Here is a 144,179-nt window from a genome sequence, read left to right on the forward strand (position 1 = left end):
CACCCTTCTATATGGAAGTGAGACCTGGTGTACCTACATGAGGAAAGAACGCCGGCTCAACTCCTTCCATATACGGTGCCTAAAACGCATCCTGAAAATCAGCTGGCAAGACCGCGTTCCACACAGCGAGATCCTGCAGTGTGCAAGTACCCCCAGCATGTACTCCCTACTGAGCAAACGCCGCCTTCGATGGCTGGGACACGTCCGACGCATGAAGGATGGAAGGCTGCCAAAGGACATTCTATATTGACAGCTGGCCACTGGCATGAGAAGAGTTGGCCGCCCCTCTCTCCGTTTCAAGGATGTATGCAAGAGAGACACGAAGGCATGCAACATTTCACCCGATGACTGGGAAGAGCTGACCGAGGACCGAGGCACCTGGAGACTGACGGTAAACAATGGCATATCAGTCGCTGATGCGAGGAAAGGCCAGTTGGCGGCGGAAAAACGTGAGAGAAAGAAGAACGCGGCAGCAACCACAGTAACTCAGACTTCCCAGTATGTCTGCACCAACTGCAATAGGGACTGTCACTCACGAATAGGCCTGCACAGCCACATCAGACGATGCCAACAGAGACAGACAACACCCCAAGGGCGCTATTCGCATGGTCTCTCGAGATTGAGTCGCCAGTGATGATGACTCCGTACTAGACTTTTCATATAAATTGATATAGACAGAGAAATAATTCATATATTTGTATATATTGCAGTGGTTATAGACAGAGGAATTATTGTGAATTCATTCAAAGCCATTTAGTTTAATAACTGTTCTGGAATTACCGCTAATTCATTTAAATAAAAATATTTTGGGATTATGTCAGTGATTTTTTCTGTACTGTTAAAACATCAGTACAGTAGTGACATCATTCGAAATACCTTTGGAACTTAATTTTGGATTATTCGGAACTATTAGAATTGAAATAACTTTTAGGATTTTAGGAATTCATGCACCATACTGTAAGTTATTTTTAATTCTTTCACTTTGCATCTTTGCATTTTAATTAAATTAATTATATTTTGCAATGATTCAAAACCGACTGGTTTTTGCTATTTCTTTTTACGTAGTTAAAGATCTTGGAGTCCTAATTCGTATCTTTTGCAGTGGTTATATATATATATATATATATATATATATATATATATATATATATATATATATATATATATATATATATATATATATATATATATATATATATATGTATAGAGAGAGAGAGAGAGAGAGAGAGAGAGATTTAGATTTATCCCAACTTGAATCGTGGCTTGAATCATGCGTCAGCGAAAATGTTCGAGCTCCGCCTGCCACCAACTGCCCTTGAAGTCGTATTCATGTCGTACACATTTTGTATTCATCATAAGATGTCAAAATCTGACTTGTTTCAACGAGAAAACTAGCATCTGGAACGGATATTTCGTCATTAAACGTTAGAATTTATATCTTGGTCATGTTCAATATAGATAGTTACTAAAACAAAGAACTGCAGTACAGAACAATGTCGCGACCAAACACGTGGACAAATGCAACTTTGTAAAAGATATACGCAGCATTTATGAATGTAAATACACATAAAATGGTTAATCATATGGCAGAAATCGGGGTAAATAAAAAACAACGACAACGTATACAAATATTTATGTCTTCACAATACATGGTTAGCAGGAGAAGTAGCGAAAAAGAAAAATATAACTCCTTCATACCAATATTTTTGTTGTTGTTGCAATGGTCAGTTTACAAAAGGACATTTAATTCATGGATGCAAATTATATGAATGGGAAAGATAAGAAATAAATTTAGATATAATCATATGGTGTGGAACATTGGAAGATGATGATCTATTATATTTCAGTAATGTCAGACATGGAATAGTAAATAGGAAATTAACAGACCTAATTGTTAAAATTATAGCTACACGTTAGAGAAAATAAAAGTAAATTTGATAATTTGTGAAACATGCATATATGTGCCAAGAAATAGTAAAAATAATATACCTTTTTCCGAAACATACATATTTTGTTCCTAAACGTATATGCCACTCTAATGTATTTATCAACTCGAAGAAGAAGGACTCTGTTTGCCTGAGACGGAGGATGAATGAAGAATAGCCACTGGGGTCGAGGTGGGGCAGGGGTTGGATATATCATATTCATTGGGATAATAGTATGAGCTTTGCCGGGCCAACTCACATTCTCACATGCTAGAAGACATCTCTCCCCAATTAGAGGCGACCAATAGCTTATAATAGATTTGATATAAAGAATGACAGCCCTGACAACAAAACATATGAAGGGTTGAAAGCACATTAACAACAAATGCAACACAAGTATATAGATACACTAGAAGGACAAATATGGATCGATCACTAGCAAGAGTCACTGAAACGTTACAAAATGGATGATGTAACCAGCCTTAAGATGCAATGCCTCGGGAATGGAGTACAAACCTCTCTGAAACACGGTCATGAAAGAATGGAAACCTGGTAAAGGGAATCGAAACAAGTACGCCATCTTCGAAAAGGATGACAAACTTCCTTGCAGTATACTTCTCTGTAAATGTTATTTTCCAAATTTGTTTGATTCTTTTGTGAAATAAATATATAATATCCACAATGTAGATTGTGTGTGGGTGGGTTACAAACATATATATATTTTAAAAAAACTTGTAATAATAGTGCTGGGGCCTCATAGGCCTGGTAGTTTGTTAAAATTAGAGGATTAGAGGTATCTACACAATTCAAGAAAGAATTGTCGCGACAAAAGAAGCACGAAATATGTTCACATGTAAACAATACAAAAGTTAGCATGTAATTGTGTTTGTTTTCATAATTATGTTCGTGGTATCTCCAATTTAATTTTGTGGGATATTATTTGTGTATTGATATTTAGGGATAGCTATTCCTTGTGCTGCAGGTAAGTACATAAACATTCCTAATAATTACCTATTTTTAGGTAATTATAATATTAATTCTTCTAAATGGATGATTCAATTTAAATGCAGTGTCACATATTCATGTTAAAAACTAGATTATTTTTCTTCACTGATTTTGAATTCGCAGATTGTGGGATTTAAATCGAGGCTAAAGATATTTTAACAAGAGAAAATGTTATGATATGAAAGGACCAAAACAAAGCCTTTGCATTTTCTCGTATTGTGTCTTTGATTATACAATGCATCTCACCATCCTTTTCTTTGTCTGTCTGTCTGTGTAGAAATATGTTCGTTGTAATCAGTTATTACAAGCACGATACTAGAGTTAGGGTTTTCTGCTTTTCATTTTGGAACTGTACTCATTCATTACTACTGTCTGTATTTAGTGTCTTTGCTTTGCCATGGTAAAAGTACATTCGGATAATTGGAAAAGGGGCTGGAGCTTAACTGTGCTCCAATTCTTCAAAAATATGGATGCTCGAATACGGTTTTAGTCTTATTCAGTATTAAGCAATTTACCGAAATCTTATCATATGAAATTTCAGCCGCCAAACATAAAATTTGGAGTTGTCGAAGAGAAAAATTGTGATAATTACATTTCCCCATATTTTGAAGAGTACAAACAGAAATGAATACAACTATTAGAAATGGAACGTACAAAGAGACGACTGGTAGAATTAACTTGAATAAGAGTTGTAAAAAAATATGGACTAGAAACAAATTATAAAGACATGAAATCTCTGTACATGTTATGGATGATACGATTCGCAAATCATTGTCAGAAGCTTTAATTTACACTGCGGGGTCCTTCGTTAACATATTTATTCCATTTTACAATTTAATTTACAGAATGTACTAAACGATTAAAAGAAACTGGATAATTCACTGCATTTATCCTTTCAATTGGACTCTATGTTTGATTGAGTAAATGTTTGAGAACGTTAAAACATATTAACAGGCAAGAGAGAAGGGAGAAAATAATAACTACTGAAACATTATCAACAAAGATGAGTGTTCACTCTATGTGTATGTATGCTTGTAAAAGTAGTTATATTTATTACATGAAAAGTTAAAGCATTTCTGGTGTTGGATGTATGCAAAGTCTTGTCATGTTGTTTTTCTTGATTGTTCTCAGTTAAGTTCGACTCTTTTATAACTAGATCTTGCCCTGCACGTGTGCCAAGGGTGCCATTTTAAAGACTCTATGAGGAAACAACTTTACTGTTTGACCAAGCAAACAAGAATTGCAAAACAGGTGCTCCACATCCTTGAAAAAAAATAGATTGCACTTTTCGAACTTATTTCATTTCCTTCAGGCTGTGTGCTTGTAGCATCTTGTATTTTTGTAGAATCATGCTGTACAATATTAAAACAATCGGCGTTTGTCTTTAAAAAAATAATAATAAGCAAAACAAATAATTATAGTCAGGGACGTCATGGGGGGGGGGGGGCAGACATTTGCATGTGCTGTAAAACTGCTGTAGCCTATATACGAAAATTAACAAGCCCGTCAAGTTTTGCCCCTCCCAATCCAGCCCCCCCCCCCCCGAAAATAGTTGAAATGACGCCCCTGATTATTGTGCACGTTTAACTACACAATGATTTTGTAGCTTTACTGAAATTCCGCTTTCTGGCTCTTTGGTAACATTTTTTTGTCTTCCTCTCTTCCAATTATTTGACATGGACATTTGGAAAGTTAATTCATTATTAATCCAGCTCGGAAGAAAAGTCCCATGGAAGTCATATTTCAGTGTTACTTTGAATAGCAACAATAATTTTAAATTTATTTGTTTAAATAAAATATATTGATTTTTATGTAATGTTCGAAATGTGGAGAAACTATAAAGCAAATTAACTTAGTAGTTCAAAGTGGTATTTACTGTAAGCCTTGCCAAAAAGCATACACAAAGTAGAAGAAAAAAAACGAGTAAAGAAATAAAGAATACAAGAAAGGGCCCATGAACAATGAAGAGTAGAAAACAGAAAACACTATAATCAGTACCGTCCTTAGCAAACGCGGGGCCCCATTTGGATCATTTTTGCGCCCTCCCCCCACCCCGATTTAAGCGCGGGACTCCCTGTGAGCACAGCAATTGGAAATAAACTTTTAAACAAGTTTTATATGATTTTGGCCGTCCCTGACTATAATGGAAACATATACGAGTACATGAAGCAAAAATATCTGAAGGCTGAAAATTTCAAGTTAATTAAAATGGCTAGAAGTATAATTTTAAAAGCATTAAAATACCCCATCAAATTAGACATGACGTTAAAGAGGCTCAATATTCCATAAATTAACTCTTACCGAATGTAAGTAAACTTCACTAAACATGAAGGATTCCGAGATGAAGATTTAGACACAAGTCATATTATACTTTCTCATCCGCATGATTCATGATAACAATCCAAGCAAAGAATAAAAATGCAAAACTGACTTCGAAGCTAGAAATAGAAGAGCATGAAAAAAACATGTCTAATTCTATAATTTATGAGATTTGGAATAGCCTGATCAGAGCATGTGGCAGTACTGATATTGCTTCCATCACCAACTACGTTCATCATCTTTGTCTTCCATATAAATAATTTTGTCTCCCACAGAATTAATATCATCAGCTGACATTGTTGAGATTTATATAATGATCTGGATTTTTAAAAAATTATAAAAAGATTTAAAATCTTATTGTCTATTGAATAGCAGTAAGAAATCCCACAATCATTCCATGCTGCTAAGTTCAGTTGATTTTGCCTATATCCGCATGTCACATTTTCATAATTAATAAATATTAAAGTGTCGCTATAACAAAATCTGTAATGCTTCCCATTTATTCTTCTGTTCTTCCTTTATCCTATCGTTCGTTTGTTTGGTGTTGCATTATTTTATAGTTACATTCCTTCGTTCAATGAACATTCACAAAAGTAAAAAGCTGGTAATCTCGAGATCTTTAACCATGTTTCTCTTAAATTTGGGATTGTAATAAACCTTAATCGTTGAAAATTTCTTAAACTTTTCTGGTTGTTCAATGAAATTTCATGCAAATATTGATTCTGCGTGTTTCATATTGATATTTAAACTGAATTTATGATAGAAAAATCGACCAGCAAATTTCTTATTAACAGTTTGCATGTCAGCTAATCCATTTACTTTTCTTTAAGTACCTGACGGGGGTGGGGTCAAATAGTTGTACACATTTCTTTATATCTTAGCGGGAATAAAATTTTGTCCGTATCACATTATGGTTTTGATTTCAAACTTAGGTATTAGTCTTCACCATCCAATATGTCTGCGCCCTTGAGGAACAAAACGAGTATTTATATAATGGTAACTCTTATAATGACGAGGTATAAGGGGATTTTAAACTAAGTTCCGTAAAATGATTTTTTTATATCGAGAAATGTTCCATTGAAGTAAAAGATGGGGGCATCTGTTTAAACTTATTATTTTGTCTTCCATACATGATACAATATTGGTTATTTTAATTTTCTATAGCATCGTTTCCAAATAGTTGTCCTTGAAAGTTGATATTACAGTGTAGTGAATTTACTGACGGTTATGAGATGAACAAAGATCAAATCATCATGTGGAACTGAGCATATTTACCACATTGTACCAGTTAATATTGTCTTTAGAATTAATTAGTAGTATTATAATTAGTATCCCTACTTTGTAGACTGGGAACTAACACGAGCCTATGTGTATCAACGGAACAGGTTGGTGTGATTCACACCCAACGCTTTTTCAGCCTACTGTCATAAAGACTGAACATGTTCCTTACATATACTGAAAGAAATTAAATTGCCCTCTTATTTAATATCTATTTGCTGCATATCATTGTAGAAATATGTGTAAAATATTGTTTACCTTTTTTATCCAATGGGCGGAATTTTTTCACAGACATCACGATTGTGTACACATATACCCACAATGCAATGCACACACACCATGCACCATCATTTTGATTTCACCATTTCATTGCAAGTTTATTATGTCAGAACTTTTATGTACAAATACTTTTTGCAACTTTCATGTGATATTGTGCAACTGGTAGTTTACATACACATTACCTAAGTATTTATTCTGGGAAATAGTTGATTCTCACAAACATTCTACTGGATGATACTAAAATTTAACTTTCAAGAATTTCTTCAAAAACATAGTATACAAATTGATAATGTAGCCTACCAATAAAAAAATAAATAATTATCATTTAAGGCAGGGTTCTCAAACAGGCAGCCTGTGGGCCACATGCAGCCTGCCAAGCCATATCATGTGGCCCACAAAATGATTGGCATTACAAGGTGTCATGAGTGATAACAAATGTGGTGCCCTGATGTGGCCCTCATGGTGGTATGAGTCTGAGACCCCTGCTTTACGGTATACCATCAGCATTTCACCATGATTTAATTTGTATTATGTATTTTATTCAAATGATTTCATGTATGAAGAAAAAAAATCTGTGCAGAATATAATGGTTTTAATTCTGCCATTTCTGTGTACATGTTTAATGGTAGAAGCAATAGCACACTCTTGCATTATTGCTGAATCTTGTTTTCAGTGGGGAGATCCAGTTCACATGAAAAAATGTTTAAATTGACAGTGCGACAAATGGAGATATTTTGGACAAGACTCTGCCCCCCCCCCCTTGACTTAATCATAGGTGGGCTAGATCAGATGTGTTTTCTTAGTCATAGCTTGGCTCAGTTTGATGTGGCTTCTATTGTACATGCAGTTTTTCCACTTTATATATGGTACAATCAGATTTTTAATTCTTATTTTTAGTTGACTGAAGAAGAAGACTGATTCACAAGATCTACCAATGAGTATCCTGGAGTATGAGAACCAAATATTTCTGGATGCTTTCCACGAGGATGGACTCCTCATCACTGCTAAGTTAGTTTTGAACGTCTGATCATTATTATAAAGTAGAATTAGTGGATTGATGACTTACAAGATACACTTCTTTATGGACAGTCATTCATCTTAGATGTATATAAAAATGATGCTGTAACAAAATTGTAAATTTTATATTGAAAAGTTATAAAATATACATATCGAAGTTTCTACTTTTGATTCAGTTTAAGTACAAATTGAATAGTGTTTTACATTTTACATGTGAAACTTACTGTGCTTGTGATATTTTAGATGTACACTGACAGTAGTTTTAGACATATGAGTTCCTTCTTTTATCCAGTTGAATAGTTAAAATGATGTATTCCCAGGCAAAAAGCATTGCAGCCATAGCAGGTGTTAATATGAATCAAGCGGACAAAAAAAACTTGTACACATTCACAGCCATGTGTTTTTAAAGCTGATTGATCATTAAAACAGTGCTCATTAATGAAATGTAAAGTATCATCAACAGGAAATACATACACACACTGCCATGTACCACAGTGTTATTTAAGAGTTATATGCCTTTGGTCATTACATCATGTATTTTGCCATAGCACTTCATGTGATAGCAGTAGAAACTATTCATTGTAATCAATTCTGATGGTAGTGCCAATATTATATTATTGTAATTACAAATTCATAAAAGTATTTAATCAACTGCCACTGTAAGTGATCCACTAGGGATATTATTCTCAGCTTGCTTTGGTATATCTTTTTAAACTAAAATAATAAGATATATGCCTGATTTCTGTCAGAAGAAACTTGAAACTATACTCTAGAGATGAGTTCATTTCCACTCTGAGAAGCAAGTGTGTTTGTTAGATACAAATTACAACTCAGTAAACTGTGTGTATGTGTGTGTGTGTGTATGTAAACACACACACATATATATATATGTATATATATATATATATATATATATATATATATATATATATATATATATATATATATATATATATATATATAATTATTGTAAACAGGTCTCGGATTGGAGAGAATTATAGATACACACACACACATACACACACACACACACACACACACACATATATATATATATATATATATCTTTTTTTTTTTTTTTTTTTTAAACAGAGGCCTGGGATTGGAGAGAATTCTGCTGAATTTCCTGAAGGTGTACTGTGATCCAGATAGTTTAGTTCTGGTCTTGAATGCAACTCATATAGATGAGGTACATAGCAAATATTGTGAGTTTTTGTATACATGAGTGTTCTCTTTACATGCAGACTGTAGACAGAATTTGCCATATGGATCACCTATTTTTGAATTTTTTTTCCCCAGAATCCTTGGGCTACTTTACTTTTAATTTGATATATATGTTGCTTTATCAATGTTTTGTCTGGAGTCACCACCGAAGGAAAGAAAAACAGAAAGAAGATATCTTTCATCACAAAGGACCTAGTTTGACTTGGTGGGATCTATTGCAACAGCACAATGGTTACTTTTATGGGTCATTCAGTAGCTTCACAATGATGTAGTCACTTGACTGGTACTAGTTTTGGGTCGTGCTGCAAGCCACATCTAATCATACTGATATACTAACTCTAACCTGTACCTTACAAAATTTACAGACTTTGTGGATCAGAGATTAGGCCTTCCCTGTGGTAAGGGGATGTTACACCCTTGACTTCTTACTTATTCTCTCTATATGTTATGATTGTGTAATGTATTCGAATAAGAAACCATTAGATTAAAATGTGTCTTCCATAATACTTATCTGATCATAATACAGATACACCCTGCTAACCACACACCCTCCCAGACTTCTGTAGTTACCTGAAAGAGCATGCACATACATGCCAACTCACGTATGTATGGGATTAGGTGCCAAGCACAGGGGGAGATCACTCTTGTCTGCCTTTGACTTTAATGGGTAGGCAATGTTTTAAGACATTTTTTTGTGCTAAAAACAAGCTGTGAGGGCAGAAATTTTAAGAAAACGGTTTTACTCCTGATTTATGATGATCAGGTAAGTATTGTACAAAACATAATATGCTCCAGAAATTGGTTTCTTTTTGGGTTTGGATCATTCCATGCCATATAAATTATTTTGAGTACAAACATTATGAAATGTTATAGACCACATGTGATCTTGTTGCAATTTGGAAATCTTGTCTAACTAGGTCATCATATAGTAAATTTGTTGTGTGTGCAGGAAATTCTAGTTTAAATGGTAACTTAAAGCAAATCAATGGTCATGTTTTTGCCTGCTTAACAAAATAAAGTTGGTGAAAAATTAGTGCAGTGTATAAACTTCAATATTATCATATAGATTACGTATTTTTTTCTCTAACATCTATGTTGCATTGAAAAATATCCAACAATTTTCACATTATTTTCTTGCACCTTTTCATTTTGTCTTCATATATTGTGGAGCATAAACACATACACACATTTGTGTGTATTGTTGGTATTGCATAGGACACTCTGAACTAATTATTAAATGTTATTATTTTGGTATATTCTGAATTTTACTATAGTAAGGAATTGAGGCAAAGGACTGTCAGTAATTTTTTGATTCAGATATTTCAATTTTATCATTTTTCTCAAGTGTTGTTTGATCCTTCTATCTTTTGCAGGCATACTTTTTGGAGCAGCTTGAAATTCAGGGGTTGTCTCCTCTGCCTAAAGTTATCACCAATGAATTCAGTGCTTCAGACAGGTACTGTAAATCGTGATAGTTTACCATCATGCATATAATTAGAAGAATTCTTTGAATAGTGCCACTCAAATAACTTTTAAGAAAAGTTAATTATGGATTTAACAAGACTTAGTATGTGTTTATATATTGTCATTGTCTGAGACAAGTTCATTTTCTGTGAATGTTATCAGGTTTAGGGTCAAAGGTTGAGGATGTCAGAGATGGTTTCAATATTCAGAATGAATAAAAGGACAAAGGAAACTATGTTACTTTGGTTTCCCAGAAATTCTTTTCAGCCTGTAGAACATCATCCCTTTGAGGGACTCTTGCTTTTAAAATGGGCAGGGATATTTTTCATTTGTCTCTTATGTAATTTTCTTTTTACAAAACAAATGAGTCAGAATCAACTTTAATTGTTAGTCTTTTTGTCAAATGGTAACTGTATTTGTTATGTCCATCTTGGGTTGTCCCTGCAGGATTAGAAAATCAAATTTACTTAAATTTTTAAATAATACTGATGTTTTTGAATATTATTTAATATAATTTATGCATTCATCACAGGAGGATATAATACAGTGAAACTTGTTTTTATCCTAGCCCTCTTTTACATGTAATCCTGTGCAGCTTGGAAAAAAAACTGCTGAAATGACCATTTTAACACTAATCAGATTTCCATATATATATATATTTGCCACTAATATAAAATGACCCAATAATTTTGTCCTGCCAGTGTCAGCTTTAGGAAGTTTTCACTTGGATATGGCCAATAGGCATCATACTGTAGCAGTTGCAATATGCATGGAAGTCTTCTGTCTGCAAATATGGATTGGACCATTAATTGTTTGAAGCATTCTAATCCTTGTTTCAAAAGGTAGTGGTTGAAGGACCACCCAGTTTAAAAGTAATTGCATTTGGAAATTCTCAAAGTTTTATTCTTGTAAAGATTGATTGTTATGTTTTGTTTGAATCAAGTGTATTGCTGAAATATTGTTGATTCATTTCTTATGCTGCAGTTTTGGGTGTTAATGTTGGCAGTGGGGAGTTATTTTTTCTCAGCTTCTTAATATTAAAAGGAAGATTTCAGTCCACAATAATTGGCAACTGCAATAATAATGACAGACTCTTGTTGAGCTCCAATGTTCAGCCCTTGCAATTTTTGTTGAGCTCCAGTGATCAAACCCTGCAATAGCAATAAGAGACTCTTGCTGTGTTCACAGTAATCAGCCTCCCTCAATAGCAATAACTTACTCTTGCTGAGTTCACAATAATCAGCTTCCTCAATTGCAATAACAGACTTGTTGAGTTCCATTGATCAGCCCCTGCAATAGTAATAACAGACTCTTGCTGTGTTCAGCCATCAGCTCCCTTAATAGCAATAACTGACTTGTTGAGTTCACAATAATCAGCCTCCTCAATAGCATTAACAGACTTGTTGAGTTCACAGTAATCAGCCCCCTCAGTAGCCTTAACAGACTCTTGTTGAGTTCACAGTAATCAACTTCCTCAAAAGCAATAACAGACTCTTGTAGAGTTCAATGTAATCAGCTCCCTCAAAAGCAATAACAGACTCTTGTAGAGTTCAAAGTAATCAGCTCCCTCAATAGCAATAACAGACTCTTGCTGAGTTCACAGTAATCAGACCCCTCAATAGGAATAACAGACTCTTGATCTAATGTACCTTGCTCATCTTGTTTGCAAAATTGAATGAAAAGTTACTGTTGTTTTACACATATACAGTTTGTGATGATACTAGTTTGTTGATAGAAATTGAGATAATTTTTTATATTTTTTCTTTCAGACAGAATTTGTACCTGCAGGGTGGGGTTCTGTTTATCACATCTCGTATTCTTGTGGTGGATCTGCTAACAGATAGGGTACCTGTGGAAAAGGTCTCTGGCATCCTTGTCTACAGAGCCCATAAGTGAGTACAATGGTCTGTTACTGTAATGCCACTCAGTATACAGTTGTACCTCGTATGATGGGTATGGGCATGGAGCCAATTAAATTGGTTAAAGTTTATATTGTTATGTCCCACTGCAATAACACATGGAGGAATATTGTTTTGCTGCTTTGCGTCATTACATCTGTACAGCTTTACATCCATCCTGAATCTGTTAGCATGATATAACAAAAACTATTAAACTTAGAGCCATTGCATTTTGCACACTTTATCATGGTTATAAGTAACTAACATAATTAGATTTTCATTTAATTACAGAATTTTTTTGTTTCATTTTCTGTTATACATGTTTGTAAATTATTTGGACTTTTATGAAAAAAGCCAATTGAGGTAGGCAAATAAAATTTAAAAGGCATTTTTATATTCATTTGTGAATAACATTTAACAACATTAAGGACTGAGCAATTTGTGACAAAAACCATGCTAGCATCATTAAGAAAAAGAAAAGAAATTTGATAGGCATATTTGTATTAATATATTGATCTCATGATTTAATGCCATTACAGCTTTTAGATTTTTTGGAAATTTTGGAACACTTTTGGAATTTTATATGTGTATTCTAATGCATATGTTGCTGACCTATACAGTTTTCATGGCAATATAAAGTTAGAATTTTTTCTCCAGTTTTTAGTTTTGCAGATTTGGATTTTGTAAAAATATCTAATGGGGGCAATTGTCTTTTATGAATATAGTTGCAAATATAATTATTTCTAGTCAGTTTATTTACATGCATTTTGCTTTTTGGTTAATGAGAACCAATTGTAATGTTTCTTATAATTCAGTGCCATTTTAATGCATTAAATTGACTCAGCTTTGTTGGAACATACCTCAGTATAAGGTACCCTCACAAAAGACCATGTGTCCCATTCATTTCTCCCATAAAAAGTTACAAAGAAGGAATACTTTCTTTTTGACTGATCACTAGGGCATAGATTGGCATAGCAATTTATTTCAAATCAAATTTTTATTTTGACAGTAATATCTCAGAATTTAAAAAGTATTTCACTCAATAATGAAAATTTTACAAAAACTGGATCAGAGATTTTCATTTGTAACTGTTCAGATTTCTATATTGTAAAGTGACAATTACCATTGTGTTAGATCTTTAGGCCTGGGGCCTATTAATAGCTCAGAGTGTAGCTATCATCATATAATGACTCAAACATATCAAACAAGAGTTAGTCCAATGAGGAATCCATCAAGGTGGATGATATTTGTTGGTGTGTGCATGTGTGTGTGTGATTTGGATTTGTAACGTAGCTTTAAAAAATTTTCAGTCATATCGCTACAATGTCTGCATTGTGGCAGTTTATAGTGATGTCTAGCACTGGGGCATCATGCTGACCAGTCCTAACACTAACCTCTTAATGCTGAGCACCAGACGAGGCAGCTGTTAGTACCATTTTTGTAAGTCTTTGGTATGACTCAGCCGGGTATTGAACCCACTGATTACCACATATCAAAAAGCAAATTTATGTGAGTCATGTAATGACTTAGTTCAGGATCATGTTTTGCATTTGGATGTGCCATTACAATAATGATGTGATGGCTTGTGGGTAGTCTTTTTGTGCAAATAAATGGACAGTTACTCCTTGATAATCAGCATATGTTCTTGACTCAGTTGTTGGTGGTTGCAGATAATCCACTATGATCACAACATTCTTGTGCATATATTATGTAAGGTGTCAATCAAGTTGACCATTGGAATTTTACCTAAATCACTCATAAGAAGTTGAAACATGGCAGTAGTGACCTAGTATTAGGTGTAAAGGAAATAAGTTGTAAGAATATTGTTTTCACTGAAAACTTATTTGTGTATTTCAGTAATAAATCACCTGCTCTTATTGCATTGCTATGTCCTTTCCTGGCACCAGCCCACAGTCTAAGGACATTATTTCTCCTTTAATTAGTAAGTGCAGGTCTAGAATAAAGACAACAAAAACAAAACATGATCCTATAAATCTGATATCATAGTCCAGTTCCAGTAGCTGCATTTATACACAGGTCTCTTGGGCACTGAACACTTCATCTGTTGACATTTTTACTGCCAGTTGTACCTTTTTGTGTTCTGTTTGTTAATTTCTCTCCAGTCCTTGCTTTATTTTCATGTATCTGCGCATTTTCATTGATTTTGAGGGTTTTGCATACATTGCTAGCAGATTGGGGCTTGTGTTTCATTCCTCTAATAATAACTGGTGTCAGAGTAAGTAATTCCTACCCTTTGTTGTTCTGGTGAATTGTTTTTATGTATATATTTTCCTTTCAGCCTTCAGTAATTCCTCAAGGAAGTGGGCATAAAGGCAGTGTGGGATACTGACACTACCTGTCTTCCATGCACATGTGTTGTTTATGGCCTGATTAGATTTAGGACTTGGCAGAAAGTCGCTTGGGCTATATCGACAGAAGGAAGTGTTTTGCTTCTTCCTCTTCTTTTCTGGAGGACACCCCTTGATTCTCAGGAGGGACTATAGCACTTTTAGTTGTATGAAAGTTACCTGCTTCAGTGAGAGAGGTGTCTAGAATTACGAAGTTGCCTGCTTCCATTTGGTTGGGAATCTCTGAGGAAAGGATTTTTGGCACATCCTGGTACATAGAAGTTGTCTATCCCAAATAGCGACCCCTACCTTTCTTATGCAAGGGATATGTAGTTGTTTCAGTATCCATCAACTCAAATCAAGATCTTGTTTCTTCAAAACTGAGTTCTCCAAACAGAGACTCTTTAGTAAGGTCTACATCATCTGATTGTTTTTTTTTCTTATTGACTGGTCTCCAATCACTGGGTAATGTGTCAGGTGACAGCTAAGATTGGTTACTGGTTACAGGGCACTGATCACCAGGAAATGTGTCAACTTGGATACCCTACTCCAGTCACTGTGACTGGGCATTGAGCTTTGGGTACCATATACTGATCACTGGGTATTTTTTATGGTGCTGCTCTTCAGTTTTTGATCTCTGGATGCATAACATGGAACACGGGGAGCTGAGTGCCAGTCTACATAGAACAGGTGTTAGTCACTGGTGTTCAGACTGGTTACCATGATTTGACCACAGGCCTAGATGAAATTATAAATTCAGTAACCCCTCTTTCCCAATGTTTCCATTCATGTCGGGAATGAATTTAGGGTTCTGAGAAATAGTCTTATGGAAGTGATTGGGTCATTAACCCTCCTAATTTCATGTTTCCATTCAACCCCTATATAGCTTAAGACTCCCAACACCTGTGGTAAGTTGGCTTTGTCAGCTTTTCTGACCATGCCACCATGGACGACTTTGCAGTTGTTTCGTTGATTGGCACATTGTGCATGACCTTGATCTTCCTCACTTCCGCCAACTACAGTATGGAGGGAAGGGGAGGGAGATTGCCTGGTACTGAATAGGGAAGTGCCAGTCCCTAGCTTCATGGCGAGACGATCAACAGTCTGGTCCTTTCTTCCTTTGAGATGGAATAGTGAATCCCAGGTCAGGAAGACACATTCTCCCATAATTATGTTGATGTAGAAGAGTTCTCAGAAATATTTGTCACACTAGGTCCTTCTGGTCTGTTGATGTCACGTTCTTTGTCTCACCCAGTGGGTCAACTTAGGGAAGAAGAACATATTTGGAATTATGATACAGTGGTAAATGCTGTTTACCATGTCCTTCCCTCAGATTTTTGTCCCAAGCCTCCACCAGGATCATCAGAGACTATGATGATCTCCAGTTTGGAGAGGATCTCTGGGACCCAACCTAAGTCACGCCTGCTCTTAGTAGTGGTGAGGTCTCAGAAATGCCAAGCAGGGGCCAGGCAGTAGAACTGGTAGCCTGGTCTATGATCTGGGCCATATTTTTTGTCAGCCTGGGTTTCTGTCCTGAGTGTGATCAAGATAGACTCCTTTGCCCAGTTAGAGCTTTATGCTTCCAGCTCTCTCTCTATATATATAAAAAACAAAGACTGTAACTGTCTTTCTCTCACATTGATAAGTACCGCTGATATTTTGGCAGCCACCATCTCATGATGGATTGTTCAGACTATTACAATGGCTCTGCTCTGGTGGTCTAAGTGGTTAGAGTGTCCACCTCAGATGTGGGAGGTTTTGGGTTCGAACCCTGGTCGAGCCATGCCATAGACTTATAAAAATAGTACTAGCAGCTGCCTCACTTGGTGCTCAGCATTAATAGGTTAGTGTTAGGACTGGTTGGCCTGGATTCAGGATAAGATGACTGGGTAGGACATCATGCTACATGTCTGTGGCATGATGCCCAGTGCTAGACATCACTATAAACTGCAACACTGCAGATATTGTAGCAATATGACTGAAAATTGTTAAAGCTGCGTTAAAAATCTGAATCACACACACACACACATGCACACACACACACACATATTAAGCAATGTATCAGTCTCTCACTGAGGGAGATCTCTTTAAAAAAATTCAAAGGCCATATGGTCAAGACAATAGCTGCATCTTGGGACTTTTAAATCATTCCTGTTTTTGGGATGATGTCATGAAAGCTGTCTGGTATTTTCACTCTACTTGTCATTTTATTGTTATTTAGAGTGAAGCTATTATTGCTTTTTGTCCGTTTGGATGAGCCTTGCAAGTCAGGCCATCCTCCAGTCTGCTGACAGCATTGGTAAGTTCACATGACTCTTATCTTAGGCCATCAGACTCCCACCTAGATGGCATGTTAAGCAATAATAGTAGCTAGAAAAATGTAGGGTTTTTTATTTTAGAGGGGAAGGAGATAAGACTCTCATTAATTATTAATGTTCCCTTCTCCCTCCATGCTTTTCTTCAGTCTTGGTTCATGTAAAAAGAAGGAGGATATTTTGATCGCCAGAAGTCAACTAAGTCGTCAGACTTGGATCAAGTTGTTTTTTATTCTGGATTTCAAATTACTTATTCGAGTATTTTTGGACTAGTGCCAGGAAAGATTTTAATAGCAGGTAAGTATTACATAATTAAAATTTGTTCCTAAAATTCCGTTTATACATGCACCTCTCTCCTATTTAGCAGTCAGTGTTTCTCACTAATATCAAGTGATACTAGGTATGCGTCCTGTGTTATTTGTGTAAAAACTTTTTTACATTATATTGAAAACTCCCACTAATTTGTTCAAGCAGTATGACTTTAACTTTTTCTTTACTTGAATATAATGATATCTGTAACAGTCTTATGTTTAATGCTTTGGGAGATTTTTTAATTGATTGCATGTGTAATCAGCTTAATTTAGTTTACTGCCTGTAAGCATTTACAGAATCGTTAACCATATCAATGAACATTCATTTGGCTGTCAGTGATGCAAAATCTACCCATCTGTACATGCAGTGTGAGAAGCTATAGATCATAGCCAACTGCCATGACCAATACATCAAGACAATCTGAAGTCTGGAAATACTTGGCTGTAGTTGAGCCAGGCAGTGGGAAGAAGCAAACAGTTTCATCCAGTGTATGCTAACTTGCATTCTTGTATAATGGGGCAAGTACAGGCTTTATGGCATGTCAGCTAAAGTTTAATGTTGTATGGTTGTAGTAAATTTTTTTAAAGTAGTATTCATGTTAACTGGGAATCTACTTTAAAAATAAAAACTATTTTTTTGTGGTGACCACTCTTAGATATGCTACAGGGCTGGAGATTATGGGGAAGAAATACAATTCCTAGTTTCAGATCTTTGGTGTTAGATGATGTTCATGTCCAGGCAGTATATCAGGTTGCATCATCGGCATATATTTTGCAGTGTGAGACAATATCATGATGCTCCTAAAGGATTTTTGTTTACCAAATTTATCAGATATTTTGAACACAGACATGTCTTGCAAACTGAATCCTGTCATAAGAAGTAAAATCATAATTAGTAAAAGTCATACAGCAAATGAAACATTTGTGATTTCAGTGAGATATGATTTACACATAAACAGTTGTCATCCGTAAGCCTAACATGCAGATTGGAGCAAAGGCTGAATTTTGAATTGCTTCAGTGAAACTGCACTGTTTTTGTTATTGTGCACTGTACATCTTTAGAAATTTTGGTAACTCTTGCAGCCTTAGTCAAAATTTTGTACTTTTTGTGCTGGAATTCCAGCATCATGACAACAGTTTTCATACAGTTGTCATGTAATTTAACATAATGCCATCATTAAAATCTTTTTGACTAGTTATGTGATAAATGCAATCTCTCTTTGGTGTTTATTTGATATTAAATATCTGTGTAACTTTTCATTGATAATGTTACGTAAGTATTATTCATCAGAAATATTGTACAATTTATGTTTTGTTTATTTGTAGAGTTGTTGAGTCCTGCCAAGAAGCCTTTATTTTACGTCTTTATAGGCAAAAGAACAAGGTAATCATAAAGTATTTTGTGATTACCAGAGATCATCTCAGTTAAGACTATAAAATAGATGCATCCACCATATTGAATTTAGTTTTTGTTATTTTCTTTTAAACAGAGAGCAAGAAGTTAAAGATGCAGTCTGTAAAATAGTATATAGTCTTACCTGTTTATGTTGACATCCTCGGGCCCGAGGAAATATTGTGGACATATGCGAATGTTAAGATAATTGTTGGGGGGGGGTCTGAAAAAAAGATACAAATTAAATTTGCCAGTAAGGGTGACCTGTCGACAGTGAGTAGCATTTACACTTTGAGAAAACAAACAATGGAAATTTTGAGTACATGAAGATAAAACCAGTGTGAAATACACTTGTATATTGACAAATTACATTTTGGTTACCTTTGTGTAATAAAATCCACAATAAAATATTGCATTGGTCACATCCTGATATGAAAAACATTCACTACGATATTCAATGCTGGCATTAGCACATGGTTGTATAGTTGTTATTTACATGCTTCAAGTACATGTATTTAAATTGGCCTAGATTTTGGTCAGTCTGTTCCCATCTTATTGAGGCTACTAAGGGGATGGGGCTATTCACAGGGAAATGAAAACCTGTTAACAAGATGGTTTAAATGGTACATTTATTTAGTCACAGAAGTCATCATGAAAAGTACATAAAAATGAACAAGAGATATGCCGCTGATATGATTAATGAAGGCATAATATTGTATGCATTGACACATGCTAATGAGGTATTAAAAGGAAATGATTCTTACAATACAATATTGTAACAATGTCAGCTCAAGTGGTATACATTTAAAATACGTCCCTGAGATAAGAAGTTATGAATTCTCTCAAAATACAAATACATGTAGCAGTAAAAGATTTTAATGACAAGTACATATACATGTAATTGAGATTATTATCTATAGCATAATCAGTGCATAAAATTACAATAAAATTTAATTTAAATTTAAATTAATTAAATGTTGTTAGCACAACAAGTGGGCATGGGAGATAACGAGAGTACATGCATTTCTGAACTTCATGCAAGCTTCTTCTGTTTGAGCCTTGATAGTTGTTCTCTGTGGAGGAGATGCTGCAACTTTTCCAAGTGACCATGCGCTTCTTCCGATATTACCAATGAGTTTGATTGTGCAAAAAATTTTGTCAAACCATCATTCATTGAAAATTGCCTCTCTACATGAAACACATGGCAAAGGTAGTGTTTCCGATTCATCATTAGCATCAGTATCAATTATGTTGTCTTCCATGCCATCTTCTGAAACGTAATCCATTTTTACGGCAGCAATAATGTCATCATCTGCTAAAGTTGCTTGGCATTGTTCCTTGTCATCCGTTTCAATAGCCATCTGAACAAACTTATCCATCGGAATTCCAATACCTTCATATAAGCCATCTCTTAAAGACTATATGGGATATCTGATAGGGAGAATCCATGAAATTCCTCGTTTTTGGGAAAGAAAGTATGCATAAACCAGTTCTGTATGGTCTCTGGCTTCACTAATCCCCAAGTTTTCTTCAAGTTGTACAGAGCCCCAAGCAAATCTTCCTTAAATTCTTCTTGCTGATCAATCACAGCCAGCTTTCTGTGGGTGAGAAGTTTTCGATAATGTAGTTTTAGATTCTGGATGATTCCTTGATCCATTGGCTGTATGAGTGATGGGGTATTGGGCGGAAGAAAAATTAGTTGTACATGTTAGAGATCATCCACACATGGGTGCTCAGAACAATTAACCACACGCAAGGCAATTTTTCTTCCTTGCACTTTCATTTTTCTGTCGAGTTTCCTTTTCCACTCCATAAAAATGTCCAACGTCATCCAAGCTTTTGTGTTTGCATAATAATCCACAGGAAGATGGTGCACATTTTTAAAACAGTGAGGCTTCTTAGACTTGCCAATAACTAGAAGTGGCATTTTATCATTGCCAATCATGTTCAATGTGATTAGGACAGAGATGCAGTCTTTAGGCTGTTTCCCACCAACACATGGTTGACCTTTGATGCAGTATGTCTTGTCTGGAGTACACTTAAAGAATAAAGCTGTTTTGTCCGTATTGTATATATCCATCCATCAAGCTGCGATATGTCTGTTGAGTTGGCTTCTCCACAAATCCTTTTGTATCGGATGTTATGACAAACTTTAAAGCTACTGAACCAACCACTTGTTGTAACGAAGTTCTCCACACTAAGTTTTTCATAAATTCTTTCGCTTTTTCAGTGATCATATAACGATTTATCGATAAGGTTGAATGTGCAATTTGGGTTTCATTGAACCATTTTGCTGTGGCCTCCTCCACGTCTTCAAATTTAGCAGTCTTCTGCTTCTTCCTCTAGGGGAGTGCAGTTACCTTCAATGTAGTCTTTCTTTATAGACTCAGCAGCTTTCATCCATCCTGACAGGGTGTTATGTTTAAGAGAAACTTTGTTACAGACATCTTTGCGAGATGCTCCACCTTCAACTTCCTTAACAGCCAGATATTTAGTTTCCAGAGACTGTAAATTAATCTGTGTTTTACACTGCCATTGGTAGCCATTGTAAATATACATAAAGTTAAAAAGGAAACTTTCACAGCACAATAAACTTGTTTTAATCACCGATCAGTTTGGAAAATGCAAGAATCGATCAGATTTCATTGGTTTTATTTAAGTCGCTGTGAGAGGCCAACTTTATAGGACCAAACAAAAGCCTGTTTTTTTATCCGACCACGACATTAAAGCCTGTCGTCAAGATCAACTAACTGTTGAATAAAGTACAGGTAGGAACTGGCCGCTTGCTGACATAAATGATTAGGCAGGAAAATTAAAGCCTGGCGGCAAGATCAACTAATTGTTGAACAAAGTATGGGTTGGAACTGGCAGCTTGTCAACATAAATGATTAGAAAACAAAGGATTTGTACAAGCTGGGACCAAGGGCTTCTGTCAACATGTACATTTATTGTGTATCTCGACGTCAACATAAGCATGACAATTTGGTAGTAATAGTAGACCAAGGGATGGGGACTTTGCTTTTTTATCAAAATAGGCGGCTTGTGATGTCAGTATAAGTGGGTAGGACTGTACAGTGAAAGTTGAGTAGATGCATCCACTGTATTTAATTTTTTGTTTGTAATTGCCTCCTAAACAAAGAAAACTAAATTATAGAGTCAGTCTGCAATATAGTATACAATAAAAGTTGATACAGGTAATCATTTACAAAAGATTTTGATGTTGGTTCATTGTTATATATGAATTGCTGTCTGTGTGTTGCAGTAAATGACAGCTAATGGTGCACAGAATTACCAATCCTTAAGTCTTATTGATTAAATCAAGCCACACAAAGTTTGATGTATTCATCCATAAAGAGCCTTGAGGACTGGTAACATTTTGCATAGTTTTATTTTTACTTTACCCCATAACTTGAAAAACTAACTTGCAGTTCATAATGTGAATGCATCATGGATCTGGTAATTGCTGTTATTTACCATATATTTTTTCTTTGAATATGTTACCCAATCACAATACCTTAGGAGAACTACCTCGCAAATCCAGCCCTCCCATGTTAAAAACTTTTAGTTAGAAAGCTAAGAGTTATCTGCCCACCTAAGTGGTGGTCAGGCAGAGTGATCTTCCCTTGGTACAGGGACTGGCACCAAATCCCATGAATATCTAAGTTACTATTTTCGCTCGTGCTAAAAGCATTCTATCACCATGAAAGACATTGCAAAAGCCAGAATAAACTTTTGAAAGATATACCAACACATGTTGGAGGAGTCTTTTCAATTCTAAGGAAAGTATGATCCATCTGTATTTCACACTTTTCTCTCTTCCTATGCCAACAAAATTCTGCCCTTACATTTGTTTAACACTTTGCCATCTTCTCACATTTAATAGCACTTAGTTACTTGCATGGGTGGCCTATGTGATTTCTCTTTAAGTTCAGGCTGTAATTGGTTTTTATATGTTTGCTTATAGAAAACTTTTTATAGATGTATATTTCCATTACGTCCGGTTACATACATGTGAATTTTCTATAACAAAGCATTCTTAGCATCCAGCCACCAAGCTTCAGTGTTTTTACCTGTACAAGCTGTCGTTGAGCCTTCCATCAGGTAGTATTGTAAATTATATTATACTTATTGCTTTCTTAGATTGTCTGCTATCACTAATTTCAAAGCAAAACATCATAGCTCTGCACCAAACCTGTGTTCAAGCAGACAGGTGCACTGAATTTACCTGTACAGGCCATCATTGCATCTTCCTATAAGTAGTATTGTGAATTGATATGATATATTGATGCTTCATTGCCCCCATTAGGTCATCAGTTAGCACCAATTCATAGCTGTATATGTGACGCTTTATTGACTTTACCTGTATAGAATGTCACTGGGTCTTTTCCTACAGGTTAATTTCCTACAGGTTAAATTGACTCATAAATATTGTTATACCTACTTTGTAAATATCTAGTTAACAGTGCCTCAGATTCTTTTTTATGTGCAGAGTTTTGTGTGTAATATAGAACTTGCTGATATTACTGTATAACTTCTGCTCTGGTCGGACAGTTACAGGTGAGTTTTCTATTCATGTTTTACTCAGTAGCATCCTGCTCATGTATGTTACTATAAGTGATGTTTGAATGATGTATAGGCAATCCGTTGGCCTTCTAATGGTACACTGTGATTAGAAGTGATTTACAGTCTTCCTGTTTGTACATGAAAGTACTATAAGCAATGCTTGAGTGATGTATAGACAATCCATTGGCCTTCTAATGGTACACTGTGATTAGAATTGATTTACTGTCTTCCTGTTTGTACATGAAAGTACTATAAGCAATGCTTGAGTGATGTATAGGCAATCCATTGGCCTTCTAATGGTACACTGTGATTAGAACTGATTTACTGTCTTCCTGTTTGTACATGAAAGTACTATAAGTGATGCTGCAGTGATTCTACCTGTACAGGCAGTCAGATTCACATGCCTATGGGTTATTATGGCTAGAAATGATTATTTAGTATCCACTTTCTAAGTATTCATAGCTATGCTCAAATCTACCTGTACAGGTCACATGTGTCCCTACACATGCAGTTATCTTTGTGGGTAACTCCGCATTGATATTCACTTGCTCATAAAACAGGACACTCACTACACTATGTGTATTGAGGGTCTTTTCTGTTTTGTCTTGCAGATTTAGACATGGGTGAGACCAGTTGGACAACTCCTCAACATGAGTAGTTTCTCTGGTTGTCACCCTTTAAAGACATGTCAGACTTGCATATTGTAGACTGAAGTTAATCATAACTTGGGGGATGAAAACATCTGATTGCATGCAAGTGCAGCAAGATGGAGATCAGCAACAAGCCTCAATTACAGTCTCTCTTATCAGAATTATGGACCATATATGTGGATTAAACATCCCATAACCCATCCCAACCTCATGAACTGGATGTATTGCCAGCTAAGTTGGCCATGTTCCTCCATGACTGAACTTAGCTACTTAACTCTGATCATAATGGGCCATGACCACAATTCGATCTTACAGCATCAGCCAGAATTAACTTGTCCAGTTCCATGAATTGCATAAAGAAGCCAAGCTGTTCATGAACAGAAACATCATGCGGCCTATGACCAGTCTATAATGGGCACTCTTTTTTGTGTCATTCTAGCCGCACAGTGCTGCTTGGCATTTTTTGTGGAAGACATACAGTTTACTTGGACATCCTAATGGATCTATCTTACTGCATGGTACCTCAGACACTTCTGGTGTACGAGGTCTATTTTGGGACCTCAGTTTTCAAGAGATGTCTCTTATATTGCCCTCAAGTCTCTGCCATCCAAGGGACTTTACTAAGTGACATGTAAGAAGTAATGAGATCTGACTCATAAGGACTGCAAGTGTAGTGGGCCACCATCACTGACATTCTTCTTCAACTCATTCACAGGTAGTGCAGGTAACATTGATTTCACTACCTTAATCTAGAACTGACAAATCGGGTTCCTTCATCATTATCAGATTTTACTTGGATGATTGAAACTCCACCAGGCAGGATTGAACTGAAGTTTCTTGCCCTATCCCATTGGACTTCTATCCTCATTTCTGTTCATCGTCTACAGTTCTGACATCAGATGAAAATTATTTTTGGAAGATTCTACTTCCATTTGCTTACACAATCAGAATCTTTATAGGTACACACAGGACTCATCATTGTTGGCGGTTCCTATAGACCTTGCCTCCTAAGGGTTCAAATCTATTTCTATTGCTGCACAGTGAGGGAAAGAGCTAAACAACGGCCAAAAGTGGCCTCTCACACAGCAGATACACAGACTGATTACATGGATCAATTATCCCATAACCTGTCCCAACATATTGAATTGGACTCCTCCCACACAGACTGGGCATATACAAGGGACAAGTTTAGTCACTGGAATAAGCGGGGGGGGGGGGGTAGAGTGATATTTATAAGATGGTCCACTTCATAACAGAGACACAATATCCTTTAACTCATTTGGCCCCAGAAACTTTTGTCATTTTTGCCAGAAATTGGGGTAGGAAACATATTTGAGGTTAATTCTGAATACATCCAAATTCATCTGCTTCTAAGAATTTTTCACTTAGACTGATGCCTAGTTGTACTAAAAACGTTTTTCATTGGCTATGTGCCGAAGGGTAAAAGTTGGAGGTTTTTTGGGGGGCTTATTGGACCCATCATTTTCAATTCCTGACCACTTCTTACTCCCAATGCCCAACTTATCCGACTCTTTGCAAAGGTTCACCAGTCTGTCTGCAGTTCAGACGAGTCTGCCTAAGATCACAGGACAAAATGTCTAAAATCCCAACACAATATCTGATTCCAAAAATGGGCAAATTTTTGGTGTAAAAAGTCAGGTTTGAAAAGATATGTTTTCCCTTCTACATTTTATAATATGAGCAGAAAATCCTGATTATTTGGTATAGAGCTACATCTGTCTGCTTTATTGTAGTACCACCCACTTTGATGTATCTTGAATGACCTTGACTCTACAGAACTTGAAAGTAGGTTACTGCCTCATCAAGCCTACAGGCAAGATTGGGGCTGAATGAGTTAACTGTAATAGCAGGTATGGACTTAAAGTGGGTGAGAAAAGATGCAGTGCTCTATACCCCCACCTTACAGATCAATCATGCCCCAAGATATGTGCATGACCTTCATCACCTACTCTCCTCTTTGGTGATTAAGTTGACAAAATTGACAGCATACCACCATCCCCCTCAGTCGCAACAACAGTGGAGGGATTTGAATGGCAGTCAATACATTTGCAGGGATGTCCCTAGAATGCATGCTGCTGGGGAACAATCCTACATCTAAAGAGTCAGAAGGAGGTCACTTGTCTTCACCAGTGTTACACATTACCATTCCTATCTCAGTGACATATATACAAGCCCTCAATCCCACCTTTATCACAGATCCCAGTAAGACCTTAGAAGGCTCCCATCTTTTGTGGCTGAATGAGGAAGATTTCCTATGACCACATGGGGACTCAGTATCATGTTCATTGCCCATACAAAGCTTGTGACCAGAATTTGTCAGCACTAACATGGCACTTATCAGTTGGTTCTAAACCAAAGCACATTCAGTCAACTCTGTCGTGCTTTTGGGTTTGAAATGGAATGCAACAGTGGGTTCTAATGCTGTCCATTGTGAAGCCTGCTCAACCAGTGTGGACTTGCAAGAGACATGATTTTATGCTCCCACTCAAATGGCTTCTACAAGTTCTGTGATTCACCTTCAACTGGCTGCAGACAACAAGCTAGTTATATTTTGGAGCAGGATGTGATTTTTCATTTTACTCTCCTTTCATTCTCAATCTCTTGACAACAAGAACACCTTTGACCTTGTTCCCTTTCAAGGTTTGTTTGATTAGGTCTGGACTCTTATAATGTGTTCTCCGGGGAATGAGATTTGAATTCATCAGATGGTGAGTTTTATGCCTGTTTGGAGCAATCCATCAACTGGAGTATTCATTTGCCAGCTGAGTTTTGCTCAATATGGTATCAGATGTCATATTCCTTGGTCACTTTATTGGGCTCTTATAACAATGGTTATGTGGTTCCAATGGAGACTGAACTTTGACAATTAGACCATCTCTCTCAACTGGCAACCCTTCAAGGTTGCATCATGAAGGCACTTTGGACTCGCATCAGCAGTACCTCTGCAAACACATCTGGTAATCATGATCAGTATGGATGCACACATGGATGCTGAGGGTAGCAAGTTGCCTACCTTTCTGGACTCAATAGAAGTAAGGCCATCTCTGGATCATTATTTATATGTCAACATGATCAAAATGGACTTTTTAAAACCTGTGATTGTTGGCTGGTGGTCCTACATGGGAATAAAGTTCCCATTCTACTTGATAACTTCACTGTGGTGACTGATCTAAAACAGCAAATTGGAACAAGTACTAGGACCTTTGTGTTCTTGTTTGGGATTTTAAAAAATTTCTAGAAGTATTGTCCTCAATGGCATTCCAGGTTCCAGCTCAACATATCCTAGACTGGCTCATGTATTGGGAAACTCATTTATCTGCAAGCAGGAACTTGTACTAATGGAGTGGTTTTTTCATCCATCAGGTTCATACAAACATGCTCGATGGGATTGAATTATGATGGACATTAGTGACAAGGTGGAGTACCAACAGTCCCTGCCTTTGTCACACCAATCTTTGGCCCAAAGTCCTGGCTAATTGCTGCTTCCAGTAAATTGGAATTGTCAGATTCTGAATGTGTTACAGGAACCAGAAGAGTGTCTCTCCTGCCTGATTAGTCTGCTAAAATAGGGAACACAGGAGCAACTAGGTCATTCCAAAAGGGCAATGGAATATAATCTCATTGGTTCACACCAGGGGACTGTATTCCAGTGGAGTCATCCATACCACAATAGCTAACTTTCTAGGCTGTTAGATGAGAAACAGTTAGAATCCATCACAGTTAAACTTACCATTCCATGATCAGTAGCATACTGTGGTATCATGGAAGAGAGGATATCGCATGAATCAAAGACCTGTTTTATGAATTTCACTGGCCAAAGACACTGGACCCTTGCCTAAGTGGAATTTTCATTGGGATTAATTTGGCTGGACAAGACATTTGAACTGCTGTCAAGAACTTAATTAGTTCACCTATCATACAAGTCCTGCCTCCTCACTACTTTGTCAGTCAACCGGCAAAATCGGCAATACATTTCTTGGTGGACACATCTATTTACAGTCCCAGAATGATGGATCAATATTGCTCATGAAGCCCCCCACTTGCAAGGGCATCACTGTCTCACCTTTTATACACAATCTTCTTCCTCATTTGTATTAGTGATGGCAGGCAGAATCACTGAAGTACATGTCTTGTCAGTGGACTCGAATAACATACAGTTCCAATATGACTGGTCAGTTTCATTTAGGACAGCACCCTCTTTTATTGTCAAGAACAGGCTTCTGTCCATAGTTAACCAGGCTTTTGTAATGAAATCACTGTCTACCCTGGACACTTCAGCTCAAGACCACCTACAAGATCCAGTATGAGCTTTGAAGTAGTATTTTAAAATGACAGAGCCATTGCATTAAGGGAGATCATGCTTATTTTTGCCTCTCAAACACGAAGGAAGATATATCAGCACAGACCTTTCATCCTTGATTAAGTTGGTTATTCGCTCTGCATATTGAAAAATAACCCCAGCTCTAATAAATTTGTTATGCATTCTGGCTCACAAGGTTAGAACAGTTGCCATAAGTTCTCTGACTGACATTGTCGAAGCTGTGGGATGGAGTTTGGAGTCCACATTCTCCAGTTTTTGTCTAAAAGATCTTTCATCCCAAAGGGCTCAGTTTGATCTGGTAGGACCTATAGCTGTGGTGCAGTAGGTTACCTTTCCAGGTTGTTTGACAATTTCAATAGATATGGCTTCACGGCTTCTACTGGACTTTTAGGAGGGAACATTTTCCCATTTTGAAGCCAATCCCTGACAAGGTCTTCTCCATTCAATCTTTCATCCCTGTAGGCACCACTTATTCTGGTGGGACCTATAGCCATTGTGCAACAGGTCACATTTTCATGTTGCTTGACAGCTTCATACGACATGGCTTCACAACTTCTGCTAGATTTGCAGGAGGAAACATATTTTTTTTTAAAGGTGCTCCATGACAGATGGAGTCTTATCCAGTCAGTTTATCTAGAAGCTGTCTCACATACCGTAGGGGACTGGAGATGTCATCTCCATTGTAACAGGATTATCTCATTCTGCCTCATACCTATTCTGCTAAGATTATATGATTGGGTAATGTATTCAAAGAAGAAACTAATTTTTTATTGTAAAAAGTGTTTCTTTGTGAATACTTACTCAAACATAATTCACATACACCATCCCAGTCTCCCTGCAGTTATATTCATGTAGAGAGCATGCATTTTGCTCCAGTATTAACTGAGATATTCATGGGATTTGGTACCAATCCCAATACCAAGGGGAGATCACTCTGCCTGACTGCCACCAAAGGTGGGCATACAGCTTTTAGCTTTTGAGCTAAAAGATTTAACCTGGGAGGTCTGAATTTGTGAGGCAGTACAGTAGTAATTCTTCTAGGGTAATATGATTTGGTAATGAATTCATGAAGAAACATTTTTTACTAGAAAACAATTAGTTTTTCAAACATTATATAACCTGACATATCAGATAAATATGCACAAACAGATGAGGGAATCACACACACTTACAAAGGAATCACACACACTTATGAAGGAATCACACACACTAACAGAATAATCACACACTTACAAAGGAATCATGGACTACAAAGGAATCAGACTGCTCCAGTGGCCTAATGGTTAGGGCATCCGCCCCAGATGCGGGATCTTATGTTACATGTTTAGGCTCGAATAAACAGTAACAAAAGAAAGAGTGAAAACAACAAGTTTTATAAAAAAAATATAACAAATAATTTATTTCCCTGGAAAAATACTGTAAAAATGGAAAAAATAAGAACTTGTGGTTTTAAGATTCAGATCCAAAAATAATCCAAGAATAATCCATGAATTAAATTTTAGAAGTCCTAATAATGAAATGTTCTAGTGAATCCAAGTTTGATTCCTGACAAAGAATCCAAGATGGAAGGCGATGATGTATACTGTATCCTTTGTGGTGTTGGAATGTCTATAGTTCTGTGTTATTCACAAACAGTAATCCGGTGTTTGAATTTCCCAAAAAAATTAATGAAATGTTTTTGTTCAAGAATTCTGTATGAGGACTCAAATTTCTCCAGGAAAAGGAACTATCCTTTAGAATCCAGATAATCTGAATGAAAATTAAAATGTAATTCCCAAAATGACACAGCAAAAAAAACACCTTTATGTCCCAGTGTTTTAGAATTCCAACTGAGAGATATCTTAATCAATAATGATTATACAGTAACTCGAAACCCAAAACATATTCCTGGATGAGGGTCAACTTTCCAGAACCTTCGAGAAGTATTTACGTATAAAAGCACATAGTCCCAGTATGACCTTTACAAGAACCAATAATTTTACTCTAAGAATAAGAACTAGGTCAGCTTTAGGTGTTTACAAATGAACAGTCAAGGTCAAACTATTTTCTGGAAAAGTATCAAGTTCCTAGTAAACAAAACTACATTATTTTGACGTATAATGAAATTAAAATTAAAAAGATTTTAAAACTTACAAACAATTAAATTAAATTAAATATAAATTAAATCAAATATACATAACAGGGAGGTCATGAGTTCAAATCCCAGCTGAGTCATACCAAAGACTTCTAAAAATGGTACTAACAGTTGCCTCACTAGACACTCAGCATTAAGATGTTAGTGTTAGGACTTGTGTCAGGATAATGTGACTGGGTGGGACATCATGCTACATGTCTGCGGCATGATGCCCCAGTGCTAGACATCACTTTAAAAATGCCACATTGCAGACATTGTAACAATATGACTGGAAAATGTTAAAGCTACGTTAGAAATCTAAATCACACACAAAGGAATCGCACACACACTTAGAAATGAATCACATGCACTTACAAAGGAATCACATGCTTTTATCAAGGAATCACTCATCAATATATTTTACAATTTCATAAGTATGAAATTATCTTTATATATTTCTCTGATGATTTATCTGCAACACATAGTGTATGACTGGTAATTTATTTGCATTGCTTAGTGTATTTTGGTGATTTATCAGCAATGCTTAGTGTATGACTGGCAATTTATCTTAATACTTAGTATTTATTGTATGGATGGTAATTTATCAGCAATAATTATTATTTAGTATATGGCTGGTAATGTATCTGCAATGCCTAGTGTATGGCTGGTAATTTTTATGCAGTACTTAATTTATTTGCATGCTTAGTATATGACTGGTAATTTATCTGCAAACTCAATCCCATATGAAGTTTCGTGAGAATCATAAACTGGATTTTAGTTTTTGAATCAAATATTTTATAGTCAAGGTTTGCTAACAGTAATAACAGAGCTATTATAAAATTGGCTTGCATTTTCTCTGATATCTCTGTGTGAGGAAAAATTACATAATATTGAATCATCTCATATTCTCACTTCTGGAGTTTAACTTCTCACATAATAATATTTATACTTTCTTAGAAGTTGGGTCCAATTGCAGAAGGCATGGACCCAGATCAGTTATTGCATAAGGTGCAGTCTCTGCAGTTTGTTAGGAGTAATCAGTAGTCAATGCAACATTGACCCTGATATGCTTTTGCATAGTGCAATGGCAGATCAGAGTTTATGTTGTTTGCAGTTGGATTTGACTTCTAAGTGTGTATATATGGTACTAAATTGCTTATGTGAAGATTATATTTTGTTGTTACATTTTCAACTAAAGGAGTATAATACTACATGATCACCTGTTTGTAAAGCCACCCCTTCTGCAGCAGGAAAGTTATGATATAAGAGGAGTGACTCTTCAATATAGACCATTACATTATAGCCGACACACTGTAAAACGTATTAACGTTAAAGAGCTTGTTGATAAAAATAGGAAGTAATGACCCTGAATCATACATTTACTAGCTGCACTATTAATGTAACTGAAAGGGAACCTTTAAGTTTGATGTCAACACCTCGTTAAGACATTTATTAGAGAGGTTCAGTAACATACTGACTCAACAAATGAGAAAATATTTAGTGAACTACAGAAATTATGTAAACTTCAAACAGAAAACAATTGGTCTTCGAAAAATCTTAGGTTCATTCTCAGTCTTACAAAGGAACACATTTAGTTAAGCTTATATATATATATATATATATATATATATATATATATATATATATATATATATATATAAACCATGATGCTAGAAACCATGACTTTAAGTGTAAAACTGACATTTTGAGATTTTGTTTATTTTAAAAAGGGCAATCTTTCCTGAATATACCACAGTTTATTTCATATGAAATATTATAACTATTAACAGAAACACAGTAGTTTGAATGCATGATGAAAACAATATTACGATGTTAAAAATTCGTTTTATTTTGTCATTTATCTACAACAGCATTATATTTGCCACAATTATACTGTCATCATCATTAGATAATACTTGGTTATTTTTCAGAATGGCTTCATCAAGGCATTTTCTGACAATGCTTATGCATTCACCAGCGGGTTCTGTCAGGTGGAACGGGTGATGCGGAATCTCTTTGTTCGGAGACTGTTTCTGTGGCCAAGGTTTCATGTCAATGTGGCAAGTTGTCTGGAACAACACAAGGTCTCTACAGCAATTGTAGATTTTCACAACCTTACAAAATCAAATGGTCAGAAGTTGATGACAGTGGGTTGATGTTGGAAAACATGCTTGGCTGTATTTAACTTTTTTGAGCCATGGTTGGTAATTTGGTAAGGCATTCATCATGTGTTCGATACATGCCTGGTCCAGCCCAGGTCATCCCATGTCAGCTGCTTCTGATTATCCTTGAAAAAGGCACTTAGCTCCCATTTCCTCAGCATATTAAAGGGTATAATGTGTTAAAAGTATCATCCCCCATTTCTTAAATATTTTTCTTTAATATTATGCATGATATTCATATTTATTTTCACTTTTAATTGTAAATTTAAGAAAAAAATACATTATAATATTTTAATAATATGTTCTCATCAAATTTGTCATTATTTACTCGTGTATATCAGATGTTGAGGATGATTAGATTTGTTGTAATTTCACAATATGGTAATATGTGATATTTACTGTTGATGTATATTAGCTTTTATTCTGTCACAAGTTTGGCTGTATCTGCAGTGCTGAAAAAAATGAAAAATGTTGTGATGTAATTATACACTACAGTAATCCCCCTCTTATATGGCCACCCCTAATGCAGCAGGGAAGTGGCCTTATAATGAGGGTGGCCTTTCTAGAGGGGGATGACAAATGCGAATAGTAAATACATATGAAAAGTCACAAGTACATTTAATTCTAAAACATTTAATATTTTCATTAAAAAATCACATGCATGTTGTGAAATAAATGTAAAACAGTGTCATCATTTTCAAAAGAATGTTATCAATAACCATTGATAAAGTTTTAAAACTGTCCTTATAAAATTATGTTCCAGATCACATCATCTGTCACTTTGTTGGTAACAGGCTAAAACACAAACCAGTCTCGTCACAATTAAAATTATCCTTGCTGTCATATCCCCTGCATATGTCATATCCCCTGCATATATCATTTAGTCTTTTGTTCCAATCTTCGACAACTTCATTATTAACATCAGCTGATTCTCCACTAAGGACAGAACACTTAATATTGTGTCGCACTTGAAATCTGTGCAACCATCCATTACTTGCGGTAAAGTCGTCATATCCCAATTCAACTGACAAAATTGTTGCTTTTTCTTGTCATTCAAATCAGGATACAAATGTCTCCTGGCTCAAACAATCTTCCTTTCTCTGTCCATTTCACCTTCCTACTTCTGCAGAATTGTTTCATTATCTTTCACGATATTGTTCATCTGAGTATTTCTGACATCAGTTTTCTGTAAGGATCCTCGACCCCCCCACCCCTTTCAGTCAGGTGAATTAATTTCACTTTCTCTTCTAAACTGAGAATTTTTCTTTTTCTCGATGACATGTTGATCTTTTTGCAGTTGCCAACTACAATACTGATAAAACAATTTTGTATGCATCTAAACAAATTGCCGTGGTTTTTTTTAAGGAAGTGATCTGGTCACCTGATTCGTTAGTCGCAGTCTGGTACCCTATTGTTTTTATACATTTATTTACACTAAGTGAGAGAAGCCAAAACGGCTTCAATATGTACCATTAACATCACGCAGATTTGACCTCGCGGCCATTAGGATTCGTAATTTTGACAATTATTGTCAGTAGTAATAGCCACTAATTATCATAGTGAACAAGCTCAACATCTTACTAAGGGAAGCCATAAAGGCTATCAAACCATTTTCCTGCTGACTTGGGTATTGTACATAAATACTGCCACTTCTCAGCTGTTACTACTGTTCAATAATTGTAATCTTAACAATTATCAGAGTGACTAAACCGGACATCTTATGATAACACAGCAGTAAGGCTAATTTGATTACTTGTACATACCCTTTTGTATGGATTAAAATTTGAGTCTTTCTCGGTTTTATGGAATAAATTTGGCTTCTTGTGAGGCGTAAATGATATATTAACCTTAGTGGTACATGTACTTTACTCAACACTTCTTTCAGTAACGAAAACCTGACATCGGGAAACAAATCGGATTACTTAACACACGTTATGAATAAAATACTGGTTCTGGATACATATTCAAATAAAATGTGGCCGCTTGTGAGGGGTAAATTTTATATTATTGCACTAATATGCTGGCCGCTGGTCGTGTTAGCCAGGTAGCCTTTCACGAGGGGTACTTTTGAGCACAAACTCGTCGGTACCAACAGATTCTGGCCGTAAGGGGCAGGTGGCCGCTGGTCAGGGGGGCCGTTCAAGAGGTGGACCACTGTACTGGTATCCATCAGCAAATCTGAAAATGCAGTTCAGTAATTCCTATGCTAATATACATTGGAAAATTTTGTTGAAATAAGCCAAAATGCAGTTCAGTAATTCCTATGCTAATATATATTGGAAAATTTTGTTGAAATGTAGCCAAAATGCAGTTCAGTAATTCCTATGCTAATATACATTGGAAAATTTTGTTGAAATATAGCCAAAATGCAGTTCAGTAATTCCTATGCTAATATACATTGGAAAATTTTGTTGAAATATAGCCAAAATGTAGTTCAGTAATTCCTATGCTAATATACATTGGAAAATTTTGTTGAAATATAGCCAAAATGCAGTTCAGTAATTCCTATGCTAATATACATTGGACAATTTTGTTGAAATATAGCCAGAATGTAGTTGTACATGGCATCATATCTTAGGCTAAGTTGTGAAATGACATTGGTTTTTTATGTGGGATCTTAATGCTGGAAATTTTGATGTACCAATCTACATTTGTAAATGTGTTAAAATACATTGTAAAAATTGGCTGTCAAACATATCTCAGGCCAAAAAAAACTGACACTTATGCTTGTCCAGTGGAATGGAGAGTGGAAAAAAATATGTTATATTTGTTCTGTACAAAGTGAGAAAAGAGTCAGATTGTTTTGTGGGTATGCGAGAAAGTGTGCCAGTAGCTTCTCGTGGGTTGGTGGTTCTTTCTGGGGTTTTCCCGGGTTCTTCCTCCACCATTAATACTGGCCACCATGTATAGCCTATCGTGTGCTGAAAAATGGCATTAAAACCCTACAACAACAACAACAAATTGTTTAAGTTTACTGTATTACATATAGTGATACATTAGCAAGGATGCTCACATTCGCAGGGTATGAAATCAAGAGGTATGAAATCAAGAGGTATGAAATCAAGCTTTTTCATCCTCAAGCCTCACATGGCAACATCACATAACCATTGCTATATTAGAATTAAAAATCCACATTGAGACATAAACACTTAGCAATATTACATAACTGTTGCATGTATTTGAGTTAGGATGCCATGCTGTGACATAAACACTTAGCATTGTCACATAGCAACACCATTAAAAACACTACATGGCTGCAGTCAATTCACCAGTGTTGTGCTCTACCTTTGAGACTAAATCTCAGATCATAGGCATTTACAAAAATACTATGTTTTCTTCTTGTTCAGGACCTTAATGTTGACTGTGACTTCTTTGTACAACATCCTTCAGAAACATGATAAATGCTCTTTTGTTACAGAAAATGAAAAAAAAATCCCAAAAGTTTAGTTTTAAGGCTACCATTGAAGAGATATACCAATTGCTTTAGAATGCATGACTCTCCTATACATAAATATAAAGTCAAAGAAGCAGTCAACATCGATGATGAGGAAGAGTCTCTTTCTGCTTCAACAGTCAACAAAACTCAAGAAAATTTATGATTGTATGTAACCCAAGGAATGCTTTTTGGATAGCCAGATACCAGCCATGTTCTTGTCATGCTGGTACAAGACACATTCCACCACGTACCGCTCTGAGCTCCGGCTGTTCAATAAGATTGTTTTCTCCACTGTTTTATAAAGATGGATAAGAACGAATTTCTTGCTACATAGAAGCTGGTTAAAAACATTGTTATTATCATTTTTCCTACTGGTTGAAACATTGGCAAACCAACACACATGGCAGTCAATGGCCCGAATTGCTCAGATCATTAACAGAGCAGCTCACCATAAAGTGGCTTATGCATTAACTACCTCTGTCAATATTGACTTGATACATTGTGATGCACCATATTGCTTAAACTCCATCTTGCCATGATTTTAAGAAGAACTCCATTTGACTCACCATTATTGTTTGTGGGCAAAATTGAAGATGTTCGTTTGCATGCAGGTCACTAACTGCCTGTCCAACTGGCTGCTCCATCCCAGCTGAAAGGATCTTTTACATCCCAAGGGTCATTAAGATCACAACCTTCGGTCTAGGTAGCAATCAAGCTTTTCCATCCTCAAGCCTCCCACTTCCTGCTGCTGACTTAACACACCTGCTGCCTGTAGACAACCTACCAGTGGACACTAGACTCCTGCAGTTCCAATTACATTGGGTCAGCCTCTTGCTGCAAAATTGATGGGTGACCCAAGTCATCTCAGAGGGGCTTTTGGTTTTCAATTATCCAGTCTCCACTTCGTCTCAACTTCTAATCGACGTGCCATCATATTCGGAGAAGGACATATTCTTCAGCAAGAGATACAGTGCTCATTGACAAATGGGCAGTTGAGATTTCCCAAGAGCAACAATTTCTGGGGTTCTGTTCATGGCTGTTTCTTATTAAAAAGGCAGGTTGAGGCCAATCACAATCATTTCAATGAATTCATTCTTCCACCAAAGTTCAAGATGGAGACAGTGAGGTGTATCTGACTCTCTATCCAAATAAATGAGTATGCAGTCAGTCTGATCTCACAGATGCCTACTTTCATGTTCCTATTCATCCCTTGTACTGAACGTTTCTTAGTTTTGTTTACTGCAACAAAGTTTATCAATTTTGAGTCCTTTCTTTTGGTCTAAATATCATCCCCTGCAGGTTTTCACCAAAATTATGGATTGCATCTTCACCCTGTTGTGATTGGCATACTTTATGGCAACAGCAGCCTATCTGGATGATCTTCAAAAACATTGTATTTACTATTCTCTTTAAGGACAGAAATGATTTTCCATCCTCCTTGAACCATCTTGGTTTTCTAGTGAACTTGAAAAATCTGACCTTTACTCATCCCTGTGTTTGTCCACCTGGGTATGGAGTTTAAAACTAGTCTTAGTCTTAGTAAAGAAAATACAAGGTCAGATGATTCTGATAGTCCCTCTCAGATGGGACAAGTCCTGGATTAATAATCCACCTCTGATAGTCCCTCTGAGATGGGACAAGTCCTGGATTAATAATCCACCTCTGATAGTCCCTCTGAGATGGGACAAGTCCTGGATTAATAATCCACCCTAGCTAGTGATAGACCTATCCAGAAAGATTACAGCCATTACAGAATGTTCTAAAATAACCAAGGTCATAGGAATTTAACCCCTGCTCAGGTCATCTTCATTCTTGGCCTTTCTTGGGACAGCCTTGCAGGAGAAAGAACTCAGACCTTTGATTGTTGACAGAATCTTGAGTGCAAGAAGGTCCTCCACTCAGAGGGTTTATGCAGAAAAGTGGTATATTTTCAGGGACTGGTTTAGAGTCAATACCACTGTCCATTCGAGTTCCTTGATTCCTCAACTAGCCAATGCTTTTCTCTGTATCTACAAGGAGAAAAATTTGGCACCAATTACACTGGACAACAAATTTTTACAAAAGTCATGTTACTGAAATAAAATTAGTCAATTCTTATCAATTTTTATGTGCTGAACACGAATATGACAGTCAAATTGCAAAATTGGCTCTAGTTTTTTTGTAATCTGCAAGAAATTAATGTTTACATAACGAAATGCATTCCAATAGTAAAAGGTCAACTGTAATAGCCTACCTATAAAAAATCAAGTCATTGACTACATCTTAGATTTCTTCGCCTGTCTCTTGTACAGCTGTTCGGGAGTATCTCTGAGGAGTGTCCAGCAGTAGTCAGCCAGCATTGTAGTGGACCATTTTCCCTGGTATCTTTGTTCCATTGTTGCGATATCTTGATGAAAACGTTCGCCGTGTTCATCACTAACAATACCACAGTTGCTAGGAAAGAAATCCAAATGGGAATGAAGGAAGTGAATCTTTAGAGACATATTGCAGCCAAGTTTCTTATACTTCATCAACATGTCTTCTACTAGTTCCTTATAGTTTTCTGCCCTAACATTTCCGAGGAAGTTTGTAGAAACTAGGCGAAAAGCATTCCATGCTTGTTTCGCGTCACCTTCCAGCAAGTTGTTGAACCGGTCATCTTTGAAAAGCTCTCGAATCTGAGGACCCACAAAAACTCCCTCTTTAATCTTTGCTTCGCTGAGTCGAGGGAATTTTTCATGCAGGTATCGGAATGCTGGCAAAGTCCGGTCAATGGCTTTCACGAAGTTCTTCATCAAACCTAGTTTGATGTGAAGGGGTGGTAGCAAGATTTTCTGAGCCTCAACCAGAGCTGGGTGTTGGATATTCTTCTCTCCAATGGCTACATTCTGCCTGTGAGTCCATTCCTTCCTCATCTAGTGCATTTCCCTTGCTCGGCTATCCCACTCGCATAAGAAACACATGTATTTTGTATATCCTTGCTGCAGTCCCATTAAAAGGGCAACTACCTTCAAATCACCACAGAGGTGCCAGCTGTACTTGTTATACTCAATGGAATTCAGTAGCTGCCTTAAGTTATCGTATGTCTCTTTCATGTGGACAGCATACGCTACTGGAATAGATGGAAGAATGTTTCCATTGTGCAAAAGCACAGCCTTGAGACTCAGTTTCGAAGAGTCCACAAATAGTCTCCATTCTTGTGGGTCATGAGTGATTTTTAAAGCATTCATGAGGCCCTCAATATCGGAACAGAATATCAGATTACTTTCCTTTCTGAAGAAAGGCTCCAATTGCTGGTGGCGCTTTCGATATGCAGTAATTGTGACATCTTCTTCTAGAAGATTCCATTGTTGGAGTCTTGATCCTAGCAATTCTGCCTTGTTCTTTGATAAGTCCAAATCACGAATCAGGTCATTTAGTTCTTCCTGTGTTATTCTGTGTGGGGTTGATGATGCACCACAGTGAAAATCTGGATCACTGCATGCTGATGGACCAGGAGAAGAACAGGTCGACTCACCTTTGTCTTCGTCAGATGAATCAAGAGAATATTCTGCTGGAGGTTCTGGAATAGGAAGTCCCTCACCATGTGGAACTGGTCTCAATGCAGACGGAATGTTTGGGTAGACTATTCTCGACTTCTTTCGCTTCGTTATTCCGCCGGAAAGAGGAGGAACCAAGCAGAAGTAACAGTCATTTAGGTGGTTGCTTGGCTCTCTCCACACCATTGGGACTGCAAACGGCATTGATGACCTTTTGCAATTCAACCACTGTGAAAGCTGTGTTGTACATGTAGCACAGCATATATGCGGAGCCCAAGGCTTGTCTTGGTCACCAACCTTGCATCCGAAGTAAAGATGATATGCCTTCTTCACTTGAGAATTGATACTTTTCTTCTGGTTGGCAAATGTCACTTCCCCACAAATATAGCAAAAATTGTCCGCGGTATTAACACACTTTCGAGGCATTACTGTTCTTTATTGTACGTAAATGGATAAAATAATAAGTTTTATGTAACAGTAGCTTGAACTGTCTCGCACAACGTCTAAAATATTTTAAATGCTGAACCTATCTGATTGGGCTTTATATAGTACACTGCTTACGTCAGTTTCAGCAGCCGCCTGGCATTAGTATAATAGGCCTACACATGTATAGTACACTGCTGACGTCAACTTACTTCAGCAGCCGCATGGCATTAGTATTGCATTGCATCAGAAAATGATGCAATCAACTGTGGATGATGTGAGCATGATGGTATTATGCAATGTTACATCATTATTCCGGATGTTGCTGCAGTCCTACTGGAGAAATTTACACAGTGAAACATAGAAAATGAGGTATATGAATATCTTCAAAACGAGAGCCAATACAAATTTTTCACGGTTATATTCGTGTTCGGCACACCAAAATACTACAGATTAGGGCCTTTTCAAGTCAGTAATGATTTCACTGTTGACCAGTGTTACCATCAAAGGCTACTGTTTCATTATCTCTGTCAAATTCAGGCATCATGGCAGAGGAAATATTGGTCATGATAAAGATCTATCAGACCTATTAGACAGTTTTGATTTGAATAGATCAGATCCCTCATCCTGTTTCCAAAATGGAATCCATCCTGGGTTCAAAACTGGAAGGAAGCTTGAGCCATTATCCAGGGCCTTGCTGAAGCTGTTATTATACAAAACCTGTTTTCTAATCGATTTAGCTTTGGCTTGCAGGGTGAGCAAGTTAAATGCTCTTTCAGATGACCTGAATTATCTTCAGATCAGATTGGATGGTTCAGTGATCCTCAGGATACAACCAGGCTTGATGGCCTAGAAGCAGTTACCATTAGTGAGCAATTAGGGAGTTATCATACACTCCCTCACATCTACAGATAAATTGAGAACAGCAGTCATGCATAATCTGTACACATTCAAGCACTACCAGAAGCATCCAGAGACAAGATATTATTTCTCCCTGTGAAGGCGTGAAGCAGGGTATCACCTATCAAGCCCTGTCTTCATGACTTAAGTTGGTTATATGCTTGACATACTCATATGTCTTAAAAGATCAAAACTGCCTCATGAGAATTTTAGCAATCTCAGTGAAACTCCCATTCAAATGCAATGTTTTAATCCGAGACATGATAGAAGCTGTTTGCTTGCACACAGAGTCATCCTTCTCGAATTTCTACCTCAGGGATTTAATATTACACAGACAAAATCAGAATCTGGTGGGACCCATGGCATTGTCCATGAGCCTTTTTGAAGCTATTATCTTACAAGACATGATTTCTGATAGCGCTAGCCTCAGTGCATACAGTGAGCAAGTGACATGCCCTTTGAATGGACTCACTATCTCCAGTTCAACTCTAAAGTGGTTCTGTAGTATTAATGATGCAGCCAGGTTTCTTAGCTATGATTAGTTACAATATTTTGGCAATCAGAAGCTTATCATCCAAGATCTCTATTGACACACCTAAGCAAGACCTGGTATGTTCCTTAAACAATTATTTGAAAAGCACTCCTCAAGCTCTACCCTCCTGGCTGAAATGGGTAATATGAAGTTTTCTGAATTATCTCAGGACCAGATATGCCCAGAAGAATTTCTGCTCTTGAGATTAAAGCAATAATGGCAAGTCCTGTGTTAGAAAGCAGTGTTTTGATCTGGGATGTAATGGAAGCTCTTAGCTGGCATGCGGTTAACCTTCTTGAATTTGTTCTGAGATCTAGCTTCACAGAGACATATATCATGTCTGTTTTGTCTAGTGGCTGTGACCTGGAAGGCCAGCAGAGCCTTTTGAGGTTAGCAGCTTTGGGTAATTTGCTCAGTAATGAAAACTTATCCTTTATTCTTTTGTGAGAGTTGTGCTACTGAAAATATTTACTTGATCGTGTTACTAGTAAACTATGCCGCACTACCCTGCAGATGTGAGCATCCTTGTTACTGTATCACTCCACTTAAACTAGCACCACTTAGGGGTGGGGTGAGGTGAAAGGAAAGTGATGAATAAGAGCTTTTTTCAAATTGTCTTTATATTATATAACATGAAAGATGAAACTTTCATGTTCTAGAATTGCAAGATTCAAGAAGGGGGGAGGTTTATGTTCCTAACATTAGTATTATTAGGTAAATATTCCTGAAAAAAAAACCCATTATTTACTAAAAGATTTGCATTTGCCCCTATTTTAATTTTTTGCCTTCTCTTCTGCCATTTATGAGTGAAACATTTCAGATATGTTATTGAATGTAGTTTATTTATTCATTGATTAATATGATTTGTAATCCACAATATTAACCATGGTGTAGTAAAGAAATAATTTCTTTGATATTTTTTTTAATTTGTGGGGAACCAATTTTCATGGGTTTCAAGGTTGTTACAAATCATAAATTTAGAAACCCAATGATTAATAATCCATTTGTGAAGACAGTATATCTCTATGTTAAAACTCAGACAAAAAGGTTGCTTTTTGAAAAACCATGAAAATTACATTCCCTCCACCATAAATGAATTTTTAGCTTTAGAAAAAATAATACTTGCATCTGCTTCTATATTGTGCAGGTGGATGTGATAGAGATACAGGTGCAGCTGACACCAGCCATGTTGGCCTGCCAGATGGCTCTGCTGGATCTTCTGAATGCCTGTGTACAGGAACTCAAGAGATGCAACACAGCTGTAAGTGTCTTGATAAGTTAGAATAATTAATTTTGGAGAATGTAATTATACATTAGTACCGATACTTCACAAAAATAGATTTTACGGTAAAGTTTCTTGGTGTCATTATACTTTTTTCTGTCTTGTTCTACATTTCATTAGTATGGTGATATATTGGTAGATTGTGATTATTATTCATCTGCAAGTGAAAATAAGGACATAGATGACCCACTGTGGTGGCATTTCATTCCACAACTTGGTGTTTTATCTGCATTTGTAATCCTGCTTCCATAATAAAGTCCATCTCACAATTGTATCAACATACTAATACTTAATGAATGGGAGATATTGATCTCCATGTTGTCTCAGTGGTTGATTTTTACTTCCTCACTGTACCCCCATCTTGCCACCCCATTACCTTACCAAATCCAAATAAAAATTCACTGTTTGCTTATGTACAAAAATCCTCAGTAGTATCCATAAGTTAATTTTCTGCCTTAAATGATTTATGCAGCATCAGTTATGCCAGCATCTGTTCATACACATCATCAGTTATGACATGTGTCTGTTAATGCACATAATCAGTTATGCCATGTGTCTGTTCATACACATCATCAGTTATGCCATGTGTCTGTTCATACACATCATCAGTTATGCCATGTGTCTGTTCATACACATAATCAGTTATGCCATGTGTCTGTTCATACACATCATCAGTTATGCCAGCATCTGTTCATACACATCATCAGTTATGACATGTGTCTGTTAATGCACATCATCAGTTATGCCATGTGTCTGTTCATACACATCATCAGTTATACCTTGTGTCTGTTCATACACATCATCAGTTATGCCATGTGTCTGTTCATACACATCATTAGTTATGCCATGTGTCTCTTCATACACAACATGCAGAACATGACTGAATAAATGGATCTCAGAGACAAGCAAAGGACAATTATAAACCTTCCAAAATTTATTATTTCAGATAGATACTGAGGAAATTACAGTTGAAAATGCTATTGGGAAGTCATTTGAGAAATCCATCCGACTTCAGCTGGATCCCATATGGCACCAGCTTGGCCCCAAAACCAAACAGCTTGTTTCGGACCTCAAGACACTCAGACTGATCCTTCAGTGAGTAGAGAAATGACAGTGATATCAGACTTGACATTCAACAGTTTGATATGTCAAACATAAGAGTTCTGAATTTAGTGTATAAAAATGAGAATACTGTAATAGACTATAATAATTTCATAAGCTATGAGTGAGTTACTTTAAATCAGTCAAACTTGTCTTAATCAGAAACTGCTGGGAGCATTTTGCTTGTTTTATGGAGGTGGCCTGTATATAAAGATTTTTGATTAGTATTGAAACAGCCTTATTGGAATTAGGGGTGTACAGTTTTACCAGTATATCTGTATATTGTGATGTGGATCATGCTGATACACATGGTACATGGTATATTGTGATGTAGATCATGCTGGTACACATGGTACATGGTATATTGTGATGTGGATCATGCTGATACACATGGTACATGGTATATTGTGAAGTGGATCATGCTGATACACATGCTACATGGTATATTGTGATGTGGATCATGTTGATACACATGGTACATGGTATATTGTGATATGGATCATGCTGATACACATGCTACATGGTATATTGTGAAGTGGATCATGCTGATACACATGGTACATGGTATATTGTGATGTGGATCATGCTGATACACATGCTACATGGTATATTGTGATGTGGATCATGTTGATACACATGGTACATGGTATGTTGTGATGTGGATCATGCTGATACACATAGTACATGGTATATTGTGATGTGGATCATGCTGATACACATAGTACATGGTATATTGTGATGTGGATCATGCTGATACACATGATACATGGTATATTGTGATGTGGATCATGCTGATACTTTCCATTAATTGGCCATTTTTCATACATTGATACCTTTTTAACAGTGCAGTTTTTCCTTTTTTCCTGTTACACTGGTGATAACATCCTCCATCTCAGTTAAAGTGATGCTAGACTCATTTTCATTGGTGTATAATTTTATTTTTGCTTTCTGCATTCTAAACAGCATATGGAATGAATATAATCACATCTGCATATTAAACAGTATATGGAATGGATATAATCACATCTGCATTCTAAACAGTATATGGAATGAATATAATCACATCTGTATATTAAACAGTATATGGAATGGATATAATCACATCTGCATTCTAAACAGTATATGGAATGGATATAACCACATCTGCATATTAAATAATATATGGAATGAATATAATCACATCTGCATATTAAACAGTATATGGAATGAATATAGTCACATCTGCATTCTAAACAGCATATGGAATGGATATAATCACATCTGCATATTAAATAGTATATGGAATGGATATAATCACATCAGCATTCTAAACAGCATATGGAATGAATATAATCACATATGCATATTAAACAGTATATGGAATGAATATAATCACATCTGCATATTAAATAGTATATGGAATGAATATAATCACATCTGCATATTAAATAGTATATGGAATAAATATAATCACATCTACATATTAAACAGTATATGGAATGAATCACATCTGCATATTAAACAGTATATGGAATGAATATAACCACATGTGCATTCTAAACAAGAAGATATTTGCACATTGTTTACAGTTTGGTTTGTTGTTAGTTTCAACAAGTTTTATGCAGTAAAGTTTTATGAAGTGTTACCAAGGCAAACATTGAGACAAGAAAATTCAACATTGCTGCTTTTCACCAGCATCCACAGCTTTTGATGTCTTATTGCAACATGGTACACTTGTTAAATGGTTTCTTGTACTTTTTTGTCATTTATTTCATAGTTGGTTTCAGATGGGATTGTGTAGTGGTATACAGTGCTGCATCAACAAATGCAAACAACCTGAAGATCATAATCGATACTGAAAGTTTCTCTTGCTTGTGTTCTTTACTATTCTTTCCTATTTTAATATCAAAAGTATGCATTGAACTAATTAAAGCACTCATAATGTTAAAACTGCCACCATGTTGTCCCATGATTTCTTTTTGCAAAATTATTCACAGGTTCGGACTTTACAACAATTTTCAGTCATTTTGCTTAATGGGGAATTTTTTAAAACACATTTTGTTTGGTTTTATCAGATGGTATCCTTTTTCCTAAAGAATCTTTAATAATTATTTTATAAAAAAATAATGATTACCAATAATGATATGGATGACAATGCCATGTGTACATTTTTCCCAGATACCATGATGCCATTTATCAAATTCATGATGGAAGCAATTGGGAAAACAAGCACTTTTTCTTTAATTGGCAGAGAGAGAGAGAGGTTGAATGAAGATACTCTGCACTGTCATTGTTATTATTAATATCATGTTGATGGTTAAGCTTAGTATGATATCTCTTTTCAGCCATCTTACTCAGTACGACTGTGTGACTTTCTACAATATGGTTAACTCTGTCAGGTAAAACATATTTTTTGACTATTAATAATGCAATATGTTATGTTTATGTGAGCAAGAAAATAAATCACAGCTAGAATCTTTTCTGTCATAGTTATAAGGAAGACATATCACAATATATTTATTAAATACTTTAATTATTTTAAAGTTTAACATCCAAACAGAAGCCATGCATTAGGTAATGGAGATTCTTAGACATCTGTATTGACTCAAAAAAGTTATTGCAGGTATAGCCAAACCACAGTGAATTCTTTTTTGGCATATTGATTTTGATATACATCATTGCTGCACAAACCATGAACGTAAAAACATAAATATCATACATGCTATGCATATCATGACAAATCCCGAAGTGAAAGTATCTTGAAAAATGATATTCACAAAATACGCAAAGAATTCACAGTTTGTCAATGAAGATTAATGTCTCACCTGGATTAGTATGAGAGACACAGGTATGACTTTTCCAGCAGTGTTGGCGTCATTGTCATTGTCTATTATATTTAACTTAATTTAAGTTTCATGTTGAAGTTTTTGACAGTTTACAAGTAAGAACATTGGTGATGAATCAAAACATGGGTACAGGAAAGTCACCTAATCTAGCCAAAACTTTTATGATGTTTAACATTTTGGTTAAATGTCCATTTTAGACCTTTTTTATTACCGTATATACTCATTAATAATGTCAGGTCCAACTGCATAGACCCATTTCTGTCATGACATAATGTGCTGGCAGATCTGGTTCTGTGCAGTTTTTTAGGAGTAATGTTTAGCACATACAGGATGAATCCTGATCTGCTGCCGCTTTATGCAACAGCAGAGCAAGGTCTGTGTTGTCTGCCATTGGACCTGATTTATAAGCACGTATGTACCTACCGTATTCTATGGAAGTTTATATATTATTTGCCATGTCCCACTGCATTTCATGAGTGTCGTTTTCTGCTTAACAAACTTTCGAGGGAGTTATTGGATCAAAACCAAACTTGGTATGAAGCTTTATGTTAAGATTAGAAGGGTTAATTTAGACTGTCATGTTTTATGTCGTAATTTGAGTTATGGCACCTGTTTGACTTTTCCTTGCATGAAGAATTTTGTTTCTCCGTAACTCTGAAGAGATTCATGGGTCAGAACCTGATTTGATGAAAGTTTGATATCATTATGACTTTGGTCCAGTTCACTTTTTATCTTTTTGGCTGCATGATGTGCACTGTTTGTCTTGGAGCATTGCCCATGCATATTGCACACTGGCTTCTTCACTTGCACCACGATTTTGTCCAGGACATTAATTTTTTTTTTTAATTAAATGAAAATAGAATACTTGTAACATAATAATTCATTGCACTAATCTTTTAGGATGAGTGAGAAAGAATTTGGGAAGAATTCTGGCTGGCTCTTTTTAGAATCAGCAGACAGACTTTTCTTGGTAAGTATGTGATCAGCAGATTTCTTATGTTTCTTTCAGTAGTATCTTTATTTAAATAATTTGTACTTGACATAGGACATGCATTCTGTTGCTAACTGTCTAGTATTACATACTATACGGTCATTTATGTAATTATCATACATAAATTTAACAAGAAGATGCATATGCTTGTTTTTCATACTGAGGTCATATTTACAGAGACATTGCTGGCCAGTGAATATCAGAACCTGCATCAGTTGTTATGGACTGGTAGTCCTTTCTTGACATTCAGCTACTGATTTGAAATGTTTTTGTTGCAATAGGATCGATGCTGAACTTGGTATCCATGGATATATTTCATCAATCTGTACACAGCCTAGTCAGTAGCCCCAAGGGGCAAAACAGCAATCTGTTTCACAATCTAGTCAGTAGCCCCAATAGGCAACACAGCAAGCTGTACACAGTCTAGTCAGTAGTCCCAAGAGGCAACACAGCAACCTGTACACAGTCTAGTCAGTAGCCCCAAGAGGCAACACAGCAACCTGTACACAGTCTAGTCAGTAGCATCAAGAGGCAACAACTGTTTTGATATGTCACAGCTATATGATCCATGTTCGACCTGGTTTACATGGCTGTTTTTTTCAGCAATCTGAACATATCTTAAACTCTTTCATCAAACATCCCACTGGCCACTTGTGCTGAGGGGTCAGTCTCATATCTGGCTCTTACAGTGACAGGAAAGTTCAACACTCACTTACCTAATGCCATAGCTGCCTCTGTTAATCTTTTCCTGGTGAAAGAGATGCATTTTTCTCCATGCCTGCTGTCTGGACAATCATCATATAACCATTTGAAAATTTCCAATTAGGAGGCAAACCTGGTGGGCCAAGTGACCCAGAGCCATGCCCATTTTTCCTTGAAGAGGCCAAAGAAACAGTATGGATCCTCTTAGGCATGCATAATAGGCACACCTCAGTTTCCTTTCTCTACATCCTGTTAGCAATAATACCATGATTATGCTTCCTTTCTAGCATCCCATATGGGGGATTTCTAGTTTTCTTTGTTACAGAAGACACTATCTCACATAGCCTTGGATGACATAAGTTTTTTGTAGGGCGAATAAGTACAACTGTCCCATAAGATTTGTACAAAGCTGGCATCTTGCAGCAGAATCAACACCAGGATTTTACTCCAGACATATTTGCTGTTAAAGGCCAAAGGCATGCTTTGGCTAATCATAGATCCAGCATCCAGGCTTCATGGTTACCAGCAGAAATTGAAAGATGGTTTATCAGTGTTATTCAGGAACATGGTATACCAATTCAGGGTACTCCCTTTTGGTCTGAATATAGTTTCTGGATCTTCATGAAAATTGTGGACAGAGTAACGTTGCTCTTCATAACCACCTTCTTGTTTGCTTAATATTGTCACGCATAGATTGAGTAATTGATTGCAAGTAATCATGCCTGATTGGCAGGGTCCCAGCCTAATTCCCAGTGAGATTACAATATATAAAAGCCATTTCTTCTCTTCAACATATCAACAACAAAGCCTTTTCAGTCACTGTTCATATGTGATTCTGAGACTTGATTGGAATCGCCTGTGCTTTGTGCTCTATATACGTTTCTGGTGTTATTTTGTATCTTCATGGGGTTGGAGAGGGTATCTCAACATTATAAGTGAGACTAATCAATGATTCTACTGTATTCGCAGATAAAGTAATTTTTGATGCTGTTTCTGCATCTGCATCAGGGGTCAAGAGATCATCTCAGTATCCTTATTGAGATTAATGAAACATTTGGATGTGAAATAATGTAAATAGAATTATTGAAACAACTTACAAATAGTTGATAAGTACAGCACCCAAAAATTTCTATAGTGAAATCAAATGTTATAATTTCAATCACATGTGACAATACAAACAGTAAAATAACTGCAATATTATAAAGTAATTCCCTGGAATTCACAAAAAATGTTGCATGCACTATATATAACAACAATATATAACAACATTTTGACTTACTGTACCACTGAAAAAGAAATGTTGATAATTAAATTTAAGTTGTAGACGTTATAGAATTTAATTGGATTGTCCGCTAGACATCTTTATGGCATGGCTAGTGAAAGTAAAACCTGGTTTAAACTGGGTATTATGGTAGCCACCTAACAGATAGAAGGGGAGTTAATATGTAAGAATTGCTTTTCTTTGTCTATCTTCCTGGGACAGGACTCCATAAGGGATTTGAAGTGGTACCTAAAATGAACTGAGCCGGTGCAAAGAGGGAGATTTCATTTATTTCTGCCTTGGAAGAAAAGAAAGATCAATATTTCAGCTCAGTTTCTATCATGCTGGATATGATGGGTTATTCACTTAGCATGTAGAGAACTATTCCAAGATGAAGTTAATTTCTTGCACATTTTGGCTCATGAGGTTAGGGCAGTAGCCACAAGCATGGCATTTGAGCACAACTGTTCAGAACTGTTCATTGACTCACATTATAATTGCCATGGGATGAGGACATAAAGAAATTTTTCTAGCTTCTACCTCAGAAATCTTTCATCCCAGTGGTTTCAGTCTGATATGGTTGGACTTAGCATCAGCACAACAGGCTGATTCTTTTGACAAAACCTCAAAATAAATAGTGTCAATCAAGTCTCTGGGTACACATGGATGTTTGCCACAAATAATCCAAAAATTGCAATATTACACAAGTCCAGCTTTATCAAAACCACAGGTAATTTGGACTGATCTCGTAGACATTTGATTTTCTCCACAACATATCAAAGGTTGCCAGTCTGCTGATAGCATTGGGCAAGGCGCAGTTGGTCATGTGTTTGGTTAACTCATGGAATGATGACATTGTCTACATAATATGATCAACATAACATACAGACGATTCAACTTTATGGACAGTGGTTTGAGTACAAATTCAAATAAATCTGTTTTGGTTGATGCTTGGCATGACATCAGCTGTATTGACTCCATTTGAAGTTCAGCACTGAAGGAAAAATATAGCATAACAGATAAATCCTGACAGGTGTTTGATCTGTGCTCATACACTGTTTTCACAATTCATGCTACCATTCATTCTACCACTGTTGTTGTCAGGATATTTTGCTTGTTTTGTACTATTTATTTTAGGTATTTGTAGAGGTTAATTACAAAATAAAATGTCTATAAATGACCAAATTTTAACAGAGACAAATCCATGAAATTTAGTGCCAATGAAAATGTTCTTTATTTTATAAAAACCATGAAAAATTAGTTTGAATTAAGTAATAAATATTGAATGGATTATCATAACAATGATAGCAACAACATTTGTAATAACAGTGAAGTAGAAGATTAGATGATGACAGATTCTTCTGAAGGAACTTTATGTCCTCCTGTCACAGTTGAAGTTAATGTTTAGTTTATGATGATACATTTATAAGTCTGCTTTATATATTTCCCAGCATGCAAGAGAGAGGATCTATGGAGAGGAAGATAAAAGTAAGAAATCAAAGACAGAAACAGAGGCCAAATCTTTAGGTTCAGGTACGTGCTCAGCTAATCTGCAACCAATACTTTCCATTAAGATATTTTTTGGTTATTGTCTAATACAATTTTATTATTTTTTTTACAAAAATCACACACATTTTAGAAGCATACAGTTTGGTAAATTTGCATGACTCCTTGATTTATACAACTTTTGGCACACTTAATAACTACACATACATACTTGCCCATTATTGAGCAGATTGCAAACATTTTAAGTTGCAAATTTGCTGGAATATCAAAGCTAGGAAAATTAATGACATGAAAATGTTGGCAGAAGGCTGAAACATGATAAGCAGCTATCATAGCGATATCACTGAAATTTTTTAAAGCTACATTAAAAAGTATACAAAAACATACACACACATTGTTCTTATTATTTTGCCTATTAGTTTAAAGTAACTTATACTGCAGACACCTTAGGAAATATTGGTCCAGCAAGAATTTTGTGTTTTCAACAAATCTTAATAATCAAATAATCCTATATTATCCCTATTGCATTTTAATCTTTTGCGCTGACCATTAGAATTAGTTCTAGGGCTTATGATTTATCGCTCTGGAGTGATTTTGATAATTTTTGCATCTGTATTAATTTAACAATTGCTTTTTGCATTAAGAAAGATAAAGTAGGAAGAGATAGTCTAATTAAGATCATTTTACTCTAGCACCTAAACCAGTTCTAGAAGTTTGTCCCAAGTGGAGGGCTTTACAAGATGTTATATCAGAGATAGAGGAGGAGAACAAAAGTGACAGTCTAGAGATGGGGCATGGAAGGGTACTAATAGCAGCAGATGATGATCACACTTGTAGCCAGATCAAAGAGGTTTGAAATACTCTTGAGATTTTTTATGATCTCAGTATTGTCTATCATTATTCTAATGTGCTGATTTCATGATTTATCACCTGTAAGATTGAGTCCAAATTTATTCTTGATTGTTTTTTTTGGAAATCAAAATTAGTTACATTGATCATCCAGTGACCTCTAAAATCATGTGATGTACAGACTTTGTCCACTTTGCACTGTGTAAATAAAATACTACACCTACTGGCAAATGCTTATGTTTTTTATTGCAAATACTCCTGCCCCCAGCTTCTGGACCTGACTTTCCTTCATCATGAATGTGACATGCTCATTGTAACCAAAAATCTGCTATATTTCCTGCAAATGCATGTATAATGTTTGGGTAAAAAAAAGTGTCATGATAATTAAAATTTTCATGTATTTGACCCTTATTCCCTCCCAGGGACCCCCAGAAATTATACCTGTCTCACAGATGGTCACATAAAATTGCAACACGTGTACAAAGTTTGGTGAATCTCAAGACATTAGGTTAAATGTTATTATGGACAGAATGCTAGATAGGGGTATCACAATGTCCCCTTGCTATTGTATGGTAAATACAAGTTTTTAATTTACGTTCTTTTATGAAAAATCTGTTCCCACTAAAATCATTTCAAATTTTGGTGTCTGTACTCCTCAGTGTTGATTGCAAAATTGGATTTTACAAGCATGTTCAATAAAAGCTCCTATTGTCAGTGCTGAATAATAATTAAATTTTATTTTACTGTGATTTTTCTTTTTATATGCCAAAATCTTCTTTTTTCATGATAGCAATAAAGAAAGAACCAAAAATCAAAAGAAAAGTATAGATAAATTGTATAGATAGCATATTGCCTGAAGATAGTATGTCAACATTCCAGCATGTCTTTTTGTTGACCATGGGTGGTATTTGGTGTTGATTTTATGAGGCCTAGCTCAAACAAGGGTGTCTTACCAATAGGGTGATTTGAACCTAAACTTATAGTTTGAGTAACAATGCTGTGATGAGATCTTGTAGCTTAAAAGTGATTTAATAACTAAATTACATGTAGTTGTCATACATTTTGGTTTACTCCATAATTTCCCTTTTTAATTTCATGTTCTTATAAAGTGAAGCTGTCTTGAAAATGTGTTTGACTGTACATCATTGTGAATTGAATTTCATGATGGTAACTTACTTGTACATTTAGGATAACAGTTGCTGTCAATTTAAATTTATCAGCAGAACCTGTCCACCTTGCTTGTCAGATGCTAAAGAGCTCATGTGTGCTTCTGGATTTCTAGGCTGGTTCTCTGTTTCAGAAGGCTTTTTCTCATGATTGAAATTGTAAGAGAACTATGAAACCTATAGTACAGACATATACCATCTGCAGTAGTGTGGATGAATTCCTCTAATGCTGTATGAATTGTGATGCAGAAATGTCAATCTTTATTTCCAGTATTTGTGTGATGGTGGGGAGAACATGCTGGCAAGGCTATATAACAAACTTCTGGCCACTAAAGGAGAATACATAGAAGACAAAAAGGTGAGGCAAATGATTAATTCATTTTGATATTTTTTATTTTTAAGCTCTAGTCTTAGTTCCTAAATCTTTACATTACAGTAAAAACTGCTATGAGCGACCTCTGCTGTGAGCGACCACCTGTCATTTCTGACCACAATCATAATGCACAGATCAATTTTATTATATAAATGCTCTGTTATGAGCAACCACCTGCTGAATGCGACCAGTGACCACAAAGTCTTGGCAAAATATGCATTTTGACACTGATATGAATGACCGCATTGCAAAAACATGGATAAACTCCACTGACCTTTATTTTATCCCTGTAAAAATGACCACTCATACCATTCTAAATTTTTATAAAAAAAATCAAAATAGGCTGGCTACCAATGTCCTAATCTTTTTAGCTATGCTTATGGTGTTTTATAGTTTCTGTCGTAAACTAGACTAAAGTATATGTAGATTATTTCCTAGTCTGGTTCCCTGCTTCTTATGCTCCCTGTGTTCTCCACTATTCGTATAGGTGTCAGCAATGCAGAGAGCATAAAAAGCAGGGAGCCAGACTAATTATTCCTGCACTTAGCCTGCTTCCTGGCCTTATTGTAGGAGCTGGCATCCCTATCTATGACCATATTGCGAGAACAGACAGACGCCACTGACCTATATGTAATCAATTACAGTTACAACAACTGCTTGATTAGTAATGATTGTTCTGATAAAAAACAAACATAAAAGGAATTTTTAATAAAGGATTGTTGCTACTGCTGGTAGATGCTACAGTCCATAAACCAGGCCAATGTAATTGTCACAAATTGCTGTTGTAGTGCTGAAGTTTACATAGTTGTCACATATATTGTCTTTGTCTAGAGTTAATCCGTATTGCCGGGGGTGAATAAGGTCAATGTCTATTAAACCAGCGAGAGAGAATCATAAACGGGATTGGATAGATAGTGTTCAAGACTTGTGGTGTTTGTTGCATTTCCCCCAATGTTAAGTGATTACATCCCAATCACAAAGCTGTTGTCTATTCAGGTTCGTGTGACCAGGTTGCACACTTTGCTTATAGAGTTAATCCCTGTATATCATCTTTGAATGAAGCTGTTCACTTTTGTCTCTGAGTAAATCGTTCTGTTTCTGGATAAGATAATTGTTTCTTTTTATTTCATTAATTGTTAGATATGCAATGCACATGTATAGATTTTTCATATTTTCCTACAGCCCAGTCAAAACTGTCTTTACGTTCGATATTACAACTGAGCACTAATAATTTTAACACCTAGAACCTTAACAACAATGGACGAACCTCCAACTAAAAAGAGACACATTTTAAGGCTGGAGAAAATAATTATTGTAACTGAAAGAAGTGAAAAAGAGCAGACCACTCACAAAAAAGCAGTTTAAACGTAAGTAAAACAAATTTAGGTTGTTATAAAGGAAAACGAGTAATTCAGAAATGATTCATATGCTAAAATATGTGATCTTCAAATGTAAATGTGATTTCATGCTTAATGATAGCAGTATATCTTTATTGCTATATAGTTTTATTTTTAGATCAATGCATACAATATTTTAACAAGAACTATTAATAAAGAACAGAATATATGTACAGTGATTGTGGTTATTTTTCTTGAAATTGTTCAGAAACTGGACCTTGGAAACTGGTCTTTTTGTACAAATCTGCTATGAGAGACCACCTGTCTTGAGAGACCGATTTTGTTGGCAGAAGAGGTGGTCTCTCATAACAGGTTCCACTGTAGTAATTTGTGGCACACAGAATTAAAATTGCTACTTGATTAACAACTGTGATAATAATTTTGGTTGAATTGCATGCAGTTGATATTAATTGACAATTACAGTCTACTTTCAGCTTTAATTATTGCAGTTTTGGCACTCTATTAGTTTATTTCTTTGTAATGCATTGTGTATCACATTATTACATCTAGAATGCATTGTGTATCACATTATTACATCTAGAATGCATTGTGTATCACAGTGTTACATCTAGAATGCATTGTGTATCACAGTATTACATCTAGAATGCATTGTGTATCACAGTATTACATCTAGAATGCATTTTGGCATAATATTGTGAAGACTTGAACTTTCTGGAAATTCTTGAGCTAACAGTGCTTTTTCCCAGGAGTCAAAACTTACTTCATCATCCTTTAATTGGTTAGTATGCTGAAGTACTCTTGTATTATTGAAATGTGATCCTAGTCATTTACTGTGAATTGCGATTAAGCCAAGATTATTGATTGACTGCATTAGAAAGTGTCAAACATGTTTCAAGATTATTGATGGACTGCATTAGAAAGTGTCAAACATGTATTAAGATTATTGATTCACTACATTAGAAGTGTCAGACTTGTGTTAAGATTATTGATTCACTATATTAGAAAGTGTCAAACATGTATTAAGATTATTGATTCACAACATTAGAAAATGTCAAACATGTGTTAAGATTATTGATTCACTACAGTAGATAGTGTCATACTTGTGACTTCTTAGAAGACTAACATGCAGTTAGTGAGTGATAATTTGAAATTTATCAAACACTACTTTGACCATGCATTTGAAAAGATCTCAGGTAGTGTTTCTCAGGAATGAGATAATTCAAATGGATATTGTTATATGATAGTTCATGGTGCTCATCCAAAATAAAATAATGGATTTGCTTTTCTAGTGTCTAATATTGGTGGGGGTTTTTTCACATTGCATCAAGCATATGCAGTGATTAACCACATATACATGACCCATGACCTTCCCATTTCTTTGAAAAAATGTGACTGTTTTGGGTTGTGTGTTTTTTTCACCCCATCACTTCTGTTTCATGTGGCATTTAATACTTGTACTTTTACCAGTTTATTGTGCTAACCAGTAGATGACCCACTTGTTGAAAGATCATAGGCCAGTTGCTCCAGTGGCAAAATATAGATACATGTACAACACTGATATTGCATTTGGACATGAGATTTGTGTGTTTCTATCAGCAGCAAGTAAGTTAGTCATGTACTAGGAATCTTAATAATCAAGCATCATAAAATTCTCACATTACTGTGAAGTCAGCATATTTCTAAAATCAAGTTTCCATTAGTAACTGATTGGATTGTATGACAAATGCTTTGGTTAATAATCTTATTAAGAATTTTATTTCTAAAGAATGCCCCCCCCATCTCAAAACATTTTTTCAGGGCTGTTCCAGTAAAACATATACCCCCCCGGGGGGAAGGCACTTTCAAATTCAACCAACCCACAACAGAAGCAATTAAAAAAATTATGATCCACCGTCAGGTGTGTTTTAATCGAGAAACAGTGCCCTCTACAGAAGTATAATTTTTTAACATAATTTCTGGCTATGGGTTAGTGGGCAGTAGAAGCGATTTTAATATTGGGTTGAGGACAGAAGCGATTTAAATGACAGCTGGCTGGAGGTAATCTACTGAATTCTTATAGATCATATAATCTGCTGCATACTTTTATTTGTATTCATTCATTATAATCAGTCTTTTGTCCTTTTGTTTGTTTGTCTGTCAGCCAAGTATGTCTCTGCTACTGTGAAATCACAAATTTTCATGGTGGCTTATTATTTGTAGATGTCACTGATCAGTCCCTTAATACCTACTAATTTAACATCCATGAATACAGATTTTATAATAGATATTTCTATTCTAATACAGAAATCATGAATTTGTATCCTTACTAAACTGTGTGCTTACTAAAGTGATCACTGTGTCTTGCTATTTTTCTTTGTTCTCAGGCATGCTGCTTTTGATTAGAATAATAGTTAGATCTTGTATTGCTTTAAATGTTTGGTCAGATTCTTTGATTCCTTGTTATTTTTTTATTCAATAAATGTTTCGGTAAACTTATATGATTTGTCAGAAAAAAACCAACGATGCCTGTGGAAGTGATGACGCATATTTTCTGCATACTTTTACACTATACCATTTCTTGTAAGAACATCTTTTTCAGTTACCGATGTCTTATTTTTACGCCTTGTTGCAAGACTAATATAAAGTTATTTAAAAAAATATAGCAAGTCAAACATTTTTATATCATAAGTTTGATTTAAAAAAATGGATGAAAGTCAAGGAATCATTTTTCCCGGAGCACTCATAAAATCAATGTCATTGCAGTTAACTGTATTGTCAATAGCATCATCATCATCACTGATGGCCTAGCAGTAACATTCTGCACTTTCAATCCAGTTGTCACAGGTTCTATCTCCCACTTCTAGTCTTTCATAGGAGACTTATACCTATGGCCTGAGGGGCTTTCATGGCAGAGTGATATAAGATGCTTGTCTTGTGATACAGATCTGAGGGGCTTCCATGGCAGTGGTACAAGATGCTTGTCATGTGATTACTTGCCTCCAATGTGAAAGTGAGAATGTTGCCAGTTACTTGTGAAGGTCAGTGGTTCTACATAAGTGGTGTTTGGTGTCTCAAAAGGACTTGGATTATCGTCAGCAGTAAAACTGGCTGCCATATAAAGATTCTCTTCATCAGAAAATGGTGTAAAGGCCATAATGATCTACTGAAACCCCTGAGATCTCATGTCTAAATGACTTCAGCTGTTGGAGATAAACGTCCAATCAACAGAGGCTCCATGTGCCCAAGTGTACTAAGGTCCTTGCTTTTACATCACTTGCACATCTCACAGAGTGAGTTTGTGTCACAGATCAACCAATTTTTTTTGGTGGTCTTTCGGGGTTCTTCCTCCACCTAATATATTGTTAAAAAATCACCAAAAAAACCCAAATCAAACCACACTAAATCAACCAACTAATCAACTGTGGCCACAGCAGCAAAGGTACTAGTCAATCATTTTTGCCACAGCTATATGAGTTTATAACTTTTGACTCAAGTAATTTTTGTAGACCTTAGAATATCGTCAGTTATGCCTTTCTGACAGTTACCTAAAAGTCATCATCAGTTGGTGCAATTATATTTTTTAATGGTGTGCATATGAGATGGAAAAGACTTGAGCAATCCTGCATCACACACTGCCGAAAAGTTTACATTTTAGCTCACTTAAATTTTCTCTTAACAATGTTCATTGTTCCAGCTAGAACTGTTATAACTTATTCAAGCTATATTCACCAATATCTGGAGATATGCATCTGTAATAAATATTTGTAACAAAGTATGAGAGTGCATCAGTGTTTTTCAATGATGCATTTGAATTGAGCAACAACCACAATCAACAAACCAAGAAATAAAATTATTCACATTTCTCAGGCAGAAGTAGGGTATAATCATAATCTGCCAAAAGATTTTTAAATTTGCCAAATATTTTTTCCAACCATACTGATTCAGTGGACATATCACCAGAATGGACAGAAACAGACCAGAAGGTTAAAATCGATTTGATACAGCTTTTAAGTAGCTAAATTCATATTGGTTTAGTTAACTGTACACCCTTTATTGTCTTCCTTTTGATGAAATTTCTTACTGAAGCTAAGAAAATAATGTTGCACACATAAAAAAAGAGGCACACTTCAACTCATTATTGTTTTTATTATACTTCTCCATTCCAGCCTGTTCTTATGATCTTGTCCCCCCACATACTGTTTGTCTTGTTTATGATATGTATCTAAATTTCTCACTTACTTTTCCTACTACATGTACTATACAAATGTTCTGTGAATATGCAGATCAGTGTGAAACACAATGGGGAGACTAAATCCAAGATTGAAAACCTCTACATTTCTGGATGTATTCTGCTTGGATTCCATATTTCTGCACAAAACTCAAGAGTTCAGGACTCTTTGTACTAATTCAGTTACCACTGTAAACCTGTGCAAACACAATGATATCAAAATTCAGTAACTTAAAATTTTGAGTGCTCATGATCAAATTTGTATCAGTATAGACACATCTATGATGACAGCTTTTGTGAAAAGAAAACCATAACAGCAGCACCATTTTCTGGATCTATACAAATTTGAAATGTGTGCTTTCAATACTGCACCAAAGAGTCAGTAGCTGATTTCAGTAATGAGTCGTCCAAACTCGGGTCTGTAAAGGGACAGAAATTATGTTAATTAAACAATGTCCCTCACTTTTTTCAGTTACAAGTAGGACAGGCTCTCAAAAGATTGTTTTTACTAAATTTTACTTTCATTATCAACCAATCAGGGACAGTCAAACCCATATATACTCTATTTTAAATAATCTTCACTGATTTATAGTATGGTTCTCGTTCTTTCACATCTGTAGTAATGTGAGTCCTTTAACAACTCTCAATGGTTGTAAGCCTTTTTCGACCATGCTGAATGGACACACTGTAAGATAATGTTCAAGTAACAGAAATACCATGGGATAACCAGAGACCAATAAAATTGAATAGTCAAGTTATCTCCCCTGCAGGGATGTGGCCAGGATTTCAGGATGTACTCTAAAGTTTTGTGTGTGTGTGATTTACAATGAGGAAGTGGTGGCGGTGGGAATAGCCTAAATATTTGTCACTCTTTCTTACTGTTCCACTCTGTTACGGCTCTGTTGAAATCAAAATTCTCGAAGAGATGTCATCTCTAGTTGTATAGTGATTATTACTGTGATGTCATTGGGCATGGTCATGTGGTTGTGGTGGGGTCTTGGTTGGTATGGCATAAAGACCTTAGGCTTACTCCATATTTGACAGCTAATTATGATGTTGTCAAAAGAATTAAAAAATTTCTAACAATTCAGTTGGACTCGGATATTTGATTCATAGTCAATGAACAGGTTCTAAAATTGATGTGTTTATTTTGGAGCTATATTCCTCCATCACATTCAAGATTTGGATATACCAGAGGTGAAACTGGTATGGTTGCATCCTAAACTACTATCGTGGCTACTTCAAATGTTATTTAATGTGAGACTTTAATGCAAGAACTCATAGATTTTTGGGTTAAAAAAATTAATTTCTTCTCAAACAACTCAATTTGGTGCAGATTACATTGTTTTTTAATGATACGGTGAGAATTCTTGATGTGTAAAAATTGCGCAAGAAATGAACAACATCAGATCAGAAAATTACTACCACTGGGAAAATACTGATAGGAATATACAGAAATAATGATATAATTATGTAAGTAGAATATGTGGCGACAATACGAGTGCTAGTTCTACAACTTTGTGCAAAATACATCTTGTACAACTATTCTGTTGTTTCTAACAACACTGTAATATGGCAATAATTTCTGTCCACTTTTTACTTTAGTCCTCTGCTAATTAATAGTTTTAGATTTTACAACATTAAGCACATTTTACCTTTTGACAATAACACATAATTACAAATATTTAGATTGCAAGAAAATAGAAGTTACAATTTTATTAAAAGCACTGGTACCAGTAAGACTAAAGGAGATGGTAAAAAAAAAGAATCAGGATGAACAGATTAGTAGTGTAGTAAAGAATCCATAGATCAGAATGACATCAAGTATTTTTTCATCAATTTCATCATCAGTTAATGATACTGCTTAAAAATGTATTGTACTAGATAATAGACTTTTTTAGTTATCCATTTTGCAATACGAATACCAAATGATGGCTTGGAACGAAGTGCCAAAAGGTCTGCAGAAAATATCACCATGATCAAAATATACATAGGAAGAACTGAACACAAACAGGACAAATTTTATCCATCTTGCTTTGAGTTTACACAGATCAGTCAGTCTCTTATGTTTAATGTAATTTAATTTTTGCACATAGAGAGCATGTACATCATTTGGTCATACATCTGCATGATATAAAAGTTTGTCTCTTTATTCTTTTGTTGCTACAGTGGTTCTGCTAAATAGAGATCTTCACACTCTTAATTATGTTGTATGGGAATTCTCTGATGTTCCCTATGAGCATTAATCTGTTAATTGTTTCTTAATTTAATATGATCCTCCTCCTCTGTGTACGAATATTATTCTGTGCTGTGAACTCCTTTCATTGCCTGCTGTCTGAAACACCTATGCATAACTATCTTGAACAAGTTACTGCTCTTTATGGTTGTGCAATTTTCAACATCTCACATGTATGGCCCCATGGGTATTCTCTCTTGGATATCTCTGTTCCAAAAAGAACAGTTTTGAACCAGAGGTCTCGTTAGGATTTTAAAACTAAGAGTTCATGGCTCCCATTTTGGTAAAAATATGAGTCCCACCAAGAAAAGTTGCAGTTCTGCAAACTTACACAATGTACTCTTGATGACTGATTTGGATTTGTGGGGTTTAATGCTGTTTATCAGTATATGATATGCTATATATGGTGGCTAGTATATTTGGTGGAGGAAGAACCTGGGTATTCTTTGGGAGGAATCTCCAACCCCCTGGAAGCTACTGGCAAACTTTCTCATATACCCACCCTGGTTTATCTGAGGTTTAAACTCACATGGATGAAACGTGTGAGTCATCTGTAAGGGCAAGTGCCTCAGACTACTTGGCCACCCAGGGCCCTCACTCTTGATGACCAGAATGGTGGTATAATGTGGTCTTGGAGTTATAGACTACTTACATGAAAATCAGAAAAAAGCTGCTATGGTACTTTTTGGCCAAGAAAAAGCCTTCAATAGATTAGAACATAACTATGTACAAAAAGTTCAAGGAAGTGAATCTTTGGCAGAGTTCATGTTAGTGAAAACTGACAGAACTGGTTTTATGAGCAACATTAAAACAAAGTTTGTAAAAAGATAGGAAAAAAATATCTTACGGATTTTCTTTACTGGTAAGTGACCCTCATCACTAATTTCTAATTACTTATGTAAATTATCTTAAAATAACATATTGTAAAATAACATTACTAATATAATGGCAGTTTATTAAAAATGTGAATTGCAGGCACTTAAAAGTATATATTTTACCTATTGTAGCTAAAAACTGTTTCTTATTGTAGGAGAAAAAAGTTAAAGCAACAAAGAAGGGAAATAGCAAGGGAAAAACTAGCAAAGATGTTTCCAAGGAAACAGAATCAAGCTTGACCTTGACTCAAATGGTTCGCAACATAGAATCAGAAGACAAAGACAGAATTAAAAAAGAAAAAGAGGTTTGTTGAAGAATTTTGTTAAAAATTTCATTGTAATACATGTACATATATGTATGCATGAGTACGTAATTTGTAATAAAAAGATAAATATATTCATTGATGATCAGGTATTGTACTATTTTTTATATGCAGCAGTATCTTTTGTCTTTGCTCGATTGTTTCTTACACATTAAATAGTCAAAATGTATATGTCTTATTTAGGGCTGCACATTGAGATGTTGGAGCCCCATAGTAATCACCTTTTGAATCTATCAGTCTTTTTGTCAATTAATAGTTCTTCTGACCATAGTAACTCTGGCAACCCTTACAAACAAATGGATTTCATTTAACAGGTGAGTTGTTTGTTACATTTAAAGGTTTTCCTTTTCAGGTTGAATTTCGATGGAGTTATTGACTATTTTTGATCAATAAATAAATCTCTACAAGAGTAGCCATCAAAGAAACCATTCAAGATACTTTGATTTAGTCTGGTGTGTACATTGTCTCATATACCTAGATGTACCTTTTGTTTTGCCAACTCCAGTTAACATAGTTATGGCTCTTGACATTTAACTTCATATCTTCATGTGATTGTTGTTTGTAATAAGTATAGCTTAAGAAGCATTCAGTATATTCTGGTATGAACCTTTTCTCATAGAATTACCAGTCTTTTATAAGTTTTGTCTTCTCTACTCTAATTTGGAAATAAAATTTTGGAAGAACATTGCCTGCAAGACCCAAAGGCACTTGTATTTCCCATCTACTCCATTTTGACAGAGTTATGTCCCTTGTAAATCAGCTTCACATCTTCACATGCGATGTTGCTTGTAATCAGCATAGCAAAAGAACTAGTCAACATTTTCTGATGCAATTTGATGTAAGCATTGTTTCATTGACTCAGCTATACCTTTTTGTGGGTTTTGTCTCATTTATTTATATTTGAATAGAAATGTGATGAAGTGATGGATTAAAGTTTTATTCTTGCTTCACAGAATTGCAAAGTGATGAAGAAATTGTGAAACCCACAAGTAATTAGGGCTGCTTGCAATGAAGTAGTGGAATGCTTTAGTAATTACATTTTTGTGTCAATCCATCTGTCAACAGTTTTGGGTTTCCACAAGATAACGTAAATAAGAATTGCTAGATTTAAAATTTTCACAGCATTAAAGTGATGAAACCCTGAAAGAATTCAGTTTTCTATGTCAGCATTCCATGTCATCATTAGATTTTTTATGACTCCCCAAATGTCTTTTTTCCTAGCTTGGTTTCCCAAAACAAAGTTTCTCTGTTTAAGTCCTTGCTCGGCAAATTGTAATTAGTAGGGCTCTTGTTGATGCACTCATTATTAATAGTTCATGTTATCTTCTGTTTGAGATCATTTGAAAATACTGACTTGTTTAGGGTTTTACCCATCATTTGAAAATATTGACTTGCTAGGGTTTTACCCATCATTTGAAAATATTGACTTGCTAGGGTTTTACTCATCATTTGAAAATATTGACTTGCTAGGGTTTTACTCATTTGAAAATATTGACTTGCTAGGGTTTTACCCATCATTTGAAAATATTGACTTGCTAGGGTTTTACTCATCATTTGAAAATATTGGCTTGCTAGGGTTTTACTCGTCATTTGAAAATATTGACTTGCTAGGGTTTTACTCATCATTTGAAAATATTGACTTGTTCGGGTTTTACTCATCATTTGAAAATATTGACTTGCTATGGTTTTACCCATCATTTGAAAATATTGGCTTGCTAGGGTTTTACCCATCATTTGGAGCCATGGTAGCTCATTTGGTTTAGCATTGGACTTGTAATCCAAGGGTCACAGGTTGTTACCAGCCCAGAACAGGTTGGGTCGGCTGCTACTGAAAGGAAGTTAGCTTCCATTTCCTTGGCATGGTATAACCAACAGTGCATTTAAAATGCCATTAAAATTAACTAATGAAGAAAAGCAATACTTGATCTCTAATATCAAGGGTTATAGGGCAGCCCTACCCAACATGTTCAAAGTTTCAATGGCCATGCCATTTGGACAGACTCTCACTTAGCACACCTATTCAGGTATTTCAGGCAACTAAGACTGGTGTCTCACTTGCTAATTCTTAGATGGAATTCCTCTTGCATCTTGCAGTCTCTAACTAAACCCCCTATGAGCCATTAGGTGAAGCTTTCTTCGAGAACCTTACCCTCAAGCCAGTTTTCTCATTAGCATCTTTGTGATGAAAAAGTGGGCTTCATGGCCTGGCCACAGAACCAGGCTGTATTAAGTTCAATGGAAATTAAGAGTCAGCATCTTTCCCTTGCCATCATGTTTTTAGCAAACACCTGCTTCCACTGGTTGCTCCACTCCCAATTGATATTGCCAATCTCAGTAATAATTCTGGTGGGGATGATCTACAAAAATGTCCATACCTAGTTAAAGCTTAATGCTTTTATTTGGCAGCTTTTAAATGGGAGATAAAAAAATAGTAAATGTTATTTCCTCACCATTAAGTGATTGCCTGATTACGACTAATAAGCAAATTATCAAGAAAACTTTTTTCATCTTATTATTTTATTATTGTGCCAAAGTCTACTGAAGCTGTTTCTTTTTTCCAGGAGACCGATGAGAAATCAGGTGAGGTAAAGTTTCCTCATTCCTCACTAGATGCATACTTTGGGGTATTAGAGGAGCCAGTGACTGTGATCCACCCTCTCCATGGCTGCTCCGACCCATACAGCTTAATAAGGACGCTCCAGGAGGTACAACCCCGATATGTTGTACTGTATGATCCAGATATGGACTTTGTCAGGCAGCTGGAGGTAAGGTTATAGATAAAGGTATTGGAAAAATTTGAAAAACACTAAGGTTTGTCTTTGGTTTAGCATTCTTTCATAAATTGTATGCTCCTAATAAAAAAATAATAAGCATTATTTACTTTAAGGAAATGCTCTCTATGTCATATTCACTTAGCAATATTTCTGAAATGTTATTTGTGTGAGTCTTCCAGTGTCATTTCTGCCTCCTGTTGTGCATTGACTAGTACATCCTTTGTTAGACTGGACCTGGAAAAAATTGTGCAGGTCATGTTGAATAAAGATTGTATCTATTCAGGTCACTATGACCAGGCTGAAATTTCTATGGCAGGGTCTATTAGGTTGGGATTTTCTTTTTCTTATTTCCAGTTTCAGCTATAATGACATCCCATTCCCAGTTGCTCTGTACCAGTCCTAGACTGTTCATGCTGCACACAGTGAACACCCATAGATAACCATGTCCTGGCATGGCCTGACATTCAGCCTTGTTCACTATCCCACACAACATGTTTTACCACAGATCATAATAGACTTTATATCATGCCACTTTCATTTTTGAACAATAATGCTCACAAGTACCATCAATCTTTCTTGATCTGCTGATGTCTAGAGAAGACTCCCTGCATCAATCAATGCAGTTTTCTATCTTCCTACCAGAGTTTTGTTTGCTTCTACTAACTCCATCAGTGTCTGTTTAACAAATTCCCACATCCATCAGTGTCAGTTGAGAAAGATCAGCTGTCATGCAGACAACTGCATCATAAATGGTACAGTCAGTGATATAGAATATTGTTTTGGAAAGCAACTTAGGGACCCAAGTGTCCATTGGCCTTTCTTTTTGTATGCATGCCTAACATTAGATTTCAAATTGACTTTCTAAAAGAAGCACATGACATTTTTCCACACTGTTGTGTGATGAATCAACAGAGATTTGCAGGCCTGTGAATGTCAGAACCTGCCTTTCCACATGCCAGAAGACATTCATTGAAACATTATAGCTAATAGCCAGTAGGATCCATGTTGGGCTTGGTTTTAATGGCTGTTTTTCAGTACTCTTAACAAAACCTAGACCCATCCATCAAGAGCCCTGTTAACTGTCACACTTGAGAGTCAGTCTCTCATATGTCACATATGCTTAATGGAGCAGCTCACACTCAGTTTCATCTGCCATATCCATTTATCTACAGCTTGTGGAAAGATATTTCTTTCTCACCACATTCACTTTCCTAAAAGCTTTTACATTACCAGCACATGAAGAGAGCATGTATTCCACCTGTTTGTCATGTATGTCAAAATGTGTAAAAAAAAAGTCTGACTTAGCTAAAGACCTGTTGCTATGGTCACACATCTTTGTGGCCTTTTCAGATTGACCATCTGGATATACCCTGCAGGGTTCGTACGGTCTTTGAAGGTCTTTGAGAGTTTGGGAAAACTGAGGTAGCATTTTCAAGGCCTTGAAAGTTTGGGAAAATCGAGCATATTACCCTGAGGTCTTTAAAAGTCTTTGAAAATTGAAATAAACCCCAAAATTTGTAATTTCTTTCCAGAATCACAAATAAAATTATCCGAGGTTGTTAGATTCGGATGTAATCTAGTTATCCTGGTTTCGTTCTTTTGATGACCCGTTCAGTTTCATTGCCGCCGCAATAACAAAAGAGGCTTTGTTTGGCCATCCAAAGTTGGCCTCGGTGGCGACTTCAATAACACATGCACTCTTCATCAAAGCAAGACTGCTACACACTTCATCAAAGGAAGTCACAAATAAAATTGCCTAAGGTCGTTAGCTTTGGATGTAGCTGGTTTTCCTGGCTTCTTTCTTTTGACGAATCGTTCAATTTGATTGGACGAGTCCATCAGCTTTGGCCAATCAAAATGTTTATTACACTAATTCACTCTACGTAGTGCGCGAAAGTATTAACGTTCAAGGATTCAAAATTTGTTCAGTCGATTTACATCTTCAGTGTTTAAAAATGCCAGGTCTTTGCTCTTTCAACGATATCTGGCTTGAACAAGAGAAATACAAGGAATGGCTGCAAAAGGATAAATCATTTAAACGAAAGGCATTTTGTACATTGTGTAAAAAGACGATCAACTTGGCTTCAATGGGAGAAGGAGCCCTTACAAGTCATGCCAAAGGTAAGTTGCAAATTAGTAACTACATACTGTTCATTTAGTTGAACAAAGATGCAGAAGTATAAGCTATTGGTAGTTTTGGGCAAAATAATGGTAACTCATTACTTTTCAGGTATAAAATAAGATATTGTTTAGTTTGATGATTTGGGAGATATGGCAAAAGAGGGCCCGTTTAAATTTACTTATACCATCGGTTTATTTAACACGTTTGAGGGACAAAAATCATTTTCGAAAATTTTGTTCTACATAATAATGTTCCTTGGTTTAATATAGAAACATCCATTGTAATAAATTCAATTCACAGATAAACAGTTTCAAAGTGCACATGCGTACACTATAGTAGAGTTAAGCAAGAGTTGTTGTTCTTGAATTGCAAGTAAAAACAAAAATGGCATTAACGTGTGCTGTGAAGCTTTAACTGTACGAAGTCAAATCATTTGATTAGGTAAATAAAAAAAAAGGAATGAAAAAATGTGTTTCCAGTTGATGGAATGTACCCGTTGCTCATTGCCGACCCTCGACCTTTTTCCCCAGTGGTATAAAAATTTTTTTTTTAAAAATCACATTGCCGAAATTGATTTGTGTATCTATAGTCTGACTATACATCCCCGTTTGTTTGTACCCCTATATTTTATTTCACTTTTTCAGAAGCCATTTTTTAAATTGTAATTTGTGTCTTAATAGCGTTTCTTACTAGTATGTAAAACCGAATTAAAATTTACTTTCATACATCATGAAGTTATTTGTTTTCATTTAGATTCATTAAAATTCGGAAAATTAATGGATGAAGTTATTCAATCGGACAATCATCCCTTGAAATGCTTCAATAGAACAGATGACAGCCTTGATGAAGTGTTTTATTCTGTCCTTTCTAAAAGAAAGGAATATGTTGAACTTTGGAATGTTCTCCAGAAAATGTTGTTGTTGTCACATGGGCAGGCAACAGTGGAGAGAGGATTTTTTGTCAACAAACAGGTATCTGTTGAGAACCTCAGCAGAGAATGCCTCAGAGCTCAAAGACAATGAGAAAAGCAGGTGGACCTTTGGAAATCATCATTAGCAGTGAAATGATGACATATGCCTCCTCTGCAGGACATAAGTACCATGCCTATCTGGATAAGAAGAAAGCAGAGGAGAAGGATAAGAAGAAAAACCAAAAAGGAAAGAAATGGGAGTTAGCCTTGGATGAAGTGGAAGAACTTAAAGCCAAAAAGCTGCGTCTTGAAGCTGACATTGCCAGCCTACATGCTTCCTCTGTACAGAAAGCAGAAGAGGCGGAGTTAAAAGGACTCATTGTGCTTGTCACAGAGTCAAATGCTCTTAGGAGAAGAGCAGAGGAAAAGATGACAGTGGTGGCATCTCTTTCCAAAATGATTGAAGAGAAAAAAAAGCAAATATAATAATGCATTTAAAGCAGTGCTGATGTCTGTTAAGAGAACAATTTATTTTGTATTAAATCTGACATGTATGTTACATATTTCTGAAAAAATAACAAATGTTAACCTATCTTCCAGATCATTATAATGCTAATTTAGGAAATTAATTATAGTTTGACTTTAATCAGTAAACAATATTGTAGTATTTGGCATTCGTTGTTTTCTCATATAACCTGTATACACAATGTTAGCAAAAATAGGTCTTGGAAATCTCTGTTTGTGGTCTTTGAAAGTTTGGGAAAAGTCTTTGAATTTATCATTCATAGTTCAGTATGAACCCTGCCCTGACAAGAATCGTTTCAGCACAAGATTTACCAATAAATTCCTTGTTGCAAATTTGAGTACTCTTTGATGTTACTTCTACGGATGAAGAATCTGGAACCGCCTTCTTCTCCCTACCATGAGCTATTGCAGGAGATTGAGATATAGGTCTCTCTGCTACAACTGTGTTGACATGCAAGGCTACTGGATGACGATCACTGCCACAGTCTGTGCACTATATTACCTTCTTGTATGTACGCAGTAAATGCTTAGTTGATTCATAACACCTAAAACATATGCCATTCTCTTTCAGAAGTTTCTTACATTCTTCTAAAACAGTGCTATCGAACCCGTGGCCTGCAGGCTGATTTTAAATGGCCTGCCAGAGCTCTAGCAGCTATATAGTCATTGCTTTTCAGTTTTCTGCTGTGGCCCTCGGCTTCAAGAAAAACATTTTTCAGTGGCCCATGGTGTCAAAAAGGTTGGCCAGCACTGTTCTAAAGGTCTGGTCTTGAACCTCTGCACTTGGTCAGAGAGTGGCTTGTCTTGTTCAAGGGTAAATTTTTTTCTGGTTCAACATCATTCACATCTGAAAGTCATGACACCTGTGTTTTCTTCACTTCAAGGTGTCTGTTAGTGGTATTCCTAGGAGAGGTTTTCTTCCTTGTAGTAGGCGTGCTGGTGGTAGCCTTTTGTGAGAATCCAGGGTCATTCTTCATCTTGCTGATTTCGTGGATGAAGTCTGCAAAGAAGGAAAATGGTGTGGAAAGGAACATCATGGTATTTCTTGTAATTCAGGGTTTGTGTAGTCCACTTCTCATGTATTCCATAAGGAAGTTTCTTCACTATGGGAAGTACACCAGAAGACAAGTCATAATAGGCCAAAAGTGATTGGTATTTTGTGTTTTCCTTGGCAGTCTCAATTTAGGAAAGAATATCTGACAGTTCATAAAGTCTCTTATTGTCCTTATTAGTCAGTTTTGGAAAGATAGCCAATTTGTTTTTTAAAGCAGTTTCAACTATTTCTGGACAACCCTACCTCTCATCCAGATGCCTACAGATTCTTTGCAGTCCTCAAGGTGGGTTGTTCATGTTCAATGCTAAGTACATGTTTTGAAGATTCAGGACATAACCACTTTACTAATAGGTCTATTTCTTCATTTGCAGTGACGTGTAATTCACTCATGATATTGAGAAAACAGGCCTTCCAAACTGCATAAAATTCTGGTCGATCATTGTAGCTAGAAATACGTGAAAGGAGCAAGTCTTTCTTGAAATGGAAAGGAATAATCTCCAAAGTGATACACCATATTACTGTGGTCGAACTGCAGATAGAGCATAATCAACTCGTTCATTATCAGGATAGAAGGCAGGTGTTCAAGAAGCCTCCAATCTGCCTCTAGATCTGCCTTCTGACATACCATTGTAGTCTTTGACAATTTTTCCTTTTCTTTAAGAAGTGCTTGTAGTTTGTGTATAATCTACTTCCTTCTTGGCAAACTCTATATGTGTTCATGCAGCATCTGCCTTCATGTGCTTTCTTGCTAGCAGGGAACTTAAGTTGATGTAGTCATACTAGTTTTTGACCCTCCTATGTATTTGGAAGTGTTAGAATGAAGCTCTAGTTTTTCATTAGGAACCATAGATTATGAATCAGTTATCTCCTGGTTCCACAGAATCGATTAATCAAGCAACTTTGCACAGTGTTTGCACTATACTGCCTTTCCTCAGAAGGAATTACAGTTTGGTATAAACCCTTGAGATCCCCAGTACTCAAGACACAAGACAACGTGTTCAGTACAAGTCCCAAAGAAATCCAAAAACTGAAGGCGATGACATGTCTGTTATAGCTTATAGAGTGTTGATGTGTCGACAGGCTTTTGTTGAATTGCAGGTTTGAATTCATTATAAATTCCAGTGAATGTCACTATCCAAGAATTTTACAAAACACAATTTTTTATTTCCAGAGAATATAATCACTTGAATTTAATAATTTGAAGAAAAAAATTCATCCCAATGTTAAAGCATGAATGACCAAGTCATTATAATTACAAGATTGTATAGTTCTTTACTTGACCTCAGGTCATAATTAGCGTGTACTAAAGCTACCCATTACCTAATGGAAAATAACCTAGAATGATCCTGATGTTTACAAAATCAAAACCATAACTTAGATTACACTCAGAAAATTCCAAAAAATTTGACCAAGATAAACATATTTACTTCTTCTGTTAATAATTATCCTGATATTAAGCCGATACAAAGAGGGAAAAATTTAGCTATGTGTGTGTTGTTTACACAAAATAAAATAAAAAAGTCGATCAGGTCAAGCAAAAATGAACTCAATTCTGGACAAGGTCAAGTCCAGCATACAATGTTACATTACAATAACATGTAATGAAATAACATTTTTAAAAAAAACTAACAAACAAACAGTTAAATATACATAACAGAATCCACAGCTAGCTGATATCCTTCTCTGAATATTTAAGGAGAAAAGATAAGCCCCAAATACTATAAAAGGCTACTACTCCATAATTTCGAACACTTTCAGATATCATAGCATATTGGTCTTGATAAAGATCTATTAGACAATTTTAAATTAGACCAAAATCACTCAGTCTGTTTCCAAAATGGAATCCCTCATGGGTTTTGACTTGGCTTAATTCAAATCATTTCATACCTTTAGCTAGAACTTTACAGAAGCTTCTATCATACAAGAGATGCTTTCTGATAGCCTTAGCTTTGACATGCATGGAGAGCAAGTTACATGTCCTTCTAATGTTAGTTACTTAGTTAGTCCTCTTCATCCCATCTGGGACATAAGGCTACAGTTATCTTCTGCCATCTACTTCGGTCTTGAACAATGACTTGTGCCTTGCCCTAGGAAAGCCTATCTATTCCAGCTTGGTCATCACTGTCTTTTGCCATGTTGTCTTTGGCCATCCACATTTGTGCTTACCAGCTGGTGTCCTAATGGATCCAAACTATCTCCAGCTCAGATCAGATGGTTTTATGGTCATTATAAGGCAAGCAGGCATTTTAGCCCAGAATAGGCTGATGTCATTGGATAATCAAAGAATCATCATATGCTCCCTTTATTCAATGGATATCTTGAGGAAAGCAACCATGTAAAACCCTGACTGCATACTCAAGCATTGCCTGAAGTGCACAGAGAATATATGTGGTACAAGAAAACGTCTCTTTCTTTCCAGGTGTATACTAGGAAAGAGGATATCACCCTGCAATCCCTTTGTTTATGGCTAAAGTGGGCTATTTCTTCAACATACTCTGAAGTATAACAGAAATTAGATTTGTCTCATAAAAAATTTGACTTATGAACTTAGAGCAATCTCTGTGTGACTCACTTCCAAATGTAATGTTTCAATCCAAGACATAACAGAAACTTAAAATTGGCTATATCTAGTGGTAGCCAAAGGGAGGTAATTGGTAAGAGTTATTCCCTTGTCTGTGTTGTACATAGACAGAAAAGACAAAAATTTTGTCTCTATTCAGGAAAGCTGGATGGGGGAGGTAGGAAACTTCTTGTCCTAATGTTAATATGATCTGGTAAGTATTCTCAGAGAAACATGATTTACTTTAAAATTTGCTTTGTCGTTTAATTGGAACATTTCAATTTATAAGCATTTCCCTAGACCCCTTTGATTTCCACAGTCCTGTATATAGAGTGGCATCTAATCCTGATTGCTCCTCTGAAGTGGGAAAAATAATGAACTACTTTTGCAGCAGAGATTCCCGGGTAGATTCTGTCATCGTCCAAAAGATGGTAAACCCGCACACATGGTTGTTCATATCAAGCCTGCCCTTAGAAATCAGCATTTCTCAGAATGTGTTAGACAGAATTGCTGTGGGGGGAAATGGAGAGTTTTCTTAAAATGGTGTGAACAAAAAAAAATCTCTCCCTTTAAAGGCTCATTACCATTACCACAGATAGCAAATTTCTTCCTTTGGCTTTTTGAGTTGAACAAGTTAGTTCCTATGACTTCTTTCTTTCTTGCAAATTTTGACTTGTCTCAGCCAATGTCTTTGACCCTTTGAGCAAAATGGAATCTTCTGTAGGTTTTGATGTGGTTGAATGAAACATGTTCCAGTCACCATCTACCATGACTCACATCTTGTGCAAAACCTACTAATTAGTGATTCTAACTACAGCAGGAAGAATCAGAAATACATGCCATGTTTGTCAACCTAAACAAGTTACAGTTCTGCCATGATGGCTCAGTTTTGTTCATGATGGCGCCTGCTTTCATTGCCAGGAACAGGTTCCCAGTCATTGGGAATTAGTTCTGTGCCTTGAAAGCACTGTCTTCTTTTCACCCTTTGTCCTGAAGGCATCTACAAGACCCCCATCAGGGCTCTGAAGTGACAACTTAAGCTAACTGAACCCATTAGAAGAGGGCGATTTCTTTTGTTCCTACCACTCAAAGAAGAAAGGGATGATATTTCTGCTCAGGTTCTTTGATCCTGGATATATTCGGTTATCAGCTCAGCCTGCAAGGAACTAACCAAAGACTTGATGAATTCTAACATATATAGATTCACAAGGTTAGGATGGTTGTCACTTAGCATTTGAGCTCAACTGCTCCACAACTGACATCGTCCAAACTGTTGGATGTAGGGCAGAGAAATCATTATATTGCTTTTACTTGAAAAACCTTTCATCCAAAAGGCTCAATTTTTAACCTGGTGGGACCTACAGCCATTATCTTGACAGTGTACTGACCCTTTTCCTCACTGTTTGATATTTTTATCTCATAATCTCATTGATTTACCTAGCTTTTTCATCATTGTCTGATATTTGTATCTAAAAATCTCATGGGTTAAGCCAGCTTTTCTCTCTTGTGAAAGTTAGTTAATGTTCATTATATATAAGTATATTTTATATGAAATTTATCGAAGTCCTGAGTATCATATTGTATTTTTAACATGTTTTCATACAATTCACATGAAATTAAAACAAGTTTGACATTTAGTTTATCACATAACGTTAGGGGTTTCACATTAATCTGTTATGTAGTTTTATGTCAGTGCTAATTGGCATTGCTAATTGTTATTCCAGAGTGTGACAAACAATTTGTATGACTTTATATTATTACACTATAAAGAAGACATAGATGTCAAACTCAGTTCTGAAATACACTTCATCAGCAAAAGTTCTCATTGAATGCTGTTGTCAGAACTTATAAAATCTAGAAGACTGAAATTCTGGCATGAGTAGTGAGAAGAAACATATTGGCTAAGATGGCTGGCAGTTTGGTAAATGACATTTAGATGTAAATTTATCAACAAGTTTCTTGTTCTTCTTGGCTTTAGAAACACAAGACAGTAAATGCATTTTTTTATTTCTGTTTGTCCCTACTGTTCTTGTATGCCATTTTTGTTAATCTTGTTTCAGATCTGGTATTATCTTAAATCTGTTCCATCAGCTTTCAATTCAGGATGAAATAAAATTGCCAGTTTATTAGTGTTTTGATGTTATTGAGGAGCTTTTAAATGTGGTTATTTTTTCTTAACAGCGAGTCAGTTTTTTCTTTTAAAATCTTTAGTTCTAGGCCTAAATGTTATTGCAGACCATAAAACTGTAATTTAATGAAGAATGTGTCTGTATTTACTGACCCTGTCCCAAATCAAATAAGGGAGTTGGAAAGGGGAATGAAACAATATTTCACCTTAAATGCTTCAGTCGATATAAGTGATGTCTTTTATGAGTCATAATGGTATCAAAGTTCAGGTGATATATGCACATTTACTGAAGAAAGTGGAGAAAAGCGATGCCTTTTATAAATACTATTGGTAACAGAGTTCAGGTGACGTAATACATACATTTACTGAGGATAGTGGAGATGTGTTTGTAATCATTTCTGTCAATAAGTTGTACTGTCTATACTTGCTCATAAATCGAATCCAGCTGCAAACGGCACAGATCCAGATGTGCAATTGCATAATGTGCTGGCATGTATGGATCTATGCATTTTGTTGGGACTAATCAGGAGAAAAAACAGCATAGACTCTGGTCTGCCAGCACATTATGCAACAAAAGATCAGGGTCTTGGTTCTTTACATTTAGACCGGAAATAAGTTAGTATACATGGTACTGTGATGCTGGCATATTTATAAAGAAACTGGGACTCTGATTACACTACTTCAGTGAGTACTGATGTTGTTTGTTTTACTATATGAAGACAGTTGTGATGATTTCTTTATGCTTTCGAGTTATGTACTGCTTTTCATTCTATGCTATCTAATGTTTAAATTTACATGTATTTTTGAAATTCCGTTTTGCTAATTTGGCTCTTTTCTTTATATTCTAAAAATCGTGTTGATTTGACTTATTAGGCCCACACATGTAGGAATGATGATGACTGTTTTGTGATAAGAAATAATTCTTGTTAGTGAAGATAAATGCATAAACACGGACTTGCTACTCAGAAGTCCTGTCATGTACCATGTTTCAGGTATACCGTGCCAGCAACCCTGGTCAACCACTGAGGGTCTACTTCCTTATGTACACAGGTTCAGTTGAGGAGCAGAAGTACCTGACCACCCTGCGTAAGGAGAAGGAAGCTTTTGAATACCTCATCAAGGAGAAATCTGTGTGTATTACAATATGTAACAAAGTCAATTAGAATATATGTTAAACATGTCTTTGGCAGCTACCTATGGGAAAAACCAAACTGGCCTCTTAAAACAGGTGTCCTCTGAATGGAGAGTCAAATATCAAATTATATTTTTTTACAAATATTGTGCATCAGCTACTGTTATTATTATCATTATTAATAAGATTAGAGAAACCATTTTATCGTCAACTCCTGCTACATAAGACTCCAGAGCAAATTCTTGCAGGTTTTAGGGTTGTCTTTAAACTCATTTGTATGATTACTGTGTAATATTCTTATGTTACATGATTAGACTTGAATAAACAGTAACACAAGAAAGAGTGAAAACAACAAGCTTTGAAAAATTTAACAAATAATTTATTTCCCTGGAAAAATACTGTAAAAATGAGAGGAAAAAATAAGGGCTAGTCTTGCAGTTCTCATTCATTTGGTTTTGGCTCAATTTCTTGCCTGACAGGCGAGTTTCAATTAAAAATTTCATAATTCCAGTTCAAACTTTTCCCTTTCATGAATTTTCATTTTAAAAACAAACCTTTTTAAAAACAAACCTTTATAAAAACAAACCTTTTTAAAAACAAACCTTTATAAAAACATTAATCCTAGAACACAATCATTGTCCTGGCAGAAAAGTGCGGTAGGAGCACAACACCAGTCAGATGTCAAATTTTGGAATGCCTTGGATTTTTCCAGCAGATTTAGCTTGTTTACAACCACCCTGTGCAGTATACATACATCAGCAGAATCTGGTACATCAATGACATTTCCAAAATAAATTCTTTTAGTCAAACTTGTTGACTGCATTGTGTTGTGTATCAACAGTCAAACAGGAAGAAATAGACAGTTACAGGGAGTATGTATCAGCCAAATGGTTAGTACTCATTTATGTCAGTTTGTCATGGCCAATGAAGAATTATACATTTTTCCTTGGAAAGAAAAAAGTTACATTTGGAAACATTTTGCTTTAGAAAAATGGATTGAAGAATAAACAAAATGGACAAATCTATTCGCACACTGTAAATTAATTTATCAGTATACAGGAAACATTACTTTCTTGATGAGTCATCTCTCCAAGAAACAAGCTGCTAAAACTAGTACACTGAAAGCTGGCACTGCTCCTGGAAATAAGCCAACTTTAGCACAAGTTCTAAACAGATAACAAATACTGGCATTTAATTCATTGTGAGCCTCTACAGTATATAAAGCAGTATTTTACTATTTATTGAATGACTAGCACCCCCATTTTGACTCTTTTAACATACCATATAAACAAAAATGTAAAAAGCATGCTGTATTAAAGCTTATGTTACATGTGAAGCCATATATCAACTTATTAGACTCTGCTTCATATTTCTTAACAGACGGCATCATGAATCACATTTATTTGTAATTTTTAGACTAGTACTTCATTGAGAGATAATGCTGTAAAACTTTGATCACTCTAACATCAGTTAATTTAATATGCAGCATCATTCCAATGACTTAGTCCCAGCATAAAATCTTCTCATGACTGCAACCTTAAAACCTCAAATAAACTAAGACTCAAAGAACTGTACCATATTTAGTAAAGATATTTACATATAACTCTATATATCTCCAAGTCTCTATATTTCATATAACGCTATATATCTCCAAGTCTCTATATTTCATATAACGCTATATATCTCCATGTCTCTATATTTCATATAACTCTCTCTCTCTCTCCCTCCCTCTCCCCCTCTGTATATATGTATCCATGTCTATATTTTATGTAGCTAAATGTGTCTTCCTTTGAATTCATTAAGAAAATACTGCCAAACTCCAAATCCACTCAAACCGATTGTTCATCATCCAGGAATCTCTGCTCTTCAGCAGAATAAACATCATGATCTACATAATTATACCTTAATTTTTTATTTCTTGTTTGATTCAGACCTTTTAAATTCTAAATATTGCTTTTACAGCTCCTACATTTGTATGCATGCCAAGATCATTTGTTGTAAAAAGTATAATTTGCTATAAGAATTGGTCAATTGGCACCATTCAAATGAAAGGAAATGTTCACACTTGATGTCTGCAATATGACAGCCTCTTAAAAGAATTATAGGTTGATTTGAAAGTTCCAAAATGTATGGTGACCAAAATATTGATTGGAATTAGGATGCCCCTATAGCCAAGATAAATTATTGATAATGAGTACTTGATCATTAAATGAAGAAAGATTTGTTCATTTCTTCCAGAATCAAAAGATCTTTTCATTTGATTTGTAGACAATGGTTATTCCAGAAGAAAGAGAAGGTAAAACAGAAGTGGATCCTTATCTTTCAAGGGACACAACCCCAGCTAATGCTACAGTCAATACCAGGAAAGGAGGAGGTGCTGCTGATGCACCAAAGCAACAAAAGGTGATCTGATTTTGTAAATATTTGCTTCAAACCAGTTATCAATGAGCAGAAAAAATATTTATTTACAGGAGAATAATCAATATCAAAAAATTATGCTGGTATTATGAAGGATGCATTATTATAAATCTAGTGAGTAACCATTGACCTATTCAATACACACAACCTGCCTATTAGCATGTTAGATTTGAAAATATTCAAGTTTTTCTTATAAAAATTCCCTTTCAAAATTCAATGCTAAATATAGATTGAAAATGTTTTCAATCCTGGCTGGAATATGAATTGGTACATAGGGCATAGTGTAAATTCTAGTTCTAATGTTTTACAGATATACAGTAGTTTATGTATATTGACAGGAAATATGGATAATTGAAAGTTGAAATCACTTAAATATACTATTACATCATGTTCACAGATAATGTTAAGAAAACTATGCAATTTATTACAAAGACCTGTTTTGTGACCAATTTGCTTCAGATCTAGTGAAAAACAATTTATTTTATTTATCCTTTTTTAATCCATTGTACATTTTTAGATCTTGTAGGTAGAACGTTTCTGGAAGTTTTGGCTTTTAAAAAGCAACCTAAAGAGGACAAATACCATCATGTACACTTATTATTTTTGGTAAATGCTATGTTAATTATGTTCGTACAGGAACTTAAACACTTCATTCAAAGTAACAAAATACATTTATTTCATCTATCTAGGTGATTGTTGACATGAGAGAGTTCCGCAGCGAACTGCCATCTCTTATTCATCGTAGAGGAATAGAGATTGAGCCAGTCACACTGGAGGTTGGTTTAATTAAGACTGAGAACTTATATAAAGTTAACAGATTACATTTTTATCTTTAAATTTTGAGAAACTTTCAAACCTTTTTCAGTGTAATTTGATTAATTATACTGTATTAACTTGATTATATGTTCACTTGACATTAAGTTTCCGCCCCTTAAGTTGGGGTGTATTTTGCACATCAGATCCATCGGAAGGGGTGTCATCATCCTTGACTCAGAGTTGCACTTTCGAAAAATAAACAAGACACACTGGATTTATAAGAAGAGATGAGATGAGACAAGATGAGACAAGTGTAAAATAAGTTATATTATTGAGTGGAATATGTCACAAATAAATTGACAAATTACATTTTGTCCATGTTTGTATCATAAAATCCATAGAAATAAATAATACTTGACATTGGAAATTAATTTATATGATAAATCCATGTATTCATTTATAGGCCACATACTAGTATAAAAATAGTTGCTCCAAATGAGCCCATTCACAATATCCCATAATATTTAAATCCAACTGTAACCTTTTTGTGATTTTCAGTGGATATATTTTCATTTTTTTCTTCAAAGTTTGTATACTTTTTTTTTCTGATCTGGTCAGAAGCACACAGTATTGGTAAGCAATACATTCAGGCAGTATTTTGTATTGCAGGCATTGGTTGAATAGTCTCATTTGTGTTTTTATGGGAGTTGTAGTTTAGTTTTGCAAATTTCATGGTTGATATTTCCCATTTTTTGATCATATTGTCTTCTCAGAATATAAAGAAAAGGTGCAAGAAATTCTTGGTTAGAAATGCTTGGTTAGAGAGAACTTGGTCTTAGCACACAAAATTGCCTGCTGCTCTGATTCTAGCTGGAATGTCATATACTCAACAAGTTGAGGCTACAAAATGATCCTACAGTTTCATGGTGGACTGACACAAAAAAAAAATGAGTAGTCATTCCATCTGGCTGGTTGGTGTTTTAGGAGTATCAAGGAAATTTAATCTACAAAATTTATATTTTATCATATTAAGAAATAATAGAAACTAGGACTAGAATTACAGTTTGAAGACCACAGTAGAAGTTGAAGATGATGAAGAATGTCTGTCCTTTTACCTCCTCCCACAATCTGCCAAAAATTGTCAAGTTCTCTAGTCATCTCTCAGACAAAATGTGGGACTATGGTAATTCTGAGACTATTTTTCTTATTCCACACACTGGTACCAAACACACTCACCCATCTACTGTTTGTACCAAGGGTCAATAAGAAGATAGTAGCAGTTCAGATTTCTGCTTGACTGTTCTACATGATTCATGATCAAGTGTTCAGTACACCTTCAAAGCATTTCAGGAATGTGATGGTGATGCTATCAGTGCTGGACTTGATGACATTGGTGATTTGTTGTCTGGCTGAACAAATGGGAAAGGTATTGACCACCCACATAGACAAATTGATAAATGCATCATTGCTACATTTCATGGCCAGCACCTTTACAATTTCTTCTGATCTCAGTTTAGTATGATGAGGCATTCATCATATTTAAAGCCACAGAACCACAGTACTCTTTGGCCTTTTGCTATTTGACATTCTGTTGTTGTTCAGGAGTCATATAGAGCAGATACAAATGAGTGGCTTCTCCAGTTCTCCTTATCCTGTCCACCACCTTTTTGACCTTGGCATTCTTCTGCCACAATGGAGAGATAATTAGAGGCAGAAGTATCCCACTCAAAGTTTCTCTTTCCCAGAGCCTCCCACAATGACTACTAACTAGAAACAGCCCATCAAAAATTTCCTTGTTGGTGCCAGGCTTTTCATTTTCATCAAGCTTGGATTATCCTTTTTCCACAATGGGTGATCTAAGTCTTTGAGAAGCTTTAAATATTGTCTATCCAGTCCCTTCCCTTTTTCAAAATTTGTACCTGCAGCAATCCATTTCCCAAAGTTGGTCCTAAACGAAAATGGTGATGCTTGGACATCCAAATTGGCTGCCATATTGGCCATTTGGAAAATCTTATCACTATTCATTTTGAATGGATGGTCATATGGGGTTTTCGTTAAAAGACTTCATATGATTTCTACTTGCTACAAAATGAAATAGTGCCAATCTGACATCCAATATGGTCACAACGGCAACTGTAATGGAAATCTTGTTATCACAATCTTCCTGAATGGATGGTCATATCAACATGGGGATTTTACTACAAGATTTCTTATTATGTCTTGTTGGTTCCAAATGAAAATGGTAGTGATCTTATGTCCACTATGATCACCACAGAGGCCATCACGAAAATCTTGCTGTGGCTTCTCCTTCTATGTAGATGGTCATATCAGCATGAGGTTTTTGCTAATCATGTCTAGTAGATCCTAAACAAAAATCACAATGATCTGATGTCTAGTATGGCCACCACAGTGGCCAGCTGGAAAATCTTGATTTTGCTGCTCTTTTGAATGAACATTTTGGATTTTACAGACACCAGTTCACTTGGCTGGGAGCTCACCATTCCTCTGGAGAAGTCAGAACTGGACATTTTGGTTTCTACATATACCAGTTCTCTTGGCTGGGAGCTCACCTTTTGTCTTACTTTGCCACAGTAAGTGGCAACTGGAGCCCAGAGGTGAAGACACTTCATTTAAACATTTTAGAAATGAAGGCTATAATGAAAATCTTACATTGTTAGAGAGATCAACTTGGGGAACAATAGTTCTGGTAATGTTGAATAATTCCACAGTGGTCACTTATCTCCTGAAACAGGGGATACCAAATCATCCAACAGGGGGTATGTCTCTTGGTGAGTGTGTTTCAACACTGGTGCTCAGGACAGATATATTCATGAAAGATGTACAATGTTTTGAATGTTTTGGCTGATTGTCTGTCAAGAAAGGGCCAGATTGCACATCAGTTGGTACCTTCACCTATTGATCTTCCAGTAAGTTAGCACACTTTAGGAATGGATGATGATAGGTCTTTTTGTGATGAGCTGGAATCACAACCTTTGACTCTCTAGCTGCTCCTTTTGATCCAGAGGCTTGGGTGGTGGACAATCTTGAAGTCAGTTGAGATGGGAGTTAGAGCTGTGATTCCTCCATAACTGTTCTGATCAAAAGAATCGTACAGAAAATCAGGGACCAGATTTGCAAAGTGTTTTGAGTTGCCCCTTTCAGATTGAACAAGTCTTGGGTGAACACTCTGCATTACTTGGGTGTCCTTCAGAAATGATAGCGAAATTCAACCTGCTCAACAACCCCATTTGTAGGTGTTTCATCTACTGCTGCTATAACCCCTTAAATCTTGGCATTGTGGTTGAAGTGTGTAACATGATTATTACGCTCAGAATTATCACAGATCAGATAAGCCTAGATGAGACTAAAGTTATTTGGACAAGTCTTACATTTGAAAGCAGCATTTGAATCAGATATATAATAGAACCCATTGATTTGCATGCAGTCAACCTTCTTAAGTTTTTATCTCTGATATCTAGTAAAAGATTGGTCCAGTTGCTGCAGCCCAGATAACAGCTAGACCCATTTGAGGTTGGTACAATGTCCTCATGGGCAGGGCTTAGTGCTTTTGCTAGATTCACCCGAAGCTTTTTGATGGGTAAGAAAAAGCAACTCGTTCCTCCTTTTCTGAGTGTTGATGTGTTACGTAACCATTAGAACTGCAGTCTTCATTTAGGAGAGTGGTTTATCCTTCTTGCAGGGAATTCAGTCCTTCCTCCCTCAAAAGGATGCAGATGGTAGAGCTTGCATGCCTCCTCCTCTATCTTATTCTTCTAATCTTAGTGTGATTGTGGAATTTATAACAGTGAAAGTAAATTATGTTCCCCGAGAATACTTACCCAATCAAATTACAGTTAAACCCTCTTACATCTCCCATAAATGCAGGCATCCACGTTGATGATTTGCTTAGCTGTAACTGGTAAAGAACTTGGCAGCCATTTCATGTTTGTATTGGGAGGTAATTCATAAGAATTTGTTCCTTTTGTCTAAATGGTATATAGATAGGAAAGACATAATATTTGTCTTTCCATTATTGCTGGATTTGACAGGTAGCCAAACTTATTTTCTAATGTTAATGTGATGAGGTAAATATTATGGATAAACATAATTTACAAAACTTTACTGGCATTACCTTAAAGGGTAGTAATGGAAAGAAGGGTAGGCAGTTGCTTAAGGAGATATATATGGTAACATGGTACAATCCATATACAGTATAGAAGTCATACTTTTATTTGTTTGTAAGTTGAGAGTAAAAACAATAAGTATTACTAGATATTTTCTTTAACAGAACTTAATATGATTGTTACTAAAGACAGAATTTGTATATGCCCACCATAAGGCAGAGTATACTACATAACGAGGTTCAACTGTCCATCCATCTGTTGCCAGTTTTGTTTTGGACTGTAACTTGAGTTCTTCACTGTCTACACTTACTAAACTTTGTGGATTTCTTGTACTTGGGGTAAGGAGGAACTCTATTCATTTTTGGTTGAAAAGCTCAAAGGTCAGGGTCACTTGCTGGAAGAAGACACATGGTTTCTACACAATAACTTGAGTTTTTGATCATCTCCAGTTAAGAAACTTAGTGGATGGCTTACATTTGTAGGGTGTTTTCCAGACAATAACATTAGTTTTACACTTGCAGACTTGGGCCATATTTTGTGGATGGCTTGCAGTTGGAATAAGGAAGAAGTCTAATGATTGGAGTCAGAAGGTCATAGGTTAAGGTCCATGACTGAAAGAAGAAAATTGTTTTCTGCAAACACATTCCAATTATTATAAATAGAGGGCAGCTGTATAATAATGGTACTCTTGTCATAATTTATTTTTCATCAGCATGAAAAGTTAGTTGTTTGAAAGGGCTGGAGAGCTTTTCTTCAAAAAAACCTCCAGTTCCATATGCAGCATGCAGCTTTTAATGTTAGAGATTTTTTTCAATACAAGTATATTGTTATAAAATTTAAATACATAAGATTGCAGCATAAAATGTTCTTTTGTTACATAATACTTATATTATTTAGCATCTATACTTGGTGTCCAGGTTGGAGATTACATCCTTACACCTGACATCTGTGTTGAGAGAAAAAGTGTCAGTGATCTGATTGGTTCCCTGAACAGTGGAAGATTGTACAATCAGTGTGTCGCCATGTGTCGATACTACAGACGCCCAGTACTTCTCATTGAATTTGATCCCAGTAAATCTTTTTCCTTACAGGTAAGGCCACTGACAATATTGAAGCATTATCCACACATATATAATTACTGTACATGCTCGCATATAAGTCAAGTTCAACTGTAAGCAACACAAATCCAGAAATGCCATCATATAATGCACCAGAAGGTCAGGGTCTATGCTGTTGGTTCTATTTACAGACTTTGGACTAAGATCTAATGGAATATCTGGCAGCCGATCTGGGTCTGTGTTGTATGCATTTGAATCTGACTCATAAGCAAATATATATGATATATCCTGTTTTGAAGCTACATGATGTTGTCAGCCCACAGCTTACGTTACCCCACGGTTTCTGTCCTGAGGTAGAATGATGCATACCATGGGTGGATCATGCCTCATAATCTCAAAACAATGGTGTATATTGAAGACAAGCAACATCATCCGCATGTCAAGTAATTGAAGCAGTCTTCATCCTTGTCTGCTACATACTGTTCCAGTGTCCACTAACCATGGAATACATTCTTGTTGAGTTTATAGATTTCCACTTGGTGAGAGTTTTTATGTGAACTCAGTGAAGAAACTTTATGATCATGTACAACCTGAGAAAATCTTCTGCTAATGTAACAAAGTTTGACAATATATTTTAAGAATTTTATTTATTGTATTGTTCATCACCTTGTAACTAATTGTTAATTTGATATGCAGCTGCAAAATAATATCTATTTTTAGGCCAATATTGATGTTGACAGTTACTTTAAATATGTTAATCACAACTAGAGGAAAAAGCATTCCAGAAAACACATGGTATGGTGGTCTGTCATGAGTATAAAGTCTTAGAATCATGCCGAATATGGTTATTGATGCCATGAAGTTATTTCAGTTTAATTCTATTGTTGCTAGTTGATTAATTTCACTTGATTTTTAAGCTAGTTCCTGGCTGTTGAGAACTCAAAATTGAATGTAGCTGTTCATCATTAAATACCTTGGCTCCATGAAAAAATTGATGTGCTCATTAATTAGGTTCATGATAAAAGGACAGGAAAATAGATATTTTCCATTTCAGATAATGCTTTAATTTAACTTCAGTCTGCCAGTGTTTAATTGAATAAGTTCACCTTTCCCAGACTTTTTATCCTTACTTAGCTAATAATTCAGTGATTTCATGCTAAATAATACATTTATGCAACTTTGTTCCATCAAAAATAATGTTCATGTTGTCATTACTTAAACTTGAAACAATGTCCAATTTTGAGTAACATTTTTCACAATAATACAGGAAATGTCAAAGGTCTAATCTGTAGTATTTTGTCACTCTTACAGGAAATATGTCATTGGTCTAATGTGTAAAATATTTCACTATCACAGGGGAAATGTCAAAGGTCAAATGTGTAACATTTATGATTATCACAAGGTAAATGTCAAAGATCAAATGTGTAACATTTGTCAGTATCGCAGGGGAAATGTCAAAGGTCTAAACCAATATATGGTTCCCTATCAGGGCATAAATCACTTGTCTTACTGTATATTGTTTAAGAGTTGGCACTGACTCATGCAAGACATAGCTCCTTATTTTTGTCTAATGGAAGTATCAGATATGTGCCACTGTCTGACATTCACAATGTTTGAAGAAGTGTAAGATGTATATTGTTATTCAGCAGTTTTCAACATCACCTACCATATATACTCACTTATTAGTCAAGTCTAATATAGATCTTGATCTGCCAATATATAATGTGCCAACAGCTAAGGACCTATATTATTTTTTCAAATGATTGCTTCCAGAAAACTGCATAGATACCGATCTGCTGGTACATTATGCTATGGCAGCTCTGGATATCTGCAATTTGCAGTTTGCCTGGACTGTAAGCAAGATATACATGGTATATAATATAGGTCACTATCACAAAAAGCTTAAGAACTATACATGGGAAGTATCAGGTACCTAGTGTTGTATAACATTTGTTGTGTGCACAGGTGAGAGTATTTGATATCTTTGCCTGTATAACATTTGTGGTGTTAGCAGTGAGAGTATTTGATATCTTTGCCTGTATAACATTTGTGGTGTTCACAGGTGAGAGTATTTGATATCTTTGCCTGTATAACATCTGTGGTGTTCATAGGTGAGAGTATTATATATTAGATATTTTGGGTTGTCTAAAATTTTGACTATCTCAGGGAAAGTAACAGATGTGTAACACTGTATGACATTTGTCACTATGTAATAGAAGTATCAGATATCTAACATTGTATAACATTTTGTACTATCCCAGGCAAGTAACAAATGCCTAATATTGTGTAACACTTATCACTGTCTGAGGAAATGTGCAGTATCTATGCTGCTTAACATTTGTCATTTCCATGGAATTAGTTGGCTTGACTTTGCTTGCAAAGATTTAGGAAGAAGGATGTCTATGTCTATAGCACATGCATTTGAGGCTGATGAGCCCAATACATGACAGGCATGCCCGTCCACAGAAACTACAGGGGAATGTCTGGGTTGTGGTGGGTGCTGCTGATAGTTCCTGGTTTTCTCTTTGCCATCATTTTCCCTCCATGCTGGCCCATCTGTTTTGTTCAAACATTGCAGTGGCCAGGTGAACTATACATCGCCAGCTTTCACGGTCAGCAGCTTTGATGCCCATTGGTGCTGATCGATGACATTGGTGATGAGGGTCTTTTTCAAGGAATCTTATATCTCTTTCGAGGCGCCCCTCTATCACAGTGGTCAGTATACAGCTCACCATACTGTGCGATCTTTTTGGAAGGTGCTGATCCTCCATCCTGGACACATGCCCTGTCCAGCATAGCTGTATCTTTATGAGCATGGCCTCAGTGCTGGTGATCCCTGCTTGTTTGAGGACTTCAGTATTGGTGACGAAGTCGCTCCAGTGGGAGACTGCGCTGATGAAAGTATTCAAGGAGGCGGAGGTGGTGGCAGTAGGTGACCCAAGATTCGACACCATATAGGAGGGTGGTCAGTATGACAGCTCTGTAGACACTGATCTTTGTATCTCTCTTGAGACTGGCGTTGTACCACACACATTTATAGAGTCTGTCGAACACGCTGTTTGCTTTGGCCCTCTGTTGTCTATTTCTTTGTTGATCTTGGCATCAGACGATATCACACAGCCCAGGTAGGTGAACTGTTGGACTACATTCAGCTCTGTCTGGTCAGCGAAGATGCTTGTTGGCTGGTACTCTTCCTTGTGAGCAGGCTGGTAAAGTACCTCAGGTTTTTTTTTAGCCTACGTCATTTCCAAAGAGCTGGCAAGCTTCTGCAGAGCAGGATGTTACATGCTGTAAGGCAGCTTCTGTGCGGGCAACAAGGGTGGCGACATCTGCAAAGAGAAATTCTTTAATCAGTTTTTCCAAGGTCTTGGTGTGGGCCAGAAGTTGCCTTAAGTTGAAGAGGTTGCTGTCAGTATCAAATCAGATATAGATGCCATCTTCATCATCAAGGTCTTCTGTTTCTTTCTGGAGCATCATGCTGAAGAAGATTGAGATCAGTTTGGGGGCTAAAATATCATCTTTTTCATATCATTTACAATGGGGAAGGTCTGTAACATGTTGTTATTGTTTCTAACCTGACCAAGCTGGTCTTCATGTAGTTGGATGACCATGGTAAGGAACTTTGGAGGACAGCCGAGCTTTTCAAGTATTTTCCACAGTCCAGTTCTGCTCACCATGTCAAATGCCTTCGTCAGGTCCACAAATGTGATGAACAGTCCTTTGTTTTGTTCTCGACATTTCTCCCGGATCTGTCTCAGTATGAACATTATGTCATTTGTGCCCCTATTCTCTCTGAAGCCACAGTGACTCTCTGGAGCATGTTCATCTGCAATGGTTGGCACCAGTCTGTTCAGCAACACTCTAGCAAGGATTTTGCCTTTTATGGAGAGTAGAGTTATCCCCCAGTAGTTTGAGCAGTCAGACTTTTCCCCCTTGTTTTTGTACAAGGTGATGATGACTGCATCTCGGAGGTCTTGTGGAAGTTTCTCTCACTCCCAGCAGCAAATGAAGAACTTGTGGAGTTTATTGGGCAATGCTGGGCCTCTTCTCTTCCATATCTCTAGTGGGATACCATCTTTTCCTGCAGCCTTTCCAGTCTTCAGCTGTTCTATGACTTTTACAGTCTCTTGCAGTGTGGGTGCCTCATCGAGTTCCATCTTAGGTGGCTGTTGTGGTATGCGATTAATAGCTGCCTCCTGGACTGTATGTCTAGTGCTGAAGAGGGTGTACAAGTGATCTGACCAGCAGTTCAGGATAGATTCCCTGTCAGTGAGTAGCTCTTGGCCATCTGCACTCTGTAGAGGGCTCTGTATTTGGAAGGAAAGATCATACACTGATTTCAGCACTTCATAGAACCCCTTGTAGTCACCAATGTCAGCGTACAGATGGCTTCTTTCTTTCTGCAAGCTTTGTCCACCATTCATTTTGTATGTCTTGGAGCCCGCACTGGAGGGAGCTGCAAATAAGGCGGAAGGCTGCTTTCTTCTGTGGACAGGATGGTTGAGCAAGGTGGGCTTGGTACATTGATCTCTTTTTGGCAAGGAGTTCTTGGATTTCTTGGTTTCATTAAACAAGTCTTTGTTTTTCTTAGTGGTGAATCCAAGGATTTCTTCTGAGGTTTGCAGAATGGCAGCCTTGATCTGATTCTACATCTCTTCCGTAGGTAGATCTGGTGGAAAATTAGGTTCTTCAAGTCTAGACTGCAGGCTCTCTTGAAAATCTGCCTTGACATCTGCACACAAAAGGTTTTTGATCTGGATCTACCTTCTTGGGTACCTCCTTGTTTCTGGGCCTGGGCTTGAAGTGGAAGTCGAGCTTGCATCAGACAAGATGATGATTTGTGTGGCACTCTGCACTGGGCATCACTCTGGTTTGAAGAATGTCTTTTAAGTCCCTCTGTCATACTTTGATGTAATGGATTAGGTGCCAGTGTTTTCATCTAGGATGCATCCAGATCATTTTCAGGCTCTCTATCTGCTGGAATATGGTGTTTGTGATGGTGAGCTGTAATCCTGCACAAAATTCATGAAGCAGGCACCCACGCCATGTTTCCCAAAAACAGCTTTCCAGGCTTCTGAGTCTCAGCCTTTGTCTGGCATTGAAATCTCTGAGGATGATTATTTTGTCACTCACTGAGATGCTCTTGAGAAGTCTGCACTGGTCAGCATAGAATTTATCCTTTTCAGAAGGATTTGCCTGGAGTGTTGGAGCATATGCACTGAAGAGTGTAGTTTGTTGTTGGTTCCCTAACAGGAGACTCATGGTCATGATGCAATCAGTGTGACTAGTGATAAGGTTTGTTAACTTCGTGACGAGTCCTTGACCATGAAACTGACTCATGAAAGTTGTTTTTCAGTCTTTGGTTTCCTGACCAGTTACAGGGTGTATCTAGCATGGAGTTCTCTCAAGGCAGACTTCGTTAAGTGCAACAATGCCAACACCAAGGCAAGAGAGTTCATGTGTGATTAAGGCAGAGTGTCATTCTGGTCTGTTGCTGTTGGTTGAGTCTAGCATTGTTCTGATGTTCCAACAAGCCAGTTTTAGTCATTTGCCGTGATGTGAATCAGGTGGGACACGCCTTGTTTTTTCTGTTAAGTTTCGACTCCTGTGGAAGATTCCCATTGGCTGCAGCAGGCCATCTGGGGTGGGTGGGTGAGGAGACAAGCTTTGATTAGGCCACCTTTTCTGGGCCCCTCTCCATGCAGAGCAAGCATTGCTGTCCTCTAGAAAAGGCTGATTGGTCACTAAGGCTGCTTCTGTGTGATGGAGTCATCTCCAGATCAACACCAGACAGCCAAAGGCCTAAGTTGCCTGCATGTAGGATTGGGACTGTGGCATCCAGTGACATCTTTCACCTGCCGTTTTTGCCCCTTTCCCATTGCTGCAGGGCTTGATAGAGTCGAATGTAAACAGTAGACAGTTCCTTCATGCCTGCGCAGTGGAGCTATTAGGTGGAGTGCAGTCTGCACAAACTGGCCCCACCCTTTAAACCTGGGGTTCATCTGCTGTGGTCCAGCAAGCCAGGATGGTGACAGCGAAGTCCACAGGCCTTAGGTTTTATATCAGAGTTTCCCTCTCCTAGGCAGAGAGCCAACCTTGACTGAAGAGATCTGCCTTCCCTGCTATTTCGAACCATAGCTGGTCAGCCACAGCCACAATCCATTAATACATACGGTGTGCCCTAGTCCCAAGTTCATAGGCCTAGTGATGCATTGTTAACATCACCCCCTCAACGTTGTTTGGCTCGCCAGCTGAAGCAGTGTACCATGGTATGCGGAGAATGGTTCCTTCTTGGAGGCAGACGTGAGAGATTTGGGAGATGGATGAGGACCAGTGCGTCCGTCGACTCAGAGAATGCAGCTGCCAGACAATAAAGGTACTACCTCTATCCAGAGCCCCCTACACCCCATTTCCATGGAATTAGTATATGCCTAAATAGCTTGACAATTTTCATTACCAGGGTAAGTATGAAACACCTGTCATTTCAGGGAAGGCTTAAGCTAACACTACATACTCAGAGTATGGGTCAAATGTCTAAGTCTGACACTTTTTATCAGATGTTTAACATTGTGTTAACATTGGTCACTTCCAGGAGAAGCATTAGATGTGTAACATTTATCACTAATGCATGGGAAGTATTATATGTCTGATGTTTTATTACATTTATTAGTAACACAGGGAAAGTATCAGATGGCTGATGTTTTGTTACATTTATTAGTAACACAGGGGAAGTATCAGATGTCTGATGATTTACATTTGTCACTAACACAGGGGAAGTATTAGCTGTCTGATGTTGTTTTACATTTATCACTAATGCAGGGGAAGTATTAAATGTCTGATGTGTTATATTTATCACTAATGCAAGGGAAGTATCAGATGTCTGATGTTTTGTTACATTTATCACTAAGACAGGGGAAGGATCAGATGTCTGATGTTTTGTTACATTTATCACTAACACAGGGGAAGGATCAGATGTCTGATGTTTTGTTACATTTATTAGTAACACAGGGGAAGTATCAGATGTCTGATATTTTGTTACATTTATCAGTAACACAGGGGAAGTATCAGATTTCTGATGTTTGTTACATTTGTCACTAATGCAGGGGAAGTATCAGATGTCTGATGTTTTGTTACATTTATCTCTAACACAGGGGAAGTATAAGATGTCTGATCATTTGTTACATTTATCTCTAACAGGGGAAATATCAGATGTCTGATGTTTTGTTACATTTATCACTAACACAGGGGAAGGATCAGATGTCTGATGTTTTGTTACATTTAATAGTAACACAGGGGAAGTATCAGATGTTTGATATTTTGTTACATTTATCAGTAACACAGGGGAAGTATCAGATTTCTGATGTTTGTTACATTTGTCACTAATGCAGGAGAAGTATCAGATGTCTGGTGTTTTGTTACATTTATCTCTAACACAGGGGAAGTATAAGATATCTGATGTTTGTTACATTTGTCACTAATGCAGGGGAAGGATCAGATGTCTGATGTTTTGTTACATTTATCTCTAACACAGGGGAAGTATCAGATTTCTGATGTTTGTTACATTTGTCACTAATGCAGGGGAAGGATCAGATGTCTGATGTTTTGTTACATTTATCTCTAACACAGGGGAAGTATAAGATATCTGATCATTTGTTAAATTTATCTCTAACAGGGGAAATATCAGACGTCTGATTTATTGTTACATTTATTAATAACATAGGGGAAGTATCAGATGGCTGATGTTGTGTTACATTTACCAATAAGACAGGGGAAGGATCAGATGTCTGATGTTTTGTTACATTTATCTCTAACACAGGGGAAGTATAAGATGTCTGATCATTTGTTACATTTATCTCTAACAGGGGAAGTATCAGATGTCTGATGTTTTGTTACATTTATCAATAACACGGAAGTGTAAGATGTCTGATCATTTGTTACATTTATCTCTAACAGGGGAAGTATAAGATGTCTGATGTTTTGTTACATTTACCAATAACACAGGGGAAGTATCAGATGTCTGATGTTTTGTTACATTATCACTAACACAGGGGAAGTATCAGATGTCTGATGTTTTGATACATTTATCAATAACACAGGGGAAGTATAAGATGTCTGATCATTTGTTACATTTGTCAATAACACAGGGGAAGTATCAGATGTCTAATGAGGCTTCGCTGCAGGACACTACCACACGTCTGGCCATTCTCACCATGCATTTTCCAAAGCTTCGCATTCTGTGGTGTCAGAGTCCATATGCCACTGCTGAACTGTTTGAAGATCTCAAGGTAGTTTACTAAAGAATACTACAGGCATGAACAAGTTATGCCCAATAAATGACAGACATTACATTCAGTATTTTCAGTTGCTTTGTTGTTGGTTAGATGGATCTTTAAGAATGAGAAAACATTAGAATCCTTGTACTTTACACTGCCCTAGATGACAAAATAGCAGTCCATGACAAGCTCTCATAGTTTGCACAGGGTCAAATTGCAAAAGAAAATGTGATTGATGACATTTTGACTTATGGGTTCATATTTATTCAAGAATCTTTGAATGCTTATTGTTTTTGTGAATCAGCTTTGTTCAAGCATTCAGTATGTACCAGATGCAGCATTCGGTGTGTATCAGATACAGCATTCAGTATGTATCAGATGCAGCATTCAGTATGTACTAGATGCAGCATTCAGTATGTATCAGATACAGCATTCAGTATGTACCAGATGCAGCATTCAGTATGTATCAGATACAGCATTCAGTATGTACCAGATGCAGCATTCAGTATGTACCAGATGCAGCATTCAGTATGTATCAGATACAGCATTCAGTATGTATCAGATGCAGCATTCAGTATGTGCCAGATGCAGCATTCAGTATGTACCAGATACAGCAGTTATCTAGCAGTATGATTATCATGGGGTTTAAATGCAAAATTGTGGTCAGAGGGATCATCCAGTTTTAGAAAGAAAAAATGCGTATAACATTAATGAAATTTAATCAGATTTGCATAAAATGTCATCAAGAGAAAGAGAAATTAAGGTACTTAGATCTCTTTAAGGGTGTAGCTGTTGGAACATTTGTTTGTCAGAAGAGAGACAGAGAAAAATACCAAATATTGTTGTTATTTTTGAAGCAATTTTGTTGCTTTACAACAGGTGCAGAATAATTCTGACTTAAAATATATGATACAAAAACCAGCTACACTGATAGAGAATTTTATTTTGGGTCTTATGTGATGAAAAAAGTTCCAGTTTTGGGCAGTGTTCAGCGCAAAAATATTGAGACTAAAGCAGCTGACATGTGTGTCAAAAAGAACATTTTTGGAAGTTTGTAGCATAATCCAATGTACATAAGACCACTGTTAATTAATTCATTTTACTACTTAGGTCATATTTTATAATACTTTTTTGATTGCCAACCCAGCCTTACCCCAGCCCTATTTGATTGCCAACTGAGCCCTGATTGACAACCCAACCCTACCCCAGCCTTATTTGATTGCTAACCAATCCCTACCGCAACCCTATTTCATTGCCAACCCAGCCTTATCCCAGCCCTATTAGATTGCCAACTGAGCCCTGATTGGCAACCCAGCCCTATTTGACTTACAAACCAGCCCTACCTCAGCCCTATTTGTTTGCCGACCTAGCCCTACCCCAGCCCTATTTGATTGCCAACCTGGCCATAACCCAGCCTTATTTGATTGCCAACCCATCCCTACCCCAGTGCTGTTTGATTGCCAACCCATCCCTACCCCAGCACTATTTGATTGCCAACCAAATCCTACCCCAGCACTATTTGATTGCCAACCAAGCCATACTCGATCCTTATTCAACTGCCAACCCAGCCCTACCCCAGCCCTCTTTGACTGCCAACCAAGCCCTACCCCATCCCTATTTGATTGCCAACCCATTCCTACACCAGCCCTATTTGATTGCCAACCCAGCCCTACACCAGCCCTATTTGATTGCCAACCCAGCCCTACCCCAGCCTTATTTGATTGCCAACCCAGCCCTACCCCAACCCTTTTTGATTGCCAACCCAGCCCTACCCCAGCCCTTTTTGATTGCCATCCCAGCCCTACCCCCGCCCTATAAGCATTACATATTATGATTGTTATTTAAGATTGGCAAGTGTTACATTTTACAGTGTAGTAATGCACATTAAATAACAAGGTTCTGATCTGAAAAACTTGTATGTGTGTCATTATAAGGTTTGCAGTTTCTTTTTAATGTAATTTGAGGATATGAAATTTCAAGGTCATTGTGTACAAGGGGCCAAAATGGCAGAACTAATTTCTGGCCAAAATTTATGGAAAATAAAAATGTACTGAGTGACAAATGCATGGACTTAACCAGTTTATACTATTTGAACACTTTATTGCATGGACATGAAATGTTTAAGTGAAAGTGTGACATTGTTGTTGTTGTGGGTTTAATGCTACTTTCAACATATGATGGGTTATACATGGTTGCTAGCATAACTGGTTGAGGAAGAACCTGGAAAAACCATGGTAAGAACAGTGACCCATGAGAAGCTACTGGCAAGCTTTTTCACATACTCCCATTGGCCGAGACTGAGACTCAAACCCACGTGGACAGAAGTGAGATAGCAGTGATCGGTAAAGGCAAGTGCTTTAGACCACTCAGCCACCCAGGGTGTTTAAAGTGTGTCATCATATCCACTCTGAGAATTTACATATATGGACATCATAGTACATTTTTCAGTGTAAAATTACCCAAAGCCACTTGAGAAACCCTGCATTGCTACTCACCATTGTTCAGCAATTGTCAAAAGATTCTTTGGATTTTTTTCTGATTGTGTGCATTATTAAATATTGGAAGGAGGTGTGTCATTGGTGGATGTAACAGTGTTTGCAGCATTAAGTATGTGAATGAGGTGTGTCATTGGTAGATGTACAACTTAAAAGCTAAAAGTCAACTGAAAATGCAATTTGATGAATCCTAACCTCCCAGTAAGAGAGAGAAAAATAGAGGCCCAGCTACTGGAAACAGACTTCCACAACACATGAATCCAAAGCAGGGTTAAACTTGCAGTTTAGGTTATCCCCCCACACCATTCCATCCGGAAATCACTGACAGTTTCAACTAGTAGGGGCCCCCCTGACCATTGAGTGAGAGAGAAAGAAATTAGGCTTGGAAACATGATAGTTTTCCCACATTATTATTAATTTCAACAATAAATTTGAATAAGGTTTTACATACAGTTATCAAAAATTATCAAACTTCTGTTAAATACTGGGCAACAGTTGGAGCTTTTATATACAACATTTTGACTGCTCCGGTGGCCTAGTGGTTAGAACGTCCACCCCGGATGTGGGAGGTCATGGGTTTGTACCCCAGCCGAGTCATACCAAAGACTTCTAAAAATGGTCTAACAGCTGCCTTGCTTGGTGCTCAGCATTAAGAGGTTAGTGTTAGGACTGGTTGGTCTAGTGTCAGGATAATGTGACTGGGTGGGACATCATGCTATATGTCTGTGGCATGATGTCCCAGTGCTAGACATCACTTTAAACTGCCACACTGCAGACATCATAGCAATATGACAGGAAAACTGTTAAAGCTACATTGAAAATCTAAATCACACACACACACACACACACCACATTTCAAGTCTGTAGGCTTCGTGTAATGTAATTGACACCTGTCTCTTGCCAGATCTGAAATTTTCTAAAATTTTCAATTATCATTTGCCCAGTCATCAAACTTCAGCTGTTAATTTCAAGGCTACAGTTGTGGCTGTTAAATATGACTTCAACTTTGATGTCTTTATGTGATAGAAACTTTTCATAAACTAGAATATGAAATTAACATCCTGTCTACTGAAGTTATGTCCTTGTTAAAATGCACAGAACTGCATATGCTATGAGCCCTGTTTTATCTCCATCTTGCTGTCTCAAATTTATGCATTATATAACCTTATGCACCCATGCTATTGTTGACAGTATGTTCTGCTATTTCTCTTGGTTGGTATTTCTGTGTAAATTTAGTATATTTTATTATTTTTTCTGTATTTTAAATTGCAGTGTCTTTCTTTCATTCATAATTTAATTGTCCATGTCTCAGCTGATTATTTTTCATTTGTAAAAATGAGATAAATTTACATCATTCAAGAGGATGCTGTGCCGTTTGTTAAGTGAGTGGCTAAGTTAGTTCAGATTTCTTTAACTAAACTAAAAATTTAAAATTGCTAGAAGTGTCAGTGATTATGACATAAAATTGTCAGACCACATTATTTAAAATGAATTAGGAATGTACTTAAATATTAACATTGTTAATATAAGTATGGCATAGAGCCAAACAAAGCTTTTCAAAACACAGGTGTATTGAATATACAAGACTGTTATAAAATTATGTTTTTATTGTCCAGATTTATAACAGACATAGAGACGATTCTTCATTTGTTATTCAGCTAATACTATGGTACATATCTTTTGGGTGAAAAATATGAGTTAAGAAATATAAATTAGGAGTGATTCTGATGAGATTTTGATGCGAAAGGCACTGCGAAACACAAACATAAGCAAAACTTTATAATGAAAATGACAATGTGTGTCAGAGGTAGTCAGCCACACAATAGGAAACATAATTCCCCATAATTTAAAAGCAACATTCTCTAGTGCAGTAATTTGTGCAGCTTCTCTATTTTTATTCCTCTAGTGATTTTGGTAGTATTAATTTTACACAATAAGATCAGTCTGGATGCCCACAGTAATTACTGAAGTGCAACCTGTGATACAAGAAACCAATATTTGCTGCTTTTTGGCTCTGTCAATGTGTGTGTGTGTGTGTGTGTGTGTGTTGGTGGTGGTGGGATAAAAGCATATCAGCACAACCAGGTATACTTAAGGCACCTACAATTTGCAAAGGTAAAAATAGTTGACATTACAGTGTACATGTGGTTTCATTTGAAGCACAATACAATGTCAAACAAATATACATATTTTGGTATTTTTTTTAATCCATCATATATGACAAATGCCAATTAGAAACTATTATTATTATTATTGGTAATGGTTCAGTAATTTTTGTGTACTTCATTTTTCCTGTTTAGGCTGGAAGGGAACAACCAGATGCAGCAGCAGCCATGACAATAAGTACAGAAGATGACTCCATAGAATGGTCAGATAGATACAGCCATGGGCCACAGGTCAGTGAAAATAGCTTCTTTCAAGCAGATCAATCCCATTTATACATCTAAATTTCCAACATATTGTTCGTTTTAATGATTCCTTACACATTTCTTATTGTGTCCTGTATAAAAATAATTGATTCCACCTTGTCTGTTGCTAGAAGATGGAAAAGTACCATAGGATTTTTGGACTTGTTTCCATTTTAGGAAGATTTTGTTCAGCAGAGAAAATCTGAACAGGGAACCAGAAGACCCAAAACACACACACACACACACACACATACACACACACACTTATTGTAGAGTTCAGTTCCATTGTATAAATGGTACAGATGTGTGAAGATTTTTTTTGTGCCTATGCATTATGCAAAATTCCCATAAAGATTTTTTTTTTTTCAGTTTGGCAAACTTGCTATATTGTGGGCATGTTGTTTAATATACATTGCTGTTGGTACCATTATCTCATTAATAGAAGAGTCATGTAGGGGATTCAAATAACAAGTAATTTCATATTTTTGCATGGTATGTTGCTCATAATTGGCATAGCTCAAGAACCATTAAATATAATGGGATGACATTGTAAAAGAACACCATGTCATAGACTTACTTGTACATTTTATTGGTTGAGCCTTTTTTGTAACAGTTCTAGCCCCTGATTGCTTGTCATCCCGATTTTGGTTTCTGCAAGACAACCACCAGAATGCCAGAATGTGTTGGATTTTGACCAGATTTGGCATATGGCTTCTGATTTATGACACCAACATCTTTCAAAGAACTTGTTACTTGTTGCCCCTGATGGCCCCCATCCATTTAGTCATCCAATCTTTCCAGTTTTGCTTTGCTAAACTTGTTTACATTTCAGCAAAATATGTCATAAAGCTTTATATTGATGATGCCTTGAATGAGTTTAATTTCAAATTATCCAGTTTTTCACTTGGAAGAGTTATGATCCTTGATTGTATGTCCTAACTTTGTGTTCCTCAGGATACTTGCTAAGATATATTGCATTTTAGATTTTCTCTCTAATCTGTACTTTTGCAACATGTTTTTCTATTTAAGGCCCTGCCAAGCAACTTGTAGATAGTGTTGCCCACTAAAATGCACCCATAGCTACTAGCCCTTTCTAAATGTAAATTTTAATTTACTGAAATCACTCATGTTTAAAATTTGTTTTGAGTACTTTAGTACATATAAAGGTAATAGAATTAATGCTCCCAGATTTGATGAGGAAGAGTATTTTATCCAATCCAGTTTACACTCTAATTGTTTGTCTTTGGTTTCTCAGGATATACTTCTCAGGATGCCTGGTGTGAACTCCAAGAATTATCGTGCAATAATGAATAAAGTTCATAACTTAGCTGAGTTATCTACCCTTAGCGTGGAAGCACTTACAGAAATCACGAGCAGTTCCCAGCATGCGACACTCCTGTGGAATTTCCTATCTTCCAAACACAAGCCATCTGATAATGCTGTCAGCACTAAGCCTAGCAAACCATCTGAAAGACCCTTTAAAAGAAAACGATGACAGGAACTTAATTCATGTATCCGTCTGTGAAAATATCCCCATATTAATACAGAGACTGGCTCAAGTCATAATCATTATGGCAAGTACAAGACATGTACTGTTAGTTGGATACAGAAATGATTAAAAGTACTTATTTTATGAAACAGCTGGAAAAGAACATTATCTAGGCCATGATCTAATGGGAGCTTAAAGCCTGATAGTTTGCTCAGAAGAACATTTAGTGGACATTATTATATGATTAAATTACGCTTCCTATGGAATTTACTGTCTTTATGTTTGCCTTCAAAAAAAATTTGATAAGTAAGTTCCAGATTCATCTACAGAATACAGTACTTTGTTCAAATGCATGGACAGGTAATAGTTTCTAAGAGGACTGTACAATTCAGTAAAAACAATTTCTGAAAACTCAACCAATGGTTGTTTGTTGAAGTAATTGATAACCAGAAAAAGACTGTACATCACTCCAAATCTAGGAACATTATTCAGGTGCCCAAACAGAACACGTTTTGTCATTTCCTTTAATCTCTCAGACTTAATCATTATGCAGGAGCTTGTTTTTGTCTGTTTTATGTCTAGCTTTGGTTTGTTTCATTTGATGAATTAAACATTTGATGAATTAAACAGCTAACAAGGAGAGTTTTGCTTCTTTGGATTTTGTAGAAATGTCACAAAAGTTATCATTGGGGCAAAACATACAATTGTACTTGTGTGACAAAGGGTAATAATAATGATACTATTTGGCGACAAGCCACTGCTGCTGCTGGTAAAGTAATATTATTTAAAATTTCACTGTGGATGCCAGTAATGACTATCAATTGCTGAAGAAGAAAGACTAATTAGTTTTATGAATTCAGGCGGAAAATCATTGTCATCATGGTTAACAGTAACTACAGATAGCACCCAAAGTCATATTGCTGGGTTATTTACATGGCATATCACATCACAACAAGAAGTTTCTGCACCGATGCATATATTTATCACTTTACAAAATGCTAATCGACTAGATTCACAAGAACGTAGTCATATGATATTTGACAATTTTAATGTTAGTGAAGTTTCGTTACAGATAAGTGGACATCAGGAACCATCTGAAGATATAACTTAAAATTTTGAAAATAACTATTTAGCACATGCATAACATCAATTAATGACATCTATGAGACGTGATTAAAATATAGATACCGGTTTACAAATATCACAGATTTCACAGCATTGTATCCGATCTATTACTTTTAGCTGGAGCATTTATACTTATTTAAACAATCTGTCGTTGATATTCATTTTAAAGCTTGTGTGAATCAAGCTGGTGGTGTTAATTATAGAGCAATTGCAGTTATACTCGGCGATAAAGCAATGCTCCTTGATTAATAAATGATTAGTTGTTATCAGAGATCCTAAATCATTTTCAGAGCTAAACACGATAGCACAGAGTAATATCGATGATATTAGAAGAAAAAAACTAGAAGATGTTATAAGTGGAATTCCTGGTATCGTTAATCGCTGGAACTGGTATATTATTATCAACAATAACACCATCGCCAGTGATGGCACCAGCAATTGTAACAATTTGTGTTTCAGCTGCAACAAAAATTGCTGGACTTCTTAATATCATCGCAAAAAAATACATACATTCACAAATGCAAAATTGCATGATTATATAAAAAGAAATTACATACAGCGACGTTAGCATACTCCAAATTATCCTCGTTATTATCAACAAGCCTTAGTGACGGACAAATATAAGATTTTGAGTTCACGGAGATGATTAAAATCCACAAAGAAAGAATGACTTTGATAGAGTTCACACCTGATTTAGAAAATCAGGATTTACATAATAATGTCAAATAATGTCAAAGATGAACGAATTACTACAACAGATTGTCGTTGACACAAGTCCGTTAAAAACAACGATGAGATCGGTAAGTTTAACTAATCCAGAATTTCGTTTTAACTTTCCTACTGCAATTCCAGTAAAAGAAATAGCGCTAGCACAATTGTGAGTGTATCATAGTTGGCCAAATACCAGATTAAAACCATTCGGTGGATTACTGGTGAATAATTAGCCTGTATTTGCAGATAAAAATAAAGATGACGGAACTCCCGATTGGCAAGTAATCGAAATCCCCACAGGTACTATCAGATTGAACAAATCAGTGATGAATTCCAGTGCAGAAACAAATCTATAACCGGAAGGGAATAAAAAATAGCTATAACAGTTCACGAACCAACTTTATCAACCACGATAGAAATATATTCGCAAGGTCATGTTGCAGGTATTTGTCAATCATCAGTCAGATCTGTTTTAGGCTGGCATGAAATCCCGCCTCTTTATCAAGGATCTCCAGAACCAAAGTTAAATGAATTTCGTACAGATAATTTTTTTTTATAACAACTCCAGAATATCCACAAGGATATCCGTGGAGTATTGATAGAACTTTCACTGCTTCTGATGGTACAAAACTTGCTGATTTAGGAGTAAGTTTATATTTTGAAAATGATGAAGGCAGAAAACCAGTCATCGACAAAAATTACTAAAATGTACTTTTTCGATGATATTAGGTCTGAACACTCAAATTACTAACAGGTCTTCGAAATATGTTTTCTTCTCTATCTTAATGTTATGATGATGATTTAAAACAACAGGTCATTGAAACAATACAACATGTAAACCATGTTACATCATACCTTGACTATATAAATAAAATTGTCGTTGAAATGGTAATTTTCCGAGGTGATGAATTTATTGCCTCGTGCAGTACGATAACACTAGAACAGTATTTTCATAATTATTTTAAAATAACTGAATCAGAATTACTAACATTTGTACTGCCATGACTTGGTGGTGATGAGCTAAAAAAATCAGTCAACGATCTTGTCAATGAAAACTTTCCAAAAATTGTTAAGTCATGGAGAAATAAAATCACTATGAACACGTTATTTCAGATACAACAATGATCCGTATGGTGGCGGGAGACATATTTCACTAAGAATTGTAAATATCACATCAACAATCGCAGTCAATATTTTATGTGATGCAATTGATGGAAGTTATCAAATCGAGCTTGAAAAATCTAGTCAGGCTCAACAATGATCTGTTCTATATACATTTACACCGCAAGTACCTCCTGGATATTTGATCGTACAGGAACCGATAAATCTGGTTTATCTACGGTGTCATAATCCATTAATGTCAAGAATACTTCTCAAACTAACTGACCAGACCGGACACTTAATCGATTTAAGAAAGGAAATTCTGAATATAAAGACTTTAATGATTTCATTTGTATATTCAAATTATCAAACAATTTCAATAAGCTGGGATAATCAAAATAATCTCATCGAAAAAATTTGTATAATAATAATTTTATAAACAAATGTATATTTGTAAGACAATTTTTTATATACTGATTTCTCGTTAATTTGATGGGTAAATAGTACTAAAATAATGAAAATCAGTTAGATTTTATAATTGTGATGGGGTAAATAGTACAAAAATAATGAAAATTAGTTAGATTTTATAATTCGATGTAGTAAATAGTACTAAAATAATAAAAAAATGTCATCAAAAACAGAAAAAAATACAAATTACAAAATAATAATAATCAGGTAGAATATAAAAAAATCTTAATCCCTTTTCAAAGATTATAATCTGAATAAATATTAACTTTCACTTTCGTCACTACTTTCACTGTCAAAATCCCCTTTACTATTTTCATTAATAACTTGTCATTGTTATCTGACATAAAGTTTTTCAACTGCCTCACGCGCGTGTTAATAAACTTTTCGTTTCGTATTCTAATTCTGATCTAATTTTCTCAATCACACTTGAGAGAGATACGATTATTTTAACATCTGTATCTTTCACAGTAGCCAAAGATTGGACAATAGCCTGCTGGATTTGCTTTATAAATCTATATTATGCTGATTTTTTCTGGATCAAGCTGGATTTTTATGCCATTTTTTAAAATTTTTTAATTGCAGAAATAATATCATTAAAATTTTCTTAATTTCTGTCATTTTGCTTAGGCGAATGTTTCAGAATGTTCCGGAAAATCACGTGATTGAGTTATTCTGGCATATCCTGCGTGGGTGTATTCATGACTATGAAAGACGGACAGAATTGCTCTACTTCAGTCAGTCTGGACGTGTGCATCAGGAGTGAACTATTTTCTTGAATTATGTTGTGTTAATTATCACACAGATGGTTAAAATTATTGTATAAAATTAGTTACGATGGCACACAAAAATAAAACCTTAATTAGTTGTATAAATAGTGTACAGTAATAAGCCAGGTATCTACTTAATTGCTCTAACGGAGAGAGCTTAGCTTGACAGAGTTATCTCTGCTTAGTTTATATATAACACAATGGGAGATACTGAAATGCTAAAAAATTTTTTCGTAGTAACAGCCAAGGTAAATACTGAAATACTCTGCCGGAGAGAGTTTTAGCTTGACAAAGTTATCTCTCTTGAATAATGAAATGTTATCTTTTGTTTATATTTCTTAGAGAAAGCAGATTTATATATGTTTTACTACAGAATGTATTGAGGCATGACAAATAACAAAATATTTAGCAGCTGCAAATGTTGATGAAATTCTATAAAAAATTCTTTCGCCACTCTATATTTGCAGATACAACTGCTTTGGCTCTCTTATCATTATAGCCAGTATTTCCAAATTTACAATTCTCGCTCTGTGTGATAGCTCGCAAGTTACACAAATCATTTTTTCTTATCTGAATCAATATGATTGATCACAAGACCGCCTTCGATTACTCTGTGATAACACTCGTAAAAACAATTTATGACAAATATTTTTTCTTCCCAACAGTAAATCTTAGATGATCAAAATTATTAACATCGCCTACTAAAGGTCTTTTTAGTCGACATTGTCTGATTACATCATCACGGGATACTTCATAATTCTTAATGATAGGATGTGTCACAAATTCTTTTTTCTCCATTTATATATGATATTATTTGTCTAAATAATGATCTGTCTAATTCATTATTTTGAAAATCTAGCTAGATAGTCTTCAGCGTTATTTTTTTATATAACTTTCATTATTATCAATGTTATTTTTTATCATAATATCTTTTCAGCTCTCTGTATTTTTTTTATCGACACATTGCACATACAACCGCGTGTTTACTCTAACCCCAACACCACATTTCAAACACGGTTTAGGTCCTAAACTCCCTCTCCGTACACTTTGTAAATGATATCCGCAGAATTCGTTTACACAAGCTTTGTCACAAGGAGATGTAGAGTCTATCATAGGCCATATGCATTTATTCTTTGTTTGAATCACTATATATATATATATATATATATATATATATATATATATATATATATATATATATATATATATATATATATATATGATATTTCAATTTAAATATATATTTGTCTTAATTATAATATAGATGAGATAGTATCCACGATTAAGATTAAGCCCTCTAAAGATAAATTAATCCTGATAGAATATCCCCTGACTTACCGTCGCGAGCTCTAATTGATCCGACGAATAAAACTGTGATTAATATTATTCATGACGCCAAAAAAGAATTTAGCAGAGATGGCGCGTCTCATGTGTGTCCAACATTTAAAATCATACGCAACACCGATCGTGTCGACGATGCTATCGATGGTACAATGAACGACCAACGAGCGGCGACGATAATTAATTATCTCGATAATCAAAGATATTTTTTCAGAGTAAAATTTCTTACGGAAGAGACGATACTTTCATTATCAGTGACAAACGTGGCTCTGTCCTTCATAATCAAAAAATCACCGTATTGAGTACAAATTCCAAACCAGGAATGTTGGCTCGTACTGACAAACCGTATTATGAACGAGCGTATCCTGTAAGCGCGGTGATTTATGTAATATATCCGATAAATAATAAACCCAGTGTTACTAATCTAAAACCGATGAAATTGTCAAGACTAAATTGTCTAGCCGAACGAGTAACGGAACATTTTACCATTTCGACTAGTGGAAATGGTTTAACGGATAAAAGAGGTAAATTAATAAACGAGTGGGGAGAAATAGTTAAAGATATCGGAGCGTCTGTCAAAGACGTCGCTGAGCTAGGAAAGAAACTAAAATTCCCAATAACAATAAAAACGATAACCGGAGAGGTTTTGTACGAATCGAAGTATAAATCGACGGGAGCTCCAATTGAAATTATTGATTATAATGCGCATGCGTGGACGGATTATGGACGTTTCGCCCCATGGACGTTTCGGCCCAGGACATTTCGCCCCACTTCAATGGACATTTCGCCCCATTTCAATGGACATTTCGCCCCACATAGTATATGGACGTTTCGCCCCATGGACGTTTCGGCCCAGGACATTTCGCCCCACATCAATGGAAATATCGGATATTATAGAAATTCACAAGTATTACACCATTGTCTTCATTTTACTTTAGGGACCTACCGTTAAGATTTAATTTCATGCCCCATAATCCCATCACTCTCCTCCATTTCAATTACATTCAGCGTGCCGTTATATCAGACAATATTTTCCTTTTTCTTTTTCATTTATGTAATAAGACTGATCAGAAAATGAATATATCGTTTACAGTGATCATTTTCTATACGGCAGTACTTTTATTTTCGCTGTTACCTACACAAACTAATGAAAACCACTTTTACCGTTTGTAGGAAATTGGCATATCGCCACTTATCAATCATGCTGTTCGTTTACCCAATCAGCGAGCGTAAATTAGACACAACTTAAAAGGGGGCTTTGTAATTCTAACAGTCAATATCAAGATCGTATATATCGAGTTAGGTTTATTCCTTTCGCGAAACATAAAAACTACGATGATTAAAGACTTGTGGTCGCCCGTAAAATAGCTTTTTTTTTAAAATGTTGAACTTTACTCATTTTTTTTCAAGCTCGGGTTAATTGGCTTTTTATCTCCTGCCATTTATTGGCATTGTTACTTTGAATTTTGTAAAACTAGCTATAAATCGGGTCCTAATTACTCGACTGAACTGCTGACAGAAACAATCCAAATTAATGTATTTCATTTCTATAGCCCGATCGTTATACATTGCATCTTTTCAAAGCTGTGCACAGAATAGCCCGACATATCGCGAGCAAGGAAAACACGGGGGGGGGGGGGGGGGCGAGGAATGTTAATTGTAATTAACAATAAAGAGATATAAAAATGGTTTCAGAGATTTATATTTTTGAAATATGAAGCATGTATTTGCATTTTTAAATCAACACACATCGCTAATCAAAATTACATCTCATGACAAGGTATAGGTGTCAAATTATGATGTGCAAAAGTATACTTCTAAACAGTAACTATCTATGATTTTATTTTTTTTAAAATGCATTCAAGTAAAACATCAGCTACTACAATACGAAATTGAAATACAAATATACATATTATCTCTACTGAAGTATAATGTTTGCAACATATCTGACAACGCAAAAGGCACGTGTATATAAAATATGTCTAGTTTTGGAAAGCAATACTCCGTCCAGCTTTACTGTTTCTATGTCTAACACGGGCCATACAATTTGGCACAGCATTTAAGCAAGGTGTTCGTGCTGATTTGGTGGTTTCCATACTTCTCCCATAACTTGATAAGGCGACCCTGAACTTTTGTTGTCTGTTTCTTTTGATGTCGTCTTATCTTCCCCTCTTGCAATAGACGAACTACAGATCCAATTTCTCTGGCTTCCTTTTAAAGTAAAGTTATGAGGAGATAGAAAGGCAAATTTCCCTTTCTTGCTCTCCTGTTCATACGATTATGCCACCCTTCCACATCATTATTGGTTCGGATGCTTCTGTCATAAACTGACCAGGAGTCAACAGGCCATATGTCATTGTGAATCCAGGTGTCTTCCACATATCGTAGGAATGACTGCACATTCACTGCCTCTGGATCAATTCTTCGTTGTAATTCTGCAAATGACAAAATTATATCCAGCACTAGATATTAATTTCCTTTTTCCTCGAGTGGATCCTGTGGCTACTACTTCAAAGGTTATACGATCCTCAGAATCCACTGGCACTTCTCCATAAACAGTTTCATTCCTAACTGACCTAAAGAAAGGAGAAAAATCGTGATTATCAACAAACGAATATTTTACATGAACAAAAAATATGCATCAGTAAAATAACACATGTTTACAAGATACCTAACAAGATTGAGTAAAAGATGATCATTCTTTGATTAGAAGATAGACTATATAATGATTTATGTACATCAATATTACTGAAATAAATTGTTGCGATTTTCTGTGCTTTCTTGTCCGCTTCGATTTTTAACTTACGCTTCTTCTTCTTCTGGTGTCAAAGATCTGTGTGGGCGCTCAACGTCAAATGAAGAGATATCGGCTGCAAGTGTTGATGCAGCATCATTGTTGACCATAAACTCGTTCACTTGTTGACTTCTATCCAGCCTGTAATTAGAAATATGTCTGAACTTGTCAGAAAATGTTGAAAACATACAAGCAAATATATAGAAAACCAAGTTTAATTATACCGAATATGGTATTTACACATAAAAACGTATGCAAGCACCCGTACGATTCTAATAAATAAAATAACATTCACCTTGTCGAAATATCATCTTCATTGATAGAAATCGACGTCGAATTTCTCGTGCTCTCCATCTGCCCCCGTGCTGTACCGGTATACATTTCAAATCTGTCTGATGTATTTGGTATGCCGCTTAAGTCCATTTCGACATCGTAGCCATCTGCCTGTAAACAGTATTAATATTAAAACATTATAAAAGTGCACATAAGAACGCTTACTAGAATGGAACGTCGTGTAGCCCAAGAAAAACAACGAAATATTTGATACAAGAAAAATTATTTTTGCTAATCTTCCAGCATTTGTGATATGGAGAAAGTAGGCAGCGATCCACGTTTTGTTCGCAGTTTGTATTTAACCGTAGCTTAAGTACATCGACTGCGAATGGGAACCAGTTACTGTAGCATGTCTTTATTCTTAAAATATTTTGTTTGTAATGAAATCTTACCTCAGGTTTAGAACTGCACAGGTCGTACACAAACTGAAAAGATATCTTTTTACGTCTAAGGAGACCATGCTTGTAGCTTGATAAACCTGTTAATAGAAACCATTTCTTAGTATCATTTAGTTAATTCTATCGACGTCTTACGATAACATTTATTTTGAAAGACATTGGATATACTGAAACAAGAACAATAACATGCGAGAAAAGGTCACTAGATACATAAAATTATTATAAAAAATGTATTTATTTTGTTAAGCCAGTTCAATTACGGAATGATCGTAATATGATGTAGAAATAAATAAATAAATAAACTTACCAGTATTTCCACATGCTCTGTGTTGCCATAGGCCGCAAATATCGCAATCTATGGCTTGCTGACGACGGGTAACTGGTTTTCTGCAGTAAATGCACGAAGACATTGTTCGATCTATTGATTTACGTGATATTAAAACAACTAGTACCAAGAAAAGGAAAGACTGCAATTTACAGAGCCACTGATAAAATTCCATGCAAACACGTGTACGAGCTTCTATACCAAACGATGTCGGGGTATTTATGTATTTCCCTAGTGTAATCTATAAGGCTGTTCATCCTAGTCCGGTTTTTGTCACCTTACTCGAAATCCCTCCCCATAATTTCAAGTTGACCTTGGCTAGAGGAAGGGACAGCCACTAAATCAAATTATCCATGTTTTATTATTATATTTTCCTATTTGATAGAATCCATCCAATGATAATTTGTCATTGTTTTATTATTTTAAATTTAATTTGGGATTTTTATTTTAAATTTAATTTGGAATTTGGGCGAATAAACGGTGTATTATATTTAAACGACAAATAAACCATATTGTTTTGTATGATTGATGATGTGTGTCGTTTCTCGCATTACGATTATACTGAGACAGGCTGTACTCGAGTGAGGGTTCACACTTTATTTAATTGTACTTCTCCCGACTGGAGCAGGCCGTCTCTTTAACTATTTAGAATAATGCCAAATAAATCAGATCACAAGGGACACTTAATTATATTTTTGTTCATTTTAAAGTAAAATGAAGAACGTGGTGTAATGCTGATGAATTTCTATAAATGTCCGATATTTCCATTAATGTGGGGCGAAATGTCCTGGGCCGAAACGTCCATGGGGCGAAACGTCTATGTACCATGTGGGGCGAAATGTCCATTGAAGTGGGGCGAAATGTCCATTGAAGTGGGGCGAAATGTCTTGGGCCGAAACGTCCATGGGGCGAAACGTCCAGGTACCGCGTGGACTTATGCAGTAATAATATTTCCACGAAATCGAACTGTTAAATTTTATAAGGATGATATGTTTGATTTTATTAACGAAATAAGTAGGAACGATCCTGTATCAGTATGGTTATTTCCGAGTTCTGATGATGGAAACTATGATCAGTTTATACGGACTAATAGAGGTATTAATCGCACAGAATCTCTCTATGAAGAAATTAAAAATCTTGCGTTGAAATATACCCATGACGATGTTGAACGATTACTGAGTAATTGTTTTACTGTTCTGTCAGTTGATGCTCATTTTGCTAGAGAGAAATATTCGTGGACACCAACACGATTGGATTTTCTTGAAGAAATACAACGCAGTTGTGTCGAATACGGACACGGTGGATTATGGAATACTAAATAAGATTATAGAGATATTATTTCGATTGATATGGTTGCATGTTATCCCAGAAGTATTCTCAGATTGGAAGAGTGTTCTACGTATTTTGAGTGATTTGGACATCCAACACACGAGATGACCAAAGCATTGATAAATGGACCATTACCGGATTTTGACTTGACTGGATTTGCTTGTATCGAGTCATTTAATTTTGCCGAAGATCTTCATCCCATTTGTTATGTCTTGTTTGGCAAACATTTTTCAGAAAAAATGTGGGCACCAACAATTTATTACGATATATTCTTGATGTAAAATACTCTTATAGTTAACAGTAAGTGAAGCAATTATATAATATCGTCCGCAGAAAGAAGTTTGGTTACCACAACAAAATAAATATTCTGATGATGAAAATCCTAATATAACTGATTTTGAGAACAAAATCGCAAAAGATCTTGGCAGAAAAATAATCGGTAAATTCACCCAAGGAGGATCATATGATCATAAACGACATTGTACAAGATTGGTTATAGATGATGCTGAGCTCGATTTTAAAATTGCTGATACAACGAATAAAAACACGTTTATAAGTCGAAGTAATATTAATTTATCAGACGGAACTAAATTATTTACAATTGTGAGTAATATTGATGGTGAGTCACCGCAGTTCACTCATTTAAGATCTTCAGTGCACGCGTACGTTTCCATATATCTATTATCGATGATAAAATAGAGCTTATTAGTTTGCTGTCAGTGTCGCCACGGATTCATTTTATATCAATAAAAAAATACAGGATTGCTAGAACAACTACATATCGGCACCTATGCATCATAGGGTGAATGGAGAATAAACAAGAAAATATACTTAACTATTCTGAATCCGCCGACGTTGAAATGAAGGATATTTATTACTCAAAACTTCAAATATCAAAAATGTCATCAGCACCATCTGTATATGACTCTGTAGCTGGACATAAAACAGTTTATCTCAATGGGCATGCAGGTTCTGGTTAAACAGCTCGTGTGATCGAATTATTTTTAAACAGTTGTTCAGAAATAGTTGTATTAACACCTATACACAGACTCGCAAGAGAAATGAGAGAAAAAAATATTAAATCATGCACTTATCATAAATTCTTTTGATGGAAGAGAGATAAGTGGACTCATGAACGAATGGGAGAGAAATATATTCCAAGAATTGTTGTCTGGGATGAAATATGTACTGTTTCTTGATTGGTTATTGACAAAAAAATACTGCTTTAATAATGTGCGGAGATCATGGTCAACCACCGCCTTTTGTTGGATTGTCTCCATATAAACGGCTGAGTAATTTTGTGGAATATTATGAACAAATAACAGATGATTATAGAGCGCTTGATTCAGAATTAAGCGAGTTTATGAAATTAATCAGACTACAACCGATTAAAATTAAATGTGATATAATACGGGAAATAATTTCAGAAACTCCCATTAACAATTTTTGGAATTTACGGAGACCAAATGATTTGATAGTTCAAGTAGAAAGATAGTTCGTGATACGCTTCAACAACAATTATTTATGTTACATAAAGATACATGTTCAAATCTACCCGTACCATTGTGTTATCGACCAGCAGATACGCGACGACAAAATATCGACATTGATATACCAGGATCGTCAGAAAAACACAGTCATGTATTAAATTAAATGATATTGTTTTAGTTCCTGTCAGTGTTGTTGAGGACGTGTTAACTATAGAAGAAAACTCCGTGGACGCTAGGACACGCAATGACAATTCATTCATCACAAGGATTAACCATCTCTGATACAAATGTTTGGATCGTCGATGAGCGTATCGAATGGTCAAGCTTAGTTTATCTCACAGTGTCTCTCGTCAGAAGAATATCTCAGCTGCGGCGAATTGTCATATACTTCACAGAAAATAATGAACAGATTCTGGAAACCATTGCTGACAATGGCGATGATATAGTAAGAGAAAATAGTTATAAACAGTATGACAAAATAAATAAGCGCGACTTTGATCTCGATGCTGAATTTATCATGACATTAAACAACGACAGAATAATCATTGTGCGAGCTGTAACACAGTAATGTTGTGGCAATATTAAAAAAATAATCAAAGAGAATTTATCGTAGACAGAATTAATACTAATTTTGGTCATACACGCGAAAATGTGATGCTGGCCTGTCTTGAATTTAAACGACGTCGAGGTGCCTTCAGGAATTATTTGTAATTGCTCGCGTACAAATCCACATTGGGGAGCAGTTGAAGCTAATTTGTAGATTGCAGGTCTACCCGTGAATCTTACCACGCTAGAAATTTTATGTGTCGTAATACAGCAAATAGGATCGATCGCTCTTCTATTACCACCTTCAAGTTCACCGGGTTCATATAAATACCTGACAGTAACATTACCTAATACTGGTTGTTTTGGAAATTCATGTCGTTGTATTGGTATTTTCTTCTTCTTTCTAATCGCATTGATGGATTTGATGGCAGTTGTTCGAGAAATTTCATTATCTAACGCAGCTATCACGCTTGGTAATCATGCAACCCATTCGCGAGATCTCATATCTTTCTGAATTATTTCCTTCGCATGTTGATATCCAAACAATCGCTCAGCAAGTGTTCGATTAAATCGTTCAACAACTGCCTATTTACGATGAATTGCGTTATGTCCTCGTCTAATTTTGATGTTATATTTTTTCATCAGATGTGATACTGCACCAAGAAATTCCTTGCCAGGATCAGTCTGTAATAGTTTTAGCCATCGTAAGGGTCCTCGTTGATAAATTAGTTCTAAAGCAGAAGAATCTTCAGTTGCTGCTTTAGTTGATAACGGCTCTGCTTCTTTATATTTACTTGCAACATCAACGACAGTTAATGCTTATTTGTATTTACGTGATTGACGTGTACCAATTTTAACAGTATCATGTGGTAAAAATCAATTATCTGCTTGATGAACTTCATTAGGAGTGCTGACATCAAAATGTGCATGCTGAATTTGTTTAGGTGTTGGTAGGTAAATTTGTCATATTACCTGTCGTGCTAACCAATTTGCAGCAACAGCACGTGTAAAATTTGCTGCATCAGCAAGTTTACTAATCGCTGCTCTACCCATCCAATATCCTCTTGAGCTATAATAAATAGATTCCTTTATTTTAATAATCGGATGATTAATTACCGGCTCCTAATACTAGTTTACCTTTCATCGCAGATCTTACCAACCAATTAGCTAATGATTCTCTGAAAGATTTTTTTTATGGAATTTAACGAATGAATCAACTTCACATCTGCAGTATGTCGTTGTTGTAAATCTTTACTTTTATAAGCTACATCATGAACGTGACATGCTTAATCAATCGCATTTACTGGATCCAGGTCTTGGTTGATCTCGCTTGCCAAGTCGAATATCAAGTCGGGTTCCAGGACCACAGTAATTATATCCTGGAAGATGTTTATCTCCTGGGTATTTAACCCTTAGAGTTCCTGGTAATTTTTCTAATGAAGTAGCGATATCATCACCTGTTTTCATACGAGACGAAATAAATTTATATTTATTTGTACCACATTTCGTATACTTGCCTGTAAGTGCAAGCTTTTTATTTTTTTTGTTATTAATGTTGTTAATCCACTTGTGGGGTGGATGCTCTACATCGAACACAATATAAATTCGTGTTTTTCTTATTATATTTGTACAACATGGATGTCACTGATTTCTCAGCGACACGAAATCAAGAGCTAGTCAAACATATTTCAGCATTACCGAATTCCATCAGAATGATAATAATAGGTCCATCCGGATCGGGTAAAACACACTTACTGCTTAATTTGATAATGAGAGGCTCAAATGGGATGAGTTGTATTTAGTAGCTCCGTCAGTTGATGATCAGAGATATTTTAGTTGTGTTTAATGGAGTCGATACACATACTCTGCGAACTATTCACCAGACTTGGTGTAGTGGAGATATGGACAAGATGAAGTTCAAAAACTTCTTTTTAAAAGCACAGTCTGCTCCACACGGATTTATAACAATACATTTATATCCTATAGGTCTTGATAAAAGCTTTGGTTGATTGATTGATTTAATTACTCTCACATTTACAGCAGCAAAGGAGGTGCGACTTCATTGAAACGTCCGGCGGGTAAACGAACGTACATACAAATTTAGAAAAAACACGAACGACAAAAGATAAAGTAACCAAAAGAACAAATAACCCAATTAAAGAAACTCTCAGTAAGTTAGAGACTTCGGCTTGACGTTATTGACCTTTTTCTTTCTTTCTTTGGTCTGTAAACCTCTGCTGCTTCTTTTTATGTTTTGATATCTTTCAAACTTTCATCTTCCAAAATTTTATATATATATATATATATATATATATATATATATATATATATATATATATATATATATATATATATATATATATATATATATATATATATGAGAATCTGTTTGTTTTGATACTAAATTTATAAAAGGTCCATCAAATCATTGTACAAATTTCGTTCAAATGGTAATTATGATCATTGTTGATGTTTAGGTCGCTGTTAATTGTTTGACGCAGTGCAGTATCATTTTCTCATTTTTTTGTCTGTGTTTAAGGGAGAATCACTAGGCCCTCTCATTGATATCTCTTCCTGTTTTCTTTATTTGAAATTTATACAATACAGGCGTATAGCTAAAATATAATACTTTTTCATCTACATCTGTTTTATTGATATTCAGTTTGTTCGTTACAGCCCTCCAGAATTGTTAAAATTGGCTTGGCAATTAACAATATGTGAAACAGTCTCCAGTAAACACTTCTTTAATGGGAATAGAAGGTAAGAAAAAAAGGCAATTGAAAAAAAACTACTTTGTTATTGAGATGTATAAATATTTAATTAAAAAAGGCAAAAAATATCTGACTCAGGAGATGCCCGGTTTTTACTCTGGCTTTTGTGTCCTAGTACTTTTGGCATTATAATTAGTGATATACAGTGTGTACCTGAGTTGTCTTTCAAGCGTTAGTACCTTCTTCATGGTTGCCATTTGCAATTGTTACCTCATTAACTTTGTTCATGTATATTTTAAGGTTAGAGGGATTAAAATAGTATGAGTTTTATTATTGTCATATATATATATATATATATATATATATATATATATATATATATATATATATATATATATATATATATATTCCATGGAAATATTGTAATACTCTGCAACAAAAACGGTACTGTGATGAAATATGAAATGGCTTGTCCTTTTATCAATTCAACTGATAAATTTCGTTTGCAAAGGAAAACAGCTCGGAAAATCCTAAATATCATGTATTTAATTTTGCTTCCATTTCAACCTGTATCATTTCCTGTTGTACCAGAATTATCTCTTTCTCTCGAATTGTTTTGTTTAAAATTTTATGTTCATATTATCCTTATTGTTCTATTGTATCTCTATAAATTAATTTTTCCTAAATAGCTTTTGCAGTATTACGTTCCAGTGTTGTACTTTATAACGATTATTGAGGAAAATAGAACATATTTACAGAATCTTCTTGTAAAACGTACAAAATATAGCTTTTCTACAAGAGAAAACATCTATTTCGCCGTTGATATTGATTCTTGTTGCTGGATTGTTGTTCTTGTTACTGCTGTTTGTCTCAATGCATTTGATGTTCCATCGATAATATCTTACAAAATATTTTCTGTTTCATATTATCTGTCGTTTAAAGATTTTTCTGAATATAGATGATTTTTTTCACGATGATAAATATCAGATAATTTTTCTCATTTATGATAGGAATAAATCTTAAGGAACAAACCAAACAACTGGAATATGGAATATACTGCCTGGATAAAAATTATGGTGGAGACGAAAAGAAGATGAGCGTTTCGGAAGAACTGGGAGAAAGGTGTTAGACTTATCATACACCTCAGCACCAAAATGGGTATATGGTGTTAATTAAAAGTAAAATTCCAACCAAATAAAAAGCATGTTGCAATTATTAATGACATGTAATATGTAAGGATAGTTCTTACACACACACACACACACACACACACACACACACTATATATATATATATATATATATATATATATATATATATATATATATATATATATATATATATATATATATATATATATATATATATATATATATATATATATATATATATATATATAGAGAGAGAGAGAGAGAGAGAGAGAGAGAGAGAGAGAGAGAGAGAGAGAGAACTGCGCAAATGCTAAACAAATTTTCCAGTATCCAGCTAAGCAAGATCATCGTCAGGGAAATAAACAACTTTCATATACAACGTAAACACTGATCACAAAGACCAGTATTTTTAAGTGTTAGCAGTGCTATGAATACTAGTCAGGTGGTTTCTTGTCATCCACTTAGTTGCAATTTTCATTTTTCGTTTATCACCCAGTTTTCTAAATATTTCTTATATACGGATCTAACGAGTAAATGTATTTACCTGATTTTTATCTATACCGTACTTAATTTTTGGGTATTGAATATTGGCATATTGCGAGTAACTTAAAATCTGTTTCTGAACTTTTTTCACAACATGTCACTTATTCATTAAAGTATATTGCGTTATTTATATTTTTTAAAAGCAGTTCTTGTGCTCATGGTCACTTGCTTATTATCTAATTTCTTTGTAGAAAGAATTTAATGCCAAAAAATGAGTTTATATCAGTTTTATATTCTGCATTTTGTTATTTCATTGCAGTATGTGAAATAAATGGCGTAAACTAATATGTTAGTTGTTAAAATGAAATCTGTTTCCATCTTTACCCATCCCCACAATCTCCATGGATACATAATGCTTGAAAAACTATGGAGTTGGGCTTGAACATTGCTTTGTATCAATTATCTCCGCATAAGTGTTTTTTGGTGTAGGAGGAAACAAATCTCTATCTAAAAGTACCTAAATCAGACAGTTCATTAGCAAGACAGATTTCGTCTTCGATTTTAGTGCGTGGTACATACTTGTAATGGAGCTAATTTGCAAATCACACCAGAATAACCTTTCTCTTTCACGTGGCGTATGTCATTTCAAATGATTTAAGTGCACCTTTTCTTCATTAAACATTTTTCAGAGGTGTATTTTTTTATACATTGTATCCATTTCAACCCAGCTATCGTGCAAGTCTGTGGTTTAGATGATAATTAACTTAAAAGATATTTCATCTCTAACGAGTTAAGTTCATGCACATTACAGCACACTTTAAATTATGCATCGAACCCGTTTTGCACGTGATTAAACAATTAATTTGTTGTAAATGATTATTAATGAATTTTATTCCGTTATTTGTTTTCAGTTTGATTATTATGAAGAAATATCACAAGAGTCTCTCTTTCTCTTAATATATATATATCTTTGATATAACGCGAGAGAGAGAGATCTGGTGCAACAGATATAAAATGGAATGGGGCGCGCGCAAGACAGAGAGAGAGGGAGAGATAGAGATAGAGAGACTTTCGATAAATTGTGTTATTGTGTTACATGTTGCAGACATTTAAAAATCGACCATTTAAGAATGGGGTGGGGGGTTAAAATTCTCTCTTGAGCTGGTATATTTTTTTCTTGTACTTCACGATGATCTAATTTTCAAAGTAATGTTATGGAAATAATAATTTTCGGCCTATAAATAAGTCCGAATCAAGCAATTTGACAGCCGGAAATTAAAAACCAAATATCTCATGTCCCTCGCCCCCAAAATTGAATTGTTTGTCCCTAAGAAAATGTAAAGTAGACTGTGAGTGAGCATGAATATTAATGTATAGTTCTTTTCTTATATCACTAATGACTAATAACTGTAAATTTGTCACTGATTTTAAGATTACAAAATAATTTTTTTCTTCTCAATATATATATATATATATATATATATATATATATATATATATATATATATATATATATATATATATATATATATATATATATATATATATATATATATATATATATATATAATGGCATTTAAAGTGTTGGTATAAAGCAAATTGATATACCAGTACTACTGGTATATCAGATTGTGATCCGCCCAGGGCGCAATAATACGAATATATAAACATTCTTCCAACTGCGGGCCTATAGATCAATGATGAATTTCTACTCATTCATTAATGATAAATGACATATGAAAATAACGATTAAAAGTATTAATAGTCCATGTTTTCTAAATGAAATTAAAAAGTACACAATTTCATCGGAATCCTTTTTTTTCCCCATTCCTCTCTTCCCACCCCTGCGTAAGGAACAAAAAAGCAAAACTCTGGAGTGAGAGAGAAAAACATGTGGCGCTCGATGAAAACATTTTTTTATATATTAAATTTGGATAAACTATGTGTCATCAGGAATGTTTCTATGTTATTAGATAAGGAAATATAGTCGATTTTGATATAGAAATCGAAATTCGTGAAGTTTTACCTAATGACAGACAAACACTTTACAGACAAACATGCAATTTTAAAATCTAGTACCCGTAGGCTCACAAACTAATGCGTTTAGGAGGAAATAACAACCTAACTTATATTCATTTTGCTCAATTCTCAATTGTTTTAATGTATGTTTTATGGGCTCGTGTGTGCAGGCAAGGCGATGGTACCGTTTACCCGCGGACATGGGTTCGAATCTCCGTAGAGTACGAATAAAAAATTATCAAACCTGTATGATAGTATTATTTGTATTAAAATATTAATTCTGCCTACTATCATCAAGCATTCTTCTATAGGAATACAGAGATAGCACTTTCCGTTCTGTCTGGTGTATATTTATAATTATCTATAATTAATTCTGTATACCTTGATTTCTTTCATAGGAATCCGGAATGACTGTGTAGTTATATGAAAATTAATTACTAGGTCGTCATGCGAGTGTCTGCTACACAAGAGTGCATATAACAATGTGAGTGAGTAACATCATTTTTTGGTGATGTGTGATGAGTCGTGAGGGAATATGGGTTCGTGTGTGCAGGCAAGGCTATGGTGCTGTTTACCCGGGGACCTGGGTTCGAATCTACGTAGAGTAAGAATTAAAAATTCTCTAACATGTATGATATTATTCATAGGCGAATAACAATTTGCTTTGCCCTTTCAAAACCACTGACGATGTAACTTCGATCTTAGCCCAGCGTAATTTCCTTTATGTCTCTTTTTCATACAGTTTTTCCTTAATTTTATATTAATATCTTGAGGTATCCTGAAGATATATGTATTCTATAGGATTTACCTATATACTTGTGTTTTAGTACATCTTTCTGTGTTTCCACGTAGTATTCAATTGCTTATCCTTAGGCTTGTATGCATATCAGAAAGCGAAACCCTATTTTTTCTTCCTTTCCTAAAACTTAACATAACTGCATCTTACATTTCGAAATTGTTTGGCTTGATCCTTAAGATGTTACTATATCTTAAAATCAGGTTTGTTTGAATTGAAATGACCATAACATCTCATTTGTGTTCCCTTATGTTAAATATGTTAATTTCTTTGTGAAAATATGTTGCTTTCTGGGTGGGGTGGGGCGGGATGGGGGTAGCAGTTCTCTACATGAAAGCTCAGTGCGATTTGGACCAGGTTCATATTTTATGTGAGAGCTTGAACCAGAGGCAATACATCTGTCATAAAGTAATTAATGCTCTTAATTTAATATTATTTTCTCTATCGAAATAACACTAATCGTACACTTGTTTACTTGGTTATATCTACTTTCCATTTCTGACGAACGTCCTGCGCGATCAGATTTGCTTCTTATTCTGATTAAAAGCAAGTTAATATATGCATGACCTTGCTAGCGAATGAAATGCATTTATATTTTGATTTGAATCCATGGATTTTTTTTAAATCTTAAATTTGTTAATGTTCTTACGAAAACTGCTTTGCCGGGCAGCGACTGGAAAATCGCGCGCTGTAGTCTTCTAATGTGTTTATTATTTTAGTGGGAATTATAAATAAATGCCAGGCTATACGTGAAATAGAATTTATACGTTTTAGAAACTTAGTCTGTTTCCTTATCTTATGTTTCTAGTAACAATAAATCTAAGAGAGAGAACAATATATCAAATTTGAGGAATATACTTTGCGATTAAAAAGTCACGCTGAGCTATCTTCGAGTTTGTTCCTTATCTATGTATAGCGATGAATCAAGGGTTGGACATGATCTATGAAAGTTCATGAAGCTTGAAATCTCCACTGTATTTAATTCAATGTTTGATTACGAAAGAAAGAAACTGATAAAAATTAAGTTGAAGGAGGCAGGAGATCTTGGTCATGTAATCTTTGACATGCAGGGACTTTCTTGCAATTATTAAACAGTTACGGTAATTAGCGTAAGCAAGAGGCTGTCATATATACTAAGTCATGTAATCTATAACAGGCAGGTATATTTTTGTTATTGTTGAGCAGGTACGGGATTAAGTCTTGTGCAAGACGCTGTCTTAGATCTAGGTCATATAATCTATGATAGGCAATGTTCCTGTTGAGCAGGTGCGGGATTGGAGTGTTGCAAGATTTCTTATTGCTCTCATATGGAGTAGACAGAGACATGCTTTTCATGCTCCAGTGATGATTGGTGCATTTTTCACACTTAGTTACATGTCCAGGCTGGACATGTTAGTATTATATCGGAAGATTTCCCCCAACAATATGTGACAGCTCATTATTACATATATCGTGACCACTGATTAAATTAATTTTTTTTGTCCATGCTAATCCGTAAGATTCCCGCCAAGTCACGAAGATTTTATCTATACGTGTCTGCCTGGTTCTATGTACTGTGCAAAATAAGTGAAACAAAATAAAACAAAAACGATATGGTCACTTTATATTTTGATTCGCGTCCTATGAAGTTGCCATTAAAAGAAGTGATAAAGGGGTAGGTTCATAATGTAACCATTTAGTCCATTGACTGGGCTAAATATATAATCGAAATTTCAATATTTTCACACTTTCAAAAGTAAAACAATATCTAACGACATACACATTCTACACCATTCCACTATACGCTGGTTTGTAAGGATGAGCGTTGGCCTCTGTTATACTCTGTAAACATCTGATTATAAGAGTGGGTCTTAGTTGATAAATACGTCTGTTTTTTAGTGCGAGTGTTAGTCATACCATGCCATAGCACACCACACCATACTTCCTTCCCTTTCCATAGACATTAGTCTTTAAGTGAAGCTGTTGGATTGTAAGTATGTGTTAGTCATCATTCGAAATCTTACCCCATCTCTTCCTAGACAGTAGGTTGTAAATGTGGATGATGGATTGTAAGAATGGGTGTTTGTTTGTAAGAGTGGTTAATGGATTGTTCGTATTAGGGTGTTTGTCTGCAAGTAAGAATGTATGTAAGTATGAATGTTTATCATCATATAATACCACATGACATTGGTTTGTAAGTACGAGTGTTCGATTTCAAGTGTGGGTGTTCATTTGCAAGAAAAAGTGTTTTCAGTCATGTTATAACACTAAATTGTAAAGAAGACTGTTAGAATGTAAGAATGTGTGCTTGTTTGGACGAACAAGTTTTTGTCGTCTTAGCATAACATATGCTCGTAGCCAATAGTTTGAAAGCATAAGGTGTCAAATTGTAAGAATGTTTGACTGTTGGTAAATGTAAGTGTTTTACTGGCATTAGGTTAATTTCATTTGCTATTTTAAAATCCTGTGGCGTAGGAACCGCCAAAATTTCACATCGAAGATATTCAAAATGCTACATGTTATTGGGACAGACCGCATAATTAGGTATTGCGAGAGAGGGGGTAGATGCAGAATTTCTTACCTACACTACTGTCAACACCTATAGTTTCTTGTCAGATTATGTAAAACATGCATTAAAACAGTTGAGAATTAAGCAAAATGAATATAAGTAAGCTTGTTATTTCCTCCTAAACGCATTAGTTTGTGAGTCTACAGGTATTAGATTTAAAAACAACATGTTTGTCTGTAAAAGTGTTTGTTTGTCATTAGATAAAAATTATCGAATTTCGATTTTTTAAAATCAAAATTTACTATATTTCCTTATTGAATAACATAGAAACATTCCTGATGACAAAGAGTTTGTCCAAAATAAAAATTTAGTGACCTGATCTCACAGCATGGCGATATGGCGCCATCTTTCCTATCACTAATTCTTTTCCTAAACAGATAGCTTTATCGACAATTTTTTTTTCTTGCCATATATAGTTGATCCAAAGTAACAAATGTTGCCAATCTGACCTTCCACGACATCGGCCATCAGGAAAATGTTGTCATGGCTTCTTCCCCTGAATAGATAGTTGCATTGATATAGTGTTTTCGCTTCTTAAAATACGGTGTTCGTCCAATATGAAAACAATTGCCCATCTAACATTTGAAATATTTGCCCTGCTAGTCCTCTTGAAAATATCTTTCATGGCAATTTCTCTTTGATAGACGTTTGAATAAAGATAGAAATTACGCTAAATTGCTATAACAGTATGTAATTTGTCCTGAATTAAATCGAGTTGTGTTAGTTCAGTTAGTAGAGATTCGGACTTGTAATCCAAGGGTAGCGGATTTGAAACCCGCCCAGATTGACTACTGCCGAGTGTTTCTGGGAATGGCAATTAGATTCCATTTCCTCTGCATGATATTGCAAATAATGTGTTTAAAGTGCAGAAAAAAACCCAGAAAACCAACACAAAATTGAATAAAAATAATGCTGATCAGTGTGTTCATGATGGTACACCTACCACACAAAAAAAGTTATCACTGCTCTCTTGAACGAATGGTGGTATGGGCATGAGGGTTTCACTAAATCACGTCTTGCAATACGTAATTTGTCCTTGACCTTGCCGTCAAGTGAAAAGTCACTGCATGTATTGGGCACTGTCACTTCTACGTATAGAAATAAATTTTGACCAGACTTTGTACTTGATAGTTTTAAAAAAAAAGAAGGAAAAGAATTGAAGAAGAAGAAGAAGAAAAAAAACAAGAAACAAAACTAAGTTGATTTTCGGCACTTAGAAAACGATCTGAGTTTCAAAAGTATTGTCTTGATCCTTTATCAGTAACATATTGACATCTTAATAAGAGAAACAAGCATGAATCGATTTTTATCTAACCGAATTTTTGGATAAATCTGAAGAATGCATTCAGCGATGCTAGTTAAAGAACTGGTTACTTTCTTTAAATGAAAAAACATGTTACTTACGAATTTTCCCAGACTTAGCATGTGTATATATATCTGAATTTAACAGAGACGAGTTCGATGATGTTCTATCAGATGATATCAGGGTCAATACAGAAGACCATGCCAATCGACTGTACTACTCTTTTCCTTTGAACAAGTGAACTCAATCCAGTTCCACAATGGTTTTGTTGCCAAATTTACTATGTATCCGATACACATTTAAAAGTGCAATAGGACGCCATATGGAGTAAAGGGAATGAATATTAAAAATGTGGAGTATTTTATATCACAATTTGCGGATGATACAACATTAAATCTAGAGGGCTTTCATTCTTATACAAGAGCATAATTACATGGTTAGGAATGTTTTGATATTTCTTCTCGAATTAAACATCAAAACCAGAGCTGTAAGGTTAGGCAGTAAACGTTGAATGCGGAAACATTACATCATATAATTAAATTACAAATGGCAACATACGTTTTATTATAGGGAATTATATTTCCTGTTAGCACGCAGTATATGGTTAGGCTTCACTATCAGATTATCTTGCAAAAATCAAAAGATTGCCTGAGTGTATGACCCAGAAGAAGTCTTAAACCCATTGCAAAAATAACGGCATTGGAAACGTTGGTGATCATGGTCAGTACCCGTTCATTTATGATTCTCAAATCCACCTAATTACATACACAATTGACCCAGTTCTATTATCAGTTTATTTGGAATTCTAAAATATAGTCAAAATGAAAACTCTTGTCCATGATATATCAATTGCTGGATATTAAATTATTGATATTCATAAGTTCATCATAGATTAAATATGTCCATGGATTCGACGGCTTTTCAGCTAAGATGCCAAATTCTGTGGGAGTATTTAAAAGCAGTGTATAAATGAAGACTTGTTTGGTAAAGTTCGAGAATGAATTTATTCAAAAGCTAATTCATAAAGTTGAAAACACATTTTGGGTAGATGTGTTAATATGAGCAATTGAACGGATGTCTGTTCACCATTGGTGAATTGGGATGTATGCACCCCGATCTCATAATAGAGATTTATTGGTAGATTGTAGTCCAGTTTTATATAAAAATGGAGGAAACAAAATATAATATATTTGTGTGATTTTATTAATGATAAATGTCACTGTTTATATGTTGTGGCTTTTAAAGAAAATCATATTGATAAACATTACCTTATGTGTCTAGGTATTCTTATCTCTGTTAGAAAATTCAAGTCGTTTAATTTATTAATAAATTCTTTATTTATGAGGCTTCTTTCTACTTTTAAACTAAATATCATACTTGATGCTGAAACAATCTGTAGAGACATGTACAACATTTTAAATAAAATCAGTTACGAGGCTAACAGTGAAATAAAACAGGAATGGTCGCAGAAATTAAATTTACATGACGATGAATGGAAGTCAGTTTTTCATACAAAATGACTAAGAACACTGAAGTGTTACATTTCCAGTTCTGTATCACTCACAAAATTTTGGCTACTAATTTCTATCTTAAACCAACCGTGCCATTAGAAAATAAAAATGGTTATTTTTGTACGAGCCAAAGGAAACCATTTGTTATTTCTTTAGGCAGTGCTATCACCGTAAATAGTTACCGAAATGATTGCAAGAGTTAGATTTCAGAATTGCATTGTTTGGAAAAGATTTTTCCAGATGGATTGGAAGGAATTATCTACCTTACTCTTGTACCTGAATGTTACACACACACATATATAGATATACATACATATGCATATATATATATATATATATATATATATATATATATATATATATATATATATATATATATATATATATATATATATATATATATATATATAGAGAGAGAGAGAGAGAGAGAGAGAGAGAGAGAGAGAGAGAGAGACTTCAAACTAAAACGTCTATACGAGGTTTGTTAGTACACACAGTATGTCAATACATCCTCCCCAAGTCCTCCGCAGGCAACTCAACGTATGTTCTCAGTCTGATTAGCCATTGATTAAATGGCATTTTGTATTCACTATTTGCTGTGTTTTTCATACACTGGAAAACTACACTTCCGTCTGCATTATTGTGCAGCCGCATGTAAAGTATAATACTGCCATGGACCTCAAAGTTCAAATTGGACAAACACACGAGCACGTTCGTGTACTGTACACCTCGGCCGGTGTGCGTACTTCAGTGTGTTCGAGTGTTTATTTACAACCCACTTCCTTTAACAGAGGAAATATTTTCTAAATCAGAAGCTTATCTGAAAATAAAGTTCTGTGACAGGGATTTTTGGAAAGTCCTGTTGTTGAATCATATGAGGACACAAACCTATGTCGTCGCGACGGAATGAGCTCACTGATAGAAAATCAGTTCTTGCAATAAACAAGGTAGACAATTGCAAACAAGAGAGAGAGAGAGAGAGAGAGAGAGAGAGAGAGAGAGAGAGAGTAGTAGTAGTAGTAGTAGTAGTAGTAGGAAAAGGTCCAAACAATATTAAAGGAAATCAGACATTAAAGAAGATATAATCAACAAAATGGCAGCAAAAAAAAAAAAAGAAAAAAGAAAGAGTTTAATATATTACAATTTCACATGCAAATCAACCTAAAATATCTCTTCATCAGAAGTTGCCGTAAAAGATACATATAGCATATATATCCCATTTGAATAGTAAGTGGACTTAGAACGCGTAATTAACCAAGCTTCTTCAGCGACCGGCACATATCTTTTTATCATTAATACGTGCTTGCAGATCGACAATGCATACTATTTAATCGCCAGAAGGAAAAGAAACCAATAAAGAAATATAATTCTAATTTTATGACTAAAAAACAATAGATTTTCGGACGAATAGTCATATTTGTCTTAGCTGGCACTGCTACTAATTTCATTGTATCTAAAGGCTACTAAACGTTAAATCCCAAGTGCCGCCGTTTATCATAAATTTCATCATTTTTCCAATTTAAATAATGTTTCGAAGGAATTAATTGATTAGTTTAAAAAAAAAGCTATCTGACATAAATCATTCTTTTAAAAATGAAGATGTTTGGTTTAACGACGTTCAAGTATTTGATTTAGAATTAAGAGGTGCTCCCCTTGATTCAGTTAAAGAAGTCGCTTGTAGTTCCGTTCTTTTTCGGGGGTGCTCCAAAACTGGTGATTTGATACATTCGACAAATTCCGTTAGTGACTAATCTAATAAGAGTAACATTCGCACGTGGCGCATACATTGATTTGAAGGGGAACAAAGAGAGGCATGCCCACTTTTGTTAAGCGGATCTGAGAAGAAATAGCTTGCATTCGATAACAGTAAGACTCGGCTGAATATTGGTGATCAGCTGGGGTTCTAAAATGATTTGAAGGGCGAACTTGGGCTACAGACAATCAGAGAGAGAGAGAGAGAGAGAGAGAGCGTAGCGTTGGCTTCTTATGTTTATAAAGGTGGTGTCATCACATCTGGTGATCCAGATTTCGATTGAAATCGTATGACACAAGGTATGTCGTCCATCAACATCCGATTAATTCGTACACATGTGAAAAATGACAGGGTTTCTAAGTTTGACGTGGAAATGACATGGCTCAGAATGCGATGAAACGTCGATATTAACTCATTTTAATGGAACCCAACTATGCTTAGGACCAGTATATTTCAAGATTCAGTATTATTCAGACGATTTGGTATATACGACTTCGGGGCTTTAATTGTAACCAAGCACTTTTGCATGATAAATAAAATATTTCGTGGACCATGTCTTTCATATCTAGTCAATGGTCTCGTATATTCTATGATGGTGTCACTCTATACTGTAATTTTTACGCACACACACTGACAACTTGATATATTGAAATGGGGTGACTGACTAAAGAGTAACAAAAATAAAATAAGACTAATCCAGGCATGTAGTATAAGAATGTTGCAAGAGTACAGTCATGTAATGTTGAAATTTACATTAGTATTGTCGTTCACGCTCTATTTTGAGTTGTTGTTGTTGTTATTATTATTATTATAATTAACTGGTTCGTAATCTACTGGTAAACCTAATTGCCGAGACGCCTGATCTCTCTATATTTATTTCCCAGACACCCCTGTTAACGCGTTGAATAAACTAATCCTGGACCCCTCAGTGACAGTGGTAATGTACTTAGGTGATGGAACAAATACACACATAATATCCGCATGAAGAACACGCACAGAATATTAAACCGCGTGGAAACGTACATTCCAACGAAGGACTAATTATAGACTGTTCTCTCATTCTCGATGATTAATAAGCATGCCTTAGAAGATCAATCGACTTACTGTAAAACCCGATTGATGATTATGACTTGTTATTTGCTACTTTGTACTCTATAATTTCAAAAACTTCAACATTGATTTTTATCCTTTAATGTAAAACAGTTTTTTTCTTTTGGATGCTTCCTGTAACGCTCGGTATTTTTTTTAAAGCTTAATTTCTGATCTGCTTTAAAGTGCTTCTATATTTTATGCATGAGCTCATCGAGTTATCTATTTCATCTTTTCCGATTTTAGGGTCATTTATTAGAAATGTAATTCACGAGACAACAACTTCATTTTTTTTATGGTAAAATACTAGTTTTTTGCTCGTATTATTCAAACAGTTTATAGCCACTAATCTAAAAAAAATTTACCACACGCTGGAAACCAAATTTCTCAATGAGATGTCAAAGGCCACAATCGGCGGAAATTATAAAATGAATGAAACAATTGTTTAAATAAAATGGATTAAAAGCAACAAAAATAAAAATAAAAGTAACATAAATATTATTTAATGTCACAACTGCAACTACAATATTGAATTGCACATTTTCATGATTTATGAACACATTTTAACATTCAAGAGTGCATTACATTTTTATTCTTTTCCAATCTTTGTTTGACTTTCTTCTTATGGATTGTTATTTATTAACCTGCAATGTTAAATGATAAAATGCGTATTTGATATTTTTTGTTTCGTTTTCCCATCGGTTCGACTTATTCTTTCCCGCACGCGTAACTCATTTATTTACAACTTGTATTTTCACAGCTGAATCCGATGTTGTTATTGCTCCCGATAAACTTTATATCTATGCACGCATTACAAATTTCTTAGCTTCTCAAATTATTTCATATACTTTATTTAAAATGTTGATAAAATGCTAAACCTTATTTACTGAATTACATTTAGTATGTTTTTCACATGTAATGTTGTAATCTGTTTGCACAGATCTGAACAGAAATATCCGATCTTCTACATTGTTGATGATACATACATTTGTATTGTCATTTAAAATTCCCTTATAATACCAGCAAACATTTCCCGATTTTTTCAACGGAATAATTTTATTGAATAAAGCGTCTTTAACCTCCATTGTGATTTGCTACATTTAATTCTGAAGCGGTTCTTTAAAGTTCGAAGCGACTGATTTACTTCTCGCATTTATTTTAGTGACACAAGTGTTTCACCTGGTTCACAAATATTAAACAAATCACAATATCATTTCCTTTTTACAGCACATAATTCTACCGCAACAATTTTCGTCATCCCATTGTTTAGATTTTATTTTGTTCGTCTTGTTTTGTCGTGGAGCCAGCACAACCCTCGTAAGATGTTCCCTAAATATTCAATCTCGTTAAATCTTTCTGTTCACTCAATATGATTAATAACACATAGTGTGACTTGTCTTATTCTAAATATATCTTTGCAAATATAGACTTATATTTCGAGAGCCCATTTGGTATCGTAATGAAAGAAATATTAGGAAGAGCGTAGATTGTGAATGAGGTTTTAGATTTTGTATACTGCTCACAGCTAACTCCGTCTTGACCCCTTGACTATTCCTCTTTTGCAAACGCTAGGTTCCCAACCTGTAAAAACCATGGCCTCCACTCACTCGTGGGCCGCGGGTGAGGTTTCAGAGTTTTGTTGCTGCTCATGGTTAAAATCTACTAGATCACCCAACCTTCCTCCTTTTGCAAACACCCATACATCGGGAACGAATCGCCGTGGGTTCTAAATCAAGGGTCTGGGACCTTACTATGAGCGTCCACTCACGATGCGTTTCAGACGTTGATTAGGTGGCGCTCTACAGTTTCGTATTTGCCTAGGTTAGCTTTTTAAAGAAAAGTAATTTCCCATGTCTTCCTCACTGGTTATACTGGTTATTTTAAAAAGATCTTGTGTATCATATGTTTTTATAAAAACAGTTTGAGTTCCATTTATTTTTGGTGTATGATGGATATACTTTGGTTATAGATTATGCATATTAGCCTTACTTCAGATGTGCCTCTATCAAACAACTTCAAGCTCCGCTTGGTTATTTGCACTTCCTGGACAGCAGAGGTATAATGTAAAAAAGAAAAAGAGCAGATAATGTTCGTAAATTTTTTATGTATTTGGTAATTTATTCAGTTCACTTTCAGAAACTGGTATCGTCAAAACTGGCAAAATTTCTTTTTCCTTTTTTACTGTAGACTAATTCAGATTGATTTTGCCAGCACATTGGAGCAGTCATTCTGGTTAGTTGTGTGCTTAGATGGTGTACAATTTCCACAAGTACAATATCCAAAGAAATTTCAGCGACAGTACATGACAGTAACATAGATGTATTCTAACATTCTCTCCACTGTGTATGCTGCAAATGCAAGCAATTTCACCTTACACCCGTGCCTCCGATCCATATCTGTGCTCGAAATCGCTAGATGGATTCTATTTAGGCCATCACTGTCTCGAACTCCAACGAGGTACTTGTTTTATCATCGATGGGCACCGAGTACAGCTTGGCAATTGTGCTGAGGCTACTTTGTGCAGCCGATAGATTTTCCGAATAGACACGTATTCGTTTATTCAAATGTAGCGACATTATTTTAACACACCAGTTGCTATCGATATAGTTCAGAGTACAGTGTATAATTATTGTGGGGCAGGATGAGGCTCATTGGGGTATTCCAAACGGACTTTGAGTAACCAATGCAGTTGTTGTTGTTGTTGTGCTCGTTAATGTTTTTTTTTTTGCATCCACAGGTACGAGATCCACCCTATCAGACTTGCCTTCGGGCATCAGTTGCATCATAATCCATTTGTACAGGTCATTTGAGACATTATGCATGATGTAACAAATTGGAGGGTGGGCTCATATCCGATCACGCATGAATTGCAAGCGTAATGGCTACATACGATGAAAATCCCACCATGAATGCCACGTTTGGTCAACAAATGCTGGTCAACGTGAGTGATGCGTTTTAACTCGATATTGCTTTTCAACAGCAGTGCATCCGACACCATTGCAGGCGATAAGCATTTATGAGCGGGATCGAACATGTACACTAGCATGGCATTATCGTAGAAAGCCTCAGAGACAATCGCAAGCAGCAACACGTAAAGATCGTTGTAATCTTAGAGAATTTGACAATCAAATGGTGACCAGACCTTGTTCGTGTGCGCATAAGCGTTGTCGGAAATGCCTTCGCGGGACAGCGACGAGTTTTAGAAAACGTATCCCATTTGCTAATGTACTTGTATTTATAGATTCCTTAGCGTGTTAGGGGGAAGCGCATCAATATTGACGAGTAAGCATAAAGTGATCATCTCTGGTGAAGCTCCATTGGCTTGGTTGCTGTCCAGGCTAGTATTGAGAAACTGCAATGAACTGCAGTTGACCCAGCCGGAACGTCATGTATTTTTGCATGTTGTTGGGAATGGCAGTTATTTAAGTGTATGATGACGTTGTTGTCACAAAAGCGCTTGTGCAATTTCAACTATGAGACTTGCACTTACAACTCCACGGTCACTAGCTTCTTCCTTAATCCTGACCAAATCACAATATCTGAACGTCAAGACGTCTGGATGCTTTCCGGGAAAACCAATTTATTTCCCAGATTCACGCGTATACTCCAACTCTCTTCATCCTTACTGTTTGCGCTAAACGTTTCATCGGTAAGAAAGACTAAATTCATACGGAAAGGATGCTCAGTTAACGTCAGAGGCTTGCATTTCTCTTGTATAACATAATACTTAGACTTTTTGGAGCATTATTATTATCCTTTGCCGAGTTGTCATCGTGACCTTTTCAACGCTTTGCCTAACTCAGTTAATTTTGTCAAGGTGCTCAGGATAAGTATTTCAAAACTTTAATAGCCTTTTATTTACCGCTGTGACGAATCGATATGATGCCTTCATGCTATTGTCGATTTACAAACGCACTAATGCTCGGGCAGTTTAATTCTTGCATTATCTACAGACGTGAATCCTTTCGCAATACTGTATGTGTCACACTGTGGGGTTTCCAATGGCATTTTATGATGTTCCAGTTGATTATATAATAGAACCACTTATATGTTGTTGGCGTTCATCGTACTGTCTCTGTGCTGCAACCAACACTGCGCTGTAGTAAAATATGTAAAGGCAAAATGTAATGTACTTTATTCGTCATAGATGTGTATGAGAAGCTAAATTTGAGAGGGCGCTGTAGGTTGGTAACCTTTGAACGGCGGAGTAAGTTCTTTCGCACGCGCTCTGATGTTAACGCTGAAAGTAACGAAATTCTGAAAACCACCGTGATTGTGGGTTTCATCCCAAAATCTTGGACGTTTACCAAAGGGTTAAAAATCAGGGTCGTTCTAAGGATTCAACCTTGATCAGGTTCCAAATTCTAAACCTTTAATTTTCTCTTTACTGAAGGCGAGGAACAACTCTCTGAAAAGTGTTTTTCTTTGTGAGTATGGAAAAACTATAACAATCAGGTCAATGTACAGTCACAAGAAAAATACATTTATATTAGCTTTGTGTTAAATAAATAAATAGTGATATAATACTTTCATGGAATAATTTACTGTCCAGTACACATAAATGCAAGAAGAAAATAACAAACCCAAACTCCATTAATCTGTTTTCATACTAAAACGAAAGCAATCAGTATGAAGAGGCAGACATTTAAAAGAGGCATCAATAGAATACTGCTAATTCATCTGAAATGTTGGTAAATGAATATATGTTTTCGTGAGGGAAGGACCAAGATTTGTATTTCTTGTCAACGCTGGTGACCCGTTCATTAAGATAAAAGGTAGAAACATTAGAGACTTTGATTCTGTAATCTTCCAGCTAAATGCGGAGAAAAACTGTAATGAGGAAGGAAGACATACTATTATTTTAAGGCTTGACATCACAATGCAGCTGCTCTAAGCACCATCAACATAAATTTTTAATAGTTCCTAACTACATTTATAAAATGGTGTCTGCAAGAGTGAAATTGTAACAAACATAGATATGTGATAATTGATTATGACAATACAGATACATATTTGTTTAGAGTCTTTATTATTTACTTCTTTTTTCATAATTTAATACTTACACTAATTTTCATCAATAACGTATTGAATTTTGTTCTATTTTCAATGACTAAAATATTTTGATCACACAACTAAATTATTGATATATAATAATCAAAATCAAGCTGCTAAACTATAGGTGTGCCACAATGGTAAATCACACAAACTTATAATTAAATCTATCACACATGTAAATCACACAAACTTAAAACTAACTAATACACTTTATTCACAATAGTTCCGGGAATGTTAGTAACACCCCACGAGACTATGAAAATAGAGAATTTCCAGATTCTATTCCTCTTGACAATCAGCATCTTTCCTAACATCCTTATATCAATGCAAACATTGTCCCGCAAACGGAAATATTAAATGTTATTTGGAAAGTATCAAGGGATAGCAACTTAAATTAAATACTTATCGGCATATATGCATTACTTGGAGACGAACGCCTTTCAAGTTAAGATGAAGGCCTTGAGCTTTAATGGCATACAGTTCTCAGATAAGTCTGTGCATTGCCCAGGGGAAAAAACATTGCGATGTGCTGCAATTAATCTTTTTTGTATTGAAATATGCATCAGTACCTCACATTCAAGAAGCCCTGGGTCACAGCTGAGGTCCTGAATCTGTGTGACAAGAGGAGGTAGCTGAAAAAGAAAAAGAACGATACAGAAGGGGCAGAGCAGTACAAGGCAGTCAATCAGGAAGTAAAAAAGCATGAAAAAAGCAAAAGAGATCTGGATAGAAGAAAAGTTGAAAGACATTCATGGAAATTTGAAAAGGAACGACAACAGGAAAGCATACCAACCGGTCCAAGTTCTAACAAAGCACAAAACAACGGCGGGCTACCTTCTTACAGGACAAATGCCTCACAAAAGAAAAAGATATTCTGAAAAGGTGGACAGAGTACCACGCAGAACTTTACGACCACCGAGCCACAAAAGATCCAGAGGTATTGAACGTCCCTCCAGCAGCTAACAACGACAACCACCCTATCCTACGTGAAAAAGTAGAAGCCGCAGTGAGATCGCTGAAAAAGAGGAAGTCAGCAGGAGTGGACAACATCTCAGCAGAACTGATCCAAGCTGGGGGAGAAGCAATGATTAGCGCCCTCACAAACATCTGCAACAAGATTTGGCAAACAGGAGTATGAAAATCGCCGTGGACCCAATCTCCAAGAAAGGCAACTTGCAACAGTGTCACAACCACAGTACAACCAGTCCTATAAGCCATCCAAGCAAAGTCATGTTGATGATACTGCTGAACAGACTAAATCCACAGGCTGTAAAGATCATTGCCGAGGAGCAGACAGGTTTCAGAGCAGTGCGCAACATAACAGGGCAGATCTTCAACCTTATAATATTGTGCGAGAAGTACATCCATCACCAGCAAGATCTATATCACGTCTTGGTGGATTTCAAGAAGGCATTTAACGGGGATGGAGACGCAGCCTTGTGGGCGACCATGAGACTGTACAACAACAATGCCAACCTCATCACAGTAATACAGCACCTCCACAACAAGGCCACTAGTGAAGTATACTTCAACGGCAGCATAGGGGACTGGTTCAGAACGACAGTTGGAGTCAGACAAGACTGTCTGCTCTCTCCCACACTATTCAACATCTTTGTGGAGAGAATCATGACTGATGCGCTTGAAAAGCATGAATTGACCGTCAGCATCATTGGCAAAACAGTCACCACCTTACGTTTTGCCGACAACATTGATGGACTAGCAAGAAATAAGCAAGAATTAGCTAGCTTAGTAGAGAACCTCAACAAAACCTTAGCAGCCTACGGCATGGACATCAGTGCAGAGATGACCAAAATGATGACCAACAACACCAAGGATATAGCACTAACATCCGGGTCCAAAGTACGAAGCTAGAAATAGTCTACAACTTCAAGTATTTGGGGGCAACGGTAACAGATGAAGGATTGAAGCCTGAAGTACTTTTCAAGATTGCACAGATAACAACAGCGCTGACAAAACTGAAGCCCATCTGGAACGACAAGAACATCGCACTTAGTTCAAAGGTCAGACTGATGCATTCACTGGTGATCTCCATATTTCTCTACGCCTGCGAATCATGGAGCATAACAGCTGACTTAAAGAAAAGGGTACAGGCCACAAAGATGAGATGTTTCCGAAAGATCCTCGGCGTCACATACAAAGACCGTGTCACCAATGAAAAAATAATGTAAAAAATCAGACAAGCCAGTGGGCCTCACGAAGACCTCCTGATTACAGTGGGAAAACGCAACCTGCATTAGTATGGGCATGTCTCACGAACATCAGGACTTGCCAAGACAATCCTGCAAGGCACTGTACAAGGAAGAAGAAAGAGAGCCAGGCAAAGAAAGAGGTGGGAAGATAACATTCGAGAGTGGACATACTTGGCATTGAGCGTCTCACTAAGAAAGACGGAAAATCGAGAATAAAGGAGGAAGCTGGTTGTTCGGTCTTATGCGGTGCCCCAACGGTCTACCAGACTACGGGACTAATGATGATGATGATGATGATGATGATGATGAATTCCTATTGGAAACATACGTTTTTATACTTGTTTTGTTTCTCTAGTTAAGAGTTTAAATTTTTTTCTCCTGAATTTATTGTGGTATAAACTGTGAATTGTCAAATAACACGCCCAAACGGCATAATGTAATCTGCGTGAGTCGACGGATGACAGTTTAAACTACGATAAACGCAGGTAAAGACAACATATAATTACAATTCTGTACAGTTATATTTATTCCTATATTATTTTAAAATTTTTTTACAGATATTATTATCAGTTTTAGAGCCTTATTTAAGTGTACACATTCATGTCGAGGACTTCTGCTACGTAGCTATTTATAGAAAGGAGATTCGCCATCTATAACCTAATAGCTAAGTCAGCGACAAACAAATTCTACCAATGGTAGGAGATCTAAGGCTGTAATAATTCCACAGCATGATCTTAATATTTTTTTCTGAATTGGCATATGTGATCTGAGTAGAAGTTAATTAGTCAAAGAAAATAATCTGTTGTTTTGTTTGCCATTCGAATGACTCTTAGGTGTGATGCTTTGATGAGTTCATTGTGACTTGGCCGAATCGCTATTGTCTAAACATGTGAGTACCTAATTTTCGTTTCTAGAAATCTATTTTCGTGTTCATCGACAGTTTAGGCTACCTACATTGGTCACTTTCAAACGAAAGTGGCAGTGGATAGTTTCGTAAATTGGCCGCTCTCAAATTTCCTAACTGAATGCTATGGTGTGACTTGTTCAACTATTTTTGTTTACTAATTAAATATATTGATCTGTTTGTGAACTTGGTGTTTCGGGCTTGTGCTGTTCTTGAAACTGATGCCAGGCATGTACACCTTCCATAGTTACTCTGCAGTACGCAGATAGTGAAATACCAATAGTCGGCTAGGAAGAAGAGCTAGCCTCTCCTAGCAGTAAACACTAGTTTCAGTTACTATTTTCAATTGCATTAGCCTGTTCAGTACACACTGTTTGCAAAATTATCATCTCGGGACAGGGCTTGTGTTTGCACTGTGAGCATCACGTGGTGTCATAACTGACCTTCGGACGTGAAAAACGCATGTGCAAATTTGGAGTTGGGGTGCAAAAACTTATTTTGCTATGAAGTGCCATTGACTCTTCTGGAATACTATTCTTGTGCTCTGTTTTAATATAGGTATAAAAATATGGACCCTTTTGACCTCACTTGTGTATTTTATTTTTATGACTTTTTCATAATACTACGCCGGTGAATGCGGCATTAAATTTGTGCATAAAAAAACTGTCCCCTACCTCCGAAACTAAGATTATTGGTAAATGGTTATAGTGATACAGGACCAATAGTCAAACAGTGCAAGACATCAACCCTGACATTTACGATGAGGGTGTAGCGGGATCTATCTCCCAATCACCCCACATAGTTGCTATCAGGGTCGGTGTCTTATATTGTAGCACTGAGAGTCCAGTTATTATGATGTTAGTTATTTGAACCCCCTCCCCCAACCCCTATATCCATTTACCTATAGTTTTAAATTCATTTGTAAGGAGCCGCATTAAAAGTGCTGTAGCCTCAATGTTCTTCTTGGCAGGTTTTGAGTTTCCAGCTTATTTTATTCAAATCTAGTCAAAGAAAGAATAATTTATCTTCAGAAAAAACAGCAGATATGTGGTATCTGATTCTGTCGAATCAATTTATTCAATACAGCGCCTTAATTCATTTTATTCCTAATAGTTAACATCGCCCCGGCGGCCTAGTGGTTACAGTGTTCGTCTTGGATGCGTGAGGTTCGAACCGCGGAAGAGTCATACCAAAGACTTATTTTAAAAAATGGTACTAACAGCTGCCTCTGTAGGCGCTCGGCATTAAGAGTTATTGTTAGGACTGGTCGGCCACGTGTCAGGATAAAATGACTGGGTTATGACATCATGCTACGTGTCTATACATAGATTTATCTTAGTCATTGTTTAGTATTTCAGTCTGATTTTTAGATATATTTCTTCCGATCTTAAATCTCATATAATCGCCATAACATCTAAAGATTCTGAGAATTTTTTTCAACAATAGTATTAGTTATCTGTTGTCTAATCTTTAACTGTAATACTTTTTTACAGTAGAATTTTTTTCTTATCTGTTTAAGTCTTGTTTGCAACTAATTATTGACTCATAAATACTTTCACAATCACAATGTATAGCAAAATGAACCTTTGGTTAATTTGCTAGTTTGGAAACATTTAACAACATAAATTTACCTAGATGTTTGGTTGCATTTTGTGTTCTTGCAACTTTAATTAAGAATTTTACAAAAATCAATCGCTTCTTGCAAAAGGGTTTTCCCCATATTTTGTTAAACCAAATTTTGATAAATCCATTATTACAAATATAATTAAAATTATTCTCATAATATATTTCTAACATATCTAATTGTCTGTCTCTTTCTCTTGCTGTTACTTTTAGCTGGTTGTATAAGTTTGTCAACAGGTTCATAGACAATGACAGCTACATACAATTCATTTTCAATTTTTTTTATATATTTTGTGTATTTAAAAACACATTATTATTGTTGTTGTTGTTATATTATTATTATACCGCTGTGTTACATCAACATATTTTATCACTGACACAGTTCGTTCAGTATAAAATGGCATTGGTTTAAAACTCGGTATTACACAGATCCCCTAAGGTAACATCATACTTCATTGAATTTGTTAACAATATTTTTCAGTATCAAGCAAATAACAGGTTAAAACATTCTACATAGATTTTCAATCTATTTATACACCGTATGTTCTAAGACAACCTACTAACTTTATGTTGTTGAGTCTAGAGGTAATATTGTAATAAAGGTTGCTTGCGGGACACAACGAACATTTCTAAATTAGTATCCTGTATCTTAATAAAAATAAAGAAAACATAGGTCAAATTTTATCAGGCAGATTAATTCTTACAAAGCAAAGTCAGGCTCTAAACTGATTTCATTAAGCTAACACCTACGAAGCAGAGGATAGATTTTGTAATACCCCCTCCCCGGGCATGGTATCCTCACAGGTAAAAGTACATACAGATATACAGCGTATCTGCGTCTTAAACATTCTTTCTTCCTATGTTCTAGGCATAGTCTGAGTGGATTTCATTGCACCTACTCCTTGGGGTTTTGGCAAAGAAGGCAAACTTTTGAGATCAGTTTTACATTATTGGTTAAATGTGGTGGCTTTAACTCTGTAATTATGAAAAATGATAAGTGGATGCATATATATTCCTTGATAGGTACTTCATCTTCATCACAAAGATATATCAATGTGACCCATATATTACGCTTCACAGGCTTGTTTCAAATTTGTGCTTAAGTTTTTCTCAAACATTGACCATTCTAGGATCGTTAAACTAAATGATATCAGAGATCTTTATTTGTCCTGCTCTTATGTTACGTGTTTAGGCTCGAATAAACAGTAACACAAGAAAGAGTGAAAACAAGAAGCTTTGGAAAATATAACAAATAAGTTATTTCCCTGTAAAAATACTGTAAAAATGAACAAATATGGGAACTTACGGTTTCCAGAATCAAATCCAAAAATAATACAAGAATAATCCACGAATAAAGTTTGTGCAGTGCTAATATTGAAATGTTCTAATGATTTCAAGTTCGAGTCCTGACGAAGAATCCAAGATGGAAGGCGATGACTTATCCTGTAGCCTGTACTGTGTTGAAGTATACAGTTCATTGTACGAACACAATAATTTATCCTCCGGTCTTGGAAATCCAAACAGAATTTTCAATAAATGTACATGTTCAAGAATTCTGTATGAATATAATATTTCCAGAGAAACTAATTAATCTTTGAGAGTCCAAATAATTTGGAGAAAAATTAACTAATAACTCAAAAACTCAAAAGTTCATTTCTTGTCACAACAGAAGAAAACAACTTGACATCAAGTGTTTAAAAGCCCTGGACTCTGAGATCTCTCTCTCTCTCTCTCAACATCACTATTAATGCTAAGTATTTCGCAATTTTAGAAATGCCTAATTGCGAAATATATTGCGAGATAGAGGATGACGTGATCATGTTTACATGTCCTTGACAAGGGCTAATCATTTCACTCCTTTAAAAAGTTGTTTATTTGACCCTCAGTCAAGGCCAGGAACTAAGCCAAAAATAGAAACACGTGTTTCTATTATTACGTATCTAAGGAAAACTCAGGTCAAACTGAATTTTCTGGAAAATATCAAATTCCGAGTAAACAAAATTACATTACATTGACATGTAAAGAAAATAAAAAAGTCTCCAAAACCCACAAACAATAAAATTAAATCGAACACAACTTAAATCAAATATAAATAAACTTAAATATATGTAATGCAACACCCTTATAATAAAAGGTCAATATGACCTAAATTTCACATTTTACAAGGTTATTTTTGCGTTCATCACATGATCAAATAGTTGTTTTTCGTGACATGTATATACTGTTCTATCCAGAATTCACATATACGTCGCCATTAACCAGTTTCTTAATGTCGTGGCCATTAGAGAAACTTGCAAAGTAAGATAACGGAAACTATTAATTTCCGTCTTCGAACAAAGTCTTTTCCTCCAAACCCAACTAAAGAGCATAAGAAATGATGAGTGGCAGACTTATTGATTGAAAGTTTTTGCTAATCATCAAGACAATAAATTAATTCAGCTATGTCAGATAAACTAAATTGAAATCTCAAGATGACTCAAATTCATATGTACCTGACCCACCTTTTAAAGCTTCAAATACATTTTTTAAATATGCCATTTTAAAGTGCTTTTGAAATTTTAGTAATTCAGAGAACGGATCATTAAAATTATACTTGCATCGGTCGAGGAACACAAAAGTGTTTATTGAGTGTACGGTTCAAGCGTTTCGATGCTACTATGTGGAACGGGACTCATCTATATGTATGTAGGTAACTTTGCGAGTACGCGTAAAGAGGACGTATTTGCAGCGTAAACATTTTGCAGGATAAATTAATAGTTATTATTAGAGTTAGGATAGGAACTTTGATGATCCTATACAATAAAACAGGATGACCAAGCGGAAATATACAGTGACTTTACTCACCCTAAACAGTTAATAGTACTCTGCTACCACTACCACCATAATAATCAGCAGAACAATACTTTTCTCTGTCAAAAAGCATTACACTAATCTTGTCAAATGTTCAGGATTAGGAATGCGGATAGTAGATTAGAGATCAGAGTTACATTAATTTTATTGTCATAAACCCAATCAAAATGTTTAAGGTTGTCTAATATTAAAACATACTGTCTATCATTCATTCCAGACAGCCCTGTCCCTAATAATCACTGATATCCAGCATGCTGCACTCTGACACAGCTACACGCACATTGTTTTTTCTATGAAGCAAACAAAACTTAACAGTCGATAATTGGTTTGTATTGGTTGCACGGTAGTACCGCAACATCATATATAACAAGAGTTATCGTCCGCCATATCACACAGAACGGTTGTAATGGAAAGTGATACTATTACTCTGTGAAAACTAGTATGGCAGTCTCAATTCTACCTTCATTCTCGGATAACATCTTGGGAATACGTGAATTATAAACTGTTGTTTTATTTATGAGAATACAGTCAATAGAAAGACGTAAAAGACGTTTCAGAGTCAAATTCAACACTATTTTTCTGAATTTAACTTCCAAGCTGCTATACTGTCAAATGTTTAAAATAATATTTGACATTGTAACTACACCATTTGTCTCATTAATACATTGATAGTTTAGAACAATCTTGCTCAACTCGTTACACATATCAACTTATTCTGCAATAAGACAATGTTATTGTAATTCCAACTGTAAAAGGATAATCAAGCTTTCTGTGTTGAATTAAGAGGGATGGACGGAAATAACACCACCGTCATATCAGAAATAACACAGCCTCTGTTCACAAGTACAACATGGTCTATCATTGCCTTCCTAATAGGTCTTACGGTCGTGCTCACCGCAGGAGGAAACTTGTTGGTCATCGTTGCTTTCGCCACACAGAGGTCTCTCAGAAACTTCAGTGACTATCTCATCCTTAACCTAGCAGTATCTGACTTCATTATCGGCTCCGTTAGTATCCCATTCTATGCTCCATATGTTCTCACCGGAACATGGCACATCGGACGTACTTTGTGTTTTTTCTGGTTGGTCGTTGACTATGTGACTCCAGCAGCATCGACATACAATATATGCATTATCAGCTTAGACAGGTATATTCAGATTGCTCATCCTTTCTGGGCCCGAAGCCACCGCACAGATACCATGATGTTTGTGTTCCTTTTGATCCCATGGCTGATTCCAGCATTTGTGTATATGCCCTTGATTTTGCTTTGGGAGCTGATAGGAGGCAAGATTAGTATGCCACCGGGTCAATGCTATGTTCCATTCTTTGACAATTGGCCTGTTTTATTCTTTGGTGTAGTTTTTGAATTCGTGATTCCTTTTATAATTGTGGGTGTATTAAACGTTATGGTGTATATAAGTGTTCGCAAAAGATCCCGCGGACTTCAGGGGTTAACAGCTACCAACAGCATTTCGGTGCAGCCAGGGGCATCAACTGAAAGAGAGCCATCGACGTCAGTGTATGTCACTAGCAACATGTACCCAACATATCATCAACAAATCCAGATAAATGGGCACCTTAGAACAGCTCCAAGAGGAAGACGTCTTCAGAACAACAATAAGGACCAGAAAGCAGCCAGATCTCTATTCATCATTGTAATTGTTTTCGGAATTTGTTGGATGCCGTATGAAATTGCAGCGCTGATTCGATCCGTATGTTTTGATTGTGTGGGGGATGTAGAGTTTGAAATAACCTTTTGGCTTCTTTGGATAAATTCCACAATCAATCCTTTCTTGTACCCATTCCTACACTCTCGATTTAGGAGGGCCTTTATTAAACTTACTAGATGTCACAGAACTTCTGTAAGCCCATACCCGATTGCGTGATTCATATATGGTTGTGCTATATCAGTGTGGCTCTGAAAGTTCTTGAATATGTCTACACCAGTAGAAACAGTTAACATGAAAAGCATTTATTTTGCAAATGAGTTCAACTTATGACATTGATCTGATTATGTGAAAATAGCATCGTCTTACTTATAACTCAAACACTTGTAACATACAAACTCAACGTGCTTCATTAATTTTCTCTCATTCGTGTAATTATTGAGTTATAATTGACATCTTTTTTAATGAATATGACTGAAATCGTTTAATCACATTCTATGAAATTAATGTGGATTTCATTATTAGAACTCTGCATTGAGAATGACGCCTGGATACGATGGTGTTACGTAAGAGACCTCTTTAAGGTACGTTCCATGGTACATACCTTGCGCTAATCTTTACGGAGAACAACTTTGCCATCTCAAGTTATGAAGAATAACGACATCCGCTCAATCAACCAATTGACAAAATTTGTAGTGTATATGATAATCAAACCCAGCATTGACAAGATACATCTTAAATTAATAAACAGTCTGGATATCCATCTACCTAAAGTAGTCAGTAAGTTTACAAAGTTATTTAATACGTAACTGCATACAGTTTTTACGCTTTCTCGTATATATATATACATATATATATATATATATATATATATATATATATATATATATATATATATATATATATAGAGAGAGAGAGAGAGAGAGAGAGAGAGAGAGAGAGAGGATCATGTACTTACAATAAAAGTCCGCATCGCCGTATCGATAAACCTATACAAATTATTTTACGACGCTTGCTGTTTTAATTGTACGTGTATCTTTTTTAATACACCCCACCCCCCACGCTTTATTTTGTGCAAGTATATTTCTGTATATCAGTATTTATACAGCAATGTCAGTCACCATTAAAGGAATCAATAGCAAAAAGTAAACTTGATATTATCTGGATGATTAATTGCATCATTTGTTTTTGACACAAATTAAATTCTTTCAGTCAGTTAGTTTAGCCATGTGATATTTGGCAGAATTTGATAAAATCAAAACACGTTAGGTCTTGTCAATGAAGCAATTACTAGAAGCAAAGGATACAGTTGCAACGAGTTTAGTACGATAAAGCGTTATTATTATTATTATTATTATTATTATTATTTAGCATTAGAAATATATTATATTGTCCTTTTAATTATTTGTGTGCGTATCATTTTTGTGGTTTTATGCAAAAAAGCAATAATAATACATTTCAGTGGGTACTTACAGTCGTCGATTTGTATATGTCAAAATTTGCGTACTTATATTTCGTTCATTAACCTGAATATATACCCAAGCAAAAAATTCAAAGAAATAAAGCTAAATTAATTGTATTAACACAATTTAACCCCCGTCGAGATCAATGTTGTACATCTACATCAAACAGCCGAAACATCCATCAACACCAAGCGAGGTGGCTTATTAAATTTGTATATGCTCTTTTGCCTACACACTGTCCTTAAATTTGTACCCTCAGTACATTCCAAGGGTTATGGTGTTAAGAGTAGTAAAATTCAGGTTAGATCCCCATCCATGGAAAAACGTCTGTGAGATCGGACCTATTTATATGTGATTTTAATAAAGTAAATGTGTCTACAGTTTCGGGATTATTTACGTGACAACAAGAAGACTTGAATGAAGGGATGTTTATTTATTATTTAGATGTTTTATCCAAAATCTGAAACGTGTAAAGTTTAGTACTGTACCCTAATTAATGTGTGTGTATATGTAGGATACCGTTTTGAATGTGCACCTCACCAAGAGAGAGATCTAATTAGAGTTTTATGTGATGTCTGTGATAATTCACTTGCCATACTCACAGAAAACTGAAACTTATTGGTTATCCTTGAGCTAGTTAGAATACATTTTTTCAACTAATCATTTTACCAGCACAGACCAATATTACACTCAAGATTTGGAACATTTTTAAAACTTGCAGCAATAAAGAAAATCACAAATTTTGCCAAAATCTTCTCTTAGTTCGTTGCATATGAAGTAAGGTACCCCTGAAAGTTTTGAACTGGTAATGTTAACCTACCAATAAAAAGACATGGAGAAAACAGATCGCTTATATGTATCTAAGGTGAATTATGAGGACAACTTTTTAGAACCGGATTAATGTTGGCTCCCAGTTTTAAGGTCATTTTATGTGAAGCTTTATAGATACCAACGAATTACATCATAATATTAACAACTAAAAGTTCCCACCCACAGGTCCCGTGATTTCCTATCAAAATTTGCGATTTTGTGATTAAAATTGTCCATTTTAAGTTAAAAAGTTAAAACAATGAAATCGCACTGCTCTTACTGCACCCCAAAACTCACCCATTTTGCCCCCAAAAAGCATATGACGGACTTTACAAGTCAATCTACATTCAGAAATTATTGTATTTTGCTTCGACAATATGTTCCACCAGCCGTCTTTACAGGTCAATGTCATATGACGAACAAGAAATCCCACTAAAATGGATATGAGTTTACTTTTGAAAGCGCCAAATGCATAGAAAGCAGGAACAACGTATGCTTAAACGTCTCGTGTCATACGCGAACGTAATATTGAAGAAAACGTTTTAGCCTGGTTTAAACAACGACTGTCTACAAAAATTAAAAATGATCACACAAAGTTCCTTAGATCACTGGCATGACCCACTGTGACACTCTAACCTATAATCGTATATAGAGGATCTCGAATGGGTACTGAATTTATAAAACCTGTTGAATAATGTCCAACTTTTGCGAGCCTTGGCGAGCAAAAGCTGAACATTATTCAACAAGTTTCATAAATTTAATATTATATTTTTACCCATTTGAGATTCTTTTTATCACATAGTTTTAAT

The 144,179-nt window shown here is 35.7% G+C and overlaps 3 protein-coding genes and 1 long non-coding RNA gene across 6 annotated transcripts; 3 read left to right on the forward strand and 1 right to left on the reverse strand.

Moving 5' to 3' along the window:
* Positions 1-6,180: 6,180 nt before the first annotated feature.
* LOC149807197 (DNA repair endonuclease XPF-like) lies at positions 6,181-99,338 on the forward strand. 3 transcript variants are annotated; one of them, XM_089963448.1, is made up of 23 exons: positions 6,181-6,245; positions 7,704-7,814; positions 8,916-9,012; positions 10,421-10,503; positions 12,281-12,403; positions 18,710-18,767; positions 32,376-32,528; positions 42,563-42,676; positions 43,644-43,792; positions 46,123-46,176; positions 47,524-47,593; positions 51,029-51,110; positions 51,776-51,933; positions 53,370-53,456; positions 62,303-62,452; positions 65,032-65,235; positions 75,536-75,673; positions 77,944-78,078; positions 78,783-78,869; positions 83,891-84,064; positions 92,176-92,316; positions 97,100-97,195; positions 98,463-99,338. In XM_089963448.1, the coding sequence occupies exons 2-23, from the start codon at positions 7,741-7,743 to the stop codon at positions 98,700-98,702; spliced, it is 2,667 nt and encodes an 888-aa protein (XP_089819574.1). In that variant the 5' UTR covers positions 6,181-6,245; positions 7,704-7,740; the 3' UTR covers positions 98,703-99,338. The 3 variants fall into 3 exon arrangements, with proteins under 3 accessions (XP_089819574.1, XP_089819566.1, XP_089819582.1); XM_089963440.1 differs by having other exon boundaries at positions 6,188-6,265; XM_089963456.1 differs by lacking the exons at positions 92,176-92,316; positions 97,100-97,195; positions 98,463-99,338 and adding an exon at positions 90,758-90,829 and having other exon boundaries at positions 6,188-6,265.
* A 6,557-nt stretch (positions 99,339-105,895) lies between these two features.
* LOC149807198 (uncharacterized) lies at positions 105,896-108,409 on the reverse strand. Its single transcript, XM_089935294.1, has 5 exons — positions 108,042-108,409; positions 107,729-107,814; positions 107,299-107,447; positions 107,016-107,144; positions 105,896-106,785 (listed from the first exon to the last, which is right to left on the reverse strand). The coding sequence occupies exons 1-5, from the start codon at positions 108,232-108,234 to the stop codon at positions 106,626-106,628; spliced, it is 717 nt and encodes a 238-aa protein (XP_089791420.1). The 5' UTR covers positions 108,235-108,409; the 3' UTR covers positions 105,896-106,625.
* Positions 108,410-113,478: 5,069 nt separating this feature from the next.
* Positions 113,479-115,262, forward strand: LOC149807199 (uncharacterized). The gene is made up of 3 exons (XR_016414672.1): positions 113,479-113,594; positions 114,101-114,184; positions 115,146-115,262. It is a non-coding gene; the product is annotated as an uncharacterized LOC149807199 (long non-coding RNA).
* A 24,956-nt stretch (positions 115,263-140,218) lies between these two features.
* LOC149807200 (histamine H3 receptor-like) lies at positions 140,219-141,316 on the forward strand. Its single transcript, XM_089952042.1, has one exon. The coding sequence runs from the start codon at positions 140,219-140,221 to the stop codon at positions 141,314-141,316; it is 1,098 nt and encodes a 365-aa protein (XP_089808168.1).
* The last annotated feature ends 2,863 nt before the right edge of the window (positions 141,317-144,179 follow it).

This window comes from Sinohyriopsis cumingii, chromosome 1, assembly GCF_028554795.1.
Source record: "Sinohyriopsis cumingii isolate HCF-2022 chromosome 1, ASM2855479v2, whole genome shotgun sequence".
Classification (NCBI taxonomy): Eukaryota; Metazoa; Mollusca; class Bivalvia; order Unionida; family Unionidae; genus Sinohyriopsis; species Sinohyriopsis cumingii.

Excerpts from the sequence above, each read along its gene's own strand:
- LOC149807197 (XM_089963448.1), top strand. The coding sequence starts at position 7,741 with ATGAGTATCCTGGAGTATGAGAACCAAATATTTCTGGATGCTTTCCAC. Across the intron at positions 12,404-18,709 it reads CTTGTCTACAGAGCCCATAA|AGTTGTTGAGTCCTGCCAAG; the intron begins GTGAGTACAATG and ends GTTTATTTGTAG. Across the intron at positions 46,177-47,523 it reads AATATGGTTAACTCTGTCAG|GATGAGTGAGAAAGAATTTG; the intron begins GTAAAACATATT and ends CTAATCTTTTAG.
- LOC149807198 (XM_089935294.1), bottom strand. The coding sequence starts at position 108,234 with ATGGAATTTTATCAGTGGCTCTGTAAATTGCAGTCTTTCCTTTTCTTG. Across the intron at positions 107,145-107,298 it reads GAAGATGATATTTCGACAAG|GCTGGATAGAAGTCAACAAG; the intron begins GTGAATGTTATT and ends TTCTAATTACAG. Across the intron at positions 106,786-107,015 it reads ACACCAGAAGAAGAAGAAGC|GTCAGTTAGGAATGAAACTG; the intron begins GTAAGTTAAAAA and ends TCCTTTCTTTAG.
- LOC149807200 (XM_089952042.1), top strand. The coding sequence starts at position 140,219 with ATGGACGGAAATAACACCACCGTCATATCAGAAATAACACAGCCTCTG.